General features: G+C 34.1%; 6 protein-coding genes across 9 annotated transcripts in view; 3 read left to right on the forward strand and 3 right to left on the reverse strand.

Annotated features, from left to right (window-relative positions):
• The window catches only part of LOC144448862 (NAD(+) hydrolase sarm1-like), a 26,248-nt gene extending 10,320 nt beyond the window's left edge, over positions 1-15,928 (reverse strand). Inside the window, exons 1-3 of the mRNA XM_078139174.1 lie at positions 15,874-15,928; positions 14,145-15,404; positions 4,594-4,895 (exon numbers count right to left, since the gene is read on the reverse strand). Of these exons, the coding sequence (XP_077995300.1) occupies positions 4,594-4,895; positions 14,145-15,227 (1,385 nt within the window). The 5' untranslated portion in view covers positions 15,228-15,404; positions 15,874-15,928. The remainder of the gene's footprint in view (positions 1-4,593; positions 4,896-14,144; positions 15,405-15,873) is intronic.
• An 11,943-nt stretch (positions 15,929-27,871) lies between these two features.
• LOC144448829 (mitotic-spindle organizing protein 2-like) lies at positions 27,872-30,337 on the reverse strand. Its single transcript, XM_078139135.1, has 3 exons — positions 30,294-30,337; positions 28,894-29,078; positions 27,872-28,104 (listed from the first exon to the last, which is right to left on the reverse strand). Exons 2-3 carry the CDS (start codon positions 29,034-29,036, stop codon positions 27,900-27,902), a joined length of 348 nt encoding a protein of 115 aa, XP_077995261.1. The 5' UTR covers positions 29,037-29,078; positions 30,294-30,337; the 3' UTR covers positions 27,872-27,899.
• A 271-nt stretch (positions 30,338-30,608) lies between these two features.
• LOC144448776 (oxysterol-binding protein 1-like) lies at positions 30,609-100,024 on the forward strand. Of its 4 annotated transcripts, XM_078139055.1 has the most exons (14): positions 30,609-30,832; positions 43,309-43,517; positions 61,256-61,503; positions 84,876-85,059; positions 85,540-85,632; positions 87,339-87,453; positions 87,919-88,093; positions 88,362-88,538; positions 90,833-91,078; positions 92,001-92,222; positions 92,807-92,902; positions 93,457-93,641; positions 94,361-94,581; positions 94,987-100,024. In XM_078139055.1, the coding sequence occupies exons 1-14, from the start codon at positions 30,702-30,704 to the stop codon at positions 95,133-95,135; spliced, it is 2,451 nt and encodes an 816-aa protein (XP_077995181.1). In that variant the 5' UTR covers positions 30,609-30,701; the 3' UTR covers positions 95,136-100,024. The 4 variants fall into 4 exon arrangements, with proteins under 4 accessions (XP_077995181.1, XP_077995182.1, XP_077995184.1 ...); XM_078139056.1 differs by lacking the exon at positions 85,540-85,632; XM_078139058.1 differs by lacking the exons at positions 30,609-30,832; positions 43,309-43,517 and adding an exon at positions 48,517-48,582.
• Positions 100,025-101,850: 1,826 nt separating this feature from the next.
• Positions 101,851-106,633, forward strand: LOC144449596 (putative cysteine protease YraA). The gene is made up of 6 exons (XM_078140162.1): positions 101,851-101,910; positions 103,700-103,837; positions 104,275-104,371; positions 105,076-105,190; positions 105,786-105,828; positions 106,228-106,633. Exons 1-6 carry the CDS (start codon positions 101,851-101,853, stop codon positions 106,297-106,299), a joined length of 525 nt encoding a protein of 174 aa, XP_077996288.1. The 3' UTR covers positions 106,300-106,633.
• A 4,039-nt stretch (positions 106,634-110,672) lies between these two features.
• LOC144449473 (L-serine dehydratase/L-threonine deaminase-like) lies at positions 110,673-116,815 on the reverse strand. Its single transcript, XM_078140011.1, has 8 exons — positions 116,750-116,815; positions 115,307-115,478; positions 114,380-114,419; positions 113,933-114,075; positions 113,344-113,432; positions 112,541-112,768; positions 111,310-111,434; positions 110,673-110,903 (listed from the first exon to the last, which is right to left on the reverse strand). Exons 2-8 carry the CDS (start codon positions 115,472-115,474, stop codon positions 110,713-110,715), a joined length of 984 nt encoding a protein of 327 aa, XP_077996137.1. The 5' UTR covers positions 115,475-115,478; positions 116,750-116,815; the 3' UTR covers positions 110,673-110,712.
• Positions 116,816-116,924: 109 nt separating this feature from the next.
• LOC144449184 (protein unc-93 homolog A-like) lies at positions 116,925-121,603 on the forward strand. The gene is made up of 3 exons (XM_078139686.1): positions 116,925-117,883; positions 119,178-119,445; positions 120,002-121,603. Exons 1-3 carry the CDS (start codon positions 116,990-116,992, stop codon positions 120,220-120,222), a joined length of 1,383 nt encoding a protein of 460 aa, XP_077995812.1. The 5' UTR covers positions 116,925-116,989; the 3' UTR covers positions 120,223-121,603.
• The last annotated feature ends 2,945 nt before the right edge of the window (positions 121,604-124,548 follow it).

Raw genomic sequence — 124,548 nt, forward strand, 5'->3', positions numbered from 1 at the left:
AGATGCCAATTATTATGTATTGAAATAATACACACAGCATGGTAACACTGCTAATGAATTATGCTGTTACAAAATCAATATTCATTTTCTAAATAAAACAAGAACACAGTATATATTTAAATCATTGAGTATTGTCACACTAAACGTTGCATTAAACACATTAATTTTACTTCCAATGAAAATAGTATTACACCTTAGCATTTTTATATTTTCCTTCTAAATTATATGTCTGTGAAAAAAAGAGAAAGTATTTTCAGTTTTCTTTATATGAGAATCCTAATTATACTAAATTATAATGATATGAACAAAATAAAGATAATGTGACATAAATCTACGACATGAGAGTGTGAAAATGGAAGTCTTCTAAAGAGAATGACACTAAATTTAACAATAAACTGAAAAGGATTTTATGTTTCTCTTGAACAAAATTGATTAACAGAGCAGAGAGAAATTATTCCATGTTTTTATATCATTTCAGCAAATGAATGAAAATGTCACTGTGAAATCAATAATGATAAGCATCAGTGTTTTTTTATCTATAATTCACACACTACTGAGGCAATGAAATCCTTGTCTAAAATTCACACACTAAGGGGCAATGACATCATTGTAACTATTCTTGTATTCAGATGAGCACACCTAGTAGATATACTGAAGTAGGCTGACTTGTATCCAACACACCTGTACCCTAGCTACGTCTCTACGGCATTTCAATTTCCTTTATTCTTGGGAAAAATTTATTTCATTACTTTTTAATTGTTTTCATAGAACAATTTTCAATACAATTGTAACAAAGGTCTGGAAGCCCTGGTATTTAACAGAAAGGGGAAAATCTGGTAAAACTATCAGTTTCCCGTACATTACAGTATACTATCATTTTCATGGGGACCCAGGTAAAATGAGAGGGGAACTCAGGTAGATTTTAGCTTAGACTTTAATGCTTAAAACACAGGTAGGGAGCCCAGGTAATAATGGCAGGGAACTCAGCTGTCAGGTAGATTTTACCTATACCATTCCTTTACAAAAAACTGCACAATATTTTACAAAAATCTCAATATATCTTATCATAAGCTTACAATATAAAGAATTAGGAGCTATAACTACACATAAAGAAAATATACCAACTTTTCAGACAACAGCACAATATTCAAGATGTCATTTCACCTTTCAGTCAATTGTAAAACATTATCACCGTGGTAACAAACATTCTCACAGTAGCAATTTCTACATACAGTAATAGTATCAAATAGTATACATTTCACTGAGTAGAAGCCTTTATTATTTCCTACATCTTACAATTACATCTAAATTATCATGTCTGACTGAGTTATTTCCAGTCACCAAAATCTTCTCTAAATTGAATCAAGTTCATAGGCTGTGTGAAGAGATATAGAAAGATTGTCTGGTTCACCATCCAGTCTGTGATGGAGGTTAAAATTATCACATTAGTACTTGATATATTTCCAGTTACAAATCAGTAAAATCTTGTCTGCAGTTTTCTCTGTTTTATTACATTTTATATAGCTAAAATATAATTCCTTATTCAATAACAATTACAATCAAATTTTGAGATAAATATACTGACAAAATATTAAGAAATTCTAGACAACTGACATCATTTAGGATGTGAGAATATACAACAACATGAAATGCAATTCCTATGTTACATTTTTATCAGAATCAGCTGTGACTCCAGGGATTGATTTGTCAATGTATATGTTCACTAGTTTCAGTATTCATGATAGCTACAGTGGTGCACAGAATATAAAACAACAGTCTAAGTTGAATTCTGTATTAAAGCATTATATTATTACTGCAAAAATACAATATTTTCATGAGTTTTCATTTCATTTCAGGATTTCTTAATTTAACCATTAATTTAGTTTAGTTTTCTGATTAAGGTGTACCAAAAGCATGTAAACATATTCTAAATAAAGCACTAGCCATAACTCTGTGCCAACATTCCCATAAATTTATTTTGAATCCAGGTTTCCTATTCAAAAGACAAACATGTTTTACTGATGAAATTTCTAGAGTAAGAAAAATATTTGGAAGCAAATCCCCAAACATATTTTACATGTAATAGTTTAATCATTTTGAAATTAGTGTTCTTTCTAATGGAGGTGTATTGAAATCATATATCAAACAGTGTCAGGTCACCATGAAAGTGCAATCCATGCATTTTACATTATCTGAAATGTGTAAATCAAACCATATAACATACCATCAACAGCTGTAAAAAAAATACCACTGCAAAAATGTCTATGCAATATTTTCAAAATATATAGGATAAAAACCAGAATTGACAATCAGAAGTGTTACTTTATACATACAGCCAATATTTTATTTCATTTGTAACCTTATGACATACATTCTTTTCAGAGATGATTAGATATATGTTTCTCATTTAACCAACTGTTACAGATTCTATTCTGCATCCCTTGTTGCTAGGATACCAATGATGGTTCACAATGAGTGACCTTGCCAGGATTTGAAATTATCAGCACACAAGACTGATGTATTATTAGATAGGAGAGTGAAACAGATGGATTGAAATGGACAGACATCAATCATTTCACTGTCTTATTTCAATGGCTTCTATTACAATGTGTTTGCATACACTTCTTGTAATGTGTTTAGGATGTATTTTCATACACTGACCTTGAAATAATATAAAGTGTAAATTCTAGTATTTTATCTGGAATACAATTGTCAGTGTGTTTCTCTATCTTTGGAAATACAGATGGCAGTTTGATGTGGTCCAGTATTGTGTTCTGATATCGTTCCATCCTCTCTCTGTATTCTGTCTCTCTGTCTTTCTTGTCTATATGTTTGTCTGATTGTCTGTCTATCTATGTCTGTCTGTCTATGTCTGTCTGTTTGTGTGTCTCTCTGTCTGTCTGTGTGTGTGTGTGTCTGTCTGTGTGTGTCTGTCTGTCTGTCTGTCTGTTTGTGTCTGTCAGTCTGTCTGTTTGTCTGTCTGTTTGTCTGTCTGTCTTGTCTGTCTATGTCTTGTCTGTCTATGTCTTGTCTGTCTGTCTGTCTGTCTGTCTGTCTGTCTGTCTGTCTGTCTGTCTGTCTGTCTATGTCTTGTCTCTCTCTCTCTGTCTGTCTGTCTGTCTGTCTTATTTATCTGTCTCTATATCTGTCTCTCATTTATTAACTTGATTTCTTCAAGACCAGTATGAAAGTACAAGTGTCACACATTTTTGAGGCAGTAGTTTACTATCATGATTACTGGTGAATATTATTATACAGGAAAGTTTGACCAAAAGTTTTATCAGATTTGTCACTTTTCGTTATCAAGGTTCTAAATTCAAGCAAAAAGACTAAGTATGACATCTCTCTATTTTTCTTTTAATCTCTATCTCATTTATCTCACTTCTGTTCAAATTTATCTGAAAGTCTTTCAAGACTGCTAAACAGATAAAATCTACCAAATCCAAAGCCTAAAATCAGAGTGCTTTACCATCATTAAATTGAACACTTGAAACTGTTACGTGACAGCAATTTTTAATGTCACTAAATTACCACACAGTCAATGACTTTTCATTTTACTCAACATGACATTCTACTACCATCGTCCACAGGTTATAAATTCTATTATTTTACATTATTACTTCCACAAAGATACCAATAAAGAAGCAGAACTTTCAGAACTTTTCCTTTTCCTTTGCACAAAATGAGATTACAAAATGCTTACATGTAACTTAAAGTAAACATCTCTCAAACCCCTTTAACAGCTGTACCATTCTTCCAAAGCTGTTTTTCAAAAACAATTTCAATTTCAGATTCTACAGTTAACACCCCATTCTTTCACATGGGTGTAACCACCCGTACATCAACATAGCCAATATTGTAATTAATGAACCTGAATAAGACATAGTATAGTATGAGACACCTGTATTACATGTACTATAATAGTTGTTCACTCACTTACATCCTTTCTAGCATGAAATTATGGATTACATCTCTATGCCAACCGACTTGAAGGAAGTCATGTGTAAATTGTAAATCTATGTTGCTCAGCAAGGAGTCTATAAATCTTTGGATTGTATTTTGAAACCATGTCAAAGTCAATCAGCTGAGAACATTTCTAGTGTAAAGTTTACCTACTCTGTGTCATCCAGCTCTCTTGTCATGTTTGTAAATCCTTTGGAAAAGCCATGGCAAGGTGATCAGCTGTGAATATCTCTAGATTTAGAAGTGTAAATATTACACAATTTTCCCCATTTTGTTGTCATTATGTGCTGAGCATGTCTATCGATCAGCTGAGAATGTCATTAGGTGATTGACAATTTACCCAATTGTTATGCCCTGTTTACATCCATCTACATTCTATTGAAAAATGAAGTCAGTGTCAGAACTGATCATCAGGAGACAGGAGAACATCTCTAGAGTGAATTTTATCCAATTTATGCTGCTCTGTTGCCCTAATTCTAAATCGTTAGGAGAAACTGTCTGATTTTGAATGATATTGATCAGCTGAGAATATCTCTTGAGAAAATTTTACTTAATTTGTTTGGTTATGTTACAATACCTTCTAAACCATTGGAAACTCTATGACAGAATCAATCACAAAAGTGAGCTTACCTTCTCTTTGTAATACCATTTGTCATTCCAATGTCATCAGTTAACTCATCAGTGGACATCGTCAGTAGTAGATCCCCATCCACTTTGTTATCACTAAATTGATCAATATACGTCTCAAATCCAATTCCCTTCAGCCATATACAGACATGTTTGATGGCCCAGTTTGCTATGTTATGACCTAACTTCTCTGGTACATGTTCACCGATGATGGTCAAGGCTTGGATGGCAAGTCTGGAAGCTATGTTGTTGTTACCACTGGCAAGTATTTGTAATGGTTCAATAGCACCCACATCATAAAATACCTACAGGTTGAAAGTATTCAAACATAATGACACATGTTGTATCTTATGATCTTGGCATCGACTTATTCTGAATACTGTTTGGAAATACTGTAAACCTAGATATTTTCCCTACTACAAAATTTTACACATTTTAGTTTTCAGCTACTTCTCAAAGACTAATTTTTACTAATTACCAGACTGGTATTTGTGTTTATTTACAAGAAGTCATTTTAGTCACTAATTATTTTTTGCAATTTTGTTAGACATTACAGGAAACATGTACTGTATTATGACTGATTCATCTTTCTGTAGAGTTTTCAATGTTAATTTATTTCAGTGTCTTTATTAAGGGTGGTAAGTAGCTAAAATCTACCGGGGTTCCCAGATCATTTTACCAGAGTTCCTCACCAGAATTATGATACATTCTATAAAACACTGCCAGTTTTACCTCTTCCCCCTCCCCCCACCACCTTTCTGGTTAATACTGAGGTTCCCCCAACCTTAGCAAAAACACTGCATTTAATAACATAATTTGATATTCAAGTATATTAGAAACCCTGTCACTGTATAAATGTCAAAAATGTTAATCATAAAAGTTTATTTCTAGTTTTTGAACGACTAAAATATCATCTACACAATTACTTTTAAATATATATCCTTAATGACCTTTCTTTGAAGGTTAAGTTATCAATAAATCTTCGATACATATTTATTGTCTATTTTTATACATTTTTCTGGTATTCATGACGACATCTAAAATGTGAAAGACAGCTGAATGTTCATTGTTAGGATTGATAACATTTTATTTTATAATCCAAACAGTAAAGTCTAGATATTTATCATTCAAACCTTGAAATGGTTAATAAAGCAGTTTTACTCAAATAAAACATGTCACGTCTTTTCATGCTTGAAAAAAAATGATTTATAAGTATTTATAATAACTTTACACTGAGGTTCTGTCTAAAATAGTATCATTGTGACCCATACATTTCTAACCCAAATTGGGTTCTTTGACCAATGAAGAGGAGCTCAGTCTCTTTGAAATATTTGGGTTAGAACGGTATCATTCACAATATTTTATAATAAATGAAATATTATACATACTGAGTACTAAACGGTTATTACTCAACCATCTGTCCATGTTATACATTTTAATACTTTATGAAATATCATCTTTTTTCCCCTATTGTTTAAAATATAATAAGGCTATTGTTTATGTTTTGTAAAATATAAATGAATTATTAATATTTTTGCATAATTTATCAATAATTCATACTTTACCACATCTATTAAAATGCAAACTAATAGATAAATATCGACAGTCTGATAATTTATTTGTTACATCAGCCTTCAGATGAAAAATGTTCAGCTGGCACTATTGCAATATACTGTGATATCACATATGTACATTTCAAGCGAGTCAATAACCCCATGATTAAGTGGAAACAGGCTGGGGTCAACTATTCAAACTGCCTAGCACACATCTACACGTATTATGATAAATTCTAAAGCCTGAACTGAGCAATGGTGGAAATATCATTAAATATTCAATATTATGATGAATAACCTCGCTTTCAAGGTAACTCATTCCAATTAGACAACAGTTTAATTTTTAATTGACCCGGTAATAGTAATATTATGACTGCAGAATTATATTTTGAATTATTTACAATAATTTAAGGTTGAATACAACACCCCTGCCTTGGATAACTACATTTTCTAGATACTGTGGATGTCTCACCTGGAGTGGATTAAAATGGAAAATGTTTATACCAAATAGTTGGTGCTTTTTTAATAGGGCAATTTAACAGAAGGAACACCATTGCATTGAATAGCTACATTTTCTAGATGTTGTCACCTGGAGTGTTTTAAATGAAAAATGTCTATACCAAATATTTGGTGCTTTTTAATAGGGCAATTTAAGAGATGGATATTTTTCTTTGCATTTTTGTCAAACAACATCAAACTGATAGGTATTATTTTCATTAATTTCATGACTGAGTTTACTTTGATGTGGTATTTGAAACCATTACAGTACTTAAGTCATTGAATGCAATCAGTATACAAGGTGTCACTGTATATTTCCTGTCCATTCAGACAGAGAATACATACAGCTCCTGGCTTGGATTAAGTGGTTGCTATGCATATATGCTAAAAACGTTGTCTGAGACTCAAGAGTGAGAGACTGCTGTGTCTATCTTGTAAATGTGGACTCTAGTTTTGGATAAGGTGGTTGCTATGCATATATCTAGTGTAAATGACGCCTGTTTTAAATAGTTGCTATATGCCCATATCCTGTAAATAATGCCTCTATCTTGGATGACCAGTTTTTATACCTATATACAGTAAATGTCAGCTCTATCTTTGGATTAAGTAGTTGTTATGGCGATGTCATTGATGGGGTTACAAGCTTACTTAGATCACCTATACCTGACATTTATAGGGATAATAAATCACAAATCCTTTCCATCAAACCTCATCAGTTCTATATCAATACTAAAGACCTCTTTCCTTTCAAATTTGCTTTCAACAACTTATAAAAAGAATTGCACAATTATAGGTCCATACATTTTGATTTCTAAAAATTCATAATTTCCGGTTTTTTTCTTTGATTAACTAAATACTTGTAAATCCATTTTTTCAAGTTTGCTTAATATAACTTAAAACTTATAAATTTATTCCTAACTTATCTATGTCAATACTTGAAAGAGTTTAATACATACTTATATCATAAAGTTAACAATTATACCGGTGTGTTTAACTTGTTCTTAGTTCAGTTATTTTACTTTCAAGTTGTCTTTTAACTCTATCTATTTCCTAGTGTACTTTTCTATCATTTATGCACTACACATTTCATTAAATTCAAGTATTAAATTCTACTAATTTAACTGTTCATAAATTTAATAATAACCATTTACAGCAAACTCTCCTTGTGGGGATTCTGTACTTTTTAAGAAAAAAATACCTAAATTGAAATAATGACATACTTTAAGTCATCAAAGGTATGTAAAAACATGAACCTTTGCATAGCATTTGTACACAAAGCACTGAGTGTACGCTGTAGGTAGTATGCAGTAATGTCAGAAAATAGTTCAAATCATCCCAGTTGGGTATAGACCACATGGTGGGTAATTTGCACTTTTCATGCTGAATATACTCAGTAGTTTTGTTTGAGGGGAAAATCTATTGTATTTGAGTACAAAATGGCTTGAATTCTATTCTGAAAGATATACATTCTAATACGTGAACATGTCTCTTATATATTTAAATGTTATTTTCAAATATTTTTCTTCGTTCAGCCAAGGAAAATATGAGTGACCTAAGGGTTTTTTGTAAAACTAGTCTAGCGACAAACCTAAGGTCACTAGTATATTCTGGCTGAATGAAGAAAAATATTAGCGAATAACATCATCACAAAGAAAAATTGGAGAAAGTAATGCCATTTTTTAACGTTTTGACTCATATTTCGAAAAACAACAGAACCAGTGACACAGACACACGTTGTCATGACATACTCACACATACTGTCGTGACGTGGAACGACCAGAGTATATTACATATTTTTAATCAACTTGGCTTATGCATGGTATAATTAATATATACACCATAGCCTACGTATTTTACCACATAAACACATAAATCTAACTTCTTTTTTTCATCATAAGAACATTCCACGGTCCCTGGTTCGTATAAATAAACATTAATTGTACTTTGGCATACTAAACATTTTTTTATTGTCAGTAATTTATTTGCCTACCCATTGGAGAATATTAAAATTTTGATATTAAGTATTAATAATTGATATGATGTCCTTGAAACCATTATTAAGAACTGTCATTCATATCTACTTGTACTTGAATACTATTTCAAACATATTTCAGATAATTTTGACTTAAAATATTTTGAAATTTGAATCCTTTAATTTCATAAATTATTTTTGAAGTTATAACTATAAATTCATAATACAGATATTAATATAATCAGCTTATCAGAGAGAAGATCATACACTTAAATACTGTATCATGTTGCTAATAATTATCACTAAATTATGATACTTAGATTGTTAACTTTACTTGTTACATCTAGCTATGCATTAGAGATGTTGAAGTCAGTGATGTTTAATGATTTATTATACATGTATTGTGTTCTTCAAGCCTGTCTCCGCAGTATTGGTTTACCACTGAAAACTGGTGTTAATTCACTAAGGAATGCTACACACAAAATCTAAATATACCTACATATATATATAAACCTTATTTTGTTATTTTTGATAACTATTATTACTCTAGTTTATATATTTGCTAGTTTGTTTTAGCACCAAACACTTATTGCAGAAAATTCAATGAAGAAATGTAGTTTTCTTAACGGATGCAGGTATCTATCTATCTATACATAATGCTGTTTTTTCCCAACTGGTAGTTTTTGTGTACAAATGAATACCCACTGGTAGAAAGAGAGATTATGTAGTTTACCTACATATCTAATAAATACACAACTGTGTGAATGATAGTCAAAATACCCTCTTTTATCATACAAAATAATGTATTATACTGTAAAAGTTTATGGTGAACAAGTACATGGTCCACTATGTATTTATCAATAGTCCACTTCTTTCTATAGTGTAAATTTAATAATATATTGCTGGAGGTGAATGACTTTTCCACCATTATTGCTTGGTACTGGAGTATCATTGAATAGAGTGCCTTGACCTTTCTCAGTGACATTTGTAACTTCTAATAACAGCAACTGAAGATATTTGATATTCTTGTTGTTCAGTAGTGTACAGAAGGTCTTCACATACTTCGGAAATTTGTATTAAGTTGAAGTTTGGTACTTGAAATCCAAAACAACAAAAATATAAGATTGTATTTCGGTTTGTCGTTTATAATATTGTTTGAATGCTAGTATTTTAATACTTTCTTTGAATGCATGCATTATAATTTATATTTATGCTAGCTTCCCTTTTCAATATTGCCTGAATAACTTTGTGTGTGATCAACCAATAAATATTCACTACTGTTTGTCATAAATAATGTCAGTTCTCAGCTTTACACTGCAATTACTATATAGAGCTTTACACTGCAATTACTACATAGAAATAGCGGTGCCAAAGTCATCAACCATACAAAAAGTCCCTAAAAATCACTGTTTTGGGTAAAGATTCTTTACTAAAGATGGATGTAAGATGACCATGTGTATCAAACACAAGACAATAGTGAAAAGGGTAGTCTAGTTCCTATATGCCATGTTACGATTACTATGATCATCTCCACTCACGTATAAGGAAAGTCGTCATTCTAACACAAAAATCTGAATAAGGACTTTCCCTGTATGTGGGTGGAGATGATCGTAGTAATCACTAGTGAAAAGGATACTATTGGTACTATAGATACACACCCTATAAGTAGAAAGTTAATGACACCTACATGTTGTGGTATGATGTGATGTGGAAACACTTGGGTTAGTTTCCTTCAATGATAGTATCTATATTATCTGGATACTTTTATTGTGGTATGTATTACATGTTACAAGGTTTACTATTGACATAAAATTAAATGAAATAATATCCAGTAATACAAGCTATACAATGTTAATTTCACCTTTACATACAGTAATACAAGCTATACAATGTTAATTTCACCTTTAGATACAGTAATACAAGCTAAACAATGTTAATTTCACCTTTAGATACAAGGATGTACTGTATTTTATGTATTTTTATGTATCACCTTTTAGATACAGTCTTTATGACATTTTCAGCACTTTTTTTCCTATACCTTCAAATTCCTTTGATTTAAATAGTCACTTCATGTAATTTTCACAAATCATACATTTCAGTTAATAAAATTAACTGGATGGAAGTGATGATAGTACTGGTATGAATTACTTGACAGATTGATGACTGATTGTTTGTTTGTTTGATTGATTGATTGATTGATTGATTGATTGATTGATTGATTGATTGATTGATTGATTGATTGATTGATTGATTGATTGATTGATTGATTGATTGATTGATTGATTGATTGATTGGCTAACTCTTATATTGAGTGATTGGTTGGTTGGTTGATGTATTGATTACTGATTAATTGGCTGACTTATAATTAGTCTTATTTATACTAGTAAATGTTTGTTATCAGTTCACTTGTCATGAATACAGAATATCATCCTATTTGAAATTTAGTACATACATACATACATCCACAGGAAATGTTATAGCCTTATCCCATATGTTGTAATATCCGACATTTGAGGTATTCCCACATGCCCTTTTCCCATTCTATAGAGAGGATGGTGTACGGTTACATGGAACTAATCATACAGCTTTATAATGTGTGCTTGGTATACATTCCATCCCTTTGGGCAATCTAAGCTGATTGAATGTCAATGATAATCTGAAATCTAGAATTGCTCTAATAGTTTTACCATGAATACCACATAAAATGTTTTTACTGGGTTAGACCAGTAGACACAAAATAGAATTATTAATGATTTTTTTCGATATGATCATTGTCTCACTGCAACAAAATCATTATATCCTAGCAACAAATTAAAATTCTATCAATTTAAAATCTAGAATTAACAGACAAAAGCATGATGCATTAGTTATTTCCTCATATAAAAGACTACTTTGCGTGAAGTCATTCTTTAATACATCTATTCAAAATGGAAATAATTCTGTTTTTTACTTTTTGCATTCCAAGGGGATTAGGTTCATTGCGTAAATAATCATATTCTACATATATTTTCAATATTTAAGGAAATAAAAGAAAAAGATCAAAGAAAAAGGTTAATCTCATGTATTTTAATTATATAAAAAGTATGCCACTCTCATAATTTAATGCTTTTATATTCTTCAAATCATCTTTACTTCACCTGTTTTTGACTTCCTTTTTCTTTGCATAATAAACATGATCTTTTCTGTAGGAATATAAACATAGTATTATCACTGTGTCTAATTCTTTCTTCCTTGTTTGATTTTTTTTAAGGGTTACAGGTGAAATGTGATAACAACTATTTGCATCCTCAATGATTTCAAATAATGTATATATATATATATATATTGTGCATTGGTGGGTGGTAAGTTTATTGTAGGCCTCAGGGTTGCAGCTGCATTGAAAAAAAAAGACCTTGATGGAGAGAAATACTAGGATCACTTTGACTAGACCAAGTAGCTAGATAGACACTTTATCAATTGGTTTATCATGTAAAATGGCTTCAAAGTAACTGTGGCTGTCTAGATTCCTGAATATTATTATCCATGACAGATAGCTTCATTGTTAAGAAATATTCATCACTACAACCAGAATTTTGGCTTTAATTCAAGATGTCAGTGTCGATTTGCTGGCATTTAACTTCAAATTTAAACTTAAGTGTATGTACATATAGCCTAGCGATTTACTTAATTTGACTTCTTCATAGCATTACTACTGTCTGGGAATATGTCATAGTGTCTCAGACCTAGCAGCTTAGCTTCATGAATAATTTATACCACCATCATGGTGTGAATGAAACAAGTGATGACTTTCCACTATTTCACCATTTACTTACAACATATCCTAATAATTAGCGTTTTATTTGTTAATTCATTTGTCACTTATTAATTGGTGTTTGTTTAGTGTAGTTGAAATTTAGAGATTTATTTTCATGATTTTTAACTGGAAGGATTTAGCATATGATATGTTAAGTTATATGTAATTTGTATCAGCTGTGTCTGTAGACTACTATTCTCTGTTTACAGTTCTGTCTACAAATTTGTGATTTCTGTATTTAAATCATTCAGAAATTATCAACAATTGTTTGTTTATTCATCCAAAGCACATGGTATTTAATAATGGTAAAATATTCTGAACTATTTTTTTTAATAAAGATAATTTCATCTAGGACTTGTGCATTTTTATCACCATAAATTTATGTTTAGAGTCCTGTCTCTCCATTTGTGATCTGTAACATTGAAATCTCTGTGTACTTTTTTAATCATCTGATAGACTAAAATGTAGGGGCTTTTGTATTATTTACTTGGTATCATTTACACCACCTTCAAATGATGTTTACAGAATCCTGTCTCTCTAAGAGTAATCTGTAGCATTATACTTTTCCTTCAGTTTATGTTTACAGAGTCCTGTCTCTCTATGAGTAATTTGTAGCATTCCAAGATCTACGTACTTTATTAATCATATGCTAAAATAGAAGCAGGGGTCTTGACATCATCCTCACTTTACAGTATTGATATATGATCTACATACAGTTGTATGTTAATAAGACAGCTTGTAGCTGCCAGCCATCACTCTGACAATATTGACTTAATGTCTTACACTGCCTCACAGCTAATACTGATCAATTTCAAAACAATAGAACTCATTAACACCTAATTTCTGTTTTAGAATCTTTAATCTAATTATCAAGCCATGTTCTGAGCTTGTTAATTTTTTCCACTGTCCATTTTATGCATGTATTATAGCAACTGTCCCCAATTCATCTATTTTTTGTGATGTATTCCCAACTGCAAGAATGATTTATAGTTTTCATTACAAGTAAATTTAGGCTAGCTATTGATTCACAGCTAACATCAATGAACTGTTTATATTTCCCGATGTTTAATTTCTAACATGACAGATTACCTAATATTTATTATGTACGCTTTTATTTTCCTACCTAGTTTAATGATTTGCATAACAATAGATAAACAAATCACATGTAAAATATTTGTAATTTTCGCTTTCTGGTTATTGGTCTTTGTGAGTAATGAAGAACAACTAGTTTGTGGTTATTATTTCCTACATGACTCAGTCTTCGTCATAACAACAGAGTACTCAGGCAGAACATAGGAAAACATACTGTCTCCCAACCCTGACCACATTAATAGCATCGTTTAAATTTCTAGACATGTTTTCATCTTATTCACTGACACTTCCTTCACTGTGTGAATGGTGACTATATTACAATGTCTACAAACCACTATTAGTAAATCCTTCATTTAACCATGAATTTTATATTATATAATTATATTATTATTATTTCAATTGTCAACAGAAATGTTTCTCTTTAGTCTGACATTCTTTCATTTAATGGAAACATTCTTAAGGACTGGAATATAATTTAGCATTATGTTATTTCAATTTACTGTTTGAGTTTTTCCATTCACTCTTACTATATAAGGGATCACCTAAATTTACTATTCCTGTAGTGTAACCTAATTGTTAAGAAATCTAAAGTATGTGCCCTTTCCCCTTTCCCATACTTTATTTGTTGTTTTATTGCATTTATTACCTGTGTTTTGCCTTGTTCTTTCTTTATGCCTGCTTCCATGGCAAAGTGGAAAGCAGCCAGGCTCTGTGCTTCTCTGCGTTCACATGACAACAGTGGGACCAGTCTCTTCAACCAGTCTTCAGAACGACCCTGTGCATGGTCTCTATTGCTTTTGGCAAATTCTGCTGGGTCATGGCTTGTAATGAATGGCTCAATTAAATCTAGGGTACCTGATTTGACGACGGCTTTTTGCACGTCTTTATTGGCTGCAAGAAGAGCAATTGCAAGACAAGCATAGTATTTGATGTTATCATCTTTACTGAAAGCCAACGGAAAAAGCCAATCTTGGGCATGATGTTCTATCATTCGTTGTTGATTGATAGGCCCACCATACATAGCACAATTTGCCAGGGCTGAGGCACAGTGTCTGAGTACAACATTGTCAGTAAGTCTGCAATAGTACAACACAGCTTTCAAACCACCCAATTCTATCACTTTTGAGCAGGTTCCTTCACTATGTTTGAACATACTTTCTAGAATTCCTGTCCCAATTTGCATCAGTAGTAATTCCTGGCGAGAACATGCTAGTCTCACCACAGGTTCCAAACCAACTTTGGCTACATAGTCACGGTTTTCAGCAATTAAAACTTGTTCCAATAATTGGGCAGAATTGACTTTCAGCTCATTATTTTCTGACGAACAATTATGAAGCACTATATCTAAGCCTCCTTCATTTCTTAAAATATTACACAAATCAAAAGCCATATCACGGCCATAGATGGGTGTAAGCCAGGCATTGTCGACTTGAATATATAATTCCTTGGTAGCTTCAATAACCAAATTCACATCTTCGAGCTTCAATTTGTACACTAATTCTTTCCCTTTTCCGTGCACAATCTTGATCTGTATTTCAGCCTCTCTCTGCATTTCTGCTCTCCTGTCCTTGTCGATGTCAGCAGATGCCATTTTCTTTAGTTTAACCTTGCGTTCGGTGATGGTAATTGAGTGTCCACCATTGCTGGAACTGGATGACCTCTCTACGCTGGTTGTCGTAAAGAAAGAGGACGTTGAGCTCGAGGAGCCGTCTGTAGTTATTATATTCATTGTTCGCTGGGTTATCTATTGACTGCACTGTACAAATGATAAAAGAGTACGTTCAGGCGGCGCGGGTTCTATACACACAGCAACCGAACAAATACTGACTTGCTCTATCACTTCACACTGTGTACTGCAGTACGCTAGTTCGAATCCGGTTTCAACGCAAAAAGTAAGTGAACGTCACTGAAACACATACCATTCAATAAAAATAATGAAATTATTTATAGCTCCGTCAGTTAGGGTAAAAGTGACGCCTCTCCACACAAACGTATATTCAACTAGCATCAAATTTCAGGAAACACATTTACGTGCACACAGGATATTTTCTAGACCCGATTATCGTCATCACTTTTGTATGTTGGAAGTCAACTCACGCACACTACAGTACAGTACATGTACAAATCACAAATGCAAACTGTGAAATGTTGATGTTAACGTTACTTGCACATGACATCATCATCATGATCATCAATATTGGCCAGAAAAAGTGAGATGGAGAAGAAAACTTTCTAATTTTGGACGAGAAAACAATTTAGTGTACTTTTGTGGGCAAACGAATATTTTTCTTTCAAATTCTTCTTTTGTTAAATAATTTTGGATATGTTGTTACATTTGTTGGTAAAAGTTAAAAAATAAACTATAAAATGCGTACCTATGAGACGGGAGGCTATCAGTATCAGCTTTGATCGGGATGGAGTTTTACAAGTCTCACAAGTCTGATAGGCTGCCCTCACAGTTGACCAAACCGGAAGTGTTTTGTAAGGTTACTGTTACAAATGAGAAACAAGAGACGCTAAGATAATCAAACGTTGAATGTAAAAGAAAAGCGTTTGCAATTATTCAAAGGTAAGGAAGACACTCATTTATTGAATTGATGATTAAGGCAGATGTAAACTATTCCAAGCAAAAATTGCATTGTAAGCATTGCGATCTGAATTATATTTATAATCGACTTGTCAAATATGCGCATCTCTGTATCAATCATGATTTTGTAAGTTCTTGGAAAGTATGTTCACCTACTAGGTCTGCAGAGTTGTTGTACTTCCGTACCCCAGGGTCCTGTTTTCTTCAGCCAACACTTCAAAGTGTTTCTCTAATGCTGAACTAAAGTAAAATGTAGGTTACTGAAGTATTTGTGTATGCATTTGTTGTGAATGAACTTGGAAAATGGTTAAGAATTCATAAATGTGACAGTACAGTATCACTACATGCGTACATGTTTTGTGGTACTATAAAGTATTCGATGACAGATAGCCTAAAACTTGTAGTGTTCAAAGTGTAATTTGTTCATACAGCAAATAGGACTTGTAATGTACCAGATAATTTCATAAATAGGTTCCTTTGTGACAGCATTTATGGACAATTAAATGCCACAATTCCTTTGTGTTTGAATTGTTAGTGACCACATTATAAACAAAGAAAATAAGGCAAATCTCACATCAACATTAATAACGTAATTACATATCCAGGATGATGAGTATTCTAGAGGTTAGGAGGGGAAGTGAAGGGAGGGGTAGAATAATTTATTACATTAATTTAACAAATCATGTCTAATTCTAAACTTTTCTATTACAGAACTATGAACACGATTGCATGAGGGAAGTAAACTATATACCAAGCTTGCCTAAAGGACGTAATTTACACAATGCAGAACTCCAAGAACTTTCCTACTATTCAAAACCATCTCAGACACAATTCACCAAAAAATATGGCCGTAGCAGGGGCTACACTACAAAATACAGCTATGGCAGGAGTTATACCACCCAGTATGGCCATGACAGGGGGTGTACCACAAAATACAGCTATTGCAGGAGCTAAACCCCAAAGTATGGCCATGGCAGGAGCTCTACCACAAAGTATGGCCATGACAGGGGGTGTACCACAAAGTATGGCCATGACCGGGGCAATACCAAAGCCATCCAGTTGGCAGCATCAAATTCCAAATACAATGCCATGGGTTCAAGGTGGCACCTCACCACCAGTGTCAACAACCAATCATCACATTGAAGGTCGCAGGTACTGCTAGTAATAACTATTTTTTCTGAGTTTGAAATCTTTTTGATACTTTGTACCCTCTAAAGTCTGTTTGATCATGTTGAGGCAACAAATGCAACTTTTGCCAGTGTCAGTGGTATGTAAACAAAATGTATACATTATATGGTTTTGTATTGGGATGGAAAGTAAATAAGATTTTTGACTATTGTAAATTCATCTAAACTTTAGTTCTGTTCATCTTATATTTACTGCTAGGCATGTGAAGAATGTACCAGGCATTGACAGATGTATTAGAACATCAAGGTCACCAATTAAAAGGTCAAGGTCACCAGCTGTAGATGAGTAAGTTATCAAGGTCTTTAACATATACCAACTGGTAGTGTTCTCATAACATATATACCAGCTGAGATAAGACCTCATGTCAATTCTTAGTTCCCTCTTCAGGGTTATCCGCACGCATGTAGTTATAGAATAGTTATACCACAGTGTGATTTGTTCTAAAACAAGGATTTGATTAACATACCAATATGTTATATTGTTAAACAGATTTCTCACAGCTTTACAATTTCTCTCTTCAGAGAACACTGCTCTTGATAAAAGTGAAAATTCTGTTTCAGACCACTTCAGTAATGATGAATGTGTCACAATAGTCATGTGACTTGAGAGGCATTGTGGGTAGTAGTTAGTATTTGTAGATTAAGAACTGTAGGGGAGATATCTGAAGATGTCTGGTAATTATGATCACACATTCATTGTGCAGTGTACTGTACAATGGATGTTTGCATACCAACTCAGTGTTTTATTTAAGGGCGGTAAGTAGGTAAAATCTACTGGGGTTCCCACATCATTTTACCGGGGTTCCCCACCTAAACTATGATACATTGCATGGGAAGCACTACCAGTTTTACCTCTTTCCCCCTTTCTGTTACCGGGGTTCCCAAACCTTAGCAAAAACACTGTCAACTTTGTCAGTAAACTGGATACTACAATGTGATTGGTTGCAACAAGATTTTGTTGCAGAATGGAATGGTGGCAGACTTTGTTCTGTTGTGAGTTGTTGTTTGTGGTTACTGAAGTGGGAACAATAACAAATAGTACAGTCCCTGACCTTCAACCAGACAACAGTATTTTTGAATTAGTAATGACAGAACTCCATTTGCATGGGTGCTTGCAGTGGTCTCTGCAGCCGTACTTTCACAAGTGTGGTGAGTGAAAGTGTAGCAGAAAACCCTGCAAACATTTATGAACAGCACAAATTACAGCTAGGGTGTTTTGTTCATGATGTACTCAACAAGAACACACCTCACATATTTCATAACTGTTTCACTCTGAGACTCAGATTAATCATTTATACAGAACTAGACAAAATACCAGGAATGATCTAAATGGCTAAGTATAGAACAGGACAATATATCACTAAGTTTGCAGTTTCAAAACTTTGGAATAACATACCAATAGATATCCAGAATATTTATGCAAGTCTACAATTATCCAGTTAGTTTTATCACCAGCAGACAACTTGCCACTTCCTTTCGTTACTTTCACATGTTCACATTTATATGCTTTTGATTGTATCTATGTATCATTGTAACTGAGTGTTTTGGAACAGTTTTTGAAAGCCCAGATATTGTATTTTGTCAAAATTTCAAAATGTTTTTACAGGGATTGGACTTGATTAGTTACCAATCAATTACAAAAGTACTTCTAATCCTCCTATCCTAGTATCATGTAATCATTTATCATTAGTACATGGTTATATTTCTGGGAATAAATGATATTATTTTGATTTTGTTCTGTAGCTGCTTTGAACCAGACTATAAACAACTCATCACAGAAGACAAGATGGCCGCCAGACTTGGAGAGCTGTCAATCACCAATGACCACTCCTACAGCAGTAGAGGGCGTAATCATACTTCATTCCTAGAGTTAGAGAGGAGGTAAGTCAGCAGTCAATAACAACAAAAGTAAAGGGAATGTTGAATATTACTTAGAATTAGCTTGGTCTTGTGTAAACTCAGAAAGATTCAATCTTTGATGATGTCATTGCTTATTTTGCAGACTTCAAGAGGAAGATGATAGTGATGATGAGAGTACACCAATTGTGAATGAAGTTACCGTGGAAATAGCACCAGAATTACAGAATATGTTAAAATCCAAGCAACAAGTGTTACCAAACAGCATCATCAAGAAAGTGTAAGATTTTAAATAATCTTCCTCATATGAAGATTTTTATCAATCTACCTATGTCCATATCAATCTTCTTGATAGTGTCTAAACCTATTCTAGCTGTAACGGGGGTATTATTTTGTCAATCCAACAATCTACCATATATTCACGCCACCAATAGTACATTAAATACATTATCTTGTTCATTGTTCTTCACAGATCCGATCCTTGTACAGCTTTGATTCTCTGGAAACCTCCAGAATCCATTTTGCCAGACTCAACTCTTCCAGTTTGGAAGGACAATCAGGAAGCCATTCAGAAAGATGAGGAGGAAACCAGCTCCTCTAGTGACAGTATGTGTGAGAATGGCAGTGTTATGGAAACAGACAGGAATAACTCTAGAAGTGATACTTTGGATGTCACTGGGGTATCATTTGAGAATCATACTAGAAATATTACAGTACCACCAAGAGAAAACATGCAAAGTGAAACAGCGACAATGCCTCAAAGACAATTGCATAGAATTCCCCAAAATAATCATCAACATTTTCCCAGAGACTTACTGATAGCAGCCAGTGAGATCGTGGATAATAACAATGATCCTGGTGCAGTTGATATTGAGGAAATGAATGCAGGACTAAATAGACACATTCATGGACAACGTCTTCCAGTGTTGAGGGCTAGGAGACACTTACACAACAATGTACTAAGTATGCGTGACCAGAATCCAGATGATGACATGGAACTTTGATTTATGTCAGCAAAGACAGGACAGTGAAACATGAATATGGATGGTTACATGAATATGGAACTCAGATTCTGACTTCACGTGGTGCAGTGAGATCAAGAACCAGTGCCACCAGACAGAGAAAATGAGTGCAGCAATGGAGGTGTACAACGTGTAAGAACATGGGAGTATATATGGAACTTATTTGGTGTGTAAGGTTCTATATGTCTGTTTAGCACATGACTGCTATGAAATGAATGAACTGAAGTTGTGAGGTGTCATGAAGGACCAGTAGTTTTTAGAACTAACTGACAGTGGTGTAACAGTTCCAAAAGGCATCATTCAGTTTTAGGAATCAATGTAGTGTAAGCAGACATCTCTATGTGATTTCCCAGACTGGAAGATACTATTGACCATCACTTTGTTTTTGGACAAAGAAAACTTGTAGTGGGGTCCATGCTGCCAGGATGACTAAGTTGTCAAATGTGTGAAGTGAACCATAGAGGGCGCTATACAGTGATTAGCTTTGAAAGCAAGAAAAGTAGAGGGCACTGTAACTTTGCTCAAAGGAGCGAAGTGTGAGTGTGTGCCATACACGCAGTGGCACACAACTATTTTATCTTTGCTCAAAGGAGCCATGTGTAAGCATGCTTTTTTATCCTTGAACAGTTTCTTGGACTTTATTGACTTATTTTAAGCTATGTGTGCTAATTTTGTTCTAATGAACATAAACTTGCATGGTGTCAGTTTTCAAAAAATGTAGTTGACACATTACCTTTGCTGTCAGTTAGATTGTAATTATTTAAGCGTAGGTCAAACGTAAGGATATTTCACTCTTTCTCTTTTACCAAACTTTTAAAAAGTTTTATTTAGGTTATTTTCTCTGTTCTTGAAAGGAGATGTTAGATAAGTGTGTGTGAATGTTTGCAAATAATTGCTCTGCACATTTTTGTGTGTATTTCTTCCCAAGCATGGCATGTGCATTACATAATGAACCAAAACACACAAAGTGTGATATACTAGTAGTATTCTCTCCAATTAGACATGCATCACAATTTAGAGAAAACTTATAATTTATGATAGTACAGATGAATCTTGGTATTTGCTTCATACAAACTTCTGTACGGAGAATTAACCAGCTTGAAAATGACCGCAACTTGTTGTCTGGCTTATATGCTCAGCATGAAACATTACGGTCATACACAAAAATATCTTGATTACTGGTACTTGTTTTTCTGACTAGTACGCACAGAATGGGACATTAACCCCTTTACAGCCTACCATCCTATATATAGGAAGTAATTACATAGAGTTACAGAAACCAAGTCATTACATGTAAAGTGTTAGCTTCACACTCACAAAAATATCCTGACTAGTATATTGATTTTCATAACATATTCTACCATGTTTACAACAGGAGGGACAACATGCAGAAATTTAAGTTTTGTGATGTTTTTTTTAGTTTTTTACTTTATATGGATCACAATAGTTTAATATCTTAATGAAAGTTTGGTCTTACTAGTATCTAGTAGAAATGTCGCTGTATAAAATAATGTGTAGAAACAATTCAATGAAATCATTTTCAACAATGATTATACTTATAGTATCATATAGCATTATAGAAAACCCATGACCCATACTTAGGGTGGGGGGGGGGGTGGGGGGGTATGTGCACAAGTGCTTGCAGTGTTCTCTGCATCCATACTTTCATGAGTGTAGCGAGTGAAAATGCAGCAGAAAACACTGCAAGTACAAATACCACTGGAACTCATTACATATATTTATCTGAAATGGTTAATTTTCATAAAAATACAACACGATCACTTGTGTAGTGAATGATCGCATCCTCATTTGCATATCATTTGCATGCAGGTATGCAATAATATTTTGGTATTACACTGCAGTAAAAATGCCACTAGTATGTGCACTCACCAGTGCAAGTAATCTGTGGTACATATGTAATGATATACATTAATGATAGCTTGTTGCTGGTTGACATAGAATGCTACCAGTCAGTACTGACAAAATTCAGCCTAAACAAACATTTGCCAACAAGTTCTGCTGTTACATTATGGTCCAGATTGGAACTGAGTTTTTTATTTTTAAATGTCAATTTATGAATGGTAATGATTAGGAATATTACTAGCTGACCAGTACAATTTCCAGGATGAGGAGAACCCTAAGTGAGCACTGCTGATAAAGAGTTTGAAAACTTATGTGTATTAAATTTTATAAAATTGAAATAATTAAGTCACCTTGTACTATTCTGAAAATTGTTCCTTTGATATACAGTGGGCCCTCGCTAACTCGCGCCTCGGTAAGTCGCGGATTCGGCTAAGTCGCGGTTGTCACGTTGGATCCCATTTTTTCTTTAGTTTTCCTATTGTTTTCGGAACTCCTCTTTGTGTATTTTTTTTAAACAAATGGCACGCCACAGAAACATAAAAAATTAGTTGTTGTTTTAGAATATATAAAACAAATCCCGTTATTCGATGATATAAAAGTCAAAACTGCACTTCCGCAACCCGGAAATTGAACAGCATTTCTTGGCCCTACCATGGCCGCCAGGCGTGAGTTCGTAAGTTGTACTGTGTTAGTTTGTCGACCGTGCCAAAAAAAAAAAAGTCTAGCCGCGATTGATGCTTTGAGAGTCACACAATTGTACGATAATCTTCCTCAAAGATTTATTGTTAACCCAGGACTGTTACAATATTACGTCCATGCGTCCATCACAATAAATTTCGAATACATACCGTCATGTTCGTGAACTGAAAAGATTTACCCTGGATTTACTGAATATTGAAACTTTGATTTCGTGCGTATCTCATTGTTTTTTTTAATGAATATCGCCCTTGAACTTGCACTCATAAAAACGTGTACAGTACTAGTTTCATCTGCACATTACTGAAGAATGAAGAAAAGCTGACGTGTGACAATGTGTGGTTATGAATATATAATGAGCACCTCGCTAAGTCGCGGCCCTCGCTAAGTCGCGGGTTTCTTGATGGACCCGGACACCCGCGAGTTAGCGAGGGTCTACTGTATATATATATATACAAAGTGGTTCACATCAGAAGTAACAATCAGGGCACCCAAAAAAATGTGTTACTCTCTTGCATGCAGTTTTTGTACACACACACACACACACACACACACACACACACACACACACACACACACACACACACACACACACACACACACACACACAAAGCTTACTGTGTCAGCTGCAGTGGATAAAATTAAATAAAATCATGTACAAATTAATATATACTGGGTAGCTGTACTGCATGCCAAGACTAGAACATTGGTGTTACAAAGTTTATCAAAAGACACAACTCTGTAGAACTGTATTTCTGTATCTTTTAACTAAAATGAGAGAAAGCAGTACTTGTTTGAAATAAACAAATAAAAGTTGAAAATGACAAAATCAAAATGTGTGTCATTATTTCAGTTATCACCAATGTAAGTGTTCTCAATATTTAAAATTGATGACACAATCTAGTCTAGATATCTTTCTAACTCAATTTGAATAAAACTTTGGGTAAAACAGTTGTCTGGCAGAGTTATAGAAAAAGTTTGACCAGAACAACAGATCCTGTGTAATCCCTGTGGTGGAAAAGTGTGATTGTGTTTTACACATAGGAAATGGTGCACAGTGTATATATATATATACATGTATTAGTAGCAAGATATTTGTGAAACCAAGTGACACCAGGTTTGGCCAACCAGGGCAAGCTTGTAGCCTTGTGGGTGATTTAAATCATGGGCAGCAACACTTTTAGTGCAAGTTTGGGGAGTGGTCAAAATATGTAATTAGGATAGAAGTGCGCCCTCTGTGTTAGTCAACTTGACATTCTCGTTCAACTCATTTGATACCCATCAGTGTGGTCGCAATGCATAATAATTTGTGTGATTTTGTAATATTATTGACATAATAATGATTTGCATTTATAATCATTTGTGAGCTCAGCTAAAAAAATTCAAAAGTGACAAATGATAAATTATGTAAGAGATTTATTGTTTTACTACATAATAATATATACAATACTTTCCTCTATGTAAAATTATCAATGTACAATTGAAAACAAAAGTAACATTTTAACTAATTAGCAAAGTATCTTGCATTGTATTTACAACTGTAAAACTACGATACAATCATCATTTATTTTATTAAATTTGTAAAATAATCTTAATATACAGTGGCCTCATGACACCTTTAATAAAATCCGAAATGAGTCTCTCAAATAAAAACAAAATAAAACTAATTCCTATCCTTCACAGAAAACGTTTTCTGTGGGTTTTTTAGAAAATAAAATGGGAAGGTTCATCCAGACATAACAAAAACACACAATATTGAAAACGAGTGGTTGCATCATATTTTTGAACAATAAAAAATTAATGTGTCAGTAGCACGATTTATTGTTTTATGGTGATATACTACAAAATGCACATTCATTACTAAACACATAACTCTTCAGTACTGTACTGTGTTCTATCGTGTGACAACCCCGTCTTGTAATTTTTCAAGGGTGCCAGTGCTAAAATGATTGTATGATTTGTTCATGACAGCGTGAGCTATCACACCAGAAGCATCATTTAAACGGATAAAATAAGTTTAATTTCTCATTTACAAATGTTGATCTACAACTTGATTCTGATTCAGTAAAATTGCAACTGTATGTCAAACTTCCTTTTTTCAGAGTATTTTGATGGTGTTGGCACTGGGGTAATTGTGATGTAAAACATGACCTTATAAGTACAATAAAATAAAACTATCTTAGTTCTCTTGTTGTGATATGTGTACAGTACAACTGTGTATTTCAATTACAACTTTGTCTTCATTTAATTATTTACAAAATCTAAAAAATTTAACATCATCCATAAATGTGTTTGTTTTTCTGTAAAAGTGGTACATAACATCTAACCAAATTCCCCCAACTTTTTACCAGGTTCACTTTCTGATTGTTCATGTAAGGATGGTAAGTGGGTAAAATCCACATAAGTTTGTCCCATATTTTTTTAACAAGGTTTTCAAAGTTATGGTACAAGTACATGTACGAGGTATGAAAATCTATGAAAACATGACCATATATCTTCAATTCTTCACTCCGTTACTGGGGTCAAACAACTCTAGAAAAAGTTTGTACATCAAACTATGGGCAACAATGCTAAAACCACAATGTATACAGGTATACTAGCTAGAGTGTATGACAACCAATAATTGGTATTAAGTACAAAACATACGACACATGTCAGCTGACTAGCAGGTAAATATCACATGGGTAAAATTGATGGCAGTGGGTTTATGGTATGTAAATGGATTGGTTTGCAGGAGTCATGAAAAACAATGAAAATATTTCAGCACTACATGATAAGTACTAATATTTGACACTTACTGTATCACTTTTCTCACTAAAAAGTTTGCAGAACTCTTAAAGCACTGTACTCATAAAACATAGACACAGTTAGAACTTTTAAAACACTATTATCCTCAGGTTTACTCATAAAACATAGACACAGTTGAACGGCGTTCCCCTTTTGTTTGTATAATCCTCCTTAAGAAGGTTCCCAAGTCCCTTTGTGAAGATAACTTCCATTTCACTTCTAAAAACAGAAAATAGCTAAAATCTTTGTTTGGGTAAATTAGGACAGTGGTACTCTAAGCATTGACTACAGATGATGGGTAGTCAAGTTTACCCACAATGCAATTTGTAATGCCATGGCCACTGTCTTTCACATGGACTTGACTTGAAGGTTAAGAATTACAATTTAAACAGAGAATTTCTTGTAAAATTTCGGATAATTCTGTGGAGGCTGAAAATAAATTTTGCCTGTATTCCAATGCAAAATATACAGGTCTAAATAGGGAACTTGCAAACCCGCCATGTTGAATGTTGCATCATGGGAAATGTGATAATAAATACTAATGAATTGGTATCATAAACAATACTGTTACATTGTTTGCAACCATGAATGATCAATTCATAGTTTCCCTGACCATTGTGGGAGGTTTATTTTATCAGTAGCTCCAGATTAGGTATTACGATAACCATAGATAATCCTATAATCCTTTGCGTCTGAGCATGCTCAGTCTGGATTACAAGTTCCCTATTAATATGATCATAATTTTACAATGTAGATAAATTTTACATTTTAGTTTGGGGTTTATTAATATATAAACAACTGAAATAATAATAATATGCACTGAACAACATTGATTATAGATAGACTTAGGGAAAGTTTTATATCTAAAATTTAACTTCATTTAAGATAACATAGTTTTAAGAGTAAATACTACTGCTTTATTGCTAAAATTTGAAGCATTTCCTCCCACTAGGTTGTCTGTTTGACATCATTTGACAACAAATTTGTATCTTGGCCACCGTTATTTTAATAACAAGATGTAGAGGAAACACCATTGTGTATGAAATGAATAATTAAGGCTTTCAAACTACTGTGTTCTCTGGCAGGAAGAAAAGACCCCTGCTGAAAAATAGATATTTATAAACTGTAGTCATCTTGGATATTGATGTATCATTTGAGAATCATTGTTCATCACTTGAACACCTGCTATTTACATGCAGAGTGATACAGAGTCACTCTATAAAAATGTATCTACAGGACATCTTTAAACAATTTAGCAATGCAATGGTTTAAATAGCCATACTATGCAAGTGTTATATAATATATATGTTTATATATATATGTGTGTGTGTGTGTGTGTGTGTGTGTGTGTGTGTGTACTTCAAGCTAAAAATAAACATTAATTTTATATTAAAATATAATTTTTTCAAAAGAAGACTCATAATGCAAGTTATGTCAGCATGTTGACAGCTACCTATGAGACGACTAGTATATTTATCAATGTTGTATTAAAACATTCTTTCGTTTGCAGTAACTAGCTTGCAAGTCCTACTTAGTCACAAACACTACAGTATGTGTCAAATGGTTGATTAAGTAACAAATGGTTGTGAGTTATTACATTTCTACTAATTTCAGTGTTAGGGTAGATATATGGACTACAATGGCCATTGTTTTTCAAATGTGAAGAATAAATGTATACTTTGTTTATTGTAACTACCAGTACTGTATATATACAGGAGATTCATTACTTACTTCTAGATAACAAATCAATGGGTTGGCAAACAATGCCTATGAACATACCACAACAATGCAAATAGTAGCTGTGTTCTAAGATTTTCACACAGCATTATGCATGGCAACCAACTTATATACAAAACATTTTCTATTTTTATGAAATGGTTTTCATGAAATGACAGCATCATAGCTGCAGAAAAACACTGATTTACAACAAAGTTGTTTTACAAAGTTAACATTCAAGGGAAGAACAATGGACAGAATGAATACAAATTCACATTTTGAAATTTAAGAACAAGGCCATTCTAGTTCATATTGCCCATAGCAAATGTAGTCAGTATTATCAAGGACATATTCATTCAAAATAGCTGCCTCTGTCCTTATAATTGAGGGCTGGAGATAAAATTGATCATGAAGTTGGATTTAACAATGAAGAAATTTGCATAGTTTTGCACTAAAAGCATATTTACACATCTAAGCAGAAAAATATACATTTGATATTGTGTATCATACAACTATTATTGTCCAAGCACCTGCTTTAACATCATGTAATTTTTTTCTTTTCCACCTATGAACATTTCCTATAGATCGGCTTCCTTGCATCATGGCTAAGAACTAGGCATAAACAGTACAATCCACTCTTGATATTTCTTCAGCCTATGAATGTGGTCCAATTCTGGATCTGTTGCCTATGAGTGTGGTCCAATTCTGGATCTGCTCTGACTCTTGCTACTATTCACAGTTGTAGATGGATGGAATGTTGATTCTATAGGTGGGCGATACATATTCTGACTAACGTTTGGACTAAGATGTCGTGAGTTGTTGGTCATACTCTTTAGTACTTGTAGAATAGCATGAGGACCGATGTTCATCCTGATTAGTTCAAGCACAATCCTGAAATCCATAGAAAACAAAATGACATGAATCAACAACCCTACTGAACAACACATGTTTTCCCCAGGTACTCCAGTTTTCTCCTGCTTTTCAACACTTGGGTGCTGCACAAGTGGCACTTGTATAATAGTGTATTTGAATTTGATTTGGATTTCAAGTGGCACAAACTGAGTTTGTAAGCATATTACTCAAGAGAAAATACTTCAACAAAACCACATTCCAGTATATTGTATGTATTGTTCATGTTGATGCATGTCTTCTGTAATATTACGATTGTCTTGTGGCATTGTTTCAACACCTGATTGCTTAGCACGGATTTCCTGACTATCTTTGATATGAATGATAAATTACATCGTCAGGTTATTTCTTGATACCAGGTTTAAGTTTATTCAACTGCGAGTGGTGATTAATTAAGTGTGCTTCAGTCAGTACAATATAGCATAGGGGATATTGCGAGTACCTTTTCAATATGCAGCAAAACTAGGACCAAATATGTATAAACTCAGCTTGTGCCCATTTACAGGTAATATATTATTAGCCTTGCATATAACAGCCAACAAGGATTTATCTTTGTACAGTATCCACAACACTGCTATGACCATTACTTACTGCTTTTCATTGAAATTCCTTTGAACAAAAAGTGTTCTTTATCACACTGTGTATTGATCTAAGGACCCTGAGCCATAAAGATTAGTTCTCAATGGGCAAGTACGTACATGTTGACACAGACAAAACTTGTTTTGTTGTCTTCCTACTTTTTGATTTTTTTTAAATAAATGTTTTTCTCACCTGTATATTTTAGGACTCATTGATATTCCAGCTAGTTGACATAATTCATATAAGTCTTCTTCTTCCGATGAAAGGACACTTTTACTTTTCTTTGTTGTTATTGTATACTTGTAGTTCTGGCCTGTTCGGATAGCAGCACTCATCTTGCGTTTTGTCGGTTTTTTCTCTATCAAATGTCAAACTATCTGAAATGATAATGTCAAGTGTCATATGAAATTCATTTATTACGACATGCGATATGTATCATCAAGAATTGGTATGTAATCATGTATCATTTATGGGAAATAACACCATGTATATTATGATTGCGATTCACTTCGTCCCATTTTCAACTCGTCCCATTTCAACTCGCCCCAATTTCAACTCGCCCCATTTTCAACTCGCCCCATTTTTAACTCGTCCCATTTTCAACTCGCCCCAACAACACTAGGAAACGTTTATAAATCTAAACGATACATGGACTCGAAGTACGGAGACAGAAACATTTACATGATTTTACCTACGTAGCCAGTTGAAGCGTAGCAAATGTAACATTTCGTAGCAGAAAGTGGTGTGGGTTTTGGCTAAGTGTTTGGTAGATCTAGAACTTATACTAGCACAACAACTTTCCCCAGTCATGGAATATCACTTTTCACATTAGGACTTAATGTTTACAACCCAAATAAGAAATAATAATGATAATAACCAGGGAGAATATTAGTGACTGACACGCTTACGACTTCCGCGCGTACGGGTTTTGGAGACGTGTCTCCTCTCCCTAGTAAACGCAACTAAGTATTGTAGTATGTGTTTACAGCGCAAGTGGTACTTCATTAGTGGAATACGAGATACCACAGACCCTCCAAACTGAGTACTACTCGCTTCGATTTCATATATGCACAGGTAAATTATATTGCAAAGAGTTGGGGCGAGTTGAAAATGGGGCGAGTTGAAATTGGGGCGAGTTGAAAATTGGACGAGTTGAAAATTGGACGAGTTGAAATGGGACGAGTTGAAATTGGGACGAGTTGATCCGTCACCGTATATTATGAGTGTATGACATTTTGACAGAAATTACTAATTCATCTAGTCTCATTTTTCAATTTTCATGAACTTACGAAATTTACGTGAATACTTATAAGGCAAAACTGAACACATTCAACTCTCACGATGTGAACTGTGTATCATGTTCGTCAAACGTGTATGCGATATGCATATTGTATGGACGGACATGTACATTGTACGTAACATTGGCATGTTGGAGTTTGGGTTCTGCACAGATGTTTACATTCTTTTCGCTTCAACAATTTTTTGCAGTCTAGAGCGTCCATAAAAAGTTCACTGTTCAAAACAACATGACAAGTGGGTTTATCGGACATATGACGTTATGGCCTACAAAGTTTTCTATTAAAAAATCTCACCGCTGAAACATTGAACCTGCAAATATGCTGTCAGCTTCTTCAATTAGCCGCCATTTTGTACAGAAATGCATGACGGGATCGTCCGATATGAACAAAATAAGTTCGACAAAGGATGAGGTAATCTAGAAAAATCCATCCGCAAATGAGAAAAATTATGATTTTAGGTGACATGTATCGATGTTTAGGTACAAGATAATTTAGACCTTAAAAATATCATTAAAAATGTTTTCCGAAGCACATGATAATGTTTAAATTAAATTATCTTTGAACTATTTTATGTCGCGAAATGATTCAAATCTGTGATGTGTCTGTCGGCCATTTTGGTTTCGTCTTGTCATTTCTTCATTCACTGAATGAGGGAATATTGAGATTTCCTCTGAATTCAGCGGAGAGTAGGGGAAGTCATTGATGAAGATGGCGGATGCCAAAAATTCTAATCCCGACAACTTCAAAGGTTGGCTCTATAAATGGACCAACTATATCAAAGGGTACCAGCGACGTTGGTTCGTCCTCTCGAACGGCCTGCTATCGTACTACCGGTGAGTTCCACGTTGAATGAGGTGACGATGAGATACGTAGATGTATCATCATTATGGGAAATTATTGCATATGTATTTTATTGCAATACTTCAGTGTATTCTCCTACGCCGCCCTTATAGCATTGACATGCGTATATGGGACATGTAATTTTGAGAATGTATGCATCATGCCATTGAATATAAGCACAAGTTGAACTATCCTAAACTCTGACTATGAGGTGCTGACGTATTGCCAGCTGGTACATATTTGGTTATTTGCGTCAGTCGGATCATTGTTGGTGTTGTGTTTACCGTGGTCTAAAACTCCACACCCTCTCAAAACATTCCATCTTTGGATAAATCAATTTTCGAATATTATTTTGACGAGAAGGTGTGATGGGTCTGCATAATTTGTGGATGCGATGACAGTGATTAATATTCGTAGATGTAGGTGCAATATTATTTCACCACATCACACATGTATATTGTGCATACAATATCTGTATGCTATGTGTATGATTCCATAGATGCAGAAGTTATTTGTGATTTTTTATCCTTTATAGCAAGCGTTTTGATTGAAACTAGAATCATAATATAACTGCATTTACATGTAACACACCCTTTCTGGAGACCTCCTGGAGACCCTGCACACTTACAAATTACTATTGTTAGTGAGTCAGTGATATATGCCATTGTTTTGATTGTTAACACATTACTGTTAACTGGTTTTAGATAGTTATTGTAATGATTAAGAACAGTTTGACAAATTTGACACTTTAGAACTAGCCATCAATGGCTTCTCATTTCTTCCACTTGTATTGCATCATTGCTAAGTTTAGAACTTTAAAATGAAATAAGAAAACAATTATTGTTTGCATCAGAGTGGTCAGGGTTGAGATACTAAACCCTGTATTGTGAATATTTTATAGAGATTTCACCGTTTTCGTACTTTCAGAGAAAGCCAACTGCCCATTTCATTAGCCATTATTCTTTTTATGTGCCCATGTAAGGGTCAAAAGGTGACTTTTGTATTTTTGCGATTTTTGAAATGTAATATTCACATAATTCAATTAATATGTTTTCATTTAGCATTTGCCTATTCACTTAGCGATCAATTCATATTATATCAGTATTTTGAGTTGTCATAATTTCATGCTGATATCACAATGATTGGTTTCAGACTAACTGCAGTAACCATGGTTTCGCTCCATCTCAGGTCTTCTAGAGTGCATGCATGGTTAATCTGCATTCTGATGCACGTCATACCAGTGTTTTATGTTAGGCAGGAATCAGATTTTTCAGATTCAATAAAATAAAAGTTAAAGATTTTGTTGCAAAGTCATTTTTGCAAAGGGATTCTTGTATGAATTTGTTCAGATAGTTTCGTTCACTGTGTAGAATTCTCAACAAAACTTAATTTCATCAAGCAACAATTCTTGTATGAAACAATGAACTGAGTTTATGGCATAGTTGTTGGTAACTGATTGATGTTATTTCAAATTACGTTTATATATTGTGTGATAATATTTCCCATTTAAACAAATGCTTATCAACTTTGTAAAATTGTACATTACCCACTAAACAGCTAAGGAAATCAGGTAAAATGTAGTTTCCTATGTGTGTAACCAATATCATCATGTGGTGAGGAACCCAGGGTTCGTATAATTTACATATTTAATTAAACTAACCACAAGTTTGCCAAGAACCCTGGTCTAGTGAAATACCATGGATGCTTTGCTACTGTAGAAAAACCACTTATGTCGTAACCCTAGCAACAACAGCATTTGTTCAGACTCAGCATGAGAAGTTTACTACATGTAGATGTAGGATACCTATCAAATTATGGTATAGTGTATTTGAAATAACACAGGTATCTACCGTTAGTACTCTCTATTACTACACATGTTGGTTCTGAAAAGACCATAGACTAAGAACCTAATTGTATGATATGTATAGATGTGTTCAAGTATTGTTACCACCAAGGGTATGAACAGATGACTATTTACCTGGTAGGTATATGTTGCTTGATAATAAAACTCTGGATCACACTGAAACTTTCAGTGAAAGGATTCAATGGCAGCCCATTTTGAAGTTAGATTTTTAAGTAAACACTTTAATAATATGTCTGGATGTTGTGAATGATAGTGGCCTTGCAATAAACGTAATTTGTGCAAACTGTGTAATTATCACATACACTTCAACAACTACAACATAATTACATGTATCTTTTTTCACAAGATTTATGTATCAATATCAAGAGTAGACTATACACAGTTTGAAGACTACTGAATGTATCTTCAATTTGTCTAGGTATCACATGTTGGTGACATCTAGTGTACAGTATACATAAGAGCTATTTTCTCACTGTCAGAGGTCTTGTTGTGCATTTCAATGAGACTAACTGTGGCGTAATTCCTCTGTAGATTGATTCAACAAAAGTTGTGCCCTGAAGTGCATATATACACTTAACAGGTCAAACCAGTATGGCTTGAGACTTTATACATGTAAATGGGTGAAGTAGTGGTTAATGGTTTGTATGATATGTAAACTTCGGAAGAGTGGAAATCTTTGTATAATATTGTGTTAATTGATGGTACAATGTAGGACCACATTCCTAGGTAGCTAAGCTGTGGACTCCATTTGTAAGATTGTCTGACAGATACTTGTACATCTACATGTATGAATCTATTTGGTCAGTAGGTCATGTAGGAACTTCTTATCAGGTTGTTGCTCTCCACAAAGTTGAAGTTTGTGATGTGCTTGAGCGTGAGTGTTACAAAAGTTCTCCTGATTGATAGCTATCTTGTCGTTTGATGAATAATGATCAGAAGATCAGAATTCTGTATAGATAGTGATACTATCAATGTCTTATCACTCCAACCCAATGTCAACTTGTCCTACATAGTTACATGTAACTTGTCTCACTGTTCAGTTAACTCACCCAATATCAATTTGTCCGTTAAAAAGTGAACCTTAATAACTATAACTTTTCTTGTAAATTTTGGTATTGTTTATTCTGGACTTGCTGCAAAGCATACATTTTCACAAGCAGTAGCAAGCTCTGCAAACTGTCAACTATTGGGTGTATACGTATCAGTCTGTTATAAATATACATGTTATATCACATAGCCCCAGAAATAGACTTACTATAGTCCTAGCATGTTTTAACACAAGACTGTAATGCCCAGGGTTTTGAGGATCATGTTACTATAATACTAAGTATAAACTCGGTGATCTGAGGTATAAAGAAAGTTTGCCATGGTGTGACAAGTCCAGATTGAGATGGGTTGATAAGTTGAATGAGTGTACAGGATGAAGTGATTGTGAATCCTGTTATCAGAATTATCTAGATAGACTTTGTGTATAAAGAACACTAAGAAAAACTGACATACTATATCATCAAGTAAAGTATGTAGACAGTTTACTCTGAAACTATTGACTATAAAAATCCAATAGTGGCAAGGACATAGATATTACATTCAAGGTCCCTCTCCCACACAATTGTAAAACATTGTTTTAAGAAATGTAAGCAGCCAATTTTACATATATACTGGTATAAAACTTATTTTATGTTAGACACATGCTTAGATATCCAATCTGTTGACAAAGACTGAAGTGTGCAGTCAAAAATTTCAGGTAAATTTTCAAGTTGTGTTTGGAACAAAAGTTCGATATTATTCCCCAATATTTTTCTTTGTTCAGCCAAGGAAAATATGAGTGACCTAAGGTGACCTTGTCTCTAACATGCTTAGGTCACAATTATTTTCCAGCTGAATAAAGAAAAATATTGGGGAATAATATAATTATACCTCCTCAAGCATAAATCCGGAAAAATAATGGCGATTTGGAATGTTTTGACTTATATTTTGAGCACCACAAAACCATTGACATAGACACAGGTTGTCGTGACGTAGAATGACCAGGGTATATAATCCATATTTTCTGTTCAAAGACAATAATTTAGCTCGAGTATGGTATCCACTGTACAGATTTGCTATTTGGTGAAATTAGGCCATTGTACTAGTTTACTATTCTGATCATAGTAGGTTATGTGTCACTAGTGGTAGTACAAGAAGAAGGTGTAAAGGGCATGATAGTAGGGATAGTCTTATTGACCTTCATACAAGTTATCTGTAAACCTCAGGTGATAGCAGATAAGACCAAATAATGGTTGATGAGTTTACTAGCTCTGTTTGTTCATTATTGTTATCTTGACCACAGCCTCTTCCTATCTCTGATGATAGAGATAAAAAAAAATACCACCTGTAAGTTGTATGCCAGTTATAGAAAGTGAAAGTTGATGAAGTATCGTAGTGTTTGGTAAGAAATTGATGTGGATATTATCACTTTCATATGACATTTAGAACAATAACTAGATACAGCCTGTACAACATGTATCAACAATGCCTAGTAAGATGATATGTCCCCAGTCCAAAAAATAGTTGAAAAGGAGCAGACATTTCAGGATTAATCTTTCACTCAGAGTCTCAAACTTCTAAAATTGTGTGAGCAATATGTACTTGCATGAGTTGTCTTGCGATAATTTTACATGTACAGTGTACATGTACATTTTGAACATGTACGTGAACAGTTTTGGAATATTTGGTACAAAGTTAGCCTATTACCTTTACTATCATCTGTACTGAAGTATATGTATTTAACATTGATTTCAGACTGGTATATTTCTATAGTTTTTAGGATTGTTTTGAAAACATTGTATAAGTGCAGGTCATAAGACTATTAGTCCTAATTTTGTTTACTTCAAAGAGAGTGATACATACAAACATGGAGTGATTAATTTCTAGCCAAGTTATTGTATGCAAATTTTACATGTACATTTGTTTTTCCATTGTTCCATAGATATAAATGTAAGATACTGAGATTGAATTAACAAGTAGCAGTGCAGTGATAGTCATAAGCTACTGTACCTCAAATCATAGACCCTACGTAGGGTCTATGCTCAAATCAACAAAATCATTACATAGTTGACACTTTCATGGCACAACATCATCTAGCTAGAGCATACATATAGAACAGTCATGGAGGTAGGAATGATACCTCCATGGAACAATGGACTGCCTGTATAAGCAATATATATTTGCATTCAAGTCAGGGTGTTCGAGGTTTGGGTCTGAATCTCTTATGTAGTTTATACAAAATGTATTATAACTGGAAATATATGGAGTTGAGCAGGGATAGTGTAGACTATGATTTATAAACATCAAGATCTGTAATGTCAAACAGGCAGTCTACCCTCAAAATACATGTGCCCCAATTTGCCCCAAGCATCCATTAGCATGGCATGAATAAAGCTTGCTAGTACCTGTACATGTATGGTAGTGTGTAGTTCAGTATTATGCCCTTCCCTGTGTATGCCTGTCTTACTAGTAAATACATTCTTTGTCTGACTGTAGTACACACAAAAACTGATCCTTTAAATGGTCTGATTCTTGTATTGTTTTCTATAGTGATTCTACAAAAGCTTTTTGGAGAAGTAGGATATAGATGTGTATGTATAAAGCCAGGACTCTCCAGGCTGTACATTTGTGTGTGATCATGGAGGTATTGAAGTATTAGGGTCTCCCCTAATACAATTGTACCTCCATGGTGTGATGGTGTGATTAATCAATGGTTCCTCTATCCCTCTATCATGTATAGATGAACTACATGTATGAATTAAGCAAGGTCCTGTCCATAGCAAATCAACAATTGATGTACTAATATCTAACTAATAAACAATGTACATAGAATTTGTAAAAAAAATAACCACATGACTTGACTGTTGATATACATGTAAAGGTGTTTCAAGGTACATGTATGTACATGTTATTACTGTCTGTCTGTCTGTCTGTCTGTCTGTCTGTGAAAGGGTAGGTGGATATGGCTATGTGTTGTGCATTTAACAATGCATGTCAATTCAAAAGTAAGAAACTTCAAAATAACGAAAGTTTTGAATATAAAGGGAAGATAGTGATTTAAAGGATGTATTATACCTTATATGTATAATTTATCATATGTACATATAGATATCATGATGTAGTGCTGTTTTGGGTTTTTTTGGAACACCTACATGTACAAAAAATCTTCAAAACATTGAAGCCATCTGTAGATTATGGGTACAATTTTCAGCAAGGTGAAAATTAAATTATCAAGTAAATGAATTGAATAATTAAGAAGTATCTGAATTAACAAACTAATATTTTCAATATCTGAAAATCAGCAATAAGTGTGATTTCATTGAAATTGTAAATATTATATTTGGAGAAGAATTTTTCTCACAAGAAATCTCATTATTCATAATAGACCTCACTTTGAGAATGTGTTTACTTGCGTATAAAAACCTAAGCCCTCCATGTGTGTCTGAGACAGCCATCTTGTTTATTATGGGATGAATTTCATTAATGTGGATACATGCCAATACAGTTCTAATCTCTACTACTACATGTACATTTACACGTACCATGACACAGAAATTGTTCAATAATCATTTATGCATAGGAAAGTAAATTGATGAATTTCTGAGGTCAAAGTGATACACATGTACATGTAAATGGGATTTGATATTGTCAATGGCATAGGTAATTTATCTGTATTGATTTGATTGATTTATCTGTAACAATATACAATTGTATGTATACTTTTAACCTGTCTTGAAAACTAAAAGAACTTTTGTATGTAGAGATTTTTTGCAACAGTTCCCCCAGGTATGTAACTAGCTTGTCTTAAAATTGATGTATTATTTGATAATATTCCCTAATATTTTTCTTTGTTCAACCAAGGAAAATACAAGTGACCTAAGGGGTTTTGTCACTACGAGTTGCTACTAATAGTGTTGCTAGACTCGCAGTGACAACCCTTAGGTAGGTCACAAGTATTTTTTGGCTGACAAGAAAAATATCGGGGAATAATATTATATCTCGTTGAAAATAATTTATGAAATTTTGGGGGAAATAACGTCAATTTGGAATGTTTTGACTCATATTACGGGCACCACAGAACCCAGTGACATAGACACTGGTTATCATGATTAGCAAATTTGTTTGGTAAGGGGTAATGGGGTTTGCACATTTTGAAAACTAAATTTTACTTACAGCTGAGTGCACTCATTTTATTTTATTTTTTCCTTGGGGGAGTTTTTCATTTTCGTCAATATTATTACATGTAAATCAATAATTTTGACATATTTGTATTGCCTGTCACTAGTGTCAGTGTTAGGCATTCAAATATCAAACTTATTAAATTTTATGTAGTGGGGCATTTTGATCCCAATAATTCAATTTGCTTTTTAAATTTATGCAACATTCTGAGATTGCCTCTTAACACTACTGAAGTGCTTACACTAGATATCACAGACGTCAAAATTGAAAGAAAACTTGGCCTCAATTTCAATTTTTGATGCACATGCAAATCACAAAACATTGTACTTAGAGAGATCAATATAATGCAATACAGGTGTTATTATTTTTGCATTCTTAGTTGATAAACCTTGCAGGCATGCTTACCACTGTGACTGTAGTACTTCATTTTATTTTGGAGAATCTGTTTGCAAATTTATCACAGAGGTACCTGGTGCAGTGTAATCAGTGTCATTGCTTCCAGCATGTGTTATTTATTTTGAAAGCATCTTATATCATACATGTACATACTAGTAAAGCCAGCTCACTCAGATGAATAAATATTGAATTATTCAACGTAATAACTGTTCCATAAGTAACAAGATGTAATAATAGCCAGAGGGAAAATTAGTTAGTTGAAAACTAAGCCATTGCAGAATTTATAGCTATATAGTTCACAAGACTGTGAGACAAGACAAGAGTCTGTACTGTATATAGACTCATTCAGGAATATCCATGACACTGTTTGTGATCAATGCTATCATTCCAAATATTTCATTTGAATCACCTTGTGTATTTATAGTTCTACATGGTATACAAAGTACAAAGTACCAATTCAAGCTGTTCTATTGTGTTTACTGAGTTCAGGTTCTGTGGCCAATAGAATGGAAGATTGGAATTCCAACACACTTCTAACTGTGTGAACAGAGGCCAAGGTTAGACATGACTAAATTAATGGTAGTACTGCATCCACAGACAACCACAGTGTACTTCATCATGTAGCAAAGCAGGTAGCCCACTTGGACTAACACATGTTGTATGATAATTTGGAATTGAAGATTTAGGGACATGAAAGTATTTTGATAACACACACATTTAAACTAGTTTCAGATGTGTCTACAAATGACAATTCATGATTCAGTTTTGATTACTTGGGTCAGGGGATCACCGGTGGGCACTAACAACTGTCATCTCAGTATGTACTAGTAACAATAACTTTATATCATGTATGGACATTTGAATGGCACAAGCTGTGACATAAATCTTTTTCTTTTGTGCATAGAAGTGAAAGTACATTCATGCATTAGGTTATTATCCCTGCTGTAATCAAAGACTATATTTATATTATAACATGGAGAATATATAATGAAATTTCTCATTTATAGAATTGTCTACACGCTAGCCATGTAACATTTACTGATTTTAAAAATTAACGAAAGCCTAAAGAAAATGAAAAAGAGAAGTGATAGCAAGGAAAAACAGTACCACATAATATATAATGTAGTGATTTAATGTTTGCCTGGTGTTCACAGGATTCATCATGCAGATAGTCACAGGATTCTGGCAAATAGTGCAATGATAAAATGTCCTGCATCATTTTGTGTGGTTTCATTATAATTTAATGACAATGCTGCAACGGATGCTGCAGTCTTTTCAAATATTGACTGTATTGTAAATTTTATCAACTCAGAAATGAGGATACATTTGTACAACTGTTCATACTGTTAGATACTTTCCATATTTCTCTGTATTATTGTAATGTATTTTAATGTTTACTAACTGAAAACAAGAAACACAGTGTATTGTTACAGCTGTTGTAAATTTCAATGCATATAGGGAAAGCAATGCGTAGGCTGTAACATCAAGAACAGTAACTAAAAACAGTAAGCAAAAGTACATGTTTTAATCGAAGGACCATTCCACTATAGTGAACCCTCTAGGCGAGTGATATAGTTTACTATGAATAACGCCCTCTAGTGGTAGTTGTTGAGATATTGCAGCCCCAATATGGCTGTTTGCTCAGAAAATGCAGATACCAAGTGACAGTATTCTTATTAGATATCATACTGAGTGAATATTTATATGGTGGGAAATGTGTATTTATTTGTAATTATGATTTTCACCCAGATAGAATGTCAATGTACATGTAATAGTGCAGTGTAATTTTTGATGAAGCATTCCTTTTTGTTGATATGGCAATATGATACTTGCCTGGCAAGTATTGTGGGTGTTTCATATTTGAAATTACAGTGAGTCAAAATGATAAAAACTGGCCTTTCTTTTGAGTCACCACATAGTAAGAGATAGGGGAACAATAAATGTGGTGTGTCACTAAAAATTGTATACATCAGTGGCGCGTCAAATTGGCCTATAGGGCACACTGAATGATACCCTCTGATGTCATTTACAGTGAAGAATACTCTTAAGTTGATAAGTTTATACGCTTAGTCAAATACATAAAACATAGAGGAGATAAACTATTTCTTTCTGAGTTTACTTGACAAATCACAAGTAAAAATTAAATGATATAGAAAAACTATTCAAATTTTACAGAACTGTCAATATTCAGTGTGGTTCTAACATCAGACAAACTTTGCACCCTAGTAATCAAGACAAAGTCAAGAACTACAGTCAGGGGTGAACAAATCATTTTGTGAACTGGTGGTCCCCGGACCAGTGCCTTAAAAATCCAGTGGTCCTGCTGAAAGAATTAGTGGTCCCAGGTCCCACTAATGTGAAACATTAAATCTTACCTATGAATCTGTATATTCAGATGACTTTTTAACATAGTTATTAACAGTAAGGTACTGGTCCAACAGACCAGACAAGGTCAAATTTGTGTGGTCCGCCCAAAAAAATTGCTAGTCCCGGACCCAGGACCAGTGGATTTGTTCACCCCTGACAGTGTAGAATGTGTTCCTAAATAACTAAGAAAGTCGCTCACAGTTGTTTCAACATGGATGGTAAGTGTATACAGGAATCAGTGGTTTAGAACTGTGGGTGATATTCATCATACACATAATATGATTAATACACATATCAGAATTGACAAGTTGTTGGAGTCACACCAGCCAAACTAGTACAGCCTCAGAGTGCAAATGTACAAAGAACATGTAATTTATTGAATTCAGTATAATACTTTTGCCAACAGTTAATTGAATTACTTCTATCCAGTCTCAAAATGATTTCAAGAAACTGTGGCTATAATCTCTTTGATATTAGTGTGTTATGAATATAAATTACTTCATACTGTATAGTGCTTGTTATAGTTGTGATATTCCCTTATGAAATGTAAAAATAGAATATTGGATTATGTTTTCTGTTTGATATGCATTTTCAAGTCTTATATGAGATGAGTATTTTAGCTTTAGTCCCTGTAAATTTGAATCATTGTGTCAAACACAAGCAGCGTCTCACAAACATTCATCAATTTTGGAAATTTAAAATGAGGGATTTGAGATATCAAATTCAAAGTTTGGTCACAGCCAATATTTGCATTGTAGTCTGTCAGTTCAGTAAATACTTTGGAGCCAATGCAAAAGAATTGTTTTTGAAAATATGATGCATACGTGATTGGTAATATTTTAGAGAATGGTAGGGACAGTGTGGGTCTGTGGATTTTTCCATTGCTTTTCACTAACACAAAGAATGAGTGAAACCAGACTATGTATTTAAAGTTATCAGAGTGGTTGTACTTTGCATTGAAATGTCGGTGTGGGCATACATACAGATTATACATGTATCTTACCATAATGGCTGACTTTTACCAGACATTGTGAAAACCAATGATTATGTTTGACATGCTAAAAATAGCACTTATAATTTATCCGGGGCTTGTTAATTTATTGTGACATTTTGAAAAACGGCTATGCTGTGGTCCCAAACAAGCTGTACGTATACATTTTTTAGGATATTTTATGTCAATATTTTGTTGTGTCTTGTTACAGTAAGGATATGTCCACTTGTGTGAATGTTAGACAAAATGGCATGTTGGGTGTTTTGACACTGTATTTCTCTAGAGCGATAAACAATCAGGTAAAAATATTACCAAGTTGTTAGTATTGCACTGATGTTCTCACTATGGTTAGACACTGTATTGGCAATTTTAAATTTTAAATGATTGTTACCTTCTCATAATGCCTTTTAATGGGTTTCTAAAATCTGGAAAAAAAAGACAAGTTTGGATATGTAAGCCAGGCTGAGAGCAGAGACAGGTGATTTGCATGCATGTATGAAGTATAAGACTTTAATAGTGTTCGCTAAAAGCAGCCATGGAAGGTCAAGAATCTTCACAAACAGTGTTTCTGGTTTTATTGCATAAAGTAAATATAGAAAAGTGCATGTAATGTAAGTAGAGAGGTTTAGGCCAGAAGGGCAATGGAAAACTATTACCAGCTTCATATTACAAATATATCAGTGGTAGCTTGCATACAGAAGCTATATGTGCCATTTCCTTGATATACTTACATAAGTAATTCTAAAATAATTTGAAGTCAGTTTAGTCTGAAGGAGATTCAATTGTGACATTTTACAGTATCCGTGAGGTAAAAAAGATGTTGTGTCGAATCCATTCTGGTATTGTTATTATATGTTTACATACTACATTGTACTAGTGGAGAAGGTCAGGCTTTCACTGTTTCAGTACAGTGCGGGTTATTGCCCTCAGCGATGAGTGTTACCTAATGTACATGTATACATGTACACACCCAAACATATTTATATAGTTAGTAACATTACATAAAAATAAGAGTACACAAATGCTGAAAGCCAGGTACTTTAGGGCCTGGAATTAGATTTGTTCCATTTGTACTAGTAGAAGTAAATTGAGAAAATTAGAAATGTATTGCCCAGTCTCAGACATAACTCACTATTAACATGTTATGAAGGTATTATACAGAAAAATAACAAATTGGTAGCATTACCAGTCTCAGTTTACAAACAAGGCAAGGACTCTCATGGCCATATTTATATATTCATCATGGTACATCAATAAAATATATGTACATAATCAAATATGTAAATATGTAATTGTCGTATTCTGTTGATGTTTTGTTATTAGATTGGCTATAACCTCAGTAACAGGGAAAGGAGTAAACATTGCATAGTTTCCCATACAATTTATCATGATTTTGTTTGGGAACCCAGTAAAATTACTGAGGGACCCTCGGTAGATTCATACTGCTCGTATAAAAAACACTGCATTCTGTGGTATATATGATACTGCTTGTAAACACAAAACAGTCCTACATGTGGTAGGAACTTGAAGTACATGAGGTACATGTATGACAATTAATTGAAGTATATGTATATTGGGACTGTTAGTGTGAAAGGTTTTTGTTTGTCATCAACATTGATGTTATTTTATCTGTGTTGTATTTTCAGTACTCAAGCTGAGATGGCCCATACTTGCCGTGGCACTATCAATTTAGCTGGTGCATATATAGATACAGAAGACTCTTGCAACTTTGTGATTTCTAGTGGTGCCCAGACCTTCCATCTTAAAGCCAGCTCAGAAGTAGAACGTCAACGCTGGGTTACAGCTCTTGAACTGGCTAAAGCTAAAGCTATTCGTATGATGGAGGCAGCTTCAGGTATGTCACTGTACTCCATACATTCTCTAAACAAAATGTATATGTCAGTTCTGTCACTTTGTGTGTGTACAAAATGTATATGTCAGTTCTGTCACTTTGTGTGTGTACAAAATGTATATGTCAGTTCTGTCACTTTGTGTGTGTACAAAATGTATATGTCAGTTCTGTCACTTTGTGTGTGTACAAAATGTATATGTCAGTTCTGTCACTTTGTGTGTGTACAAAATGTATATTTCATTTCTGTCACTTGTGTCTGTACAAAATGTATATTTCATTTCTGTCACTTGTGTGTGTACAAAATGTGTATTTCAATTATCACTTGTATGTGAACAAAATGTATATTTCATATCTGAACAAAGTTTATATTTTATTTCTGTTAGTCTTTGTCTGTCTACTATACCATCTTCTCCATAGTAAGTTGATTTTTTGATGCAAAGAATCATGACAAAAGAAAGTACAAATCACACCTGTGTGACTCATTGTATGATGTGCATGTGATTAGAGTTAGTGTACTTTGAAATTACCAATGGGTGGACTTGATTGAACACACTGGTTGGTCGATTACAACATGGTCATGACCGATTTATAACACCACATCGTGTGACAAGATCTGAGGCATTCAATGGAGAAGGAGGTCCAACGAAAGGCCTGCTTTCAGTGTTCAAGGATTTCAAATGTAACTTCTCCCAATAGATGACATACAACCTGCACAGCTATTCTAAAATTATATTTCAACACTTCGATTCATATACAAATATATTGCTTGGCTAATTTAGTCTGTAATAACAGAAATGCAAACTGTCCAATTTGATTCACATCTCTATGTTTGAGTCCATGTCTGATCAAAATTGGCTGTGTTATTCAAACATCCCTGAAAGGGTGTGCATCTACCGTCCCCATCCCTACAACAAACAAGTATCAAATACTCATAACTGTACCAGGTGAACCAATAGATCTTCCAACTGTAAGTACCCCGTAGCAATGAATACTGCCCTCTAGAGGTAAAAAAGGAACAAGACACCATTTTGGTTTTGAGCTGACACATCTACATGTACATTTACATCGTACAACATTTATATGATGTTTGAAATCCAGTAGCCTAGCGTAGACAACTGATCAACCATAGGATATTTCTTAACATTCACCATATTTGTTTTGTTTTTTGCATAGAAATAATTTCTCAATCTCAATCCTGTATGTATCAAACAATGTAAGCCCATTAGTATTGTGGTTTATATTTAACAAAGAATCACTTTCATATCAAGTTAACATTTGTCATATTTTCCCCAAATACTAGATTATGTATGATAGATACCAAGTAAATCATATTTTGGTAGATGTGTGATAAGTATTATGTGTTTACAATAGTAGAACCACAGAAATAGACATACTATTATTTCAGTGGTTCTACTATTGTAAACATGTTTTGTTATCCATAACATTATATAATCCAATGTAATCTCTGACTGAAATGACATCGATTTTGTTGTAGTGTTATATTGATCCATGTCAATTAAGTCCAGTTTTATCAAGTACAATAATTTTCTCATATTATTAATAACTAGAAAACATGTGACAAGTTTCTTTTAGCTGCCAGCTTGGTGTGATATTTGTGTTGTGTTACAGAATGGCTAAATACAGAGAATCAGAAGTGTCCATAGATTTTTATTACTATACATACAAATATATCCTTTATCCTCACACTGCTTGTAGTGATTAGAACAAATCTCACAAATAATATTGTCTGTGCTCCATTTATTGGAATAATGAAAGAAGAAATGTGAAAACAAATCAACAATCTTCACCCTTACTGGTACTACCCACACATACATGTACAACTTGGTGTGGAATATTGAAAGAAGAAGTGTCAAAACAAATCAACAATCTTCACCCTTACTGGTACTACCCACACATACATGTACAAATTAGTGTGGAATATTCAAAGAAGTGTCAAAACAAATCAACAATCTTCACCCTTACTAGTACTACCAACACATACATGTACAACTTGGTGTGGAATATTGAAAGAAGAAGTGTCAAAACAAATCAACAATCTTCACCCTTACTGGTACTACCCACACATACATGTACAAATTAGTGTGGAATATTCAAAGAAGTGTCAAAACAAATCAACAATCTTCACCCTTACTAGTACTACCAACACGTACATGTACAACTTGGTGTAGAATATTCAAAGAAGAAGTGTCAAAACAAATCAACAATCTTCACCCTTACTGGTACTACCCACACATACATGTACAACTTGGTGTGGAATATTGAAAGAAGAAGTGTCAAAAACAAATCAACAATCTTCACCCTTACTAGTACTACCAACACATACATGTACAACTTGGTGTAGAATATTCAAAGAAGAAGTGTCAAAACAAATCAACAATCTTCACCCTTACTGGTACTACCCACACATACATGTACAAATTAGTGTGGAATATTCAAAGAAGTGTCAAAACAAATCAACAGTCTTCACCTTTACTAGTACTACCCACACATACATGTACAACTTGGTGTGAAATATTGAAAGAAGAAGTGTCAAAACAAATCAACAATCTTCACCCTTACTGGTACTACCCACACATACATGTACAAATTAGTGTGGAATATTCAAAGAAGTGTCAAAACAAATCAACAGTCTTCACCTTTACTAGTACTACCCACACATGCCCTTACTAGTACTACCCACACATACCCTTACTAGTACTACCCACACATGCATGTGCAAACTTGGTGTAGAATATTCAAAATCAAAGTGTCACTGAAAATAAATCAACAGTCTTCACCCTTACTAGTACTACCCACATATACATGTACGACTTGGTGTGGAATATTCAAAATCAAAGTGTCACTGAAAATAAACAGTCTTCACGCTTACTAGCACTGCCCACACATACATCTACAACCACAACTGGGTATGATACTTATTGGTGTTACCCAGTTGACAGAACTAGAAATAGAAAGTATACCATTCACCAGAGTGCATGAATGTCATGTTTATGTTGAAATGGTTTGACTGCCACAGACATAACAAGCCTTGGTTGATTGGTTAGTCAGGATAAAAAGGAACAATTTTATTAAGTGCAGGAATAAAGATGTGGCTATGATACTAGTAAATGTAGTTCTTAACCAATTGTGTAATTCTGAACAACATTTCTGTGTGTCAAGTTTTTAAAAAAAACAGGTTGTTCAAAGTGTTGTTAGTGACATGACTAACAAACCTAGTATACCATAATGTCTTTGAACATCAGAGATGTAGCCATAATTTTGAGGTGATCCCAATATGCCCTGTTGGAAAACCCCTTGTCTTTGAACATCAGAGATGTAGCCATAATTTTGAGGTGATCCCAATATGCCCTGTTGGAAAACCCCTTGTCTTTGAACATCAGAGATGTAGTCATAATTTTGAGGTGATCCCAATATGCCCTGTTGGAAAACCTCATAAAAATTGAAAATGTGCTTCCCAGAATAATAAGTTAGTCCTGACAAGGGTTAGACAGGAATTGTAAATCTTAACATACATTTGTAGTTGTAGCATTGATGTATGATCTGTAGAGGAAGTAACCTGGACTTACTAACTTGAGTATGACAGTCTACAAAGCTGCAGGTCAGAAAGTGCCTTGAATCACGGAGATTGTCTTTGCATGAACTATTTATATGATATGAAATGTATTCCATTTATAAAGATTCCTGCATGGTTTATTTCCCGTACTAGAAATTCCAGATGTCAACTTATGTGTAATTCCTGAATCAGTTCCTGTATGGAAAAATCAACTCTCATTTTTGACATATCAGAAACAATAAAATCATATATTCAATATTTCACTAGTTTGTAACAGACTGCACTAGTATTAACATTGTCACTGTCTGCTTGTCAATGTGATCATGTCCCTCATTAAGGTCATGACCCAGGTCAAAGTTGATGCACAGTGTGCATGCAGATGATGAAAATGTTGAATTTAGATGAAAACTTATGTAACCGTCATTTCAAGTTTGTATGCAGACTGCAAATGTAATTCCAATTTTTTATAACAGTGTAACCAGCAATACATTATATTAAGCATGTCAGTCAGGGCCTTGGACCTCGATTAGTTCAGAAAGAACGACTGTCCTTGGTCCTCACCAGAATTTTATTTTGTCCCTAGACGTTGTATTTTTTTTCTCTCTTTCATTTCTATATATTTATTCAATATCTGTATAATCTGTATAAGTTCTGGTGAAATAAATTTCAATTCAAATCTTTCTCTACTTCATTGTCTGTTTAGCTATTGACAAAATTCATTAAACTCTAGTACATGTAAAATGGTGTTGTATATATATATATGCTACTGGGTTAGTGAACTCATTTCTCTTATATTTGCGCTGACTGAAAGCACTTTCTCAATTGAAATAAAAAAATATGTATCCCAAATTTCATGTCTGCATTGACATAGTATCACATTGATATCACAAGTACAAGTTATTGTTACAGTTCCAATCATACTGCTATGTCATAAAAAGTGCACTAATTATTACATACTTAGAAATTACTATTTTTTGTCATTATTTATGAGATGAAATTTCTGTTTAATTTTTCAATGAAATGTGAATTGAAATATAATATATACGTGTACTTTCTGTGATAATTTAGTACAAAAAAATATAGAATTTCCATGAAGGTGAGTGACAGAAAGGTTATATAAGGTTGGATTCTGAGATGTGATGACATTTTATATTCTATTCACATCCCTCATCCTGTTCATTGCTGTCTGCTCCAATCTAATGGAATATTTCCGGGCCTGATTCTCCGGAGGCTTTATAGTTTCTACATCAGATTTCTAACTCTGTCTGTATGCAGTGCATATTACTGCTATTCAATGTGGCTAATGGCCGTCTATCATGTTTAGACAGTCATGTACCAGCTTGTTGAATGACCCAAAAATGTGACCTTTGTGGGCTTCACCCCCCATTGTAATTATGTTGTGGCCCTATTGTCATTCGGTCAGTATGGGATTGAAACGGACAGACTTGTGTGCCTGTGTGTTAAACGCAGTTTTAAAAAGCAAGTACATATTCGGTGAGTACATATGTTAGATACAGCTAGCTGAACGTAGTGCCACCAACCTTATTGATGTTACCTGCCATAAACTTTAGCATTATGGTACTGGCAAGTTTCATGTCACTAACAAAACTGAAGTGTGTGCATTAAATGTAGGCCAACGTATATAAAAAATGTACCTCATGTTGCCCATGAACCATGTAGCCTTTATATTTATAAGTGTCAGCAGTTTGAAATCGTCTCAGTTGTGTGCTTTCACACAGTCACAGACAAGCTGCAGATTTGTTCAAAGCCCAACCTGTATGGAGTTGATCAGGTATGTCATCAACAAGACAAAACAACTCCATGTCAGCAAGTACAAAAGACAGAAGTATTTGACCATCCTATGCAGTCAATACATCAAAGGTTGCTGCACCTTTCATTTACATAGACATTGTGTAACGTCATCAGATCTGTACTAAAACATACATGGTAGAATTTAAAGGCCACACAGCTTCTATTCAGAATGCAATCATAGCTGTCTTCAAGATACCCCACTTGAATTTTAAATTGGCATATGCAGACCCAATAAATTGAAATAGAGCCAACAAAACAATGGATTCAATGTAGCCAAATGTTAAATGTAACTTTTGTTACATTGTACCAGTGAAACTCTTTACTTGAATATATGTATGTAGTTAGTGACCCATGGCCTTGTATTGAAAACATCTATTCCTATGCTACTACTCAAGACAGCCCATAATACAAATGTAGTAAACGGAATTCTTGAATCAGTTCTCGTAGTCTTCTATTTTCTTGCCATGTAATTCCTTCTAATACTAGATTACCTATACTAATGCAGTGATTACTTCACTGTCTTCTTAGATATTGTGAACATGACATCCTATTAGTATGCATCTACCTGTATATACATGTATAATAGAATTACTACTGCAATTGTGACATACAACACACTGTACATATATGCATATAACTATATCTATGTCACATATGGTAGCTGTATTGTGATTGGCCTACTTTTCGCATTGTTATCGGTTTTGTGTATATGCTTGATTGTGATTGGCTAAATTTTCTCAATATCACAGCATGTTTGTAGTTAGTGTTAATTTCATAATTGTGCCATAATGTATTTTGTAAAATAATTCATAATCATATGTAACAGTTATTATCAGTTATATAAGCTTGATTATTATAGGAATGAATTAAGAAATCCATATTCAGATATAAAAATTAAATATGATATAATTCCATGTACAAGTTACAGCAATTTAGAATTATGCATGGTAATAATTTAGTTCTGTACTCTGGTCATCAATCTGACATGATTTCAATTAAAGTTTTACAGAAAGATACTTACATAGACTTGTTTATGAAATTGAATTTATTTAGAGGACTATCCCACAATGTCACACAAGCTCAATAAACGTACTTTGTTCTTATAGGGGAGGGGGTTCTGGTGTCAATGCGATGGCTGAACTTCATTTTTAGAAAACTTTCACCCCTCCAATGATAACAGGTTCTGTATTTACAAAATGTACTATTGAGATGTAGATAAGTTAAAATGTACTGCTAATGTGAGATACAGTACTGGTGTTTTACTGTGTTTTTACATTGTATTGATCATAGTGGTGGGATCACTACAGTTTTCATCATGGTTTACATCGTATATAAACATGTTCGGCATAGTTCAGATACATATAGACCAAACATAGACCTTCCACCAACATTGGTGGAGGGTCTATGGGCCAAACAACCAAATACATCAATCTGAGAATGAGACTCAGTGTTCACAGACTCTGAATCAGATACAGAAAACAGTCCATGTATGAATAGTATACCCCTTATAATGCTGGCAAGATGTCGCCAAAATGTGTTTTCTTGACTCAGTAGATATTTTTATTGCACCATATATCATGTCCTGCTAGTTAACATGAAAAACTAACTTTGTAAAAAGTCCACTGAGATGGTAAACTAATCTGTTTTTGTGCTGTGTATTAAATATGAAAATAGACATTCTAATTATGGATCTTCTACATGTAACACAACCTGTCAAATACACTAATGTAAATATGAATAATATATTATGTAAATATTGAAATGTTACATGCAATTATAAAAATAGAATTTAATTGCTGGGTCAACAAAGGGCAAAGGTTGAAAGTTATCATAGTTCCAGTTACAGTTTACTCAGGCAATAAATTGTCAATGTGCCATTATATGAATTATTATTACCACAACAATAAAAAGCCAACAAGTAATGTGTATGTTATCAGCAGTTTGATATAATTTATAACATAATAAAATGAAAAGTACCCAATTATTGAATCCATGGATATCTGTTTAACAGCTGTGTCAGAGTTCAGTAAATATTTTGTTGAATAGCATGTTTGATGTGTTCCATACTTGAACCTTTTGTGAATAACTAGGTATATTTATAGTTTGCTCTTGAAAATGTCTGACAGTACATGTAGTAGCATGTTTAAATGTCAAGTAGTAAAAGGGGGATTCCAAAGCTGCGTGGCAACATATACAGAGGTATAGAGGGTCTTCGCCATAAACAGTAGGTTCTTTGACTTGTACAGATTATAAAAGACAAGACAAGCAGTTTACAGGTTTTTTTAGCATTGAGCATTTGATCTGTCTTGGTCGACAATCCTCATCAGAATGACAAATTCCATAGTTACAGGTGACCAATAGGTGGCGGTATCCTCATCAGAATGACTAATTCTATAGTTACAGCTGACCACTTTGAAAATAAATTGAAACTTTGAACTACTTACGCATTATAACCTGTGTAAATAATTTGATGTACCAAGGTGGTGCATATCTTTGGTCAGTATGCTCTTTAATATTTTTGTACAAATTCTGTGACAGGCGGTTAGTGATATAAAAAGAACAACCAGGCAGCATGCTGTCGAAGCCAATTTGATGCACCACTGATGTACACAATTTATAGGGACATACCAAAATGTGGTGTTCCCCTATCTCATACTACATGTATGTGGTGACTCGTAAGAAATGCCAGTTTTTATCGTACTGACCTGCAACAACAAAATATGGTTATATTATGTTATCATAGATAATGTACATGCATGTGTAAAATGTTAAATAGATAAGACTGACAATTGGCTATTCAAAACTTTGTTTATTTATAATTGTATACAGTATGTGTGAACACAGTGTAGTAGGTTCTGATTCGTGAAGTTCATCCATTTTGGATTTTACACTTTTGAAGAATACTTGCCAAGTAGGAAATTGACCCATTTCAGACTAAGAGGGCGCTGTGCAATTAGAGGTATATATTCTAGCAATGCCATTGGTAAGAAGTCACCTTTGACCTATAATTAGGCAATGTCATTGGTAAGAAGTCACCTTTGACCTGTAATTAGAGGTCCAGTATAGATTCTGGCAATGTCATTGGTAGGATTAACCTTTGACATGTAATTAGAAGTTTAGATGTAGCAAGTGATTGGTTGAGTCAATTTTATCATTTGGAGCAAGTCTGTTATCAAATCAATTACATGTATCCTGTAATTGGAAGTGCATACAGTGCAGAATTTTCAGACAAAAACTAGACTGTAACTTGTAAGGTACATCCTTTCACTCCCGCCTCCACAGCCAAAGGGGTTGGCTGATGTGTGTGGGTGCCCCAATGTGACATACCTTACAGACTCCCCCCCCCCAAAAACAAATTGTAAAAGTGGTGTTTCATTTATAATCTTCATAACTAAGTTGTTATATTTTGAATACATTGGTGAAATCAACCTTGCTCCATCCCATCAGTCAAGGTGTATTACATATAATTTTTTTTTAAATCAGCACCCCACCAGCCCCTTTACCATGACACACCCAAACAACTTTGTGAATAATTACTTGGTTTTCTTCAAACTTTATGCCAAAAATTCCCAATTGGCTATGAAATCTATTTAAGACAGATTGGGCAGTAGAATATTGAAATATGTGTGACAAATTGTATAGCAAAAGTTCTTCGACTCCAGAGACCACAGACATAATGATGTAAGATATTTGCATGTGGTTGACATGTGATTGCTTGAACTGGTCATCAATGACATCATTACTGTACATGAAGGTACAACACACGGCTTGGTAATACAGCTGGGGTGTCTTTTTACATACAATAAATACATGTATTTATAGATTCTGTTTTCAGTATGCTAATTAGCAGGACCGATGTGATCTCAGCTTTAGGACGATCCATTGGTTGTGTGGAGGTTGATGTCCGCCCCCAAACTGACAGTGACAGCCCTTTACAGCATGCGTGCTTCACATATTTAGAAAGTGACCCACACACATTATCAATTCATAGGTCTCACTCAAATAGTCAGTCTCTCCGGTTGTGTCCACTGGTCACTGGTCTAGAATTGACTGGACTTTTTTTACCCAGTCGACAGTGGTGGTATTGTCTTTGTTGAATATTTGTGTGTGTATGCAGATTAGTGGAACAATCACAAACCTATTTAGGCCTCCAGTGAATTGTACTGGTATGATGTATTCATTCCTTCATTTCATCATGGAGTTACAGTAGCTGTTCTACATTGAAGGATGATACCTATTCAGTTATGCCAACTCTTCGTGTCTTCACTGTGCTCCGTAAATGTAGATTTTGTCGTAAAAAGCCAGTGGTTCATGGTTAGTACCAATCTCTTCTTTCTGTCTATTTTTTGATGTTACATATTTCCATATGGGAAGTTCCGTTTTCTGTTTGTGACTTCTAGTGTACATTTGTATATGCAGTAGGTCTTTTGATACCTCTCTAACTACTAGTTCATTCTGTGCGACATAAATACCAGAAAAACTAAAGGTTATTATTCTGAAACAAACTAATATATTCAACTATATTAATGAGTGTCGTCATACAAGTGATAAGAGATTGTCCTCTCTTCACCAAAGATACATAGATCAATACAAATAAAATACATTGTTAATACACCACAGAATTATATTTGATGTCTGTAAATGTATTTAAATCATTTGTTACCCACACTGACCTATGGCTGTATCTTTTGTGCTAATAGCAACAGCTGTTAATTTATGGGCGTGTATGTAATGCACTAAATATATATGTTACAATTTAAAATCCCCAGTAGCAGGAGATATGAATAACAGTTTTATAAATTTTATTTTTTTTTGACATATTTAAGTTGTTGTACCTGGTGAAATATATACAATGTATAATTACCTATCAAAACCTTCTAACATCGTACTAAATTGCTGCTATTTGTTGACAAATAAGCACCTAATTTATAACTGTTTACACATGGTCATCAAGCCAGTGTAATGTACATAGTACAATTTATTATGATTTACAACGTAATTCAACTGATCAGAAGGATTTACCTGTTTCCTATAAACACTGGTTTTTTTCAACATCATAAATTTACAACAGATGGTAAAAAGCCCATTTTATTGTTAATTGGTCAGAAAATTGAACCCCAATATTTATATCTGTGTCATTAGAATGACCCTGTGAACTCCTGACATTTTAGCAACATACTGTCCATACATCTACCTTATAAACAAACTGAGATATAAGTATAATATGTTGCAGTTTTCTATTTTTAAAGAAATCTCAAATGTAGACATGTCATGGATAATGAATTATAACTGTCTTATTGCTAAGATTGTCAGACCACAATGACAGAGGGAGAATTTGAGAAAATTTACATTATATTTGTTATATTATTATGTTATATATGTTATATATGCAGCTCCTGAACTTTGGAACTCTCTACCCCTGGACATTAAAACCTCTCCCAATGTTAACATTTTCAAAAGATGCTTGAAAACCCACATATTTCAGAGAGCCTTTTCATCTCCTTTCTAACTCTAAGCGCCACTGAACATTGTTTTCTTTGGATATTTGGAGCTATATAAATTTATTAGATAGAGATAGAGAGATATTCAATCCTGATATTTTTGTTGGAAATAATGATGAAATATGCTTTGAAACCAAGGTAGATTTTACATTTACCCTAATTACTAATGTGATGTTTTATTAAAACTTTTAAAAATGAAATCTGATGAGTAAATGAAATCAATATTGTGTTTATTTCATATGACTGACTGATATCCTTTATCCCGTGGACTTTAATAATATAAACTTTAATAATAAAATTGTTCTGTATTTGATTAACTATGTAGTCCCCTTAGGTTATTATTATTATTATGATGATGATGATGATGATGATGATGATGATGATGATGATGATGATGATGATGATGATGATGATGATGATGATGATGATGATGATGATGATAAAGAGATAATCAACTACCCAGGTTATGGTCACAAATGATCAACTCTATGATGAAATGAACAAATTCTGTCACACTGACTGATACGATCTACTCATATAACATGTTTACATATACTTTCTTGTGGTAGGATTAGTGAAAGTGTTTACCTTGTCCTCAAAATACTTTCTTTTGCTTGGGGTTAGTTGAGTATACCGACCTATCAAATATCAATTTTACACTTATATGAATACCTCCAATGGTCATGGCAGTTTATATTACAACGCAAACTGTGTTTACATTTTCAGCATAGTCACCTACCAATTTGTACTTGTACATACACATATTTGTATTTCTATATCTATCTTCAAAGTATAAAATTCATAATGTCTATTATTCAGTTAACGCATAGACCCTAGGGTCTATAGTTAAAGCTTGAGAACTACTCTTCAAGTTTTTGATGTATACTGGTAAAATAGTGTGCTTATATCAGCCCACATAATGGACACACCAAGGATGACATAAACTTCCTTTGCACTTTCAATTCTTTTGAAAGGTATGTGGTCATTTAGTGAATCACCCTGTGAGATTACCAAGTTACTTCCTCTTTATGTATACAACTCTGAGTTATATGGTAATAGGTAGACAATGTATCATTGTATAACTTTGAATACAGGACAATTTAAGTTAAGATTTACAATATATTATTGTATAGCTTTGAATACAGGACAATTGTAGATTGTACTGTAATCCTTGTACATGCAGGTTAGAGGTTAATCTGGATTGTATTTGACATTTAGATTTAGTGGTTAGAAAATCACTTCACTCATTCACTTATTGTGTTAATTTAAAGGCTGGGTACAACGTGGACTGTAAACCCCTACCTGCTTTCTTTAGTTGTGTATGTATCGCTTATGTCATAGAAGGCTTTCTTTTGTTCATCAGGGTTCGCACGGTCCTGGAAAACCCTGGAAAACCCTGGAATTCCAAACCCTCCCTGGAAAACCCTGGAAAACCCTGGAAAAATGCGCCCTACCCCTGGAAAACCCTGGAAAATGATCATGTTCAATCGATCGATTAATATTGACGATCGTCATGTCCGTGCTTGAGCCACCCATTCATATGATTCTGAATCTCGTAAATGTGAAATCGCGAAAATATTTTCAAAGTCTTTCGCCACGCTGGGTGATGAATCAAAATTCACGCCGATTGAACCCAGACAGTCGAGCGATCGTTCCACGAGACACTTTGCCCCACAGACCGTGCGTATTAGTTGAATGGGCGCCGCAGTGTTTCTTTCGATCTTGCATATATTGCTACTCCGTACATCTCCCAGTCGTCATTTCAGGGACATGATATTGTAACAGTCCCGGCCGGGGTAACGTGTACAGTAGGTCTGTTAACAAGATTATCGTAACACTGTAGCGAGTATCAAAGCATCATCAACCTCGATTAGAAATTGTTACAAGTTCGGCGCACGAGTCGACTGATACTACAAGCTAGGGCCTTGGGAAGTGCAGATGAATTTCCGGGTTGTGACTTTTATTTCGTCGATAAATGGGTATTTGTGTTACATGTTCTAAAAGAATAAACTACTGTTTTATGTTGTCGGTACAGTAACATTCGTCAATGGTCAAGTTGAGTTGAAATCGCGATGTTCCGCAACTCGTGGCATCAGTACATAAACATCGAGACGCAAGCGATGAATGTATCCAGTTATTCATAGCTCGAAATTTCGTTACGTAGATGACGTTTTTATTCAAAATTTTGAAGAAAAAAATTATTTTAGGTGGCTTATAAATCTAGTAACATCAAACCAAACAATAATGAGGACAAACTTTAGTTTTTAATTTATTTTTCTGGATATGTCTGAATTAGACTGACGAATGCTGCGATTCAATCTTACACGATCAATGCACCAGCTTGACGAAACGGCTACTTAGGGGGTAGGACAGAGGTTTCTCCGTTAATCTTAGCGTGTAAACGTGGTTTTGAAACCAATATCTTGCATAGTGTCGATTGTCTTTAAAATGTTTTGTGACATATGGGAACTGTTGTTGATTTTTCTCGTCCACATCAGACAATTAGATGTCATTCAAAAAATATACTTTAGTGTCAACACCCCTGGAAAATGGCCAAAATCAATATGAATACCCCTGGAAAACTGACGAAAAACCCCTGGAAAGTCCTGGAATTTTGTTTTGCTTTAAGTGTACGAACCCTGTTCATGCGTAGATAGCGTAATGGTTTATTAGTTAAAAGATGTACATTTCCCTTTGTGTATATTCTTTGTAGATGAAAAAAAGACCTGTTTGTACTTTGATCTACTTTGTAAAGTGAAATGAATGCAGTACAGTGGCTTTGTAATGATAAATGAGTGCATTGCAGTGGCTGTAGTATTGTTTCCGTGGTAATAAGATTGTGGAGAAATCATAATACGTATTTGTATGTACATGTATATCACCACCACTCCCCACCCCCACCCCCATCCCAACCGGTAACCAGCACCACCACCAACGCCTCTCATCATTATATTCATCATATTATGTTTAATAGTGCTGTTTACAAAATGTAAGTTACATACATTTTGAAGAGGTCATTCAGATCAACAAGTTATGCTATTGCATGCAATCTTATCCTGTGGAGTCAAAGGTCAATCTTTTCCCATGCCAAAGGTCATTTCTCTTCCCACTGTAAACCCTGTTTGTCATCTCTGTATATGTACAATGCATGGATATTGAAACTCAGCTGCTTCTCTGTGTGGTCATTGACTTCTGCTCTTTCTGAACACCTGTTGTGTTTGAATTACTCATGAAATTAAATACCATTCCATGTGAAGGTTGCATATCAGTTGATTATGAATATATTTCAGTTTAATATCTCCCAAGTGGTTTGCTAGTTGTCTAGCCTTCACTGAAAAGCCACATTTTATGTATTTCAATTATCATTACATAAAAATAAAAGATAATAAAAAGAACTAGTTTCCAAAGTTATGTTGATTTTGTCTTTCATTTTGTCTTTTTGAAAATTTTATTCTTTTTTATAGTCAAGAGATGAATGTTTGGCTGTTTTGTTTGTATTTGTTCATCTACTATTAGTATTAGTACATAAAAATACTAGTAATATAAGTTTATAACATGTAACATACTCAATCCTTACTACATTCTGAGTAATAATTTGATCATTTAAAAGGCAAACTACATGTATAGTAGTACAGTATATCACTACATTCTGAGTAACTACATGTAGTATCACATTTAGGCAAACTACATTGTATATATACAGTCACTGTAGTAAGTAGTAGTAGTAGTAGTAGTAGTAGTAGTAGTAGTAGTAGTAGTAGTAGTAGTAGTAGTAGTAGTAGTAGTAGTAGTAGTACATTGTAGTAGTAGTGGTGGTAGTAGTAGTGGTGGTGGTGGTGGTGGTGGTGGTGGTAGTAGTAGTGGTGGTAGTAGTAGTAGTACATTGTAGTAGTAGTAGTAGTGGTGGTAGTAGTAGTAGTAGTGGTAGTAGTAGTAGTGGTGGTAGTAGTAGTAGTGGTGGTAGTAGTAGTAGTGGTAGTAGTAGTAGTAGTGGTGGTGGTGGTGGTGGTGGGAGTGGTAGTACATTGTAGTAGTAGTAGTAGTAGTGGTAGTAGTTGTAGTAGCAGTGGTAGTGGTGGTGGTGGTGGTGGGAGTGGTAGTAGTAGATGTAGTAGTAGTAGATGTAGTAGTAGTAGTAGTAGTAGTAGTTTTAATACCACTACTACTACTACTACTACCACTACTACTACGACCACCACCACTACCACTACTACTACCACTACCACCACTACTACTACCACTACCACCACCACTACTACTACCACTACTACTACTACTACTACTACTACTACTACTACCACTACTACCACCACCACTACTACTACTACTACTAGTAATAATACTACTACTACCACTACTACTACCACTACCACCACTACTACTACTACCACCACCACCACTACCACCACCACCACTACTACTACTACTACTAGAGAACTTACACATGTAAAATCATGTATAGTTACTAACTTACAGGTATAAATCAACATGGACATCACACTAGATTGATTTAATTTTGATTTTTTTTATATAAAAAAACTCTCAAAATTGGACTGTCACGTTGACAACATGCCATATTGAAACTCCACTACAGATATACCATAGATATTGTATTTTGGTATTTTATATTATTTCAAAGTATATACAGTTTTGAATTAAAATTATCCTTCATTTATATATATAGTACATATATGTTTACTCCATTCCTTTGATTTCCCTCGCCCTAAAGACTTTATCCGTCAAAATACGACGTACTAACAAAGGTGGAAATTAAATAATGGAAAACAGTCAATTTAGTTTCATATTATATATTAGATTTTGATCTGATTGAGTTATGTTAGGCTTTGGAGTTTTGTGCCAATACAATACATGTCACTAAGTTATTGTATGGTATTGCTTGAGGCTGATTTTTGTAATTTTTTCACTGAATTATTTCGATTAAATCAAGTAGATGAAAAATTCATAAGAAAACATGTCGTGCATTTTACTGATTTTAATATATCTTGGTAGAAATAAATTATTGTTTCAGCGCACGGAAGAGGAAGTAACTTTCAAAGCATTTGATTTAAGTGCCCATTTCTTGTTCAGAAATGTACATTTAGTCACCAACTGGTATTTTTTCGATGAAAATGTAATTTTGTTGAAATGTAGCCATTGTTTCCAACAGTATCCCTAAAGGTATTTAAAGCACCAACATTTGTCAGTTATTACTCCTTCAAAAGTGGAAGAAAGGTGTTTATTTATTTATTTATTTATTTATTTATTTATTTATTTATTAAACTTTGACAAAAAGTCAGGGAAAAAAGTCGCACAGGTAGCAAGCACCTATATAAGAGCAACCCTCCACATACAACAAATGGCATAAACAAACAAGAACATATTAAAAACAGTAGATACAGAATATAAAAAATATACACTAACGAATAACATGTACATGTATGTGTATTTAAATATTGATTAGTATTCCAGAGGACATTTTTTACAATTTATATACAGATAATCAAACATTATGCATTATTTGAACAACTATATCTCTAAAATTAATAGAGGCAATAGTCGTAATAGAATTAATATTGATTATTGAGAACACAAAGAATGGATCTGTGGTTTATATTGTCACCAGAAATCATTGTGTTAGTATACCATGTTGTGTGTAAATGAAGGGTTCAATGAACTGTTGTTGTTGTTTTTTACATTATACTTGTAGTATCATTAAATGTTTTGATGAGGCTATGGTCCCTTTTATCAAAAGGTCAGGTGATTACATTAATGTGTTACATTGTTATCAAATGTGGTTAAATAATTGTGTTCTCTTTTTAAGTGAAATTTCTATATTCATTTATATATTATATATTATATATTGTATATTATATTTTGGAACAAAGCAGAGCAATGACGTAGACACGCATTGTCATGACATAGAATGACCAGAGTATATGTTCGATATTTTTCGCTGAACCTATCTCGTGCATGATATAATGGAACTTAGACACCCCTTCCACCACCCCACCTCCATGCATACACACTCTCAATACTAAATATACACACCCCAGACCACTATTTCAACTGTTAATAGCGATCTGTTCCAGTGATATCTCTTGTCAGCTGTATTGAGGCATTCATGACACCTTATATACATGTATGTATATATATATGCAGCTGTCTGAGATATTGAAACCTCTTACCACAAGTGATGAAAGATTAAGGACGTCTGCACCAATACATCAGAGATAAAGTGATCATTTCACTTTGATCAAGCCTCCAAGTGTATTTTTTTAATCATAAGTCAAGGATATTGCAGTGGGCACTCAAACAGATGAAAGGAAGTGTGATTTCATCTCATAGCTTTGTTATTGGTCACTGAATTCTTGGTCACAACTCAAGGCTGGTTCAGTTCCTATAGAGAAGATATACATTAAATAAACAGTCAAACTAATATCTTTTAACGTTGTAGTTGTCTTGGAACTTAAAACAAATAATTGTGTACCTGTTGATGAGTAGCAATGCTACCCATCGTTGCAAACCACGACTGTTTTACAGTACCGTTTATTTTGAAGAATAATAACTCTGGCTTGTACCAATGCATACACCAGACTGTAAGTGTAAGCTTTGTCATGTTCTGTCTTTGTTGGCCATCTTTTCTGTGATTGTTGACTCACAGGTGGTGGACACAACACATGGCATCTTAGAGGCTAGTGATACTTTGTATATGGAGATAATGAAGGTAATATTGATTATATTGCCTGCAGTCAACCCTCACCTTACCATGCATTCTCATCAGTTACATTGTATGAATGTTGATGGCTCACAACACTTAGACTAACAATACATCAATGTATTTATTATTCTTACAGATGATGAAGACGAGGTAGCGCCTGCAGAACCTGACAAAAACGATATCCAGAACACACTACGAATGTTGAACAGCAAACTAGAAGACTTGACAACGTGCAATGATCTCATAGCAAAACATGGCGCAGCTTTACAAAGATCACTAAGTGAATTAGAACTGATACAAGACACAGCTGAAGCCAGTTCCAAGATAAAAGCAGTCAATGAAAGAGCAACTCTGTTTAGGATTACATCAAATGCGATGATTAATGTGAGTACTCAAGATATTTTCAGACCTGCTTTAACCTTTTGCTTTCACTTTGTTTGATTTTTTTTAGTTTAGTTCAGTTCAGTTCAGTATATGTAAACCAAGAAGTGAAACTAAGAGAGTGGGAAATTGAGAATAGAGCGCCCTCGCTCAAATTGGGGTATCATTACCTCATTGTACTGTTTCCAAAGAGCTTTGTCCCTTGATATTCTGTGGAAGTGTAAATCAGGGATGTTTTTCATATTGTTCAGACATTGAGGAAAGCAACAATACTCTATGAGTAACTGGGTAACCTATACCATGTATACCTCCAAGGTACACACAGACAGGAAGTAGAGCGCCACCATGGCACATTTTGGAAGGGCCTATAGATTGAAAGAGTTGTTACATGTATTCTTGGTACATCCTCAATGGCTTGATCCAAACATAGTGAATGATTTGAGAAATACCCACAACAAATCTTTAAGTCTAGAGGATTTTGTATGCTTGTCTGTGATCCCAAAATATTTACAGTTCTTTCCATGGTTTATATTAGCATGGATCTAGAACTGTTATATCTAGTGGTGTATTGAACTCAGTTCCTTCCAATTCCATGATCACTGCATGACAGCAGATCATGTGATGTACTGTGATTTCAATTATCTACCAATCAACGTGTATGTTTTTCTTGTTTTGTTGTGTATGTCTGTGGATGAATGAATGAATGAATGGATGGATGGATGGATGGATGAATGGATGAATGAATGGATGGACGGACGGACGGACGGATGGATAGATGGATGGATAGATGGATATTGTTTCAGAATGCAACAAAATCAAGGATTGCACTATGTCCTACTTACTCAGATTTACTTTGAGTAAAATAGAAAGTGTACAACCATGATTAAGATACAGGGAATGAAATGATAATCAAAGTGGTGTTCAATTTGTACACTTTATAGTCTTAGCCTGCATACTTGTCATGGTCTATGGTTTGGATTACTCTAGAGATAGTAAGACAAGTCTGTGGGCTGGTACGGTCTTCAAAGCTGATATTCATGACTGTATATTTCTTTGCTGACATAACTCCTATATGGAGAGACGTTGAAGGAGAGAGAGACAAACAGCATGTAGCAGACAGTGATAAGATTAAGACTACCAGACAACAGATATGAAAGGGTTATTGGATTATTTACAGCTAAATTTAGAAATATTGTTGCCATCTTATCCTATATCAGTCACATTGTAACCTTGTTTTTACTATTTATGACCTGAAGGAGATGGAGGTAGAGATTTTATACGAAATATTAATAATAATTAATGGTTTATTAAAATTGTTCGTAGCAGTCATAGACTGAATTGCGACAACTTCACATAACTGATAAATTTAAAATATAGCAAACATTAAAACCTTTACATTTCATGTTAAGACAGAATCAAAATAACTTTACACAATTACAAAATTTGGGTTAGTTGTTACTTATTTGTATATATCCTATATTTGGAAATGATGTGCACACTAACGCTAATCTAGACACTGTGAAACACGGAATTATTGAGTACACGTACCAATTCACACCTCACAACATATATCTTCTTTCATATGAACTCGCAATAACAGATTGGAAATAGAAGCTGAAAGAATAACTGCATATGAAAAAATAACATTTTGAATAATTAGTGTTAATTTGAATAGAAATATATCAAATTAGTTATAAAGAATGTATATTGTTATACATCGTGAAAGCATTGAAATCATTTGTACAACTGCATTGTATATTGTCAAACACCACCTGTAGAAGCATGTTGTATGCTGTTTATACTTGTTAATGTTACAACAATTTGTATATTTGTAATTGTGAAAAACATTGAAACGGAGATTTGTACAAACCTGGTTAGGCATTTAGTTGATTCAGTTTAAAATTAAACAAGTTTCTAATTAGCATGAAAACAGGGTATACATGTAGTAGTCAAAGGGGTAGTCACAAGGTGAATGAACTTTTGATTTTCAACCAGTAATAACTATATTTGTAATTTCTCTGTTCTGTGCCTATCAGAGAATTTGTCAAATAAATGTGTCCCATGTTTGATTTATAGTACAATACAGGTTAGTCTTGAATACAAAATGTATAATAATTGGACTCAATTCTGACTGTTGTACCCCATTCTCAATACTGCTAAAATAACAAAGCAAACACACAATAGTTGTGTCATTAAATCATGGGTACAAGCATAAACCCTACACCAGGGTAGGGTCTATGGTACAAGTAAACGCAGTAGTTGTGCTTGTAACACATAGGTGCAGCTAAAAACGTAGTCTCAAAGATACAGTCATTTGTGACACACTATCAGCCTGCACTCATTAAGAATCCAATATGGCTAAACAACAAGATGTATCTACAGTGGTTTAAAAGTCTTACAGGGCTGAACAACATGACGTATGTTACAGTGGTTTAGAAGTCTTACAGGGCTGAACAACACGAATGATGTATCTTACAGTGGTTTATCATAAATAAGTTTCAAAAATAAGTTTCACTCTTGATGAACCTGTCTACTGCCCTCTATAGGTCAGACAAAGAATTGCACCATGATATTTATCATATACTAGTATACAAGTGTACATTCCATTACTCAAGCTGATTAAAATCTGCTTTATTTACGATTTGTCAACTCTACTGTGCATGTCCTCAACATTCTCTTTTGTTTATACATGGGATGATAAACAAAAAAGAACATTAAAAGACTAGCACAGTTGACATGACATATGGTAAAAAAACAAATCCAGTATCTCCCTAAACTAGATTGTAATCAAATTGATTCTGTAAATGGTCCTCATCCTAAACCGTGTTTTTTTTTAATTTCTTTGAAAATAAGAGAATAATAATTGTAGTATTGCAAACCTATATCTATCCTCTGTTATTCAGCTATTGTTTAGATAGGGAAGTACTCATTGAAAGCAATTCATTGTATTCCATTCCTGTAAATTATGTTGAGATTTATCACATGTCAATGATTTATGACACAGACCACACAACATCTATAAATCAATTCAAATCCTATAGTCATCATATCTATATACTAAATGCTTAGAATAAATTATCTGTAACATACATACCATCCACTGTTAAGATATAACTTCCCTTTAGAAGTCCCCTTTTCATTACTGACCATACAATTTTGAATTGAACTGTGTGTGTGTGTGTGTGTGTGTGTGTGTGGGTGTGGGTGGGTGTGTGTGTATGTATGTACGTCTGTCTGTCTGTGTGTGTGTGTGTGTCTGCCTCTGTGTCTGTCTGTCTGTGCCTGTGTCTATCTGTGTATGTGTCTGTCTGTGTGTGTGTGTCTGTGTCTGTTTGTTTGTGTTTGTGTCTGTGTCTGTGTGTGTTTGTGAAGAGATTCACTCTACACAACAGATTTCTTGTTCAACTAAGCTGAGGTAAACCACATGATTGATAAATCCTACCTAATTACAGGTCAAAGATTATGATGTAAATGATAGATTTGTCTATTTCAATAATAACAATATACTAGTACTAGTAGAAATAATATTTATTATTTGTTTCTTCAGTTCTAAGATAGGCATCACTCGGATTTCTTTTTTCATTATAAAAAGTTCTATTGATGTTTGTACATCTTCCCTCACATTTGAGTACATGCAATATATTAGGTTGTCTTCGGAACAAAATGGTGCTTGTAATTAGTATAATAACTTAAGTGTAAGGAATTGTACAATTTGTATAAGAAATAGAAGGAAATAAGTAAAACGAAAAAAAATATCCACAGAAAAAAAACAGGCACAGGTAAATTAGATAAGTCATATTATGAAAATGTATAAAACGAAAAAAAAAATATCCACAGAAAAAACAAACACAGGTAAATTAGATATTATAAAAAATAAATATATTAAAGAAAAATTTTTTAAAAAACTTGTTTTAAGAAACAATAAGTTGTAACGTTTGAGGAATAACCCTTCAAGAGCCTAATGAATAAGTTGTACACTTCAATACTGGTATATCCCATAATATTCTCAATTTATACATATACCAGATTACCAGCTGTAAAATGTGATATGAACGAACAATATGATTAAATCTCAATATTAGATTATATGAAATGGTCATTGTTGAAGTGTAATCTAGTTTTAGCTGGCATGACTTCATTAATCAGAACACCTTTATAACACCTAACCATAATCCATATATGAAAGGGAATAGTTGTGGCAACCAGCTGTAATATTAACTGTGAGCCAAAATATGTAGATGAGGAAAAATAAAGTCCCCCCCCCAAAAAAAATATAAAAAATAAAAAATAAAAAATAAAAATAACAAAAGACTGCAGTATCTGAAGTGAATTAGCATTTATTGTCAAAGATTGGGTCAACAAGCAAGTATTCCAAAGATAATAAGTTACCACAAACAGCATGACGTTATTTAGGGTAATAAGTGAACAATTATTGTATGTCATGATCCAGTCACAAGGTTAGACGTGATAACCCACATATTCTATGTGCAGTAAGCTGTCCACGTCACATGTCAACCCTAGGTGTGCATCATACTACCTACTGACCATGCTCACTGACCCTTGACCTGACTAGTTTTATCAGATCTGGCGACTACAGACTTCCCAGCTTCCTCTGTTACTGGTTTATTTTTGTACGTCCTTGTTGTCATTTCCACACTTCTATTGTATTTTGCTGACTATTCTCTCACTACCATTGTTTGAGTTCAGCACTTTTTGTCTCCGTATTGTAAGTATTACTTTTTAATCCTCATATGTCTTTCATAAGTTGTCTCATATTTAACACTGGTAGAATGAAATAGACATGCTCACATTTGAATATACCATTGTCTATCATTCTGCATCGTATGTAATCAAGAGAACGACAAACAATCTGTCCTCTTTTTCATTGACCTTAGTTAATTTTCTTGACAAAATTGTGCAACCTACATCTGATTTACGAAAGATTTCTCTTTGAATTATTATTTCATATTGACCATATTACTTGGTCTTTGTACCAGTGTTTTTGTTTAAGGTCGGTATTAAAGTAGTTAAAATCTACCTGGGTTTCTCGGTTGTTTTTACCAGAGTTTCCAACTACAATTATGGCACGATCATTGTAATCTATGCAGACATTACCTAATTTCCTCCTTTCAGTTACCTGTGTTCTCAAACTTTAGGAAAATGCTGTTGTATCATATGTTTTGTTTAGTCTACGACTGATGTACATTGTTCAAAAACCAAAGCATTTGCTTTGAGTAAATTGTTCAATAGCTAAGTAAAATATCATAGTGTATTTGCTTGGGGTAATATTTAAAGTAAGTGAAATTAATCTCCAGGCTTATCTTTGAACAGGAGTATCCCTAAATTAAACCTGTTATGAAATGAGCTAGGAGATTTTACAATATTTTTTCATTCACTTCCTACGGTTGTTAAACACTGAGAAAAATAATCCAGTCATGTGTCCATATAGTAAAAAGTATTGAGTCAGTAAAGCATACATGTAGATGTAGATTAATGTTTAATTAAAATATTAACTAGTATGATAATTGGATATAATTCCCATAGTTATGTGATGTGAATTTGACCAATATCCATAGTAGAATGAAACCTGTCAGTACTCTAACCATTTTGTATAATTGATAGGATGTCAATATTCCCTTCAGGAGATTCTGCTATATCTCCTGAGTCAGTTTGTTATCTTGTTTTTCACTTTTAATATTAATATATTCCATATTAGGAATAGTAACTGTCATAGGTATAGAAATGAATAATTGTACGTACAAATGAATATGTCCTAATAGTCCATGAGATCTCTACTTGATTCTGATCTAGAGTTACTGAGTATTGCTGTAGTACCAAAGTCATTGCTATCAGTGAATAAGTAACTACATTGCTATCAAATTTGCTATCAGTGGTATATAAAACCTACACATACCTTAATGCTCAACTGTGTAGATTTTTAAATAACAACCTTAGTACAAAATTTACTGTCCTTGGTAAATGAATACCTATGACTATGTGTACTTTTATAACACTCAACACGTATAAAACACAGGTAGATATTTAGATTTTTACATATTCATGATTCAAGCAGAATTAAGATACGTCCTGTTGTTTCCACCGTATAGTCAACCTTCACTTTTACTAAGTGGTAGCTAAAAGGGAGGCATGACACATTATATCACAGTACAGGCTGGGTGCAGGCATAATTTTATTTTTGTCCTGAAAATAAGTATTTATCTGTTTTCAATCAAAACATGTAATCGTCCTTGGTTTGTACAAAGTCCATGACTGAATCACAATGTGTATCCGGACAAAATGTGTAAATAATGAAAGATATGAAATAAAAAATATTTTGGATATGAATCATTAAATTTTAGAAAAAAACTACTATTATGTATGGATAATGATACAAAATCAATACTACATTTGTGTTAAAACTGGTTTTATGTTTATACTGTGTGAGTGTTTTCCACTCAACTGTAACATTTGAAGTTCAAGGCTAGCTTGTTTGTTATTTTGAAGTATCAAAATATGAATTATTAACATTTAAGTATGTTTTTCATTAACATATTAATATATTTCTATAGTACATTTTATTCGTACAACATTTTAAACTTTTCACTCTGAATGAAATAAAGTGACCCTGATATTTATTTATTGATAAAACAAGTCTACATAATTTATCTACTTTGAAAAACAATATAAAAGAACATATACCAAGTCCTTGTTTGTAACTCATTAAATTGCAAAACATTGAAAAATGTGTGAAAGGTCTGTTGTTGTACATACAATGACAAACTTTAGTTCTGTAGTTTTTGCAATTTATTGAGTTACAAACAAGGACTTGATGTATGTATTTTTATATTGTATTTCAAAGTAGAAAAATATAGTACAGTTGTTTTATCAATTAACAATCCAAAATAACGACCCATTAGTCATCCATATGGCTATTTTGTGTGTCAAGATTTGAGTAAAGTTGGGCTAGGTAGCCAAATATATATTGAAACTTTGACTTGTTATCATCGCTGTGAAATGGTAAGTAGGCCAGACAAGGCCCAGATTAGGGTATTTCTGTGAACACCACTAATTGTTTATAAATGTATGTATTTATTGATTTCCATTTCCATCCACATGTAAATGAACCTGTAATCAATTATAAAATCAGTGTTAGTACAAGTTGAAATAATATGTCATTTACCTGTGATTTTTGCTGCATGTTCTTGAGGCTAGCCGAGTTCCAATATGCAGTGTTACAATTACTACCATCATCTCCACTCACATATTGGGAAAGTCCTTATTCTAACACAGAAATCTGTGACCCCCCCCCCCCCCCCCCCTCACAACTACCATACCTTAAAAGCTTGCTGACTCTGTAGATCGCTGTTTGTCAGTAATGGACAATATAGTCACAGTTAGATGAAATGACTTTATCATTTACATATAATGTAATTTCAGAGAAATTGACAATATAATGACTGTATAGTGCATGTAATGAATGTGTGTATTAACATGAAGGCACAAGATTGCCTGATTACATACTTATCTCATTATACTATGTTCAGAGGCCCCTGGCTATAAACTGATCATCTCTGGACAGCAGGCCCATGGCTATTAGCTGATCATCTCTGGACAGCAGGCTCATGGCTATAAACTGTTCATCTGTGGACAGCAGGCCCATGGCTATAAACTGTTCATCTGTGGACAGCAGGCCCCTGGCTATAAGCTGATCATCTCTGGACAGCAGGCCCCTGGCTATAAACTGATCGTCTGTGGACAGCAGGCCCCTGGCTATAAGCTGATCATCTCTGGACAGCAGGCCCCTGGCTATAAACTGATCGTCTCTGTACAGCAGGCCCCTGGCTATAAACTGATCATCTTTTGACAGCAGGCCCCTGGCTATAAACTGATCGTCTCTGGACAGCAGGCCCATGGCTATAAACTGTTCAATTTAGTCTCAGTACAACAGGCCCAAATACAATATTGATGACTGACTGACTGACCCAATTCTTCTAATACTTCCTCTAAGCTTTTTACAATTGTTTTGTTTGGCCTGTAACTGCTAAATACTACATCTTTACTCCATCCAATACTATTCCTAACAACAATTGTTATCTGTCAATATATCTTGCAGTATCTTGTTACTTATGCCAAATTTTCTATATCAGTATTAAAATATTATAGAATATTTAGGAGGCATTTACACAAATACTTAGCAAGATTTTGTCACAAATTTGAAATCCTAAATTTCTGAAAGTTCATAGTTTGTAGAATTAGTATGAAGAGCAGTGCACAGGATGGTATTTTGACCACCACACCCAAATTTAGTCTCATAATATTTGTAAAGAAAAAAGCTGGAATATATGTCTTAAAGATATTGATATTACCTTTTTGCCACCTTGTATACAACCCCTGAAAAAACACCAATGCATTTGCTTGTTTGTGATAAGCAGAAATGAGACAAATTTCATGCAAAGACATACAATGTAATTAGTGTCGATAACTTATCAAAATGATAAACACCATAAGAGCCAGGAGCCATGATTCTGTTTACTGATAGAACACCTACTCATTCTAACAAATGAAGAAGACTGCAACTGTTACATTATAACTTCCACAGATATAAACAAACTGATAAAAACATCACCTGAACCAACATCAGTGACACCCTCCTCTCTGTTTATGTATCAGTTGTATTATTGTTTTTACCTAATGTTGTCTTTATATGAAGTCTTTCCTTGGCTTACTTCATGCAAGCAAACACGCTAGTTTTTTTTGCTGAGTTGTAGTACATGTACCCACCAATGTAATCTTTGTATGCAGTCTTTCCTTGGCTTACTTCATTCAAGAAAATGCACTGGTGTTTTTTTTGTGAGTTGTATGTATATCAATGATATAGCAACTTTCCCTGTAAGACATCTAACGATTAACATCAGCAGTGCCTGTCTTGTAGTAAAACAAACTGTTGTTTAAAAACTAACATAAGATTCAAACTTGTATTCACAAACAAACTTTATAAGTTTATATGTGAATTTCTTTTTAAAACCAACACTTTACTGTTATGATCATTGAGTTTCTAAATCATATATTGTCTTTGTAAGAAAGTATTTGATGTGAATTCATGAGTAAATACTGTACTTGTTTGTACACCTGACGTTATGATGTGATCCGTACATGCATTGCATATCCTATAGTCAGCTGACCCATACCTAGGGAGTTCCTTTACATATATTTATATATGTACACAACTAGTATGCATATATATTGCTAAGCTCTAAACCTTTTCTTGTGTTCAAATCTCATTTGAATTATTATTCGTATTACCAATCTAATTTTTGTTAGCGTAAAAAAAAATTGTGATATTGAATTCAAAAATTGAAATTCCAAACAAGTGATGAGATTAGGAAAGGGAAACGTTTCATTTACAGGTGTGGTTCTCCAGTTGGATTGAAAGTTATATAACTAGGTGAACTGTCTTTCAGAAAAGGAATCTGCAAAGGTGATTAAAACAAGGCCTAATTAATAGTAGCATGGTTAGAAAAGAAAGATTTCTGTAATTGTTTATTTGTTCCTTCAGCTGTAATGATACAAGGTTGGCAGTTCCCCTAAACTCATTTCTTTGAAAACCGGTATGAATAGTTGACGATTTGTGTTTTGTACTTGTAAAGTGTGTACTTTTGTTGTTTTGGGGGTTTTCCTATTGATTAAGGTAGAGACGTAACAAGCTGAGAGGTGAGGTGCCTTTGTAAAGGTGTATTGATTGTCAGTCTTTGTGATGTGACTTTCCCTACACACTGGCCTCTGAGTAGTAGTAGCTGTAATTCTATTCAAGTCATTTTGTTAACCAGCGATGACGTCGATACCACACTGTAATGCAGACAAGAGGCCATCGTTGAGGAACTCTCTGGAGTCTTTGCAGGTGATTCGCTAAAAAAGCGCTTCGATTTAAAATCGTCCTTGTCAAAATCTTCAACTCAGGAATTATCTTTTGTGATTTTGAAGGTCAGTATACAGTGGATGGGGTGGTGTTTTTATTATGTCGCTTTCCATCACTTTGAACATACCTCTCCATGTGATCACGACACGGCTTCCCAGAGGCCAAAACTGTAATACCTTTCCCAGCAGTGTGTGCTTGGCTGTAATAAAATCAGGTGCAAATAGGGTTAATTATAGAAATGGAATAGGATTTCATGAAATCTATACCCAGCTGTTCAAAAATATCACATGCATATTTATTTGTATGCAGCTAGTATGCTTATGTGTTCACCTGAATGTACTACTAGTAAGTCCCATCCCTTATAATGTTTGGAGAAGGCCTTTTCATTATTACTTGGAACTAAGAGGTCGGGTTTATGATTTAATCAATAGATCATGAAATGAATGAAATGCTCCTCAAATACATAGTGTAATTGATTTGTGATGTCAACAACAAAATATTGAATGCGGTCTATTATGGAAATGATAATGCATATAAATGGCCTCCTCCGAGTCCTTGCTAATATTTCTTAGCAATGTGACTTTGATTGCAGGTTTACAACCAATTCTTAATAGTGAATTGTGTTATTAAAGAGAAACAAAGGTTTGCTATGTTTGATAGACTTTAAACTACACTGTATACTAACTATGCCTAGTATAGTTACCGAAGTATGCAAATTTCCACCCTGTTTTAAAGTCTCTGTAGCTATAACCAGAAATGTTTTTTTTCCATATTTTTTATTTGTATATGTTAGCCTACTAAACCTATCAGCATATCAAAAATTTACTATTTGTTGAGAAACAGTGAAATGGTTCAAACTATTTATTTATTGTGATTGTTTACACATGGACATCAAGCCAGTGTACACAGTTATCATTAACAAGTAGAAAATAGGTAGTTTAACAACTAAGGAGGATTGGACTATGTATCGTATATATTTTGTGTCTTTTTCAAGAAACAAAATTAGTGAATACTGCAAAATGTAATGTGTATTGGATCTTTACTGTGTACCAGCCCAAATCTTGTAGGGCAACCCGTCCAAGATCTACGATGCCAGTGAAAGATACATGATTTCACCAGGTCTGAAACAGTAGTTCAATTGATAACAGGTGATGTATTGTACAGTTTCAATTCTAGTGTTTTGTGTAATGGTCTCCTTGAAATGTCTGATCAATCTTTTGACTGTCTAGATGTAATCACACACAGATTACTTCAATTTGTACACATAACTCACAACTTTGATGCATAGATTACAGTCTTATATCAAATCTTAAGAAGATCTTAGACTCAGTCTTAGAGTAATATGTCTGAAAACAGATCATGCATGTACTTGCTATCTTGACAACTTATGTGTCTTTACTGTGTTTGAATATCAAGGAAAGATGTAATACTTAATAGTAATATCTTGATAGTTTATATAACTGTTGTGTTTCAAATTTAGGGATGGAGATGAAACTAGGGGAACTTAGGATACCATTCTCTGAATCAATGCATGAATCAACTGTTATTTTTACCAGAGTAAAGAGGATATGAGAAAATAATCCCACACACCAATGGTCAAAGATAGAATATCTCACCCTCATTAGGTAATTTTGTCTCATTTTTGCCAGAACATTCCCTAACTGGTATGAGATATTCTGTCTCGGCTCATTTTGTGTGTGGGATTCTATTAGTCTCTTTGATAAAGCTATATAGTGTGGATGCCAATGTGTGGTGTCCAACTAAACTGAGGTGTAAATGGTAACGATACTGTATAGGAACTAGACTAAGACTAGAACAATGTTCCACAGTGGCATTCATCATCATCATGTCACTGGTTACAGCTTACAAGTCAGGCTACTGATAATAGGGTTTGGTGTACTGATACTAAATGATAGTGCCATTTATTGGTTTCCATGGGATGACCAACGTGGTATCAAATCATCTCTAAGGGAGATCTTGAGGCTAGATTCAATTAGGATAGCACTAGTCTACCACCTATAACATTAGAGTGTAAGATTTTCATATCATTCATTGATCAGTTGCCAATATTGAAATAAAATAATACCAGCTTGAGTACAGTGCCAAAGTCTTCATTGATCAGTTGCCAATATTGAAACGAAATGATACTAGCCTGAGTACAGTGCCAAAGTCTTCAGTGATGAGTTGCCAATATTGAAACAAAGTGATACCAGCCTGAGTACAGTGCCAAAGTCTTCATTGATCAGTTGCCAATATTGAAACAAAATGATACCAGCCTAAGTACAGTGCCAAAGTCTTCATCTACACTATAGATACTATTGCATAGGGTTCTCATTTATGATCGAGGGGTCTTGGCGATTTCAGGAATAAAGATTCTGTTATCTTCTGTTATCTTCTCTTCTCTTCTCTTCTCTTCTCTTCTCTTCTCTTCTCTTCTCTTCTCTTCTCTTCTCTTCTAGGCCAGAGTTATATGCTTTAAATAGGACAAGAATCCTACCACCATTCCTTGTAAAACTAAGCTTTGAATACGTTTATACGTTATATCACAAAGTTAATGCATGTATGCAGGAATTAACTCTAATCCTTGGCAATAATTGCAAAATCCCCTTCAAAGAAAATTGGCAAATAGAATACTGGAAAATTGGTGATGTTGACTGTATGCTTCAAAGGTTCTTAAATATTGCATACAAGTAATTATGTATTAAATATACAGGTACTTGTTAGTTCACAGTCACGTAGAATAATATGAATATGATATATGTACATCAAACAAAATCAGTGTTACTGATAGTATTGGAATTGTTGCTTTAAAAAAAAAAAAAACGGTTTTGCTTTTTGGTTTACAAATTCCAATGTATAAGTTTAGAATAAAGAACCCTGGCATTCCAGTTTGTTGTTTATTCATGATATATGCACACAAAACTACATATGTAATTGTAAATGAACTTGGACTGCATATCCTGCAGGTAGGCCTCATTCAGGAAGCAAAGAAACAAATTGAATCAATATGCAATACTTTTTTACTTAGTTGAACCATTTATTGGAGTGTTCATATATTGTACTTCTAAAATTGGATGTCCTAATGTAGGTCAATGCAAAAAGTGGCACTTCATTTCTAAGCCTTTAATTTTATGCACTCACAAAGTGTTTGTTTAGTGTTCACAAACCACAAACAATGGATGTATTCAATGTATTAATAGCGCTGGTATCTAAATTGGTAATTTGAGACTGAATGTATGTCATTAATCATTGGTCTAGTCAAATATAGTTGTATGGAGAATACTATAATAAAATGCATTTTTAATAGTATCAAACTTATCATTCTTATTTTGCCTGTGGATGGTACTACTAACAAGGACTATGATTTGTAAGTTGCTGCTTTAGTTTTAAAACTAATACATGTAGTACAAAAAATATATAAGTAACACAGAGTGAGTACTTTTGATGGCAGAAATTTTGTATTTTTGTTTTCCCATTGTAATGATAGTATCACAGTATTAGTAATAAGAGTTATTGATATAAAAAAGTTGTAGTCAATAGAAGAGTATGGTTTAATGACTTTGTGATAAACATACATTACCGGTAAAATTTACATGAATAATTCAAATATGCATATTATACATTATCGCATACTTTCATCTGTAATAGAAGGAATATTTTGAGTCTGCTTTTGCTGACCATAAATAATGAATGGTATTCCGGTATTGACAGTACTTGGTAAGTCGATGAAATCTAATAATGAAGATATAGCCATACATATATCAATATGGCTTTGGAAAAATATGTGCAAAAATATGTGCTTTAAAAACTTCAATGTGTCTACTGAGACGTGGGGTGTTTTCTCAGAGTGCATATTTTCCAGTCTTAATATCAGTATCACTAACAGGTCAATAAACTTGATATACAATATTTATAAAAGATTGTTATTTCTACTGGTTTGTAGTGTATTGCTACCAAAGCCTTGTCAAAATACATTATACAAATGTACATGTATATGTCAGCCTTATTTATAGATGAATTCATGTGTTGAATATATCATCTAAGAATAGTACCCTCATGGCCACCATGACATGCTGTGCTTGTCATATCAGGTAAGAACTCAAATTTGAAATATTGCAGCTTCAGACAGTTTTGAAATGTATGCTAGAAAAACAGATATGTATTCAATGATGGTAAATGTCAAAATTATGTTGTTTTTTCAAGATTTAATGTTGATGTATAGATAGTTGATTTGTACAGAATGTCAGTGACTCACATTTCAGCTGGTATGAAGTCCAATGCAATTTGTCCCATCTGTTACAAAGACTAGTACATCATCTTAATATTGTTGAGATCAGACTATCTGTATTTTAACCACATCACTGACCAAACATTAATCATTTACATTGTAAAAGATCAGACCATCGATATGTTAACCTCATCACTGTTCAACCATCAATACAAAAGTTTATTTCTTATTGTAGAGATCAGAATGTCTGTTGTGTATATGTAAACCATATATCTGACAAAACGTAATCATTATAAAAGATCAGACCATCGATATGTTAACATCATCAAAGTCATCACTGCTCACACAGTACAAAAATGTATTTCTTATTGTGGAGATCAGAATGTCTGTTTTGTATATGTAAACCACATATCTGACAAAACGTAATCATTATGAAAGATTAGACCATCGATACGTTAACATCATCAGAGTCATCACTGCTCACACAGTACAAAAATGTATTTCTTATTGTGGAGATCAGATTGTCGTTATGTTGACCTCATCACTGACCAAACAATTGGTATAAAAGTTTATTTCATATCGTAGAAAAAAGAACCAATTGATGCTTGTTAAGTGCCAGAAATGACACATCACAGCTGATTTACATAGAGATTAACAAATGCTACTGTTTTCCTCCTTGTATTGTCAAAAAGTAATGGATTTTGATTAAATATCAAATAAGGTACACTCATACTTTTCCAACAGAATGAAAACTTATTGTTGTGCTATTTGTATGGTATCTAAAGAATTTTTATTTCTCTTTTTGTTCTTTGAAAGCATTTGATTATTATAAATGAAAATGGACTTAAACCGATGTATAAAGACATTTTTAGGGAATTCTAAACTTGTATTGAAATTATTCCGGAATAGTCCAGAAATTTTCCCATAACATGTCATTGTAGACTCCAATGCAGGACATTACATTTTTGACTTCCTGAGGTAATTAAGAGGAAAGACAGGAGAAATGGTCCTGAGGAAAACACCTGCTCCGAACAACATGCACAATGAAATTGAACCAATCATGCATATCCTACATACTATGTTTACAACAACTTGAAAGTGATCGTGCAAGTCTGTATAAAACCACACAAACTAAACTATGGTGTTTGTTTATTCTGCTTGTGTTTTATGCTATAAATTTGGCAGATAGCCATATTCCTGATCAAAATATTGATTAATATCTAGAGTATGTAGTGAATGTGATAATCATACCAAGACTGTCAAGTCCAAAGATCTGTACAAATTTCATGATTACTAGATTTTCATCACAAAAACAGGTGTTCAATGCATCTATCTATCTACCTACCTACCTACCTACATTTACCTACCTACCTACCCCATGCTACCTATCCACCCTACCTACCTACCTACCTACCTACCTAGCTATCCCACCCTACCTACCTACCTACCTACCTATCTACTTTCTTGTGTCCTCTAAGCCAATTTGACATGCCAGTAATGCACATGAATTCCTTGTGACCCACCAATATCTAGTGTTCCCATCTCTTACTATGTGGTGACAGACACACACATGCATTCATATGTATGTACTACACACATACAGACTGTCACCTGACTGACAGGCAGGCAGGCAGGGATGCATGCATACATACATACATACATACATACATACATACATACATACATACATACATACATACATACATACATACATACATACATACATACATACATACATACATACATACATACATACATAAATACATACATACATAAATACATACATACATACATAGTTATTACATACATACATACATACATACATACATACGTACATATGTACATACACATACACACACACACACACACACACACACAAATTGCTAAAAGTATGAATTACAAGTAAGTCTTAGGAGATCTACTTACAAACATCATAAGTAGTATACTATAACATCACAAATCAGTACAGTAGTTGTGTTAAAAAATGGTAGATGGTGAAAAAAATCAATAGTAAACTTGAGTATGTTTAACCATTACAAATTGCTAACTACAGTGTAAGATACTTGAAATTTATTGAACCAATCTTGCATATTAATTTCATCTAATGGAACTCAGTTTGTCATATTGACGGAAAGTGGTAGACGAAGCCCATTAACGTTTCCTACTCAATACGCCAATATAGCACTCGTAAGCACGTAGTCCAATTGGAAATCAATGAGCTGAATTCACTAAATGAATGTATAGCAAGGATTTCACCATTACTGTAATGTATTCTGTTAGATTACTATAATTGGCACTAACGTCTGTCCAGATGTATGCTAGCATGTAGTAACCATTGTACGACTTCAAATATCTTTCTTTGAGTTTTTACTTTTATTCAACCATAACGTCTATCCAGATGTATGCTACCATTTAGTAAAATAGACATTTGCCATTGTACAACCTCAAATATCTTGTGGCGTTTTACTTTTATTCCAGAATAACATCCATCCAGATATATGTTAGCATTTACAAAACACAAATGTAGTAAATGAGGTTCTCAACATTTTACTTGTTAAAAAAAATAACGAAACAAAACCAAAAAAACACACGATATTTTTGAAATTTACTTGTTCAGACAAGTTCAAACATGTTTTAGAGTTTTTGGTATTGTATTCAACCAACTATATTTAATGATACAATACATGCAAATTGTTATAGTAAGGTATAGGTTGTAAATGATCAGTTACGAAAGTTTTGGGGTCATCACATTTTATAAAAATGACTTGATCTTGTTTATGGAATAGTCTTCAAATTGTAAGTTGGAATGTAACCGACCAATTAGAAGCAATTGTAGGTTTACAATTATAAGTTGAAATGTAACTGACCAATTACAAACAGTTACAGAGTTCAAATTGTAATTTGGAATGTAACCGACCAATTACAAACAGTTATGGAGTCATCATATTTTAATGAAAATGACAGCAAAATAACATTTGAGTATGACATCAAATTATTTGTGCACTGATTTCTGAAAACATCAACTTTTTGGAATAATGTAATATAGAAGCCTGTTGGTATGGAAACAAGATAGGAACTTCCTACTGTAACAGTATCGGTAGGTTTTGTAGTTTGCTAAATCATGCATGACATGGCTTTTGTATATAGCAGTGGTTTAAAGCAAATATGAACTATGATATTTGTGAAAATCTGTCCCTGAGGTGTATCCTATTTTCATAGATAAAAATAGACAAACTTATAGACTGAAGCAGTAGTCATCTAAAAGCTAATGGTAATACCAGTACTTCTCATGACTTTTAAGAAACCATGGCAAATGACTTCAACGTGTGTAAAAATGTACCAGTAATTTTTATCTCATTCGAAACCATATTTAGCAAATAACTCTCTAATGTTGCTACTTTTATCATTTTGGAAACCATAGCAACTTCATTTAAAGTGGCACAAGCTGAGTTTATAAGCTTTTTACTCAAGTGAAAATACTTACAAAAAACTTCAACTAAACTACTCTAGAATAATTTTAATGTTGATAGATGCCTTCAAAGACCACAATTTATGTTCTGGTATTGTTGGAACTGTTGATAGCGTAGCAGAAACTTCCTGTACATTTTTTGATAAGTATAATAAATTACATCATTGATCATTTATAAATTGTATCCTAATAGTAATACCTAGTTTGAGTTCAGTTAATTGCAAGTGATGATAGGTATACATCAGTAAGGAAAATACGTTGAGTACTTATTATACAGAAAAAAATTACAACCCCCCAAAAAAAAAAAAAAAAAAAAAACTCAGCATGTGCCTCCATTACCATAATAAGTTTTATCTCAATGAAAACCTGTACAAATGACTTTAGTGAAAAATCACAAATTTTGTCTTGAAAGTTAAGACAAACAATATATATATATATTTCTGATTCAAATACTATGTCAAATTATGAAATTATATGAATTATTAATAATTTAGACTGACAGTGATACTAGAATAAACTATCTGCTAAGTAACTGTCATTGAAATTATCCCTAGGAAATTTATCATGTACTGATGCCCAATAATCTATGGATAGGTTTATGATAATTGTCTATTTCTGATATTTCATAATTATATTTTGATATTATTTAATACATACAATGTACTAATAGCTCCCAAGTTGTGTAAAAGTAAATTTTGTTTTCCCAATAGACACATGTAGGAATTTAACAATAATGTGTACGAGGGAGATGTGTAAATGTAAATAATTATGTACATGTAAGGTTTATCTAGACAAAGTCTATGTGAGTACCCCAGGTATTTTACCAGGGTTCCCATCAAAACTGCACCTAATAGAACAAGGTATGGAAATCTAGATACCCGTTTTACCAAATTTCCCCTCTGTTACCAAGGTTACCATCAGAATTTGGGTACAAGACCTAAAAATCTATGCACATTTAACCAACTTTTCACCTTATGTGGTACCATGGTGCCTTATGCTGTTAAGAAAAGGATGATATATGACTGAACCCCATGATGCGCGAGTGCAAGTTTAGCATAATCGTGGTATTTGCACAAGTGCTTGCAGTGTTCTCTGCACCCATACTCGCTTCGCTCATGAAAGTACGTGCAGCAGAAAACACTACAAGCACGAGTGCAAATACCCCTGACTACCCACACTGGCACTCACGTGACATGGGGTTCTGTTATTATTACATAATATTATGTTTATCTGAAATGGCAAATTTCCATAAAAATCATACAGCACGATCACACGATTTCATGTGTAGCGAACTATCACATCCTCATTTGCATATCATTTGTATCCAGGTATACAATAATGTTTTCAGTATTGCACTGCAGTGAAAATATCACTAGTATGCTTGTGCATCAGTGCAAATAATCTCTGGTACATATGTAATAGTGTACATTATGTATCTCTCTGTATGATGCCAGCAAGATTTCATACAAGTAGAAAATGAAATAAGTCTAAGTTATATTTCTGCAGTTGATATTTCTATTTAGTACATTGCAATAGCTACTTACATGTAGTGTGAAGAAGTAGGAACCCTTATTTGCATATTTCACATGGATGCATTCAAATATAGGAATTAACCACATCTGCAATGTATTAAACAGAAAGTCAGAGATCTGGTTTGAATGTTGATTTGCATACTTAAACATGAAAATAGCTGTATCCTTGAGATGATTTATGTTGTTAAAAGCATTTTCTGTATGTCTACTCTTGCTTGCAATTGATCACTTGGGGACTAAAAAAAGGAATACATGATGGCGACTGTCTCTAAACAGTGCTTTCACTATATTAACAAACCCAAGTTGCTCATAATACATTACACATACAGCTATATTCAGGTTAGTACAAGAAGTGTGCTTGACTTTCTAGTATTGCAAATCCATATCTGTTAATGTTATTCTTGTATGAAATATGAAATTGTAAACTGTTTAATATGCACCCTTATGTCTGTGATGTAGTAATGACATTAAAAATCATATTTTGGCCTAAGAGATGAATTATGAATGATAGTTCTAAAGAAAAGGAGTTTGAGGTATCATTATAACTTTCATATTGCACCCTGCAAATATGCCAAATTGTACAATATACGTATCCACACAATCATGCACTCATAACATGTACAAACACACTTGTGTGTATACACACACGTATGCACAGGTACACACATACATTTACAGTCACACACACACACACACACACACACACACACACACACACACACACACACACACACTCACACTCTTCTGAAAATATTATGTAAACCTGGTTTTCCATGTTCTAGATGATGAAATCTTTATGGCTAGAGTATATGACCTTTACAGACATTAGTCATTTGACTTAATACATTATACACACCCTCCTCTAGACACTAGTCATCACACACCTTCCTCCCAAGGTAGGCATAAAATGTTGCCCTGGTAACTGTTTCTACCACTAGTCATGACAACCCTATGGATAAAGTCTTAAAGATGCATCATCTGTACTTCTTGAAAAATAATGCAGCAAAATTTAATTTCCTTCAGGGCGGCCCACGTACATGTAAAATTTGACAAATATGTATTCTATAAATTCTTTTCATTTAACTTAAAGTACATCTCAGAAATAAACTGTTTAACTTTTTCTTTTACTTTGTTGAAGAAAACTCAAGCCCATTGTCAGTTAAAATCACTGAAAGAAAATAAGGAGTCACTACACAAATTGTTGTAATAGAGATCAAAATGATATGAGTATCAAAATTCAGCCATTTTAGAATCCAATATGGCTGCCAACTACATTTTGTACTGTCTTAAAAAATTATCAATTTTCTGTGAAAACAAGACTGTGAACCTCCAAATTTCTTTTGATATTTTAAAAAGGACCTAAAGGTCTTTCACACGATGAAGTTTGGAAAATTCTAAGAACTTTTATAGGGAAATTGGTCAAGGTACAATTTTACCTTAACTGCATTTCATTGTAAGACTTACATTAGAGCCTAAACAGCAATTACCTAATTCTTGCATTGATTGACATGAAAATTATTTTATTTTCCAATTTTGTGAATGATGTAAAATTGTTTTCACCTTCACCTGAAGACTCACCTAGCTGTTATTAAAACACCGGAATATTTCCAGTCATAATTGGTTTTAATATTCCAACCTTCACCTCATTACCAAAATTACTAAATGTTTTGAGCAATCGCCTTGACTTGAAAATCACACTATTTATCCAGCCATTAATTTAACTCAGAAAATACTTTATCGGTCCAGCCTTCACCTAATTTCATAACTTAAGAGTACTTAGTTGTCTGTAATAAGTCTTCCTTCCTGTAAATGTAGAGTGAGTTGAAGGCCATACATCCACATCAAGAATTACTCTACAAAGGAATTGAATTGAATTTAACCATGGTTGGCTGGCAGTGATCATCATTTCAATATTCATTATAAAATACCATCAAGAAATCATATATATACATACATACAGTATGGACTATAGATTTTATTAAGTCTATAATACTCTACTACTGATATTACATTGCGTACTGTTCTCCCTAGTGAGACACCTTTACCAATACACACACACACACACACACACACACACACACACACACACACACACACACACACACACACACACACACACGCGCACACACACGCGCGCACGCACACACACAAACACACACACACACACACACACACACACACACACACACACACACACACACACACACACACACACACACACACATATATATATTCACAAATTTAGATATTTACTGATGTCATTGATGACGCCTGTAAAGCTTGTTAGATATCTTGGAAGTATTTGTACTCCATGTATGTGTATTGAAGCAAAGCACTATTTCAATATTCACTTTAATAAGTGTGTCGGTACAAGAACAAGAAATTGAACCATGACTTATCAGTTATGTATATTTACAGTAGAAACCATTACTCAATCCAATCATTACAGTCATCTGACCTGGTTCTAATACTAAAGTATTTTTATCAGTGTGAAAAAGAATATTAATTATGCTGTCTGTGCAAATTTTAAACCAGTGACGTTGTGGATGGACTTGTGAATTGAATGTCCAAAAAAAAGTGGGGACGTAAAAGTGATAAACTAGTGAAGTGGCCACACAAAAAGTCATCCTTTATTATCATTTTGTGTTGGGAGCTACATTTTTGTAGTTTAAATGTCTCTGTAATAGAAACAACGGGAAACTGAAATTGTTGTATACGCTTGTGTACATCACATTATTTTGTATTTGTTGATGAAATCATGAAAATGTTATATTTTAGTTTTTCCATTAAATGGTTTGCTGTAATAGTAATACACAACTTTGTATTGTATTTGACAGTGTACAGATTAGAATTACAGATCACATATCATCAAGTACATTGTATATACCTACCTCTATGTATGTGCTATGTGTAGTGTGACCTCATACTGTGTATACATCTGTCTTGTCCAGCAGTCTACATGTTAATGTGTCTGTTACTTGGCAACAAATATATTTGATTTCAAGCTGATCAAAGAGGAAAAATGCTCAGTGCAATAACAATTATTCTTTAGTTTGGAAGATGTTATAGTCATTTCATGTCATTTTAAGTCATTTTATGACATTTCCCATCAGATATTTAAGAGAATGGATGAGTAAATACAGTTGTGCATACACAGCTCAGTTAGATGTAGATACAATCACAAAATGTCATAGCCATGATCTCAGTTTTGAGTTTAGCCGATCTAGTCTAGTTGTAGTTGTACAAATAGGTTTTTGTATTTGCTGAAGTCTGTTGTCATTTGTTCGACACAGAGAAAAATTGAAACAACATTGATCATGAATTGGTTGTAATGTAGTAGAAGGGGTCATTTTTGTAAACCACTGGCCTCATTATGGCTGCGCAGATGCCACATTATTTTTCGTTGCTTCATCTGAAAAATGTGTGATAACGACACCATTACAGCCTTCATTTCTGAAATGATTTCAGATCTCTCTGAATTGTACAAGTTATAGATATTTGCATGTTAGTAAAGTCTGCTGTCATAAAACATTACAGTATGTTTATCATGAAAGCACTAAGATTCATATACAAGTTTTCTCCTTCCACTTTTGATTGTGGAACAGACATGATGTCATTCAGAGTCTAGAATTTATGAAATTTATTTGTTCATTATGTATATTGTAAAGTGATGACCAAATAACATGGTCTCAGTTTTTTACTTGAATAGATACATATATTGTAGAGTTGTATATTATGTTAATTTTCATGTTGAACTTGGTCCAGTGTGTTGTCATTTAGGGTGTATACTGTATACTATGTGTTGATTATAGTGTGACATCACTATGAGAGTAGATGCATTGATGTAAGAATGCTGTGTCATATGTGTGAATAAAGTCTTATAGGGGATGCTTTGTATGGAAATCACAAATCACCAGGTTATTTACCATTAGGTGTTCGTACTGAATATATCAAGTGTAAATCTGATGCACTGACTGAATTTTGCCATATAGAATTGAGGACATTAAGTATATATGTATTTGATGTACAGGTAAATTCGAGTGTATGTATGATGCACTGACTGTGGATTTCACCACATGAAATTCAGGACATTAAGTATACATATTTGATGTATAGGTAAATGCAAGTGTATGTATGATGCACTTACTGACTGAGTCTCACACTGTGGATTTCACCATATATTTTTTCTGAGTGAACTCAATGTTTGTGTTTCTTTTCTTGTCTCTACAGGCATGTGCAGATTATTTAGACTTAGCCCAGACACAAGGTAGGAAGTGGCAGCGAGCTCTGCAGCATGAAAGAGAGCAGCGTATCCGCTTAGAAGAAACGATAGAACTACTAGCCAAACAACATAACACATTAGAAAGAGCCTGCAGGGGAAACTTAACTGGTGATAATAAAGGTAATCCATCAGGTATGTGTACATGGCAAGTCGTAAACTAAAATATTTTTTTTTGTCTCAATTGTCTTAACATTTCCTATATGTGTGTATACTTTTATTTGCCATATCCTGACTTTTCTACTTACCCATTATCAATTCTTTATCATATGAAAATGTTTTCCCAAGATTTGGAAAAAAGATACAAAAAAATAACCATATGTTGTACAATATACAATATGCTGCATATTTATTCATGGAAATGTCATTTTTAGACAGTATATGAATATATGGTATTCCTTATATAATTTCAAATATCTATTTCAAAGTGATATTAAAGATTGACAAATCATTTGACTGATTTTCCATTCAAATTTAAATATAATTCAAATTATATATAATTTAATTAAGATGATATTGTTATTAAACTTGGGAAAACAGATCCTATAGTATTCTTACCTAAGTTTTGTTTCCTACGTTCCTTGTTCTTCTTATTTTTTTATGTTCTTATGTTAGTTGGTTCACTTCGACTAAGCAAGTCAACTTCAGTTCCTGTGATGACCAAGAATGGAGTCAAAACAAGTGGTCTTAATAGTACCATGATACTTGGTAATTTTCATTTCTTATCCATTACATTCCTTTGCCGATATCTTTGTTTACTTTCTTTTTGTATTATTTACACTTCGCATAGTAAGATGGGTTTTTTTTCAATATTTTCTATAGTTTTCTCATACCAACAAAGTCTTTACTCACAGAGTCACACATTTTCCGTGAAATCTAAATTTTCACTGACATCTCGTCCTCATTGTCAGGGTGTAGTACTACAATGGGTTATTATCATATACAAGAGACATGTAAAACAAGCTGGACTCACACAGCTGAGATTTGGTTCCCAGCATCACAATTTAGATTGGGCTTCCTCTGTGGTACACACCTGGCAGTGCTGACGAGACATCAGCAATAATTTGGGTTTCACTTCCAGAAAATGTATTTACTCTGTCAGTAGAAATTTTCGTATGTTAGCTATGAAGCCAGAGTCCATGAACATTCATTGTGGTAACATAATCTTAGTAGGTGATTGTGTAGGTGATTGTACATTACCTTGTTAGAAGTCAATCTAATCTCTGTATTTAGAATATTTCACATCTAATGGTCCTTTGCCTATTTTATTGTATATTTCACCCATAAAGGATAAAAATGGTTGTGAAATAGTGTAAAGAAAATAATCAAATCCATTTCTGTACCAACTGTGGCAGATTTGTACAAAACTCAGAAGTGTTCTGATGCATATATATGCCACATAACAAAAAATGACAAATACAGTAAATATGGAATATAATAAGGAAATCAAAGCAAGGTGAATTCTCCATCAATTCTTGCAGAACTCTGATAAAACTTGGAAGTGTTCTGTGACATGTTTACATCAAATACAATAAATATAAGATACAATAAAGAAGGCAGATCAAATTCATTTCTAAATCAATTTTTACAGATAAGTACAAAACTTTGGAGTGTTTTTTTTTTTTTACATATTCTATATTTGTTTCTTCCACAAATGATGAACACAAATGTACAATATTATACTAAAGCAAATAAAGTCACTTTTGTATTCAAGTAGTCAAAACTAGCTTACAGAAACTTCCTCCATATCACAGTAAATTTACAGAAACTTCCTCCATATCACAGTAAATTTGACAGTAAATTTATTGAAACTTTATCCCGTTCACAGTAAATTTACAGAAACTTCCTCCATATCACAGTAAATTTGACAGTAAATTTATTGAAACTTTATCCCGTTCACAGTAAATTTACAGAAACTTCCTCCATATCACAGTAAATTTGACAGTAAATTTATTGAAACTTTATCCCGTTCACAGTAAATTTACAGAAACTTCCTCCATATCACAGTAAATTTGACAGTAAATTTATTGAAACTTTATCCCGTTCACAGTAAATTTACAGAAACTTCCTCCATATCACAGTAAATTTGACAGTAAATTTATTGAAACTTTATCCCGTTCACAGTAAATTTACAGAAACTTCCTCCATATCACAGTAAATTTGACAGTAAATTTATTGAAACTTTATCCCGTTCACAGTAAATTTACAGAAACTTCCTCCATATCACAGTAAATTTGACAGTAAATTTACTGAAACTTTATCCCGTTCACAGTAAATTTATAAAAATTTCCTCCATTAAGGAATAAGTTTAACCTTACAGAAACTTGCTCCATGTAGGCATAACCTTACAGAAACTTGCTCTATGCAGGCATAACCTTACAGAACCGTCATCCAATGTTGTGTTTGCTTTTCAGGTGGAGCAACTGATGACTATAGTGATGATGACAATGAATTTTTTGATGCTATAGATGAATCTCCTAGTTTTACAACTACAGTACAATTACCACCGTCTCATATCAAAGGACACAGGTTAGTCCAAAAAATGAGCATTATCATATATTTTTATTTTCCTCTAATCTTTGTGGCTGATTTTATATCTGCTTATAAAATGCTAGTAAAATATGGTGATCACATTGTATTAATTTGTAGCAGTCTCTTGTGATCAGTTGATTATAATACCAACAGAAATAGTTATATTCACTATAAATGCGAGTGTACCAAATATTTGCATGAGACCCAAATTTCAACAAAAAAATTTAAACTTTCATTTATACATTGACTTGTTTGAGGATGGTAATCATTGGTAACTGTGTAAGTCTGGTAAAAACTACACATTCTCCAAGTTACCTAATTGTATTCAAATCTATTCAAATCTATCCGGATTTACCCTCTGTATTGGCAAGATTCCCAAGCCTTAGCAAACAATGAAAAAATACTATAATATAGAGCTGTAGTAAGACAAAGTATGTACATCTTTTCTTCCCATTAAAACAGACGCACAGATAGTGGTGCTAGTGCAACTAGTATAGCCAGCAGTGAAGGCGCCGCTCCTAAATACGACGATCTTAGCAGTACAGACGATGAAATGTCCACAGACAGACCTGAACCAGGCAGTGTTATAACAGTAAAGACACAGGGACCACTTCCAAGGAGTGGCTCTGATCATAGTGTAAGTTGGCACACACAAATCTCTCAACTTATCTTGACTTCTTAGCACTATCTGTCGTCAAAATCAAGTGAAATATTATTATTAGTATTATTATGTGAAACAAGAACATTTTGAACAAGATCTCATCACCCAAGACATCTTGTAACCTGTAAGATGATCATCATCATTGTAAACCGTATCCAAACCATAAATTAGCAGGTGACAAATTAAGTATCAAAACAGTTTATATACATTCCAAACTAAATTATTATTATGGTTCCATCTACAGAATCTATCCGATGCAAGTAGCAAAGGTAGCAGTAAATCTAGTCAATCTAGCTCTCCAGTACAAAGAAAAGGACGCAAAAGGCGTAAGGCAATACAAGAGAAGCCTAATATGAGCCTCAATTTATGGAGTATAATGAAGAATTGTATAGGCAAAGAACTCTCCAAAATCCCAATGCCAGTAAGTATACATCTCACTTGACCTCTGACTTTTGACCTTTGACCAGACCTTCAAGATTCCTTTTCTATAGATTGAACTCGGCTACATTCTTATTGACCCTTTGACCTTATTGAACTAATTTTATATCAGATCTGGACTTTTCAGGTATTCTTAGTGCATTGTTTATAGCATATTTCAAGTACTCAATATATTTTGTTTGACCTTTGTACCCATCCTCGTTCCCAGGCAACTTTATGTATCCATCTGTTATAACCATGAATGATTCAGACAGTATAAATTTTACACAATATACTGAATAACAATAATGATGAAGACAGAAGGACATATAAAATTTAGAACACAGATATACTTCATTGCATAAAATAGATTTAGATTGAAATTGAACTTGAAGAATACAAATAATGATGAAATAATAATAATTTCCAGCCTGTCGAGTCTTATTTAGTGATATTTGTTCCAGTTCATTTGTAATCCCTTAGGAGTAATAAAACACAATATTCATGTCACATACAATAAGTTGATCTTGACTTGTTCCATTTATAATCATTCAATTGGAAACTTATTCCAATTATCCTTTGGTAATATCAATTCTCATAAAAAAAATGTACATGTGAAAACTTGACACATGAATTTAGCCTCTCGTATTACGTCTAAATTTTAAATACATGATTAATATTTTTTATTTTAAATTTACTCTATTTATATACTATGTAACATCCTTGAATTTTGAAAGGAAAGTATGTAATGTGTGTCTTTAATCAAACTATTTCTATAAATGTTTGTCCACAATCATCCACAATTAATGTTTGCATGAACACAAAAAGAGATGTATAAAATGTAGAATACATCCAAGGTCAGGTAATAATTTCAAATGGTTTCATGAACACAAAAAGAGATGTGTAAAATTTAGAATACATCCAAGATCGCGATAATTTCAGATGTTTCCATGAACACATAAAGAGACATGTAAAATTTAGTACACTTTTGACAAAGAGAAAGCAATAAGATTCAGAATACATACCAAATCAGGGTAATTACAAATATTTTCATGAACACATAGAAAGACAAATTCAGATTGAGTGAAAATTTGCTATAAACGCATAAAGAAAGAAAACAAATTAGGACACTTCAAATCTGAATAAGAACTCCAAGAGATTTTCATTATAGAGAAATGAGTACAAGTTAAAATCAAGAAAAGGTTTCCAAAGCTGTCACTAACATGTGTTGACAGATACAACCTACATCTTTCACTTGAATTAAAGATCTGACTGTGTATATGTGATTGTTAGTAATTCATCACAAAAGGTTTGCCTTATAAGGTAAATGATAGATATACATATGTACTTAAGAAATATGTTGACGTTCAAGGTTCAAGGAGAAAGCCATATATCTTGATTGTGACGTGCTGTAGGAATTTAACTGGCTTGTATTTGATGCTTCCATTTAATGGCCTTGAGACTGTAGGGTTTTCAAAGTGAATTTACATGTATTACAAGTACTGACAGCAAGCTGTAAGATTTATGGTGCGATTACTTCATTTTATCATATGTGTTCTTGAGATTGAATGTTTTATTCATTCTAAGTGATTTTACATCAATTACAAATATTTTAATCCAAACCTGGACATTTCTTTAGGCATATCACATTTATTGATTATGTATGTTGATGGTTATAAACATAAAAATGTATCAGTTATATTATAACTAGACAAAATAATTGTCAACTTGCTATACTCTCAGTTTGGTATACCAGGGGTATATTGATAACTGCACTGATTAATACTGAGTATATAGAGAGCATATATTGCAAAGCTGTACTTTGAGAATATGTATACTAGAGTAGTCTATTGAGCTGTCCTACTACACAGCTATACTTTGAGAATATGTATACTAGAGTAGTTTATTGAACTGTACTGTACTGTACAGCTGGACTTTGAGACCATATACTAGAGTATTCTATTGAACTGTACTATGCAGCTGTACTTTGAGACCATATACTAGAGTAGTCTATTGAACTGTACTGTACAGCTGTACTTTGAGACCATATACTGGAGTAGTCTATTGAACTGTACTGTACAGCTGTACTTTGAGACCATATACTGGAATACCGGTAGTCTATTGAACTGTACTATACAGCTATACTTTGATTGAATTGTATTGCAAGGCTATACTTAGAGAACATTACTGGGTTAGTTGATTCAAATGGCTATAAACAAGAAAGATATTTTATGCAGACATCTACATTGTATGTGTGTCACCTGATTAATATTCTTCTCTCATCTCTATTCATGACAGGTGAATTTTAATGAACCCTTATCAATGCTTCAAAGGTTAACAGAGGACTTTGAGTATGCAGACATCTTAGATAGAGCAGCTCAGTGTGAAGATAGCTGTGAGCAGTTAGCCTATGTTGCAGCATTTACAGTGTCTTCTTACGCTAATACAACTAATAGGACGGGTAAACCGTTTAATCCACTACTAGGTGAAACGTATGAATGCGATAGAACTGATGATTTAGGATGGCGATCAATAGCAGAACAGGTAATGAAATGATGTCTTGTAAATTGTTGAGTAACTACACAACAGTTTTTGATACTTGTGTATGGTTATTAAATGCAAGACACATAAATAGTCTCTAGTCATAATGTCCAATCATATTAACATACATTTAAAATACTTATTTATTATTGAGATAAATAAGTACAAAAATCGTCTTTCTGTCAACTTGTACTTAGTTGTGTACAAACAAATAGCACCAAGGAAGAAAGAGGAATAACTTGTACTTAGTTGTGTACAAATAAATATCCCCGAGGGAGAACGAACATTAATGTGCTGTAGATGACTTTAGTTGATTGGCACCAACACAATATTATTTCTCATATTTATACTAGCCACAAGTGTGTATAATACATACAATTACAATTACGTACATAAGATTATAAGTAGGTGAGTTTCTAAGTTGGTTATTGTGTTTCATATTATTTATAACAAAACTACCATAGTAAGTACTCCATTTATAACTATCTCCACTTTAAAGGTTAGAAAACAGTTCAAAGGTGTGGAAATAAGTTTGTCCTGAACAAACAGATATTCGTATTTAATCCTATGGCTTCACTGATTAGAATGATCCAAAACCTTAACATTCAAACATCAGGGTTTGACACTTTATTTTTAGGGTGTAATTACATAGATTTTAATACTAGAAATCAAGTCCGTAAAGGGTTAAAGTCCCATGATTCAGTCCAGGTTCTCACATTAGGATATGGATAACATAGGGTCATTCTTTGTTTTGGACCAACTTTTTGAATAACCCTGTCAGATAACTGTTTTTCAGACCTATATAATAATCCTAATCTAAAATGGGTCTTTAAGAGTTAGTATAACTTAGTCATAACATAAAGACAACTACATGCTAGGTCAAAGACTCTGAACTGAAGTGAAAACTATGTTTGATTGTATGTAGGTAAGCCATCATCCCCCAGCAGCATCACTGCACTGTGAAAGTAAAGAATGGGAATGTTGGCAGGAATTTACAATGACCAGTAAGTTCAGAGGCAAATATCTGCTCATCATTCCACAAGGTATAGCACATCTAAGATTCAAGAAAACTGGTAACCACTATACATGGAGGAAAGTTACATCAACAGTGCATAATATCATTGTGGGTAAACTCTGGGTGGATCAGGTAAGGATCAGATTTGTATGCTCTCATTACTTGCAACATACAAAGGGTTTCATAGGGTTAAATATAGGTGTTTAGTGGGTAGAAATGCAGATATGGGCAACTCTGGGTTGATCTGGGAAGGATCAGATTTGTATGCTATCATTACTTGCAACATACAAAGGGTTTCATAGGGTTGCATTTAAATTTGGGTTGGGTGTGGTGTGATAGAAATGGGTTCAGTGAATTATGTGAACAGAAAGAGAGGACCAAATCATGTGGACAACAGGTGAGAATCAGAGTAGTTTTCACTTGACTGCAGACATGAAAAGGGTTTCATCGGGTTAAATGTGGATAGAGTGGGTAGTCAGTACCAGCTTTGTATGTCTATGTCTGGAGAATGCAGTGGATTCCATATTTTGGATATAGGTATTCTGGGTAGATATACATTCCTATATCACAACTTATAACAGTAAGCTTGTATCATTTAAAGTGATATAACAGGTTGTATGTTTGTTTGTAGTTTGTTTGCTATGAGGTTAGAGATTTATTACATTTGTTTGTCAGTCATACATTTATTCATGTTACGTTTTTTTCTGTTTTCATAGTCTGGAGAGATGGACATCTTCAACCATAGGAATAAAGACAATTGTCATTTAAAATACACTGCCTATAGCTATTTTTCTAGGGATATCCCCAGGAAGGTAAGTAACATAATCTCATCACATGGTAAATATAGTGTTTATGGTTCCAAGAATCAATCAGACAGTGCAATGTAGCTTTGGAACAATGAATTTGAAGAACGATAACGATGTTTTGATCTGTCAAATACAAGGTGTTCAGTAGAGGAGTCAAAATGTCATAGTACTGCTACTCCACAAAAAATCAGTACGATATCTCACTCCACTGGAAAATTTGTAAAACTTTGTAAATATTCAGACTCCAAATGGAAAAATTAATCAGAACACTGAATTACTAAAATAACAAGAGTTGATTTGATAATGGTATTCATTCAAGAACAGTACTTTCTCAACTTTACATTAAAAAAAAAATCAAAAAAAAAATCACAATCTAACTTCTACCTACTCTCTCAGTATATGATGCAGTACTTTTCTCTTTTCATCACCATCAACGAATTGTATGTAAAAATGTTTCAAAAGCTTTCTTAATATTACAATAATATATTTTTAAATATATTATTTCAAATTCACTGCACAGATCAAAATATCATAAGTATGGTGTATATTATTGTTTACAGGTAACTGGTGTTGTTACTGATGTAGCTGGTACTGCCAAGTATGTAGTATCCGGTACTTGGGATAAAAAGATTGAAGCTGCCAAGATCTTACATGGCGGTGAAAGACCTAGCTCAGGGGGAAAAGATAAACAGCAAGTTTACCAAACTGGACCACCTAGGTTACTGTGGCATCGTAACTATCCACCGTAAGTTGACCCCTTAGTAGTTATAGTCAATTTTGTACCGTCACAACAATTATGAAGGGGATTATCTTTATAAGATTTGTCAAACACCTATCATTGTATTACCTGTGCAGTATTATTATAGAAAAGGATGTGCTCATAATCATACAATAATATTCCTTAGCACAATCTGGCACGCAACCTTCAAATATAAAAGAAGAATCCAAGTGTTGAAATATGACTGAATGGCAGCAGTACTCAGTAAATTATATTTTACTAATTGTCTTCAGGTTAATGTAATAGATACTAAAACAAATTGAATGGTTGAGAATAGCAATTTACTCTTCATGTGCATCTCCACAGCTATAGCCTGAATTGTGCTGTTATACCATTAGTACCATATAGTTGAGGTCATTTGTCAACACCAGAACTCACCTTTGCCCCTCCCCCCTCCTCGCAAGCATGCACATACATACATACATACATACATACATACATACATACATACATACATACATACATACATACATACATACATACATACATACATACATACATACATACATACATACATACATACATACATACATACATACATACATACATACATACATACATACATGCACATATACACGCACATGCACACACACACACACATGCATGCATGCACACACACTCTCTCACAGGTTGTGAATTATGGCATCTATATCTATTGATGTGAGATTTGTACATTACATTGACAGACCTGGAGCTGAACTGATGTATGGTATGACAGAGATGGCTATAACACTAAATGAAATGGAAGATGGTGTAGCACCTACTGACTCTAGAACAAGACCAGATCAAAGGCATATGGAAAATGGCCAATGGAATGAAGCTAACCAGGTCAAAGTTCAGCTGGAAGAAAAGCAAAGAGCTCGTAGACGTAAACGAGAAGCAGATGCAGCAGCAGCTCAGTCAGCAGGTATTTGCATACATTCAGTTGATTGGTTCTCAGTCAGCAGGTATTTGCATACATTCAGTTGATTGGTTCTCAGTCAGCAGGTATTTACATACATTCAGTTGATTGGTTCACTCTTATTACAGAATCATATAAAGAACTTGTGATAAATTTCAAATCTTTCAGCCATCTCTCTGATTTGAAATTCTTTTGATCATGTCTTCTCGTAGACACTTGAATAGTTCAGATTTCTTACTTCAGACATAACATTCTTTATTCATTCATTCATATAATGTGAAAATGCTTCTTCTTCCCTTTGTTCCCATGAAAACTCTTTTTCAAAAAATAAAAAGATTTCTCACTCCCAGCACAACACTTTTAAATTCCTATATGTAGTTTTGTGAACTCGGTCTTTCTGTTTTTCCTTAGGGAAAGTGTTTGAAAACTACAAAGCGGTATGGTTTGAGAAGAAACAAGACCCACAGACCAAGATGATGACACACACCTACAACGGACTGTACTATGATTGCAAAGAGAGACAAGACTGGGGTAAATGTCCTGATATCTTTACAACGTAAAGAAGGACTACTAATGGCTGTACTCGGTTGCCATGGCAACCAAGTAATGCAGTCCCATCCAGCCATACTTTTCTACCTGGCTGTGTGTGGGAGCTGTTTCAAGTTCAACTTCAAGTTCAAGTGGTGCTGGATTTTTTTATTATGTGTATTTTGATTCAGTCCAACCCAGAGTATATGACATTGACATTTGACATTGCAAGGAAGGAAGTTTTAAAGCGTCAAGAGAGACTATAGGGGAATGTACATAGCCTGGGTATGCCATTTATGCAACACAATTTCAACTTTCTTGTAGAAAATGATGTATAGCTCCTAGCATTTCAAGCAAAGACAGCTTTTTTTAAAGGGACACATTTTGTAACTGAATATCTAGTTTTGGTGATTATCATTATACGTCATACACATACATAACGCACTGTAAAACTTGTTTAGAAGCAAATCACCATCAACAGAGCATAAAGAGATATTTTAGTGTGCACAAGGAAACTTTCTAACCAAGACTGGGATTTTATTTCAGTTTTGTTTTGGTACTCAAAAATTTTTTTATCATAATTTTATTTTTGTGTCCATTTTGGAAAGCTGGTGAGAATTGCTGGTGTTTTATAGACTGTAAACTTTGGAATCAAAGAATATTCCAAATGATTCAAAAGTAACCACCAAAATTTGTAAGTTACAGACTGTGTCCCTTTAATATACATGTGGTAAACATTGGATTTCTTGCCCCAAGTATTTCTCTGTCATGTTTTCATTTAGCAAAATAAAATAATGCATTATGAGCCGTCGCTGTCAATTCCTCACTTCATAGTAGCTTTTCATTTATGATATTATCATACTAGCACTCTTTGTCTTCTGAACAACTGATAAATCATGCAAATTCCAAGACAATCCAAACATTCGGGGCTTCCTTGTAATATTAAGAAAGCTTTTGAAACATTTTTACATACAATGTGTTGATGGTGATGAAAAGAGAAAAGTACTGCATCATATACTGAGAGAGTAGGTAGAAGTTAGATTGTGATATTTTTTTTTTTTTTATTTTTTTTTGGAATGTAAAGTTGAGAAAGTACTGTTCTTGAATGAATACCATTATCAAATCAACTCTTGTTATTTTAGTAATTCAGTGTTCTGATTAATTTTTCCATTTGGAGTCTGAATATTTACAAAGTTTTACAAATTTTCCAGTGGAGTGAGATATCGTACTGATTTTTTGTGGAGTAGCAGTACTATGATTGTCAAATCGTTTTAAGAATTAAAAACCACTCTTCTACTCCGTGTTTCCTTTGTTGAAGTTGTTGCTTTCCAGATAATGAAAGTATTCTTTTAAAAAATGATAACTCTCATACTCATGATAAGTATACTTACTAATAACATTATTAAGGTGCAATAAAAGCCTCTAGTGGCTGTACTTTATTTTTCTTTTGTTTTTCTGAGGAAAAATATTCTGTAGAGTGAAAATTCAAATCCTCTTTCAATTTGTTATTGAAGTTTGAAGTTAAAGAGAATACAAAAGTTAATTAAGACTAGATTTTGAGTACAGTTTTGGTTATGTGAAAAAGACTGAAGTTTTCCTCCCAAGTTTTTAAGGTTTCTCCCAGAATGTTGTGATATTTGCAAAAGTGGGAGTAACATGAGTATTATGTAATCTTTTGTGATGCAAATTTTTCATGAATTCTGCCATTCTTTTCAGGGGTGTATATCATCTTAGCGTAGTTTGATGATCGTCAGGTGAAAGGAATATAACATTGTTTAAATCAGACTCTAGGTAATAATAGTCTTGTAGAACTTACAACATTGAGAGATTTACCGTCCCTGATAAAGTTTGAACCAGTGAAAATATGACAACTTTGTTGGGCTTCTATTTTTTAGATGAGTGTAAATATGTTCTAGAAGTTCAAAGTTATCAGTTACCAGTTAGTATATCTTTACATTACAATGCATATATGAATGTTTTCAATCATTAATAGAGTGGGATAAGGCCAGGATGAAGTTATATCACATCATTTTTCTCCCTAAAACTGTAAATTGATTTGTACAAGAATGTGGTCTGCCATAGCTTCACTCTTGAGAAAAGGGGAATAGACTTCAGATTCAAGTTATGTTTGAAAGTAGACTGAGGTATTTAGTACATTGGTACTCGTAATCTTTAGCTGAACTTGATTGTTTGTAAGAGATGATTATAGCAGTGTACACATTGTTTCAGTCTGGTAAGGAAAGTCACAATTCCTGAAAGTGTATTATCATACAGTGGTTTTGCTAAGATTGGGAAATCCTGGTAACAGAAGGTATGAATTCCCATACCAGATGTTGTTGGGCACACAGGTAGATTATACCTACTTACTGACCTTAATAAAAATACAATTATGGCACATAGATGAACGGGGTGTGCATATCTCATATATTACCATATTTGGCATATCTGATACATTACCATATTTGGCATATCTGATATATTACCATATTTGGCATATCTGATATATTACCATATTTGGCATATCTGATATATTACCATATTTGGGCATTACTAACATACAACTTTTTAGACCATAGCAAGCAAGTTATCAGGGACATGGGTGGTTGAGCATTAAAGGAGCGACTGCTTCCAAGTTTGGTTACACAGTTATTGATTGGTCAGTAGTGTGTAGTATTTGATACATAAGGGCTTGGACAGCCATTCAAGATCTACCTTTTAAACTGCTTGAAAATCAACTTTTAATCTGAGCATGCCCAGGAGGACAGGGTTAGCATAAATGAATATTCACATCCTGCACAAATGTGATTTGCTGCCACTGTATGCAAAATATGTATCTGTCATATCTAGTTTTGACTTTAAATCAAGAAATTGTTTATCAGAAATTTACTGTTGAACAAAACTCCAATGTTAGTCATCACAAAGCATTAGCAGTTTAACAAGCCCCTCCATCCCCCACCCAAGGCCCCCTCTCTCGACTTCCATCCCCACCCATGGCCCTCTCTCTGTACCTCCATCCCCACCCAAGACCCTCTCTACCTACCTCCATCCCAACTGGTGACCCATGGCCCTTTCTCTGTACCTCCATCCCCACCCACGACCCTCTCTCTCTCTCCCTACCTCCATGAAAGCACTCATTATTTCTTCATTCAAGTTTGACATTAATCTGAGTGAAAACATTACAGACTGTTGACGTTTTTACATTTATAATTTATGCTGTATTTTTCCCAGCTGATGAACAGCAGATATATTTATGCCTATGTTTATGTACATTTACATATCTACATTAGCTTATGCAGTCATCGATACATAAACTTTCATGTTAGCATATTTACATAATGTTTCTGCAAGTTTATGGCAATGGGATTGCACATATGTACAGCACAGTTCTGCACATACATGTATTATGCATATACAAGTTTGTGCATATCTATGCATGTGTACTCATCTATCGTGGAGATGTTTGCATATGCATATGCATACACAGTGTTCCTAAGTTTATGCATATAGAAGCATATGCATACACAGTGTTCTTAGGTTTATGCCTATGTAAGCATGTGCATATAGTGTTCCTAAGCACATGCGTACACAGTGTTCTTAAGTTTATGCCTATGTAAGCATGTGCATACACAGTGTTCTTAAGTTTATGCCTATGTAAGCACATGCATACACAGTGTTCTTAAGTTTATGCCCATGTAAGCATATGCATATACTGTGTTCCTAAGTTTATGCCTATGTAAGAACATGCATACACATGTATTCAGAAGGTTTATGCAGATTTTTGCATAGGCATACACCAGTAATCACAAGTTTATGCTGATGTATGCATATCAATGTGTATCAACATATACTCAAGTTATACATAAACAGGCATATGTATGCTCATGTAGCTACAAGTTTATTCATACATATGCATGTTATATACATTGGTATAAAGTGTGGATGTATAAGTTTATAGATATATGTATATTGTTTTATTTCAATGTAGCCCTGATAACTGTAGCAATTGTAATGTAATCAATAGGATTAGCAAGGAGCATAGAAACAAAATAGTAGCAAACACTCCACATGTAAAATTTAAAGAAAAAACCAAAAGCTGTATAATTTCCCTGCCTGTACATGTCTTGCTTTGAGATGAACAATTTTAAAACTCTAAAATCTGTCACTGGGGTAGGTACTTTGATAACAGTTTGTCAAAAGATATAGAAATTTACAGTTCAGAAAACAAGAAAGCATGTGAAACGAAAACTAAGTGAATTGTTTAAAATGCCCAAACTTCTCTAAATCTTTCGCCAGTAATCACACTGAATGGATTTATGGACATTCCCTTTTATCCAGCTTCCAAGCCATTACCTGGTACGAGAATCAAAAGAGCACCTTCAGGAGTCAATGTTCATATTCATGTCATAAGATGTGAGAGATTCAACATCGGCACATATATGCATGTGATGTTTATGTTTGAAGGAATTCATTTCTATTCTATTTTCTTGTCACACTCATTACATAGCTTGCAAGGCAACAGAGAATAATTTTCATTTCAGATTTGGACAAAATTCCAGTTGTTCAAAACAAAAACAGACTCATTATACATGCGGTCTAAGCACATAACCATCTGAACTTAATAGTTTTCCACAAAACAAAAAACAAATCAGCAGTTGATATTTTGATTTATGTTATGCAGCCACAATGAACAAGTAAACTTGATTTGCTCATATTTCCATGTACATAACACTCTACACTCTACTCTAACTATGCTGTCTGTACACGGTCCATTCATTGTCATACCACAGTTTATATTATGTTGAATAGTTTTTCCTCCCCTTTCAATATCTTTTGTAATTTTATTTCCACGGGAAGTTAGGGCCAGGCTGTGGTCAGGAACATGAAAGTCTTGTATCTGTATAAATGAATAAATAAAAAATGATGTGGGTACAATTGTAAATCTGTGTTGTCGATTATTCTTTTCTTTGTCTGTGACGCACATGCACGATATGAGGCTACTATAGATATACGTAGATATCCATACTATTATATGTAGGGTCTATGATCGCATGCATATAATGCAACATATATTTTGTACTTCAGCTGTAAACAGCGCCCTCGGTGGTAGCACTCTCGAGGACAAATGTGACTTTGAATGGTCAGTGTTGTTTGAAAGTGTGTTAAATATATATTAGATCTCTGAACCCCCTCCCCCTTCAAATTATTAATATGTTATCGGTCTTCCTTGAAAAACGTAGGAAATTAAAAAAAAAAAATTGTGAGTGGCATGGCACACGGTTAGTTCGGAACTAACTGTACACATATTGCTAGTCCTGCATGCAGACATAAAATTACGTCGTCTCTTTCTTCTCCGAAAGCGAAACGCGTGCACATTGTCTGCAAGCAGGACTAATAATATTATATTGAGTGCTCGTGGCGGCAAAAAAGAATTTATACTCTTTCATGAGATGCAAATAAAGGGGATAACAAATCACAAAAACGTCTCCAGTTGTTATAATAGTGGAAGATACCTGTAAATTGCCCCTAGCCACAAAATGATACAGGTACTAGGTACATATATTATTCGGAATCGGAAGCATGACTCGTACATCCATCATGGACACAGTCAGTATTTGAAAGGGACTGTGTAGTAAAGATTGAAAACAACAGTGCTAGAACTTTTAATTGTTTGTTTTCAACTGATGCGTTCTGAAGTTAGTCAAAGTAATAGATTTAAATCTATATAAATGTAATAACTTTATTTAATGGTGGTTATATAATATCTTAATTCGATACTCATTTTGATAAAAGAAAAAAAAGTATACCAAGCTAAGTTGGCCGCACCGTACTCACAAATATTCAAACAATACCCTGACCATGTTTGCACGCGTACGGCAAAAGGAGACCTCATTTTCCCCCAAGGCCTTTTCCGTGCTAACACGGTGTTTTTTAATATTCGTAAACGCCACTGCTTCGTAATATGGCCAATATACAATGTTAGCTCACAAGTGACTGTGGTGTATACGTAGTCGTACTAAACCGTAGCTGCAATAATTGTAGCTGCAATAATTGTAGCGTTTTGTTGCGGTTTTGAGGGTGTTTTCGTCTGTTTTGGTGACTTTTTTTAAGTTTTTGTGTTTAACCCGCACCTAACGGGTAATTAGGTGCGGGTTAAACACAAAAACTTAAAAAGTCACCAAAACAGACGAAAACACCCTCAAAACCGCAACAAAACGCTACAATTATTGCAGCTACAATAATTGTAATTTGTAGCTTTGTTTATGTTTGCTTGGAGCTTTATACTCCAATATATTTGCATTACTTTTTATTCTTTTCATATTTTATTTGTGTTACTCGACAGTTTTCGCTTTACTTTTTTGTTTTCGTGCGGGAATTGCAAAGAAAAAATAAGCAGAGGACCGAGACGGAGCGAAACCGAGAATTGAAGGATGTGGATCACGTGTTCACATGTTACATGCATTGTCTATGACATTGACAATGTATTCGTTGTTTCCCCCAATGTTTGTTTGATTACTGTTGGTCTGGTCAGCAACTTGAAAGCCAACAAACGAACATTCCTTTCATATATTATCGGCCAAATAATGTCAATATTATCGCCATTTATACTCGGTAACATATCTCAGGTCTGTGGAAAAAAACTTTGGGACTCAACTTCAAATAATGACGCAATTGTTAATAAACGAAAACTTAGAGGGTCTCGGAAAGGACCCCATTAATGTTATTAAAACAACACAGGGAATTTCCAAAATGGCAGGTTCACGGAAGAAGATCGGCATCTTAGTTGAATTTAACTACGAAGATTTAGAGGTGAGAATTCCACTCTATGATTTTGCTTGTGATATGCATATTTGCTGTACAAATAACTAATTGACAAGTGTTTTCGAACATGTTTCTGTCAATACAGTCAATGAATGATCATGCATACAGTGGAGGCGAACTCGATGTGGAAATTTCCGTAAGTCAAGTGTTATACAATTTTACGTGTTGCACATTGCGTTCAAAGAGTTCGCACGTATTGAACATTATTTAATTGTGGCCGTTACATATAGCTCTGTCGATGTTGAAATGAAAATGTAACTTTTCGATATTTTTCTGTACAGTAAACAATTTTGCAGATTTGATTTGTGTGTGTGTGTGTGTGTGTGTGTACTCATACATAATGTATATCGCGTTCGCGTTATCTCAGTTCTCAGAAACAAAATTAATGAGCGATGCTAAAAGATGTGTAGTTGACCCAGTTGACCATTTTAGTATGATAACCCATTTGTGGCGTACGAACATGTTTGGCCGTTTTTGATGGGGGGGTTGGGGTTAGGATTGATTTATTTCTGTGTTTACTGTACAGTTCACTATTGTATACATTCCAAATACGAGGGTTGTCCATAGTTACAATAAATTTATCAATATTCATACCATTGCTATTGTTATTACTCATTTGTTTCTCCAGATTTATCTGTAATATCCCCCATTCATTCAATCATTCATTCATTCATTCATTCATTCATTCATTCATTCTTCCAGCAATACATTTATTTTATTAATTCATTCATTCATTCTTCCAGCAATACATTTCATTCATTCATTCATTCATTCATTCATTCATTCATTCATTCATTCATTCCTCATTTCAATTATGCTGTGTATGTATGGTGTAATAATATGAATCAAAAGTATTTGAAGACACTTGAGCTCTTCCATAAACGAGCTGGTCGACTGCTCCTCAAAGTTCTCCGTGATACTAGTACAGGTTGGGTATATGAAAACTTGGGTTGGGTCAGCCCTCAAATTAGATGGAAGCGCCAACTGGCAACACTTGTCTACAAATCCGTAGGGGCAATGCACCTAGTTACCTCACTGAAATGTTCAATCTTTCCAACCAAATTCATCTTCATAACACAAGACAGGCCAGTAAAGGTAACATATACACCCCTACAGTTAAAACGGAATACGGGCATTTCACTATAGTGGTGCTGTTCTATGGAACAACCTACCCTATATCCATAAGATCAGCTCCAAACCCATTGTACAGTTAAAACTGAATATGGGAAACGGGCATTTCACTATAGTGGTGCTGTTCTATGGAACAATCTACCCCTATCCATAAGATCAGCTCCAAACTCATCGATATTTAAAAGACATCTTAAGAATGTAGTCTGGTAATAATGCGGGTGGATATCTTTTAAAGTACACTGTGCGTCTGTAACTTTTTGACCTGGTTTGTCCCTTTTGTTTGTTTGTTTTGTTTGTTTTCTGTGTACGTAATCTTGCAACAGGTTCCATTGGGAGAACAGTGCTAATGCACTGAATGGTGTCTGTATATGAAAGATTAATAAATAAATAAATAAAAAAGACCATGAATATAGTGCCCAAGCTAGGAATAATTCAAAGAGTATTGACAGGACATATAATGATAATAGAATACAAGGTACACAACAACAAAGATATAGACATACATGTATGTTGATATGTGAATAAATATGTACATGTATACATTAGCATACATTGTTAAAATTTACAAAAGTCTCTGAATTCAACAATATGCATGTAAATATAGGGAGAAAGAATCAAATTGACTGAATTATGTTGCCTTTGATAGTTGTGGTATCCTTTGTTGAGACTCAGAGAAGAAGGAATGGAGACGATAACAATTGGACCAGAGAAGGATAAAACATACACTTCAAAACATGGATACCCTTGTAAATCTGATATTGACATTGAAAACATATCACCAGCAGTAAGTTACATACTCTTATGATAGTATATTATTATGGATGTAATTACTTGTGAAAAAAGTAAAAAAAAAAAAAAAAATAGATCAACCAGCAACTTTGTCAATATGCTTTACATTCAGGGATCACTTAGTTACACACCAAGTGTGCTATACCACAAATCTAGCATTGATAATATTGACTTAGTTAACATTGCAGATGATTTGGGTCAACCATAAAAATGACAGTATGCAATTCACATTCAGGGCCAGTTGGATGAGTGCCAAGTGTGACTGACCAATCAGATATCTAGAAATTTACACATGCTAGAGATGAATAATGGTGAATTGGTAGCAATATCCAATCAAGTTTTGGTTGCTATGCCTGAACTTTTGGTTGCTATGCCTATTTGGGTTTTACTGGTTGACCTTGCAGTGCTAATTCTTAATGTACTTTATTTCAGGATCTTGATGCATTAATCATACCAGGTGGTTGGGCTCCTGATTACTGGAGAAGAGACAAAAGATTTATTGATTTGGTTCGTTGTATGTTTGAAGCTGGTAAGTGTTTGTTACTAACACTATTTTGAAATGTTTTGCTGCTGGTAGTACACTCACACTAGGTAGGTTGCAGTCACTTCCATTTTGTAGTTGTAATTGATGGCATTTGTAATAGCAAGGTATGTCTCTTTTTAAGATAGGAACTTATAACTTAAGTAAAGACATACCTTATAATATATAGAGATATACTAGTATTTGTTGCATATAGTGTTTAAATAAGAAATCTTGAGCAATATTGCAATGATGGTTAGATGGTCAACTTAGTCTTCTGAAAGCACTTTCGTTGGATTGCGTACTGCAGCACATGTTATCACAAACAGAATGGATTACAACTGCAATACAGAAGACAGCATCCTACCTAGAGTGAGTGCACTGCGAGCGGTAAAACATTTTCAAAATATGGCTGTTCGGTTTGTTTTATGTTTGAGCTGGTAAATATTTGTAAACAGCGGTAACAAATAGAGCAGGGCATTCCATAGCTTTGGCATCGCAATTGCTGGATTCCAATATTCAAGATCCATGTTCCTGATTCTCTGTTTAATATACATATTCCATGGATTCTGATATGTCAAATCCAGGGTCCTGTATCGAATATACAATATTCCTGTGTTGTGGAATGTATGTCTCTCTCATTGTGTAATCCATGGGCAAGTTTGATGATATTTTCAGCATACCTGTTTTATTGTTTATATTTTGTGTTGCAGAAAAACCAGTAGCTGCGATGTGTCATGGACCATGGCTTTTAGTATCTGCTAATGTTCTACGTGGTCGACAATGTACGTGTTTTCATTCTCTCAAAGATGATGTCATCAATGCAGGGTAAGAATTACTACGAGTACTAGTCACGTACTATCAAAGATAATATTATTTATCGTATACCTATGCCAGATCAGTTGTTCTTGATAATGTTTAATATGAAATATCACTTCTGATATGGGATGTTAAATGTCATGATATTCATGTTAAACATCTTCAGAAAATGGCCTTCTGATACAAGACAACGATACCGGACATACACAAACATAAACAAAATGGTGACCAATCTTTAATATTACATATGACCACAAAACTGGGACATCTTTCAAAACAGAGGATTTTGACAAAAATAGCCATACCAAAATGATACTATTTACGATCCTACTTGAAATGACAAATTCATAAGTATACTGTATACAGATACATGCATTTTGCAATGGTATCTTTGACACTACTGTAAGCCATCCACTATGTGGAAGATACACTACCACACCAATGTACTTCTGAAGTTACAATTATGTTCAAGGTTTAGTTTCTAAAACTTTTAGAGAACCTTCTCAATCACCAAAGTTGTATATTTAGAATATGTAACCATATACAGAAGAATTAATATATTTCCTGATAGGATTATAAAAATCTTCACTTTTTTTTTTGACAGAGCTGACTACCAAGATTCATCGGTTGTTGTTGATGGCAATTTGGTGAGTATGTTATTGTAGTGTGAGTGTGTGTGTGTGTAATATGTATGTGGGTGTATGTATGTAATGTATGTATGTATGTGTATATGTCTGTGTCTGTCTGTCTGTCTGTGTGTATGTGTGTATGTGTGTATGTATGTGTAACAAGTGTAATACTGAAAGGGTGTTGAAAGTATTTTTCACAATTCAATATCTGAACATCAAATTTTATCCCAAAATTTTAATGTATGACTTAGTGAACAGTTTTCAAATTTTATCCCCAAATGTTAACGTGTGACTTAGTGAACAGTTTTTAAATTGTATCCTCAAATGTTAATGTGTAACTTAGTGAACAGTTTTCCATGTTACTTACCAATATTTGCTATAATTCGAACACTCTTCATCATTTATTTTCATTCACAGATCACATCAAGATTCCCAGCAGATCTACCAGATTTCTGTAAAGCTTTGCTCACTCAGCTACATTTTTCATAGCACTACATGATCACTCGTTTGTTACTGTTATAAGTTTGTGAAGTTGTTAAGTTTGTCATTAATTCAAAGATATCAATGGATTTTACAGTCCTACAGACAGAGTGATATTATATACCGAGATAAGAATCACTCACATTACAGATTTCCTGTTAAAAAATGTAGTTTGAAACTCTAAAATACCAAAATTTATTACTCAGCATGCAGTGTTTTTGTTTCTGAAGGGTGGTAAGTCGAGGTAAAATCTAACTGAGTTCCCCTATTATTTTACCAGAGTTCCCTACCAAAATGATGGTACAATCTATTGGAAACTATGCCAGTTTTACCATATTCCCACCTTTCTGTTACTGAGGTTCCCCAACCTTAGCAAAAACACTGCAGCATTTCACGTATTGGTGTTAAATTTATGTGTTATTCATATATTGTGAAGCTCAAGGCATCAGGCAGCTGATAAGGAAATTATTAAGTAAAGTTCAAGTGTATCGTGTTTGTAACTTGTTTCATCAAAGTGCATTTTTTTTTCTCGTTTCACAGCAATTGATGGCAAGAATCCTTTACCATATCATACCTTGAGATTTGTGATTTTTAGTTTTTAAAAAGTTGAAAAAGAAAGTCTGATAGCATTGTAGGTGAATTATGTGTGTATGTCTTATTAATTTCTTTGTTTTCTAAATCTAAATGAAACCTATATGTATACAAATTCTAATCTACCTGTATCTTTGGTAACCAAAATATTAAACTACTGTATTTCAACAAGTGCACTTATACGGAGGCTGAGCTTGTTGAGTAAATTACTCATTATAACATTTGAAAGTGTAGAAAAGACATAAGGGGAATGAATAAAAATCACATTTTTTTAAGCAAATCCAGAAGACCAAAATGCAGTCGTTGGTGATGTGTTGCTATGCTTATACTTCTTACCAGACATTTTTCAATCATTTTTCACAGTAACGCCTTAAAAATCATACGGTGGTCAGTTTTTTTTATTAAAGTGGAGAGAGCAAATAAGTGTGTATCTACATGTTGGTGATGCTTTTCAATAGGGAACTTGCAAACCCGCCATGTTGAATGTTGCATCATGGGAAATGTGATAATAAATACTAATCAAATAGTATTGTAAACAATAATATTACATTGTTTTTAACCACAAATGATCAATTCATAGTTGTCCTGACCATTGTGGGAGGTTTATTTTATCGGTAACTCCTGATTAGGTATTACAATAACCACAGATAATCCCATAGTCCTTTGTGTCTGAGCATGCTCAGTCTGGATTGCATGTTCCCTATTGATTATTATACTTTAAATTGTCTCATTGTCATAGAAATACTACTTAAAGTCAATGATAATGTCACCTGTTTAACTTACTATACACCCATGTTTTGCCAAAAACAGCCATTTTCATTCAGATATATCAACATCCTTATTTTGTCACCAACTTATTATCAGTGAAATTTTTCCTGATCTGGCCATAGGGGGTGCAATTTTTCCAACAAAATAAAAAGTTGGGTAAAGAAATAACACAAACAAAACATCAATGCTGCCATCCCTAGTGTTAGTATTAGATTGGGTTTTTTTTTCAAGGCACTCTAATCAGTACTTATTGTGAGTAAGTTGATGTATGAAGGTATACTGTATTTGTATATCTCAATTCATTTAGTCCACAGTAGCTGTTAGTTTTGATGTACGAAGGTATATTGTATTTGTATATCTCAACTCATTTAGTCCACAGTAGCTGTTAGTTTTGATGTACGAAGGTATATTGTATTTGTATATCTCAACTCATTTAGTCCACAGTAGCTGTTAGTTTTGATAAAAGAAAACTATATTGCTCAAATAGAATCAAGAGTTTATGTTGATATTAGGAAGATGTATAGCCAATAAAAAGAGTTCTATGTCACAAACAGTACATAAGAATGAAATAATTTTTATGTCACGTAATGTGAAGTACTTGTCAGTTTGAGTGGAAAAAGTCAGATATTTTGGACTTGCTCCCTTATTTTGTGAATCAAAGTATTTTGGAAAAGTAGAGTTGTAACATGGTTGTCTCCACAAACCATATCAAGAAGTTTTTCTCAATTGTCAATAAACAAACTCAACTGTTGGAGTTTTTGTAAATTGAAAATTTTTGTGTCCATTATTTGGCAATATACCAATCTAGAATCTGCACTAGATGTAACGTGAATTTGTTTTGTTTAAAACTACTATGTTAGATGTAATGACTTACTTTTAATATCATACATACTGAGCAGCATAGACCTGTTCCAAGATGCATTGTACATCTATCCATACAACGCCATGTATTGTGTACCTGTTGAGGGGTTTGCACGTGCTACTCAGGGGGATGGTTGTCACCTGACCATACCCTGTGTTCACCCGTAAAATCCCTCTGTCATTGATAATGTTTAGTCTTTGTTATATAAAATCACTCATCGATCAGTTACATGCTCGCTGCCCCCTGTGGTATGTCTACCATTTGTGGTAATCACTGCAGTGTATCAACACTGCCTTGTTGATGAAATCACACAGGCGTGGAAACATTGAAGAAAGTCAATCCACACCCTTATGAGGTCCCTGGCCAATTCTCAAATGTACAGTCTGACAGCAGATGCAGCATATGTTCAGCAATTTTTCAATGAGAACAACATTAATGTCCTTCTGTGGCCAGCAAATTCCCCTGATTTGTCACCAATAGAGCATGTATGGGATGAAATGCAATGTCATACCCATATTTGTATGCATGGATGAATATATATAGGAAAATAGTAATCTATATTATTTCAAGTATACACGCCCGTATATACATGTATATATATATATATAATATATGTTTAAAATGATATTTTCATACATGGTTTGTTTGTTTGTTTGTTTGTTTGTTTGTGTATGTTTTTTATTTATTTATTTATGTATTTGTAACACAGTTCCTGGGCTCCCTGTGATAAATCTTGCACATATTCATTTCTAGTTTTGATGGATTTCCAAGTGCAAGAGGTTGGTCATTCAATAAAGCATTTTGCTGTTACTATATTTTTTCATGACAACAGTATTTGCATCATTATTAGGAGTGTCATGCCTGACAGCAGTAGTGAATATGTGTCAACAAACTATTAAACAAACATTTTATGATCTTTTCAAAATCCTTTATTGTGACAAAATAAAACTGAGAATATCACTTTCGTCTTTCATTTATGAATGTTGCAACTTTTTCTTTATTTCATATTGAGACTCATTTTATGCCTACATCTCATAGGATGTACCCTTCATATTCACAACAACTCTAGACACGTATATAAATATTACGATTAAAAATTTAGTAAATTTAGTAAAATCCTCCTCTCTCTCTCTCTCTCTCTCTCTCTCTCTCTCTCTCTCTCTCTCTCTCTCTCTCTCTCTCTCTCTCTCTCTCTCTCTCTCTCTCTCTCTCTCTCTCTCTCTCTCTCTCTCTCTCTCTCTCTCTCTCTCTCTCTCTCTCTCTCTCTCTCTCTCTCTCTCTCTCTCTCTCTCTCTCTCTCTCTCTCTCTCTCTCTCTCTCTCTCTCTCTGTTATCAAGTGTAGTATAAACACATCAAAGGCACATTAAATATTAGTTATTAAAATTAAATAGTATATGTATATACCGGTACATATACATGTCAGTGTTCTATGTGTTCACAAGAGGATTCATGCTGGTTGTAGATCAGGAAAAGAACAGTCTGGGTCTTGTGACTGCTTTGATGGAAATGTTTGCGTAAAATGAATGTGCTTGGAGTATAATTTTAACTTGATCAAGAGGGTACTAAGAAATCCCCTAGAGGCTTCATTGTTATATCTTGTTGTGGGAGAACACTGCTAATGTTCAGATATGATTCGTTATATACTAGTATTGTATATCCTTATATGCAACATTGGTAGATAGACTATATCGGCAAGCTAACAAGGACACAAAACTAAAATTATGATGGTGACATGTTGATATAGGCTATCAATGGCAGGAGGGCTGACAGCAACTTTTCAAATGGTGGCACATTCAGCCTCATTCTCATCAAAGGCCCAGTTGAAACTAGAATTAAAATTGACGTGTAAAAACAGTTGTTTTACAGAGTAACTCATAGAGAGAGTTGATACAGAACAAACGACTCAGGATAATCCAATGATAAAATATTAACACAAATGTGACCCAGGATTGTCTCTGGGAAGTCATTTATGTAGACTTCTATGATATTCAAGTATATATTTTAGGCATCCAACTATCCCAGTGCTTATGTTATCTTGATTATAGGGTGATAATATCTGCATGACAAAGTCACAGATATCATGGGGGGGGGGGGGGGGGGGGTAATCTACCACATGCAACAACAATAGTTTTAATTTGTGTCTATCTTAGTGTAGCCATAGTCTGCTTCCTATAGTAATAATTCCAAAATGAACTGATTCTCAAAGTCCAAACTGTTCTTTCCACTTCAGTAGTTGTTGTAGATCAACACTGCTTCCACCACAGACAACAGCGACAACATTCTTGATATCTTCTTTCAATTTACCTTCCTTCTGTAACTTTGGAATAGTATTACTGTAGATAGCAGCCAAGGCTGCACCACAGGCAGGCTCTACCAATACACGGTGATCATCTATGGAGAGACAAAGACAATATGACTTGAACCACTTGAAAATTATTACTCACTGAGTCATAAAATATTTTGGAATTGAACATCCCACCTCCATCCCACTCCAGCATTTAATAAACATTTGTCGTGAATCTGAATATCACTTTTAATGATTTGTTGAAAAAGTAATGGCCATCTAAAGACTGAAGCTATAACAGTATGCTGTCATGGTCATTAACACTTGCAATATCCTGGTTATAATTTTCACATTTTCAATGTATGTGTAGTTTTGGTATTCTGTCCTCATACCAATGTCCATACATGCCTACAACAAATACATGTAGTACAAAGATTTGATATTTACCTAGTAAACTTAGTACTAAGATTCAATATTTACCTAGTAAACTTAGTACTAAGATTTGATATTTACCTAGTAAACGTAGACAAGCTGAGACAGCCTCTTTATCTTCAACAACAACAGAATGAATTTCATGTTTACTATAATACTGTAGACTCTGTGAACACACTGTTAGAGCACCAAGACACTTGGCAACACTGTAACAAAAAAAGAACAGATTAAACTGCTACAGTAAGATACTGGCATTGATGGTACATAGATGTAAAGTTCTTTGTTATTTTGAAGTAATTCTAGACTGTAGTCTGACAGCTGCACTAACTGCAACCAGACCATTTTTTGAAACTTATTTGTTGAATATAATGAATTGTTCTTTTTAAAGTGGCCATATGGATGAGAATTTTCTGCTTGAAAAAATAATGTGAAAGAACATATACCAAGTCCATGTTCATAACTCAATACATTGCAAAAAGATGCAAAAAGTGTAAAAAGTTTGTTATTGTACGTACAATAACAAACATTTTATACGTTGTTTAATGTTTTGCCGTTTATTGAGATGTGAACACGGACTTGGTATATGTTATTTCACATCGTTTTTTTCAAGTATAAAAACATAGTGAAGCTGTTTTATCAAATAAAAATCCTAAATAAATACCAAATTCTCATCCATATGGCCACTTTAATGTACACCTTGAATCACCTGTCAGTAAATGTATTTGTGTAGCTGTACACATAATATGGTACAAAAAATCCTATAAAATTGATTTTTGGGTCCGCACCCTAAAATCAGCACCTCAATGCAATCATTATTTTAACCTATTACTATCATGAAAGTTCATCTGTATTGGTAATACAATTATTTTAACCTATTGCTTACTAATTTTAGATAAATTTGACATGCAATTAACATTTCCAACGTTTATAATAGAAATTTTGAAAATTTTGAAAATATATTAACACAGGTTGTCTGATCAAACAAAATTAGTCTCCAGTTACATCTAGTGTAGCTTTAAGACTAATATCAGTAATTCTTTGTGTAAATATTATGATGTACAAAAAGTGACGGATACTTTCTTCTCAAGACTGAGTCTCACAATTTTCTTCAAATGTGTCATAACATGAATACATGGCAATTAATTCTTGCAGTTGACTGAGATTTTGAATGCTCTATTCATCTTTTTGTATAATGTATATTGACTAAGAGGTGTTTTATCTCAACAAATATCAAAAATTAATATCTCTGAATGTAAGAGAGATTTATGATTAATGACAAATATAATAGAGTTTCAAAGACATATTTTTATACCTAGTAATATCAGGTAATGTAACCAAGTGACCAGCAGTCACTGCAGCATTGTAGGAATCAGCACCAATTGTTTCCATGGCAATGACAGGTACATCCTTCCATCCAACCTTCCATAGTCCTTGTACTACACCACACAATAAACCACCACCCCCTACCGATACTATGACTACGTCTGGTTTCACTTTCAGATCTTCAGCAATTTCTACCACAACGGATTCATGACCTTCCCTACAAACCAGAAAAGATATCTTATAGTTATTTTGGACTAGTGTATTTGGTTGCAACATACTTGGCCTGTCATGCAGGTACACCATGATAGGACACCCTCAAACATTGGTCAAGGGCAGGGCAACACAGCATATCTTACACTGTCTACTGCACATTTGACCATTCAAATCAAAGTCAAGGTTACCAATATAATAAACTAGTGGTACACTTACCAGACATCTGGATAGTTAAATGGTGGTACACTTACCAGATGGTACACTTACCAGATACCTGGGTGGATAACTGGTGGTACACTTACCAGATATCTTGGTGGTTAAATGGTGGTACACTTACCAGACATCTGGATGGTTAAATGGTGGTACACTTACCAGATGGTACACTTACCAGATACCTGGGTGGATAACTGGTGGTACACTTACCAGATATCTTGGTGCTTAAATGGTGGTACACTTACCAGACATCTGGATGGTTAAATGGTGGTACACTTACCAGATGGTACACTTACCAGATACCTGGGTGGATAACTGGTGGTACACTTACCAGATATCTTGGTGCTTAAATGGTGGTACACTTACCAGACATCTGGATGGTTAAATGGTGGTACATATACATGTCCAGGTATCTTGGCTAACTCTAATGCTCGTTGTTCTGCATGATTCCAGACCTACAGAATATACCAACATGTTTATTGTGTCTACTATACTACTACATCAAAGACATACAATATTGAAATAAAATAAAAGTTAATTGTCATTATGATTAACACATTTTCTCATAGGGTCTCAACACTTGAGATAATATAAGGTAAGGTAAGGTAGGGTATGGTACGGAAGGGTATGGGAAGGGTAGGGTTGGGTAGGGTAGGGTAGGGTAGGGCAGGGTAGGGTAAGGTAGGGTAAGGTAGGGTAGGGTAAGTAGAGTAAGGTAAGGTAAGGTGGAATTTAAAAGTGACAATTGCTTGTAGTAAAAATTGACATTTTGTAGTGATTTGTAGAAACCTGTGGTAGTCAGGTACTATGGCAATCTGCTGTGTACCATGTAAATAAAAAAAGGTGCAAAAGCTGTACTCAACTTAAAATATTTCAATGAGTGTGATGACATCTGGATAATTTTTAGATACACTGAGAAAGAATGAATGAATGAATGAATGAATGAATTATCTACCTTGCCATGTATTTCAACTTTTGCTCCGAGTTCACTTCGTAGTCTCTCCACTGTAAATTGGGGTGTTGTTTCAGGAACAACAACAGTAGCTGCAAGCCCAAGTTCTTTTGCTGCATATGCCGCGGCTACACCTGCATTACCTCCTACAAAGTAGATTTAAGTTGATTTGTTTTGCCTTTAACAGTGACTTATAAGGCCATTGGGGTGAGTAATTCTTTGAGTTACAAGTCACAATAATAAATAAAGTACTACAACAATGATGATAAAAAAAAAAATGACATTATAGTGTTTGTTCTGTAGCAAGAGAAAGTGAAAAAGGAAATAATCCAGAAGAGGGTATCAACTAAAATTTGAAATCTATACTATTGCATAGAGTTGAAGATGTTCAATGCTCCCATTATTGCATATTCAATGTTTGACTAGATGGAAAATGCAGCATATTCTTACCTGAAGAACTAACTATGTGTGTACATCCGTTTTTCTTTCCCTGAAAAAGGAATAAAAACTTATCCAGAGACAGCAAGGAAACTATGTTTTTGGTTGATCATTACATTTTTTGATTGACACATAATAATAGAACTGTTGAATCAGCATATTCTTCTACTTATTTACACAGTATTGCCTCTAGAGGGGGCTGTTCATTGACATAGTCTTGTACCTGAAGAGGTCGCATACAGAGTAACATGATGATGCCTTTATTCATGGTGTAAACTCTGAAAGCCCAAATATCTGTAATACATATGAAGCCTTTTCTAACTTGCATTAAAGTATATTGTATTATAATAAAGTTTTTCAGCAGAATGTAATGTGTGATTTATTGATGTATCTGTTATGTAAGTTGATTGATTGATTGATTGACAATCCATGTTAGCAATTCACCCAATGCAATTTGCCCAATAAGTCTTGGTTGTATGTGTTGATATACAGTGTTTAGTGGACTCCTATCCCACTACACTTGACTTGTTGACACAGACACTACTAGTATATGAATCTGACCATGAATCGTTTGATTTAGACTTTTACTTGGTCTGTAAGGTACGCCATGACAGGGCACCCTCACACATCAGTCAACCCCTCTCTGCAGAGAGAGGTGGCCAGTGAGGGTGGAGCAACACAATGTGTCTTACAGTCTAACTTTGACTTTGATGAAATAGCAGTGACGATTGGAGGGGAGGGGACTGTGATTTCTTTGAGATTGCAGATAGTTTAACTTTTAAAATAAATGAATCATTCATCCTCTATATCATCAATCTCTGTTGTTGTATAAATAATTGAATATCCAATACCATGGACATAGCTTGAGTGATTGGACAGGGAGTGACAGAGGTAGGACTAGTAAATCCTGCACTAATATTACAAATTATTTTTACATACCTTCTTACATAGATGACCAACTCCTCTAATTTTAAATGACTCAGTGGGCTGCATATTGTCATATTTCAAATAGACTGACAAACCTGTCATTCTAGATAGAGGACGACTTAGCAGTAATGGTGTGTGAATGTGTAACTGAACATCATCTTCTGTAGAGTTATCCATCATAATACTGAAAATTAAAAGATGTTACTGAGATTTCTTGCATTTCAATAATTTTCATTAATTCTACCAGATATTTGTCAAAGATTCTGTTTTTCATAATTTCAACACATTATTTTGATGGAAATCACTTTATTTCTTCCTAATATTTTTTTTGTGTTTATGTTTTTTAAAAACGAATTGTGTTGTTTAGTGTGCTTGCAAGAAAAAATACTGAAAAAGTCATGTACAAAAAGTTATATGACAACCATGTATCATTAAAAGTCCACAGACCTATCAAGGTTTGTTTGTTTGTAGGTTGCAGTGACCCACTAAGAACTAAATGTCAGATGAATAAACTAATCATGTGAACAGGTCAACTGTGTCAAAGGTCATGACCCTGTCCCACATTCTAATCTAAATGTTACACATCATACTTTTAGCTCTTTCCAATACCATAATTTAAATGAAATGTTAATGATGAATCAAGTCTTCCATATCCTCCTCTTATCATCCATGCACTCCTGTTGTTATAGAACTGTACTTTAAGAATAATATCTTTGCTAGACCAAAAAATGAAAACTAAAACTTTACAAAACCATGAAATGAAAACAAAACAAACAATATACACTTCAAATTTAGACAGGTGACCAATATTTACATATAAAAAATGTATTTCAAAAGTGATCTATAGGTTTATGGTAAAGGTTTTGTAAATATGTACACATCAGCTCTCTACCTGCTGTCCTCCAGGAACTCCAATCAATTTGTATGACTTTTAAAAAAAAATTGTAAAGTGAATATGACATATTTACTTTACATTTTTTTTTGTTTAAATCATAAAATTGATGTCCTGATAACCCTTGAAAAACACTGTCTCAGTAACCTCATCTACTCGAAGGTCGTCCTAACTGAAGCAGTCCCAAGTCCTACCCTCATCCCTCAGGTAGGATTTTTAATGCAGTGTAGATGGGGCGAAACGTTGGGATTCAAATACAGCAGAGAAGTTTTACATGTGTAACCAGACTTGGACTTGTCCTTTTATTCAAATTCATATCAGTTCATCAGTTTTTATTTGCCTTGACTTTTTCTGCTTCTATGATAATGTTTAAACACTTATCGAATAGGTGAGTAAAAATTAATATTAAATGAAGCCTGTCTGCTGAGCTGTGTTTAGCAAGTCACCGTGGCAGTCTTGGTTGTGGCGCTGTGAGCGATCACATTCTCATCAGACTATTTTCAAACCATGCAAAGGTTTAAGTAAGAATTAAAGGAACTGTTCAAGTCGTTAAGTTCAATTACCTTGAGAAACGACGTTGCAAATGGCTCTGCAGTTATAATTTGTACACTTCGTACGTTGAACGAGGGCATCAGGTGAGGAGGTACCCTTGCGCAAATCGTTCGCGCAGAAAGGTCAATACATAAAGTCATGTGATACCAGTCACATGAGAGAGGGATTCCCTCGCCGAAATCAGTGACATCCTGTCGACGCCCTCGTCTCGCGAACCAAACAGCTTGTGTCTTCAGGTCTAAATTATCAAGATGGAAGAAATAGAGACTGATCCACTTATTAAGAATCCTGCTATCAATGTTTCTCCGAAGACGGACATTTGGCAAGACAAGTGGAGATACTGGAAAAATTTGTTGGTCTTGAGCGTGGCCTTCACTTTCAATTTCACGGCTTATGCTTCATTGCAGAACTTGGAAAGCAGTTTGAACAGAGAAAAAGGTTTAGGACTTGCTTCACTTAGTATTATATACGGGGCACTGATTTTGTCTTGTATCGTAGCACCAGCGATCATTCGCTACCTTGGTCTAAAGTGGACGTTTTTCGTATCCATTCTGTGGTACGCCGTTTACACAGCAACAAATTACTATCCCCAATTTTATACACTAATTCCATCGTCTGTATTTCTTGGGTTTGCTGCCGGTCCGTTGTGGGCAGCACAGGGAGCCTACGTTACAACATCAGCCCTTAATTATGCTGAAATCACTATTGAGCTAGAAGAGACTATCATCAATCGCTTCAATGGTGTATTCTTAATGTTTTTCCAGTCTAGTCAGATTTGGGGAAATTTACTGTCATCTCTCATATTTGACTTCGGGAACAATGTAACTATCTCGGATGATAGAGTTTGTGGAGCTCATGACTGCCCATCACTGAATAACGTGTCATCATTTCCTGAACCAGAAAAGAAAACACAAGATATTCTCATAAGTGTGTACTTAGGATGTGGAGTCTTGGCTGCCATACTTATTTTGGTATTGTTAGATCCCCTTACTTCTCGGTCACAAGAAAATTCAGAGGATACTCACTTATCAAAACGATTACTGTCAACAGTACATCTACTGAAAGACTATCGTATGTACTTAATGTTGCCTTTGTTAATCTACAGTGGTGTGGAGCAGGCATACATGGCTGGTGATTTCACCAAGGTAGGTTGACAAATATTGTAGGTGTAAACAATAGCCCCATCTACACGTAGGTCATCCTACCTGAGGCAGTCTCAAGTCCTACCTGAGGTAGGATAGATTTGTGTCTACACGTAGGAAGATTACAACGGAGATGTCGCGCCTTCCGTCCTGACAGTATGTAGGATGAAGTCAGGAGGGTTTCAGGAAACCTCTCAAAGGTGTCCTAAGTCAGGACTGTTTCAGGACAGGTTCAGGACGTGTTTGTGTCTACATGGACTTCAAACTATCCTGAATCCTACCTCAGGTAGGATTTTTAGTGTCGTCTAGATGGGGCTAATGTTGAAAATGATCAATTTACTAATCAAGGGAATGTGTGTGGATCAAAACTCCTGAGAATACATACACCTCTTGTGTTATCCCAAGTCCATTCATTTTGTATTTTTGTGAGTTCCACCTGACCCAGTCACCCTATAGAGTAACTTTCAATTTCAAAGCTACAAAGTTCAATGTTTACTAGTTACATCTCTGTGTTTATTACTGTGTGTGGGAAATGTTCTGCTGTTCAACCTACCCATATATTTTTTTTTTTGGTGATGGGCAATATATCCTCATGCGGGCTTCGCATTTGTTTCAAAATTAAGGATATTTCTTTATATTTTCTGAATAGTACATGTAACAATATACATTTGAGTCTATTCCAAATTATATAATATCTTATACAGTGGTTTACTTGGCTCTGCTGATGCATGGTTTGATTTATCCTTGTCAAGCATTGTGAAAAAATGAAATTCTACCTACCAAATATGATGGGTTAGGTTGCCCGTTGACCAGCTTTTTTATTTTTTCTAGCCCTACATATGATATTTAATTGCGTATACTGAAATAGATATTATGTAAATTGTATGCAACTTTATGTAAATTAGTCACTTCTAAATTTTAATGCGTGGTTGCAAAGACAAAGTTCTGCCCCCCCCCCCCCCCCCCCCCCCCCCCCCCCCCCGGCAATTTGGGCAGGTTACGGCCCTGGATGTCTTTTAAATATCGATGAGTTCGGGGCTAATCTTATGGATAGGGGTAGATTGTTCCATAGAACAGCACCACTATAGTGAAATGCCCGTTTCCCATATTCAGTTGTAGCTTTACTGGACTGAGATAGAATGTGAAAACTTGAAATTTAAAATCCGTTCAGCTGTAAAATTAGTTCCTAGCAATTTCAGTCTACAAGTGTAATGCATAAATCATTTTGAAATTAATCATCATTTATTACATGTTAGTTTTCACTTTTGAATTGACGTATATTTTGTTTCCTTTGCAGTCTTTCGTAAGCTGTGCCCTTGGTGTGAAAATGGTCGGATATGTTATGATAGCCTATGGTGTCACAGATGCTATTGCCTCACTAGTGATTGGACGGATACAAGAATATGTTGGTCGAATATCACTCTTCATACTGGGAGCTATAGCCCAACTCAGCCTTATTGTTGTTATGTTGCTATGGACACCAACTAAAGGCCATGAGTGGCTCTACTTCCTGGTTGCTGCTCTATGGGGTTTGGGAGATGCAGTATGGCAGACACAAATAGCATGTGAGTTTGACGTAATGTTTTTAATTAGGAATATTCATGAATGAGGGTGCTTTGCTACTTTTTTAAAGGAAGTTTCAACTGTATTATTCAAGTGGGCACTTAAGTTTGTGATAGCCATGTCCCTGTCATTGGAAGTTTATGAATACTGCCCTCTAGTGGCTCGTATGCCTCTTACCTCAGCAGCCTGGGTTCGAACACACCAGGTGTCGGCTGGGTTTGATTAAAAATTTAACAAGGTCTGCATGTAACAATGGTGATGTTCAGTTTGACCCTGCCAAACAATACAGGTTTTCCCCGGGTACTCCAGTTCCCTCCTGCTTCTTCAACATTAGGGCACTAGGGCTCTGCTCCTGTGGCAACCATTAACCAAATTACCGAATTTATTTGGATGAATAAAGATTATTATTATTATTATTATTATTATTATTATTATTATTATTATTAATACTAAAAGCTGCCAAAATGGATATAAATTACAAAAAAGTGAAAACTTTATATAATAAGTATAATAATATAGTAATTATTAATATGATATTCATATCTTTATATTTTGCAGCATTTCTTGGAGTGCTATTTCCAGATCATCAAGAAGCGGCATTTTCTAATTACCGTCTATGGCAAGCTCTAGGATTCACTATAACATTTGCCTACAGTAACTACTTATGTGTGAATGCCAAGTTGTATATAGCTGGAGGTCTATTAGTAGTGTCCATGTTACTGTACGGATCTGTTGAGTATAAAATTAGACATGTAGATATCAGGTATGCTGAAATCTGAGTCAGAAATCAAAAACAATCGAAATACTTTATCTTTTTATTATGCTGGAAGAGTCTGAGAAAATAGCAGTTGTTTTCATAATTCCATATCAGGGTAGCCTTGTTTATAGTATTTCTGTTTTTCTCTAATTGGATTTTCTCATGACCTGATCGACTGTGTGTGATTTTGATTGATCCAAATGATTAAAAAGATTTACGCCCTCTATGGCCAAATCAGAAATGATTATGTCATTGATGGTAAGAATGTGACACCACAAGTGTGTGTCTGGGTGGAAATGATAGTGCTACCAATTGTAAGATAGCGATACCACAAGTGGGTGTCTGGGTGGAAATGATAGTGCTACCAATTGTAAGATGGCGATACCACAAGTGGGTGTCTGGGTGGAAATGATAGTGCTACCAATTGTAAGATGGCGATACCACAAGTGGGTGTCTGGGTGGAAATCATAATGCTATGATATTTGGGTGAGGAGGTAGAAAGGGTGGGAGAGGGAGTGTAAATTTACTACATCACCCATTTTCCATTGAAATTAAACACTCAATAGCAAGGACTATTTGGTGTTGTTATAAATTTTAATTTTTGATTTTGACTAAACAAGTTGTACACTTGGTGAAGCATGTATGGTGGCATTGTAACCAAACCCCCCACCCCACCCCTATAAGTATCCAACAGATTTATAACTTAACAAAATGAATGAATGGATTACTATAGCATATAGACATGGATTATTATCACTGCCATCAATGATTAGTAGACTGGTGGAAGTAGAAGGATTAAATCTCTTCCAGTAAAGACTTGGTTTATTTGTCATTGTTAAAATAATAGCACAAATGTATAGCTACTTGGACTTGGATTTGGACTTACAGAAATGTAAACTGACACGGTGAACCAGTATTTCAACAAAGTCACCAACTCTTATTTGAAGACATGACACTTGTTTTTTGTGATGGTCCTGTCACCTCAGCTCATTTCCTCTTCAATCTACTTTGTAAATACAATTTCAATATCTTTTGTGTAGCTCTTTAAACTTGTATAAATTAAAATTATGTCTAGTGAATAACAACAGTGAAAATAGTATGTGAACCTATAACACAAAGAACAATACAAGTAAAATATGAAAGTATTGAAGAAATAGCAACCAATATGTTGGATTGTAAGCAGATTGGTAAAGGTCAAAGGTCATAGCAAGGAAAGATGAAGAGAGAAAAGATGTACATACTGTTAGTACAAAGAGTGAACTATTTGTTCTTTTCAAAATCTCTTTCTATTTCTACATAAAGCATTACATCTAGGCTTTTCTTAGAACTTTCCTATACTTTATGGATACTGACACTTTATACAAGGTAGTCATAGCAACAACTTTGTAAAAGGAGATGTAAGTACAGCCAAGGTTTTTTTTTTGTGAAAACTGATGGAATATTTAAGTGATATTGAGACTTCAAAAATAAAAAAAAATGTTAGAAAAATAGTTTGTATTACTTCATAAGTTACAAATATATATTGGCAATATATGATTATTTTTGACACAACTAAAATACAGGAATGGTTAAGTGTCTGTCCGATTAACTGTCTATGTATGTATGTGTGTATGTATGTATGTATGTATGTATGTATGTATGTATGTGTGTATGTATGTATGTATGTATGTGTGTATGTATGTATGTATGTATATATGTATGTATGTATGTATGTATGTATGTATGTATGTATGTATGTATGTAACTGTCTGTCAGTACTGTGTGCATACACATTGGGTTCACACAGGTCAAAATATTTTGGAAAATCTAAACAAAGTAGCTGACTGAAAAGAAAATTTGCCTAACTTAAATGTTCTGTAATGGCAAGGAAAATATAACTGTCATTTTTTACCGTCTTTTTGTCTTCAAATTCTCTCCTAAATCTTAGAGAAACCGCAGTTTCAAATATGTAAGACATAGCCTATGCCACGTAGACAGGCTACCCTATGATTAGTCTATCTGCTAGACCGCGGACGTTCTTCCGATAGAATACGATACACGACCGAACATCACCATCGAGGATGGTCCAACCCACGGCCATATGTCATCTCAATGAAATGTGAAGTCTGAAAATGACATTAGCTAGACGTTCGGGCAAGCCCTCACTGCGAACTTCGTTCGCTTATCGTATCGGAAGAAAGCCCGATTAATGTCACGGCAAGACTACCCAATGATGTGAAAGAACACGATACTATTTCCGTTTCAAATTTCTTCAGAAAGGCAACCAGGTAAATGGGCTAAAACAAACACCTTTGCATCAAAAGGAGTTCATTTTCCAGCGTTATTCGAATAGCTTTTTAATCTTTTGTTTTTGTAATTTTCGATAGATTATTATGCAATACCTCCGAACATGGATTTTTATTATGTAAAATATAAACAATCGCTATAAGATAAGAAAAGACTGTCAGTCAAAAGGGCTCTGTACTTGTACATGTGCTTGTCCGTATTTCGCCTGTGACTATAAAGTCCCATGGATCTAACCCAATGCAAATGTGCAATAGTGTGAACTCCCCCTCTCAAACTGACAATGTGACATGGGACATCACTGGCAATTGTTCATATGATGTTATGGCAATTTCATGGAAGTTATTCCATCTCTTCTCACTCTTATAGGAACTACTTCAGTGACTTCATTTTACTTACATGTATCACGTTTTGCCAAACTAGTATGAGAGAATTATTCAAATTTGGTTTATTGAGATAGTATACCACTAACAAGGTCTAGTCAACTACAAACGTGACTGTGTTTAGGGCCTATGCAGGAGACGATCGAGATACTTTATGCAAATAACAAATGTGATTGTATTTAAATCAATATTAAAAGCAGATTATCTGTAAAACGTGTATAAACATCGAACAAACTAGAAATTTATCAAACAACTTGTGTGCACGATGATGATGATCGACTACGCGGTCAGATCGCTGTCCCTGGCATTTCTGGCATTACATATTGCAGTTATTAATTCTCACGGTCAAGACTTCTCTAATGAAGTTAACACTGAGTGTTCTTTTGAAGGGGGTTATTGCCTAATACCTGACCAGTGCGCTTACATGTTCACCTTCTCACCTAGAACTTCAGTCTCATGCCGCGCTGGGCACCAAACAGTTATGAGCTTACATGGGATAGAGGCTATACTCGCGTTCTTTGAGTCTTACCAGTCTTTTTTGTTCAGACGGTTCAATCGTGGAATTAAAAAGTTTGACGAATGGCGAACATTTTTTAACAAGCAGCAGATCAGATGGAAAATAGGAAGAGGTGAATTTGAAGGCCTGAATGGTTTGTTTGTAGACGGTCTTGAGTACAGTATAGACGATATGAGGAGGATTGTTCTGTATCAACAACGAGCTATAGATGAATTCAGGATTACATTGGATGAGATAAGTATTCACTTAGGTATGATAATCCTGTTACTCAATAATACCAAAATAGATCGTGTAAATACCTAATTCTTTCAATATTCGACACATCATAGACCCTCCGGTCTATGGACACATACACGACACCCTATTTTGATTTATATGGTCAGGGTTTAAATTAAAACGGTACTATTATCAGGCAGTGTCAAGCACCTTTGAGATGTCTTCATTGAATCTATACCATGCAAAGTTCGTTATTACTTGTATTTTGTTTTCATCACACAGGAGGAATATATCTCAAACCGCTATATAACGTGTCGGTTGATGAAGATGAAAGCCTGTTTTACGATATAGAACACTTTTCACCAGACGGCATCCAGACAGTACTCCTTGTCAAGACAGAACGCTGTATGTACGTTTACAAACTGTCTGAAAATGGTACAGTGTCACAGGTGCAACGTATATATTTGCCCGTCAACTTTGGCAGTATCGAAACGTTCGAGATTGATGACCGTCATTTTGTGGCAGCCAGTGCTTATACAGATGCCGTAATCTACAAATGGAGTGGTTCAGAACTTGAACACTTTCAAACTATAAACAACTATCCATGTTATGTGAGAGAGTTTTCTTTCATTGAAGCCAATTTAAGTTCAGAAGTTCGACAACTTCTGTTTATTGCTAGGTTCATTGATACAGAAACTGATTCAGAAGATAATGATAGTGATTATTCAGAATATGATGATGATAACAGTGTGGAGAGCTTGATTTACGAATGGGATGGCGAAAAATTCGTTCTCTTTCAATATGTACCAGTCTTTGCATCTACAGATGCAGCGTTCCTTTCGTTGGATGGTGAACTATATCTACTCGCTTCGGAAAGTTTCTTTGATACTCCAGCTTCTGTTCTCTTCAAGCTAAATCCTAATACATTGACCTTTGATGAATACCAAAC

Source organism: Glandiceps talaboti, chromosome 18, assembly GCF_964340395.1.
Source record: "Glandiceps talaboti chromosome 18, keGlaTala1.1, whole genome shotgun sequence".
In the NCBI taxonomy this organism is placed as follows: Eukaryota; Metazoa; Hemichordata; class Enteropneusta; family Spengelidae; genus Glandiceps; species Glandiceps talaboti.

Bases quoted from the DNA above. Each gene is read 5' to 3' on its own strand.
- LOC144449596 (XM_078140162.1), top strand. From the start codon at position 101,851: ATGGCAGGTTCACGGAAGAAGATCGGCATCTTAGTTGAATTTAACTAC. The intron at 103,838-104,274 runs GTAAGTTACATA...ACTTTATTTCAG, and splicing joins TTGAAAACATATCACCAGCA to GATCTTGATGCATTAATCAT. The intron at 105,191-105,785 runs GTAAGAATTACT...TTTTTTTGACAG, and splicing joins GATGATGTCATCAATGCAGG to AGCTGACTACCAAGATTCAT.
- LOC144449184 (XM_078139686.1), top strand. From the start codon at position 116,990: ATGGAAGAAATAGAGACTGATCCACTTATTAAGAATCCTGCTATCAAT. The intron at 117,884-119,177 runs GTAGGTTGACAA...TTTCCTTTGCAG, and splicing joins TGGCTGGTGATTTCACCAAG to TCTTTCGTAAGCTGTGCCCT. The intron at 119,446-120,001 runs GTGAGTTTGACG...TATATTTTGCAG, and splicing joins ATGGCAGACACAAATAGCAT to CATTTCTTGGAGTGCTATTT.
- LOC144449473 (XM_078140011.1), bottom strand. From the start codon at position 115,474: ATGATGGATAACTCTACAGAAGATGATGTTCAGTTACACATTCACACA. The intron at 114,420-115,306 runs GTATGTAAAAAT...TTCCTTTTTCAG, and splicing joins TTGGTCATCTATGTAAGAAG to GGAAAGAAAAACGGATGTAC. The intron at 113,433-113,932 runs GTAGATAATTCA...TATATTCTGTAG, and splicing joins AAGTTGAAATACATGGCAAG to GTCTGGAATCATGCAGAACA.
- LOC144448829 (XM_078139135.1), bottom strand. From the start codon at position 29,036: ATGAGTGCTGCTATCCGAACAGGCCAGAACTACAAGTATACAATAACA. The intron at 28,105-28,893 runs GTGAGAAAAACA...TATGGATTTCAG, and splicing joins ATGAGTCCTAAAATATACAG to GATTGTGCTTGAACTAATCA.
- LOC144448776 (XM_078139055.1), top strand. From the start codon at position 30,702: ATGAAGATGGCGGATGCCAAAAATTCTAATCCCGACAACTTCAAAGGT. The intron at 87,454-87,918 runs GTTAGTCCAAAA...CCATTAAAACAG, and splicing joins TCTCATATCAAAGGACACAG to ACGCACAGATAGTGGTGCTA. The intron at 88,539-90,832 runs GTAAGTATACAT...TATTCATGACAG, and splicing joins TCTCCAAAATCCCAATGCCA to GTGAATTTTAATGAACCCTT.